Here is a 144,179-nt window from a genome sequence, read left to right as displayed (position 1 = left end):
TTCCTGCACAGTAACTGACTGATATGTCATCTGTGGTTTACTACCTCAGTTTCACCACTTATTTCACTGTGTACATCCCAATTTGTGTGTGTGTGTGTGTGTGTGTGTGTTTAAAAAGAATAACAAAGATTCAGACAAAGTGATTGAGCTTGTAGAAGTTTTCTCCCATTCTGGCATGAATAACATAGCTTGCATAATCTTGAAATTTTCACTTCAAACACCTTTCTTGTGACATCCCTGCGAACATTTCTGTCAGTACAGCTTGTTTTTTTTTTGCATCTTTCCAGCATACACACATATATATTGAAAGCTGCTAATTTACAATATTATTCCAAACTTGCTTTAAACACTTCTTTAACTCATGCATCCCTACTTTTTCATTCCAGGACCTGTGTTTTCATACAGTGTGTCAGGCCAGACACTGGAGACTGCTCTTGCCTCCACCTTACCTTGTATATCACTTACTTTGACATTATAAAGTGACCATCAATTGTGGAGGGATGAATCACAAGAGCAGATGTGATTGATATTGATGAGGAATCAGACTGCTTACATCAATGATGGGAGCAAATCAGTACTGATCAGGAAGCGATGCAGTTGTCAGAGGAAGTAGTTCACCATAAGTAGAGCCAGCTGCACACTGTCAATATCAACATTCAGTCACTATGTTTGGACCTGTCAATTAAATAATCAGCAACACGAATCTGAAGAGAACCAACCATCGTTTCCAGGGACTTAATTAGTTGATTGAGGAAATGTGAGGCATTGTTTTTGGATGGCTGGAACAACAATCCAGGAAGCTGTGGTATTTATCGAATCAGTCTCCAAAAGCAATTAGAGTCATAGAGTTATGGAGCACGACAGCACTGAAACAAGCCCTTCCACTCATCTAGTCCATGTCGGACTGTTATTTTGCCTAGTCCCATATACCGCTCCTATCCGTGTATTTATCTAAACCTCTTAGGTGTTGCAATTAAACCCACATCCCCCAACTTCAGCTGGCAGCTCATTTCTCACTCATTTCACCTTCGAGGTAAAGAAGATCCCCCTCACATTCACCTTCAACATTTCACCTTTCACCCTTAACCTATTGCCTCCAGTTCTAGTCTCATCCAACCTCAGTGGAAAAAGTCTGTTAGCATTTATCCTATCTATACTCCTCATAATTATGTATACTTCTAACAAATCTCCCCTCATTCTCCTATGCTCCAAGCAATAAAATAGAAACATAGAAAACCTACACCACAATACAGGCCCTCCAGCCCACAAAGTTGTGCTGAACATGTCCCTACCTTAGAAATTACTAGGATTACCCACAGCCCTCTATTTTTCTAAGCTCCATGTACCTATCTGAAAGTCTCTTAAAAGACCCTATCATATCCACCTCCACCATCATTGCCGACAGCCCATTCCATGCACTCACCACTCTCTGCGTAAAAAAACTTACCCCTGACATCCCCTCTGTACCTGCTGCCCAGCACCTTAAATCTGTGTCCTCTTGTGGCAACCATCTCAGCCCTGGGGAAAAACTTTTGACTATCCACATGATCAATGCCTCTCATCATCTTATACACCTCTATCAAATCACCTCTCATTCTACATCTCTCCATGGAGAAAAGGCCAAGTTCACCCAACCTGTTTTCATAAGGCATGCTCCCCAATCCAGGCAACATCTTTGTAAATGTCCTCTGCACCCTATATAATACTAACCTATTCAACCCTTCCCTATTACTCAGGTCCTTAAGTCCCAGCAAAATCCTTGCAAATTTCCTCTGTACTCTATCAATCTTATTGATATCTTTCTGATAGGTAACCATGACTGCACACAATACTCCAAATTAGGCCTCACCAACAGCTTATACATTCTCTGTGTAACATACAAACTCCTGTACTCAATACTTTGATTTCTGAAGGCCAACATGCCAAAATCTCTCCTTATTTCCCTATCCACCTGTGAGTCTGAAGAGAAAGCTTGAACTTACCCTTGAAGAGCTTGTCAAGGTTCATTGCAGAAAGGCCACATAAGAAACAAAATCAATCTGCAATGAAGCCCTCAAGAAAACAAGATTAGATCTGCCAATTGTCCTGAAGCTTTACTATCAAGCAAGAAAGGGCACCCATTTTAATCTGAGAAATTGATATGTACAGACAGTAATCTATAGAAATTCGAGTGGGAAGCCTGTTGAGTTTTAACTGTTGGGCCTCAGGAGTGGGCTGTTTCCCCACTGTGCGGACAATAGTGACAATGCTCAGCTGTAAAGGTAAAGATCAAGCAACAGGCTGCCATCAGCAGGATATGTCTTGGAACGGCTATAGTAGACCGTGGGAGGTGGTTGTGGTTGGCCGAGAAATAAATGATGGGCAGAACTCAAGTGAACATCTTTGCACTTCTGTAAATACTATGATGGGATCTGCTATATCTGTGTGAATCACCAGGACCTTAGTTTAACATTCCATCTGACAGATGGCACTTCTGACAGGTTGGGATTTGCCATCAGTAATCTGCTGAAATTTCAACCTATTTACTCATGCCTTGACATGGGTCTTGAACTAACGACCTTTTTAACTTGAGGCAATGAGTGTCAGCATTGAGCCAAGTTGCAATTTAAGTGTTTACAGTCCTGAAGCAGGAGACTTGAACTCACTTACACTTCAAATGCTTGTCAGGTTCATGGCAGAAAGGGTACATGAGAAAAATAAATCTGCAGTGGTCTTCCTCAAGAAAGACATAGCTGAAGATTGAACCTGTCAATTGTCTTAATACTTCAGTAGCCTGCCTACATTTCCTCCCTTAAGACACGCTTTTGAACCTGACCCTATGACAAACTCCGTCATGCAGACTGTGTGGATGTCAGCTATTGAGTGAAACGTGGGGCTAAGTGAATATTGCTTTAAAAAGGTAATCTCCTGCCTGGGTAGCCTCATCAAGATGTAACTCCATGTCATTTACTCCCCCTTGAGACAGCCCAGTAAGGGTAGAATTTTCTTATACATGTCTGGAATGTTCAGTCATTTGGTGCAAGTTATGTTTATAAGACCATAAGATCATAGACATAGGAGCAGAATTAGACCATTCAGACCATCAAGTCAGCTCCAACATTCCATCATGATACAAGAGGGTGTTAGGAGCGGACCCAAGTACAGGACGCAGACACAGAGATAGTATAAACAGAACAGTGTTTATTGATAGTTACTAGGAAGGCCAGGGAGTGAGGACAAAATACCAACATGGATGTAAACATTGGATAACAAACCAGTAAAAACCTGGGTTTGACCTGGACTCGGACTCGGAACTTGGATCTTGACTTGGACTCGGAACTTAACTGGGACTCAGCCTAGAGAGCAAAGACTAGAACAGGAACAATGCTTGCAGCCTAAACTTGGTCACAGACTACAAACCTGGACTTGAAGGACTTAGACAATGAGGAGACAGACTACCCAACTCGGAGTAGCGGCCAATGGCTGGACCCACTCAGGTGGAAGGACTAGGACAACAGGTTCTCGACTCGACCCAGGAACAACGGACAACAGGCTCTCAACTTGACTCAGGAACTGCGCACAGCAGGCTCCCAACTCGACCCAGTCTCGGCCGGCCATGAAAATGACAGAATTCATATCTTACTTGGAGCAGCAGCAAAATGGCTGGCAACCCAGCTGGACACAAAAATGACTGAGCAGTCCTTCCACTAAGCAACCGTGGTACTGAGCCCATGATTCCCAGCAGTCCCGAGACAAGCATAGGCACCTTGCTGAGGTGAATGGCTTCCGGTGACTGGTTACCGGTGACGATCTTCTGACAACGGTCCAGCAATCAGTAGCTGTAACCCAAAGCCTTTTATGTTGCCGGTTTGAAATGAAGATCAGGTGCCTTAATCAAGGCGCCCAACAGAACACGGAGAAAAGGAAATAACTGGAATAAGGAGTCCACGGACCGGACCGTGACACATCATAGCTGATCCTGGATCCCACTCAACCCCATGCACCCCATAGAAGTGTTGGCAGAAAGTCCCCAACTTCCTGACGCTACTTGCTGGGATTTTGCCAATTAATTATATAATGACACCAACGTTTTGTAAACCTCCTGCAATTAAAATGGGTGATCTGTCTGCTGAACCTGAACGATATTTGAGCGGGTGTTGGTTCAGAGACTGTGCCCATTTTTGTTGATGAGAAAGTCTCTCAGAAGAAAGGCAAATTTCTTATTGTATGTACCTAAATGTTTTAATTGTTAGTGTTTTTTGGCATGGCTTAATTCTTATTACACTAAATATTGAGAACAACTTTTAATCGTTTTAAATAGTGTTGATATTTTAGAAATATTCATAAATATTGTGCTGTTAGCATCTAAGTAACATGGAACAAGGAAATCTACAACACATTACAGGCCCTTCTGCCCACAATATTGTGCCAACCATGTAACTCACTGTAGAAACTGCTTAGAATTACTTTACCTCATAGCCCTCTATTTTTCTAAGCTCCTTAGAGTCTCTTAAAAGACTTTATTGTATTTTCCTCCACCACTGTCACCAGCAGTGCATTCCACACACCCACCATTCTCTGAGTGAAGAACTTACCCCTGTCATCCCCTCTGTGCTTACTTCAAAGCAGCCTGAATCTATGCTCCCTTGTGTTAGCCTTTTCAGCTCTGGGAAAAATCCTCTGGCTATCTGCATGATCAATGATTCTCATCATCTTATACACCTCTATCAGGTCAGTGCTCATCCTCCGTCACTCCAAGGAGAAAAGGCCAGGTTCCCTCAACCTATTGTCATAAGAAATGCTCTCCAATCTAGGCAACATCCTTGTAAATCTCCTGCACACCCCGTCTATAATATTCACATCCTTCCTGTAATGAGGAACTGAACACAGTACTCCAAATGGGGTCTGACCAAGGTCTTATAAAGCTTTAACATTACCTCACAGCTCTTGACCTCAATCCCACAGTTGATGAAGGTTGACACACCATACGCCTTCTTATCAACACTGTCAATCTGCACAGGAGTTTTGAGTGTCCGATGGACAAGGACCCCAAGAGCTCACTGATGCTCCACACTGCCAAGAGTCTTAGCATTAATACTATATTCTGTCTTCAAATTTGATCTATCAGAATGAGCCACTTTACACTTATCTGGGTTGAACATCTGCCTCTTCTCAGCCCAGTTCTACCTCCTATTGATGTCCTGCTATAATCTCTGAAAAATCTCTGGACTATCCACAACACCTCCAACCTTTGTGTCATCAGCAAACTTACTAACCCATCCTTCTACTTCCTCATCCAGGCTTTTTCTAAAAATCATGAAGAGGAGGGGACCCAGAACAGATACCTGTAGAACACCACTGGTCACTGTCCTCCACGCTGAATATGAACCATCTATAACTACCCTTTGCCTGCTGCAAGTAATGGGGCAAAAATTTGTATAACAATTCTGAAGGTGAGGCTGGTTTTTCTGCACCCACCTACTGCTGTTTGAATCTGGAAGACGTGTGTTGTACATGGCTGTGGTGACCATTGTTGTAAGTATTGGTATTTGGTATTGGTTTATTATTATTGTTACATGTACCAGCATACAGAGACAATTTTGGCTTGCATACAAATTCATACAGAGCAAATGAGTGCTTTGCGATAGGACAAGAGAAACCTATAACAAAACTGAATGAAGTTCAACAGCTACAGAGAAGATGCAGTGAAGGTAAACACTAAGGTGATGGGTTATGTGTTGAAAGCAGATGTAGTAAATTTAATAGGTGGATGAGCCATTTTTGGTCAATTTGTGGTCATGTTGTTTAACAATGAAGTATTAGCTAAATACTAGGCATATTTCTCCCACTTCTGTTTTTTGGAATAAATGCACCAGATTATTTTCCATCCACGTAGAATGGCATCTGCAGTCTCATCTTAATATCCCAATCTAAAGATGCATCTCTGATGGTACAGTGTTCCCTCAGCGGTCCACTGGAAAATCACAAAAACTCCAAATATTGGAAATGCCAGGGAATAGCTTCAAGTTGGAGGGGAAAAGTTTAAAGCAATTTACAAGGCAAGTTTTCTTCACAGTGAAGTTGCTGGAACATACTGACGGGGAAGTGCTAACAGGCAGTTACAATAACAATGTTTTACAGGCTTTTAGACAGGCACCTGAATAGTTAGGGAATGGAGGGATATAGACCTAGTGCAGGCAGGGGTTAATTTGGAGTGGCATCATGGTGAGCATAGAGATCATGAGCTGAAGGGCATGATCTTGTGCTGTAGTGTTCTATGTGTAGAATTCTAAAATAGTAGATGAAACAAAGACCATAAGACCATAAGGTATAGGTGCCTTATGCTCTAATTTTGGCCCATTGAGTCTGCTCCACAATTTAATCATGACTGATCCAATTTTCCTCTCAGCCCCAATTTCTTGTCTTCTTCCCATATTGTTTCATGCCCTGGACAATCAAGAATCTATCAACCTCTGTCTTAAATATACATAAGGACTTGGGGCTCCACAGCTGCCTGTGGCTAAGAATTCCACAGATCCACCACTCTCTGGCTGAAAATATTCCTCCTCATCTCCATTCCGAAAGAATGGCTCACTGTTCTGAGGCTATGTCCTCTGGTCATGGACTCTCCCACGATAGGAAATATCTTCGCCATATCCACTCTACCGAGGCTTTTCACCATTTGATAGGTTTCAATTAGGTCACCCTTCATTCTTCTGAGTTCTAGTGAATACAGACCCAGAAAAACCAAATGCTCTTCATATGACAAGCCATTCAATTTTGGAATCATGTTCATGAACCTCCTTTGAATCTCATGAACCTCCAGTTTCGGCACATCCTTTCTAAGATAAGGGGCCCAAACTGCTCATAATATCCAAGTGTGGCCGCAACAGTGCTGTATAAAGTCTCGACATTACATCCTTGATCTTATTTTCTAGTCTTGAAATGAATGTTAACATTACATTTGCCCTCCTCGCCTACAAGTTAACCTTTAGGGAATTCTACACAAGGACTCACAAGTCCCTTTGCATCTCAGTTGTTTTGTACTTTCTCTTCATTTAGAAAATAGTCAACCCTTTCATTTCTTCGACCAAAGTGCATGACCATACACTTCCTGATACTGTATTCCATCTGCCATATCTATGCCCTTTGTCCTAATCAGTCCTTCTGTATACTTACTCAAAACTACCTGCCTCTCCATCTATCTTCATATCATCCGCAAACTTTGCAACAAAGCCATCAGTTCCATCATCAAATCATTGAAATATAATGTAAAAAGAATTGGTCCCAACACAGACCCCTACGGAACATTACTAATCACCAGCAACCAACTAGAAAAGGCCCCCTTTGTCCCTACTCTTTGCCTTCTGCCAGTCAGTCAATGCCTTATCCGTTCTAGAATCTTTCCTGTAATACTATGGTCTCATAGATTGTTTAGCAGCCTCAAGTATGGCACCTTGTCAAAGGCTTTCTGAAAATCCGAGAACACAACATCAGTTGAATCTCTTTTGTCTATCCTGCTTATTATTTCTTCATAGAATTCTGACAGATTTGTCAGGCAAGATTTTCCTTTGAGGAAACCATAGCGGCTACAGCTATTTTATCATGTGCCTCCAAGCACCCCGAGACCTCATCCTTAATAATCGACTCCAACATCCTCCCAATCACTGTGATCAAACTAACTGACCAATGATTCCTAAAGCAACACAAGCTAACTGGCCTATAGCTTCTAAAGCAAATACTAGAGAATCTCAGCAGGTTAGGTAGCCTCTTTGGAGGAATAAGCAGCTGATGTTTCAGCCTAGACAAAATGGTAAGGAATGCAAATGTAGAGCGATGAAGCCAAAGCATCTCCCTCCCTTCCTCCTTTACTGATGCTATTTATTCTCCCTCATAGATGGTGCCTAAGCTGCTGATTTCCTGCAGCACTTTGAGTTTGTTGCTCAAGATTTTCAGTATCTGCAAATCACTTATGGTTGTGTGTCCATGAAACAGGCATTCTCTTCCACTACAACTCTTACTACCCAAATGACCTGGGTCTGAAGTGATACTGTGTATATTCGTATCTCCCTCAAAGGAACTGGAAATGAACGATAAATGAAACTGACACTACCTGAGATCCAAACTGAAGAGACGGAGAAAGGGGCTGTTAGCTTACAAATAAAGAAAGCTTGGAGACAGAGCAAGAGGAAAATAGGTAGGTGACAGAGAAGGGATACGCTCAGATCAATGATTTGAGATGTGTCTGTTTTAATGTAAAAAACATCATGAATAAAACGGATGAGCTTAGAGCATGGATCAGTATTTGGAGTTATAATGTTGTGGCCATTACAGAGACTTGGATGGCTCGGGGGCAGGAATGGTTACCTAGAGTGCCAGGCTTTAGGTGTTTCAGAAAGGACAGGGAGGGAGGCAAAAGAGGTGGGGTGTGGTGCTGCTGATCAGAGATAGTGTCACGGTTGCAGAAAAGGAGGAAGTCATGGAGGGATTGTTTACTAGGTCTCTGTGGGTGGAAGTTAGAAACAGGAAGGGATCAATAACTCCACTGGGTGTTTTTTTTAATAGCCCACCCAATAGTAACAGGGATATCGAGGAGCAGATAGGGAGAAAGATTCTGGAAAGGTGTAATAATAACAGGGTTATCATGGTGGGAGATTTAAATTTCCCAAATATTGATTAACATCTTCCTTGAGCAAGGGGTTTAGATGAGGTGGAGTTTGTTAGGTGTGTTCAGGAAGTTTTCCTGACACAATATGTAGATAAGTCTACAAGAAGAGAGGCTGTATTTGATCTGGTATTGGGAAATGAACCTGGTCAGGTGTCAGGTCTCTCAGTGGGAGAGCATTTTGGAGATAGTGATCACAATTCTATCTATTTTACTATAGCATTGGAGAAGGATAGGAACAGACAAGTTAGGAAAGTGTTTAATTGGAGTAAGGGGAAATATGGAGCAACACCTACAACAAGCTTGAGGAACTGAGCAGGTTGGGCAGCATCTGGAGAAATGAAGAGTCAGCGTTTCAGGCCGAGACCCTTCGTCAGGACACCAGCTTGTTGTGCGTGTTGCTTTGACCACAGCAGCTGCAGTGCACTTTGTGTTTAGGGGAAATTTGAAGCTGTCAGGCAGGAACTTGGAAGCAAAATTGGGAACAGATTTTCACAGGGAAATGTATGGCAGAAATGTGGCAAATGTTCAGGGGATATTTGCATGGCGTTCTACATAGGTATGATCCAATGAGACAGGGAAAGGATGGTAGGGTACAGGAACCGTGGTGTACAAAGGCTGTTGAAAATCTAGTCAAGAAGAAAAGAAAAGCTTATGAAAGATTCACAAAACTAGGTAATGATAGAGATCTAGAAATGATCCTGAGAGGCAGGATTTATGAATATTTGGAGAAGCATAATAGGATTAGGAATATCCAGCATGGCTTTGTCAAAGGCAGATCGTGTGTTACAAGCCTGATTGAATTTTTTGAGGATGTGACTAAACATGCTGATGAAGGTAGAGCTGTAGGTGCAGTGTATATAGATCTTAGCAAGGCATTTGATAAAGTACCCCATGCAAGGCTTATTGAGAAAGTAAGGAGGCATGGGATCCAAGGGGATGTTGCTTTGTGGATCCAGAATTGGCTTGCCCACAGAAGGCAGAGTGGTTGTAGACAAATCATATTTTACATGGAAGTCAGTCACCAGTGGTGAGCCTCAGGGATCCGTTCTGGGATCCCTTCTCTTCCTGATTTTTATAAATGACGTGGATGAGGAAGTGGAGGGATAGGCTAGTAAATTTGCTGATGACACAAAGTTTGAAAGTGTTGTGGATAGTGTGGAGGGCTGTTTACAACAGGACATTGATAGGATGAAGAACTGAGTTGAGAAGTGGCAGATGGAGTTCAACCCAGATAAGTTTGAGGTGGTTCACTTTAGTAGGTCAAATATGATGGCAGAATATAGCATTAATGGTAAAACTCTTGTCAGCATGGAGGTTCAGAGGGATCTTGGGGTCCAAGTCCATAGGATGCTCAAAGCAGCTGTGGAAGTTGACTCTGTGGTTAAGAAGGCGTACAGTATATTGCCTTCATCAATCATGGAATTGAATTTAGGAGCCGAGAGGTAATGTTGCAGCTATATAGGACCCTGGTCAGACCCCACTTGGAGTACTGTGCTCAATTCTGGTTGCCTCACTATAGGAAGGATGTGGAAACCATAGAAAGGGTGCAGAGGAGATTTACAAGGACGTTGCCTGGATTGGGGAACATGCCTTATGAGAATAGGTTGAGTGAACTCGGCCTTTCCTCCTTGGAGTGACAGAGAATGTGAGGTGACCTGATAGAGGAGTATAATATGATGAGAAACATTGATCGTGTGTTTCCCAGGGCTGAAATGGTTGCCACAAGAGGACACAGGTTTACGGTCCTTGGAAGTATTTACAGAGGAGATGTCAGAGGATGTCTGTTTTACTCAGAGAGTGGTAAGTGTGTGGAATGGGCTGCCTGTGGCAGTGGCGGAGGCAGATACGATAGGGTCTCTTCAGAGACTCCTGGATAGGTACATGGAGCTTAGAAAAATAGAGGGCTATGGGTAACCCTAGGTAATTTCTAAAGTAAGTAAATGTTCAGCACAGCATTGTGGGCCAAAGAGCCTGTATTGTGCTGCAAGTTTTCTATGTTTCTAATAAATTGGTTTATTAAACCAAAGAACTCAGATCTGTGTGCCTACTCCAGACAAATAACTGGTTCAAGCCACTTCAATGGGGGTGTCCCAGTGTCAGTGATCTCGAGGTACCTGCTGATGGCTCCAAGGATGTGCGTTTAATCCTGACCTTGGTTGTTGTAAGTGTAGTGTTTAGACATTCTACTTGGGATGCCATGGGCTTGGTCCATGTGCCCCTCCAAGTGTTCTCATACCCTCAAAATATGTGGGTTGGTAATACTGTAGATGAATGACTGATTCTGGGATGAGTTGATGAGAATGCATGAAGAGTGAAATGGTTTGGAATTTGATTATTTTAACTGGGTATTTGATAGTTGGCATGGATTTGTTAGATTGTAAAGTCTGTTTCCTTTCTGTGTCTCTCTCTGTGATTCTGAATGCTCACGATACAGCAATGTACATTCTATGTACAGAGCCATTGGTTGCATGGTCCTTTCCTTAAGGGGGTACCTAGCCAATTCATATTAGCTAGACAAGGGCAAAGAAACTGGGGAAATCGCTTTCCTAGCCAATCCCCATTTTCCTTGATTTTTTGGAGCCAAGAAACTATTAATCTACTTCAATTCAAAGCATCTAAAGAACTTTGGATCAGAACTTTCTATAGATATACATGCCTCAGGATACAAGAAAACATCTCCTCATATCATATCTGATCCCTCCTAAGGTAGGTTCTGCAGCCAGAAAGGGAAAATTCTGTTCTCATCATCAACCCGGTCATGTCCATTTTGTTATCGATACTTTGAGATGGTGGGATGCTTCAAGGAGATTGAGTCAATTCTAATAATCAATGTGTTATAATTCAAAACATTGCAAAAAATATAGTATATTTATCAGTTAATGATGAAAACTCTGTTCATTTGCCAGCACCTCCCATTTATTGTGCTATAATATGATTCCCCCCGCCATGTGATTCCTAAATAGACATTGAAACTTTAGGCACCACCTCACTTTTCTTTTAATATACAGTATTTCTGATTTTGCCCATTTTTATGGTGTTCAATATGCATAATGTGTCATATTGAACTGCGATAAATTTGCTGCTAAATCAACAAATTTCACATCATATGCCCGCGATAATAAACCTGATTCTGATTCTGATTAACGTAAGATTAATGTAACTGGGTGCCTGATTATCATTGTGAACTTGGGCTGAAGAGGTTTGTTTCTGAGCTCTCCATGGCTCAAAGTCGTTTGAGTTGGTTATGATCAATACTCAGATTCATTTGGACTCCAATTCTTCCTTGCTAATGTTCTTTCACTTCCACGTTTATATATGCAAATAACGACTTCAACGCATCATTTGGATTGTTATTGTGTTCCATCCTTATCTGTCAACAAACAGATTACAAGTAATTTGTAGAGTTCGACTCTGTTGGATCCTGAAGCAAAATTCGCCCTTGTTCTGTCTTTTCCTTATAGTATCCTCGATAAAAGACGCTGTGACCATAATAATCCCATTTTAAAAGGAACATAATTACACAGAACCAAGAACATTTGCCGGGATAAGACATGCAAGTTCATTTTTGACTGGAAGCACTTTCAAAGAAGGTGGCAGATGTGCATGTGTTCACTATATATTGTTGTCTGTCCTGCTCCTCTTTGAGATTACAGATGCTGGACCCTAGAGCAACAAACAACCTGCTGGAAGAACTCAGCAGGTTGAGCAACATCTGTAGGAAACTAAAACCCTGCTTCTGTTCCAGGACCTGAAGCACTGACAATTTCCTTTCTTTCCACAGGTGTTGCACTGAGTTCTTCCAGCAGATTGTTTACTGCATTGCTTTGAGGCCTCCAGATAAATCCACTTAGGAAAAACTGGACAGTCAATTGCATATGGTCATAGCTCTTAAGATCCTCCTTGAGCTGCAGAGCAGGAGCAACTACTCTGCCTCCACTCATCTTCAATACAACCTTTCCATTAAAAACATGTAGGCACTCACAGGATTCCCTTCAAAATCTGAAGAGAATACTTCATGGTAACTGGTGTTTGAACAGCTCGATTGTATCACTTTCAACCACTAGTTTTAAGAATTTATACAGGTCATTAACCTTAATTTCCCAGGACCCACCCTGGGTAAAATTGCTTTATTAAGTCTTAAAAGAGTAGTGTATAGTTAAGTGAACATTCTATTGCATGTTGACATCTACATCCACATATCTCAACTCCATTCTATTCTCCTTGGTTCGGTCCCTTCCCACTTACTTCCATAGCATTTCATATGCTCTCGATCTTCTCAACAACTTTCGTTTCTCTGGCTCTGACCACCTCATTTTCACTATGGATCTCCAGTGCCTATACATATCTATCTCCCATCAAGAAGGCATTAAAGCTCTCTGCTTTTACCTCAGCAAAGGACCCAACTAGCTCTCCTCACCATCACCCTACTCTGTCTGACAGAACTGGTCCTCACCCGCATCAATGGCTCCACCCACTTTTTTTCCCAAACTCAAGGGGTAGCCATTGGCACTCACATGGTCCCCAACTATGTTTGCCTTTTTGTTGCCTATGTTGGACAGTCCATGTTCCAAGCCTTCCCTGGTAGTGTTCCCCAACACTTTCGGCACTACATCAATGGATGCTTTGCTGCTGCTCATTCACCCATGCTGAGCTCATCAGTTTCATCAACTTTGCCTCCAACTTGAACCCTTCCCTTAAATTCACTTGGTCCACTTCTGATGACTCTCTCCCCTTTCTCAATCTCTCTGTCTCCATCTCTGGAGACAAACTGTCTACCAACATCTTTTATAAACTACTGACTCCCAAGGCTATCTCCACTAGACCTCTTCCCACCCTGTCGCCTGTAAAAATGCTACCCTACTTTCTCAGTTCTTTCATCTCTGCTGTATCCATTCCCAGAAAAAGGCTTTCTTTTTCAGAAGATCAGAAATGTCCTCCTTCTTTGAAGGACAATGTTTCCCTTCCTTCAGCGTTGATGCTACTCTGACACATCTCCTCCATTTCGCAGACATCCGCACTCACCTCATCTTCCCGCTGCCTTAATGGGAATAGGTTTCCTCTTGTCCTCCCCTACAACCCCATGAACCTCCAAATACAACACATTATTCTCTGCAACTTTTGCCACCTTCCACAGAATCCTACCACCAAACGCATCTTTACCTCGCCCTGACACTCTGCTTTCTGCAGGGACTGTGCTATCCAAGATTCCCTTGTCCATCCCTCCCTCCCTACTAATCTCCCTCCTAGCACTTATTCCTGCAAGTGAAAGAAATGCTACACCTGCCCATTCACCTCCTCCCTCACCTCCATTCAGGGCCCCATACAGTCCTTCTAGGTGAGGCAAAGCTGCACTTGTGAAGCTTTTGGGGTTGTCTGTTGTATCCAGTGCTGCAGGTACAACCTCCCCTACATTGATGAGACACAACGTAAGCTAAGGGACTTCGAGCACCTCTGCTCCATCAGCTAGAAGCAGAACCACTGGCCAACCATTTTAATTCCTATCCCCATTCCCATTGCAACATGTTGATCCATGGCCTCTTCTTTTGCCACAATGAGGCCACTTTCAGGGTATAGGAGCAACACCTCTTATTCCATCTAGGTAACATCCAACCTGATGGCATGAACATTGATTTTTCCTTTTTTTCCCCCTTTTCCACTCCCCTTTCCCGCTTCTTCTATTCCCCACTCTAGCCTCTTATCTCTTCTCCTGATCTGCCCTTTTATCATCCCCTGGCGCCCCTCCTTCTTCCCTTTCTCCTATGGTCCACTCTTCTCTCCTATTAGGTTCCTTCTTCTGTAGTCCTTTACCTTTCCCACCCACCTGGCCTTACTTATCAATTTATCCCTTATCCTCCTTCTGCGCCCCCCACCTTTCTATTCTGGCATATTCCCTTTTGCTTTCCAATCTGATGAAGGATCTCAGTCCAAAACATCGACTATTTGTTCATTTCCCTGGATGCTGCCTGACCTGCTGAGTTTCTCCAGCATATTTTATGTATTACCCTGGATTTTCAGCATCTGCAGAATCTCTTGTGTTTATATTGCCCTAGTTCTAGTTTTCAAATGAGGTAGATATTCAGAGAACAATATCCTTCCCAGTCAACATAAGTTATAGCTGTGGTGAAGAGAAAACATATATCCATGCGAGTGCAATCTATGGCTCCTTGGACTTTGGGGAAATCGTTCACTTGGCAAAATTGAAATACTCTATCAAACTGCCGTTGGTTGACAATGAGAATGTAAATTAAATAGCTTACTCTGGCAAGGAATGCACATATGAACAATATAATACATTTATTCAGAGCTGATTTACTAAAGTTACTGTTATTCTTAGAAGCAAGATTAAATAATTTGGTAGAATAAATGGTCAGGAGATGCATATATAAGAAAATGTATAGAAGGAATGGTGAAAGCGGAAACGTATGATGTACTAAGATGATGGTGGACCTTGGAATTAATATCTTTCCAGAAAGATTGAAAAGACTGGGGCTTTTTTCTCTACAGAAAAAAATAAACTGAAAGGTGAATTTATAGAAATCTGGATCTATGAAAGAATTTGGTGGCAGTAAACAATTGTTTCCACTTGCAGATGGAAACAGAACTTGGTCCCTGTTGAATCCAGGAGAGTAATGAGATTGCTTCTCCTGCAACAAGAAGATGGGTTGAACTGCACCTGAACATAAAAATAGATGCAGAAATCAGCCACTTGGCCCCTTATGGCTCCCCTATTTTACAGACAAATCATGGCTGCTTGTTTTTCTTACCATTAGATTCAAGATTCAACATTCAAGATTGTTTATTGCCATTCTTCAGTATACGAGTGTAAAGGAGAAGAACATAATTGTTGCTCTGGATCCAATGTAGTATTAAGAAATGCTATAACCACAAAGAACTCAATACTTCCCAAAATGAAACTTTTAAACCCCTAGTTGTAATATATGCTGTACAACTGAAATAGATACATCATTGATAATGATGAGAGAAGTGCTGGAAGACTGAAGAATAGTTAATTTATGTCTTTTCTTAAGTAGAGCTGCAAAAGAAAATATCTGTGAACTATAGACCAATAAGTTTAATATTTCTGGTAGATAAATTACTAGAAGGGATCCTGAGAGACAAGATATACATGTACATGGAAGGATAGAGATGGTTTTGAGATAGTCAGCATGGCTTTGTGTGTGGGAAATTAAGTCTAATGAATTTTTGAAGAAGTATCTAGGTTGATGGGAGCAGAGTGGTAGATATAGTGTATATGGTCTTCAATAAGGCCTTTGAAAAGATTCCACAATGTAGGTTACTATGGAAATTTGGATCACATGGGATAATTGGATACACAATGGTAGGAAGCAGAAGGTGATAGTGTAAGTTTAGAATCCCATATCTCATGGAGACTCCAGCAGTCAGTACTACCACAACTGCAGTATTTCATCTACTGTTCATCGATGAACCAGATGTAATCGTACAAGGCATGGTTAATAAGTTTGCAGATAACATTAAAATAAGTTGTGTCATAGAGAATGAAGTTGGCTATCAGGAATTATAGAAGGATCGTCGTCAATTGGGTAAGTGAGCCAAGAAATGGCAAATTAAGCTTAATGCCTTAATGTGATAGATTCTTAACTGCCCCCTCAGTTTCAGGGCAGTTAGGGAGAGATAATAAATGAAGAATTTCCATCAATGCCTGCATCAATCAATAAATAATCAAATGGCAATGTTGTTAGTGAGGGGCACATCTTCAGTAAAGGATAAAATAAATGTTTTATGTTTTATCATTAATCAGAGCGTCATTTGATCTGAATATTTAAAGAGGAGAGCAATTTATTTGTTAATTGACTTGAATAAAAGTCATAGATCACATTTATAATCCACAACTATGTACCACAAAGAAACTCACACATAAAAAAACAAATTGGCTGAGTGTTAGCTGTTGTCCAATGCTTGTTTAAGTTATCAATTCAGTTAATATAATTTCAAAATATTTTGTATTTTAATTACCATACAAAATAATTAAGCTTAATTATTACAATCTGTAAAAGTAATACTGAAATGCACCCACACTAAATTAGATTTATGCTGTCTGTTCAAAATCATCTTCACAACACAGCTGTGTTTGTTTCTTCAAATAAACACTAACTTCATTAAGATTGCAAAAAAAACTATAATGATAGAGGTTACAGTTCATTCTGTGACCTCAAACTTACTGAATAGTATTAAATTTCAAAGAGCAAAGATTAGACTTGACATATAACGAATGGGCTGGAATAAAATGACATCTTGTGTATTTTGGATCTGCAGCTCATCTGTCAAGGAAGAGAAAAAAAAACTTTGCTAAGATCACCTGTAACTATATAGTATAATTAAGTGCCAAGGCAAACTTCAAAATGTATACATATGAACAATCAGTCTCTTCTTGAAGGAATGACTTTCCTGCCATCAATCAACTCCCTGACATCATATCCATTTAATTGCAAATGTAAACCAGTCTTGGACAAAGACGGACAGTGGAAACCAACACATTATCACTCTGCTAAAAAAATATTAAAACCATTTGCGAATTCTTTCTGCTTTCCAGTCATATCAATATCTTTATCCCCCCTTCAGGCAACTTTTGACTTCAGTTGTGCAGCCCTTTAATGGAAAATGGCATTGAGGTTTCCCTGTCTAGCATGTCACTTCTGTTTAGTGTTATCGTTACAACACACTTGCATATCAAACTTGCCAGTCTTTCAGCTTAAGACTCATTTCCTAGGGTCAGAATGCATGTTATTTGTGCTTTCACATGGAATCGTCTCATATTTGTGGGAAGTATTAAAGTATTCTAAGAATGAACCCAAATGATTGATTTCAGCCAATAAGTATAAAAAATGAAGATTTTACAACGGCGAGTTAATAGCCTTTCCTTATTTAATAAAATAAAGTGACGACAAGGAAATAGAAGATCAGAGCAAACAGTTGTGGCATGCTTAGTGATATCTCAACATTCTTCAGCATAAACCTTGGCTATTATTTCAAAAGTAGTACAGTCACAATTTTATTAGAAAAAGCTATCCAAAAAAATAGGAGAAATTGTCTGAACAGGTATATTTAACAACGCTTGCGATGATCGAGACACTTTTCGCTGAAAGCAGAAACAAAACTTATTCCTTCTTACTTGCTTTCCTTCACGTCCCATACAGAAATCATTTTTGTCCCCAGGCTTTTCACAACCTTTCTCAAACATATTCCGGATCAATTATAAAGCTCGTTAGCCATGGCCCAGCTGGACAGCGAGATCAAGGCTGCTTCTTCTGGTACTATATAGAATTAATAGCAATGGCTATCTGTCATCTCAACTCGAGAAAACATGCATTTGCTGGAAATCCAAAGCAACACACACAAAATAATGGAGGTACTCAGCAGGCCAGGCAACATCTATGGACAAAGTAAACAAGGTCCTGATGAAGCGTTTCTTAGCCCGAAACTTGGACTGTTAACTCTTTTCCATAGATGTTTGACTTGCTGAGTTCCTCCAGCATTTTCTATGTGTTGCTATCTGTCATCTGACTCATTCGTTTATGGACTTGAATAGAAATATAGCTTTTGCCAGTAAAAAACAAAAATGCACTAGATATTTGGAAAGAGTTCTACATTTAAGTCCATAAGACCTTGGAGCAAAATAGGCCATTCAGCCCATCAAATCTACTCCGCCATTGTATCATGGCTGAGTTGCCGCGTGCAAAGCGCTACGAAAGGAACACACGGAGGCAGAGAGAGCTGAACTTGGAAAGCCTTTACTGATTCAAACTGGCGCACTTACATCTCCCCTCTCATGGGTCCCTGCGACCAGTGGGGCAGACGTGACATCAAACCGCCCCCGGAAGGTCTGCCCTGAGTGGACCGCACGTCTGCCCGCAGCTCCCGATGACAGTTCGAGCCCCGTGTGTGCGGAATGCCACAGCTGATTTATTATCCCTCTCAACTCCAATCTCCTGCCTTCTCCCTGTAACGTTTAACGCCATTACTAATCAAGAACCTATCAAGCTCCACTTTAAATATGCTCAATGACATGACCTCCACTGCCATCTGTGGAAATGAATTCTACAGATTAATCACTTTCTGGTTAAAGAAATTCCTCCTCATCTCTGGTCTAAAGTGGTGTCCTTGTATTTGGAGGCTGTGCCCTCTGGTCCTAGACTACCCCACTGTAGGAAACATTCTCTGCATATCCATTCTAAGCCTTTCAATATTAATTAAGTTTTAATTATATCCCCCCTTATTCTTCAAACCTCCATGACTACAGGTCAAGAGCCATCAAATGCACCTCATACATTAACCCTTTCAATCCAGGAACATTCTCTCTCATGAATGTCCTCTGGACCCTCTCCAATGCCAGCACATTGGGTTGGCATGGTAGTGTAGTGGTTAGCACAAAGGTTTACAGTACCTGCAACCCGGGTTTAACTCCTACCACTGCTTGTGGAGCTTGCATGTTCTCCCCGTGACCACGCGGGTGTCCTCCCACTGTCCAAGAACACAACAGTTGATAGGTTAAATGGTCATTTTGTAAATCGCTCCATGAAATCGGGGGATTGTTGGGTGATGCACCTGGAAGGACCGGAAGGGCCTATTCTATGCTGTATCTTATAAATAAATAAATAAATAAGCATCCTTCCTTAGATAAGGGGCCCCAAGATGCTCACAATAGTTGGTGTGATCTGCTCAATGCTTTATGAAAACTCACCATTACATCCTTGATTTTATACTCCAGCCCTCTCACGGATTATTAGAGCAGAGGTCAATGTTCAATGCCACATTCCTGACTGGGCTAGAGTGAATTCAAATGATCATAAACTCTCTAACAACGACTGCAGTGAGTGGCTCAGATGGCTTTAACTCCCACTTCAACCAGTCTCTGCTGGTCAGCTGACCCCCAGCAAGAAAGGAGGAGGAAGCTGTACTTGCCTGGCAAGCATAAGGGTATTCATGCAACAAGTGAGTACAGGAGGACATTGACAGAATGAATTACATTGGTTACAAGCAGGAATGGGCAACGGGGCACCATCATTTGCCTTTTCAAAAAAGAGCCATTTTCAGCGGTTTGGTGATCGGTGCATCTCGCTCAGTTTAGAGTAGATACTAATGGGAACTAGTGGGTAATCCAACTCTCCCTGTAATCTATCTAAGTGGTCAGTCTCTGTAAAAGCATGATGTTTAGATCACCATCACCCATCAAGCCTAGGAATATGTGAGAGACATTAAGCTTGCAAAGTTGTGTGATAATCTGATGAAGTAATTATTTACAATAAAAATGCCAAGAATTATGAACACGCTAATTCTAAAATATATTGAGCTGCAGGCAAAGGGCAACTGCAATCTTTTGGACAGAGAGGCTATTTAAAAGGAATGTTCAAAGGTACAATTTAATATCAGAGAAATGTATACAATATACATCCTGAAATGCTTTTTCTTCGCAACCATCCACAAAAAAACAAAGGAGTTCCCCAAATAATGAATGACAGTTAAACGTTAGAACCCCAAAGTTACCTTACAAAGTGAGTATAGTTTCCTGAAGTGGGGGGGGGGGGGGGGGGAAACGTAAGACTACAGATGTTGGAATCTGTGGCAATGACATCACCTTCAACACACACAACATGCTGCAGCAACTAGGCAGGCTAAGCAACACCTATGGAAAAGAGTAAACAGTCGATGTTTCAGTCTGAAACTTTGATTGTTCGCTCTTTTCAAAAAAGATGCTGCCTCGCCTGCTGAGCTCATCCAGCATTTTGTTTCTGTTGCTTGGATTTCCAGCAACTACAGATCTTCTCTTGTTTGTGACATCATCTGCAGTTCTTTTTGCTTCCCTTGCTATTTCTACTCTTCCATCTTTTTATCATTCCTCTTCACTTGAATCATCTGCTCTGGTTCCACCCCTTTCCTTTCACCTCTTTGTACTGGCTTATAGACCAGGTGAAGGGTTTTGACCCTCAGTGTCCATTTCCTTCCTCAGATGGTTCCTGATCCATCAGAACCGCAGAGTTCCTCCGGCAGTTTATCCCTTAGTCCAATTTCTTGAATTAATTATTGTAAAAATGAAATACATTGTGCATTTTCATACTTGGTCGTTTGTTCTCTATGATATCTGTAAAGCCTCATGCACACACTTAACCATGAAGAATTTTGTTTCACTGCATTGGCTGATTTTGTTCTGTTCAGTTGAATCCTTCCATTAACACATCATTACCTCATAAAATTACAAGATCCACCTGAAACAGAGTTTTAACCAAAAACGACAAAGATTTTTTTTTCATGAATAATGCGATGACTGGAAAATAAATTTACCATTAATGTCAATTCTGGTATTCTTAATGTTATCACTGCAATTTTCAGCATTAACATTCTCATTCTTATCATTTTATCAGTGTTCAAGCTTATATTCTGATATGATTATGTCCATTATTTTCCCACCTAGTCTTACTGATATTTCTGGCAATGCTATCAGTCATCGTGAACATTGCTGAACTATTGTTTCCCCTGACAAAATTACTTCTTTAACCTGGAGAATAATTGGCAAAAATGTAATAAAATGATACTGCAAGGTATTTGGAAGCAACGATGTATGAAATCTACACTATACATTGGAAAGATTATTTTCACCTTGGCTGATGGTATTGCATTGAGTTCCATTACGAGGTCAGCTTCAAAGAAGTTCAAATCCCAATTAAACTATTTCAATTTGCTGCAATATGACAATGAACATCATTTTCATCACAGTCAATCACATTAGATTGAAATTTACTGACTATAAATTTGGTCCCTGTTTACTTTGAATGTGCTGCTTTCCATCACAGATAGCATTCACTGCTTAATGAAACTGCTGTGTGAATAGATTCTTCAAGGTGGCCAATTAAATCTTAATCACATTGGATCAGGTCTCCTTGCCAACCTTCAGAAATATTGCTGCAATGACATAAGGAACAGTGATAAATCCTTCCCACCCGCACATTACTTGTGGACTTCTTCCTTGTATATAGCTTTTGTATGATTTTGGGCCGGTTTTTAAAGATTGTTTTTATCTGTACAATCCATTTGTGCTTCAAAGTTCAAAGTAAACGTATTATCAAAATGCAGAAAATAGAATCCACAAAAAACGAAGACCGTTAGACATACAATGTGCAAAAGAAAACAAGTCATGCAAATAATGAAAAAAACCAAATAAACCTGGGAGCATGAGCTGCCACGTGTCATCAGTGATGAGTCGGAGGAAATGGGAATCAATCAACTGATTATAACAGGATGTCAAGCATATTGCAAATTAAACTTGCAAAAATCACAATCAAAACCCCAAATCATCAGAACTGTACATTTACAGACACCAAATTAATAACCACTGCAGAAGACCAACAGAAGTTTAATGTTGTTTCATCAAAAATGGCTAATTCTGATTAACAAATCTGTTAAATATGCAGAGAAGAAAGATGATTTGAGACATTGCATGTAACTGGTAATTACTGCTTTTTATTCATTGGAGGTTTAGATTTTTATTGTACGTGGGCATATGTGGAAATTAATTTGCACATGGGAAATTAGCTAAATAGTTCCTCTACATTCTTGTAACCATTAGGATGTGAACTCTAACTTTACTTATCTCAACACAGAACTGAATCCATAACCTATGACACACACAAGATGCTGGTGGAACACAGCAGGCCAGGCAGCATCTATAGGGAGAAGCGCTGTCGACATTTCGGGCCGAGACCCTTCGTCAGGACCTATGAACTTACTTTCATGTTTAATGGTTCAATTTCAGTGGTTCAAATTACTGTCAGAGAAAGTATACAATATACAACCTGAAGTCCTTTCTGTTCACAGACATCCACTGAAACAGAGAATGAATGACAGAAAAATGTTAGAACCCCAAAGCCCATATTAAATCCCTCCTCCCACGCGCAAACAAACAGCAGCGAAACATGAACCATCCTCAGACCCCCACTTATCAACCCCCAACACGCACCATGCAAGCAGTAGCAAACCCCCCAGACACCATGATCTATAGTTCATCAAAAACTATTGTTCATCCCATCACCCTGACTTTTCAAAAGGCCCTCTCACTTGCTAATGAGGGAAAGAGAGATATCTCTGTTTATAATTAATTAATCTATTTATTTACGTGTTTATGTGACCATCTATTTATTTATTTGTTGATTTTTGCTTATTTGCTTGTTTGCTTTTCTTTTTGTATTTGTACATTGATTGTTCATCTTTGTGTGTAGTTTTTTAAATTGATTCTTTGTTTATTGATTGTGAAAGTCTGCAATAAAATGAATGTCTGCTTAGAATATGGTGACATATGCAGAGTTTGATAATAAACTAACTTTCAACTTTTGAAAATTGAATGAGTGCCTCAGCATAAATCTTCTTCAGTAAAGTCTTGAATGGTCCACCTGAATGGAAAGGACTTTCATTTACACTTCCTTAGGAGCCCTTCCAACAATAGAGTTTTTTTTCAATAGAGTAATGAAGAGTGGCCCTGTCTTCCCTGTCCTTATTGTATTTGTCTAGGGACCCCTAAAAATACAGCAATTAGTTCATTGAACTTGTTGATAGAACTGAATGGTCAGACCTATGCTTTCCAAACAGGTGTCCAAGAAATTTCCAGCGACCTCTGAAATTATAATCAAAAGAAATCTACAGACTATCATTATATGATGCAACTTTAAAGAGTTGCATTGCAGGCAGCACTTCCGCAGTCCCAACAGTACCAGAACAGAGAATTCCATAAATATTTGAACATCTTTCAGACATTTAATCCCATAACCTTCTGTCTCTTTGATACCCAGTGGCTCATTGATCTATGTTTTAGTTAATTGGGACAGGATGATCTGCATTAATGGAAGCTTTCTGAGACGAACTAGAGGGAAAAACAATTGACTGTCTCTTTAAAATGGCCAGGGCTATCTTTGAGATCTCAGATATCTTAATTAAATAATATGGCTCCATTCCTACTCTCCCTAGCTTTCATCATCTTTATAACTTTGTTAAAAATGTCCTAATTTATTCTTAGTCCACCTATTCTAATTAAATCCTTGATTGTTCTAACAATAAATTTTAACCTTTCCTTTGCTTGCCTTGTTCTGATAGGCATTAATGTCCGGGAATCTGACTGCAAAACTATACCAGTTCTTATTGGATGTTATGTTAACAGTTAGGTATTTGTGAGTTGAAGAAAAGACCTATGTACATTTGAGCCACTGCCAGTGCATGTATAACAGTTTAGCAGAGCTAAAGGTAACATAAGGCTACTCGTCTGTATTGGAGAGACACTAACAGATGGCCACTCTGTAATGGAGATACACCATGGGACTAAGAGGCACAATGATAATTGTCAATCTAATTTTAAAGTTAATAAACTGATGGCATTATTTTCTGCTTCTGTGCTGCATTGGATGATGTTGACAATTGTTCACACAGCCTGAACTTGCAGAACACATTAAATGTAAGTATACACCTTGTAGCCACTTAATTAGGTAAACCTGTACTGCTGCTTGTTAATGCAAATATCTAATCAGTCAATCATGTGGCAGCAGCCCAATGCATAAGAACATGCAGATATGCTCAAGAGGTGCAGTTGTTGGTCAGACCAAATATCAGAATGGGGAAAGAAATGTGATCTAAGTGTCATGCCCTGGTTAAGACTTGTGCTGCCATGCTATAGGTATTTTATTTCAGCTGTTTTTGGAAAAAGCAGTGTGTCCTGCTGGTAGAATGTTTTGGTCTCAGATTGAGATAAGAGCCATGTTGTTCTGTTGAGGAATGTTGTGTCAGCCAATCAAGATGGTGGAATTGAGAAAAAAGTTTGGGAGAGAGCTTTAATGACAGACAGTGTGGTTTGTGGGTCTTTTTGGTGAGAGCTGTAAAGAGGACTTGAGAGAAGTTGGCTGAGGAGTGTCCCGTTGTGCAGATGAGTGACACCAAGGGGGAAGAGCCAATACACCTGAGAGAGGGCCTGTTTATTCAAGATGGATTTTGTATGATGTTTGGAATGTGGTGTGTGTTATCCTGCAGACTGTGGATCCATTGTTGCGAGTTTAAAAAAAGCTTCATGATGAGCTCCAACTTCATGTGGACTTTTAGACTAGGTTAACCGTAACAGGCCCTTTTATTTGTTGTTTTTTTCCTACTAACTGGATGGGGAGGGGGTTTGTTGCCTTGCTGCTGCTTGTGTGTGGGAGAAGAAATTGGGGTGGGGGGGTTTGGAGTTCTAACATTCTTTGAGGCACTCCTCTGATTTTGTGGATGTCTGTGAAGAAAAAGAATTTCAAGATGTATATTTTATACATTTCTCTGACTTTAAATGTACTTATTGAAACTATTTGATAAAGCTGAAATTTGTACATATGCTTTCTTCATAATCTTATGCAGTGTACAATCAGTTATTTATTGTCAACTGACAATTGTGTACAAGTAGTATTTACATAGCATTCACTCAAATCAAGGCTTTTTTTTAATATCAGAATATCACAATGTTCCTGCTTCATTGAACCCCAGATCATACTGACCCTAGATGCATATTGTTAATGAAGGATGGCCTTTTCCCCACTGAGTCCTGTTAGCAGAGCTGACTAATGAGCTCAAGTTTCATATGAGCCTAGTAAGGGGATTACATCAGTGACTTTAGATGTCTGTTGGTACCAGACTGGGTGGTTTGAGTATTTCAAAACTGCTGATCTCCTTGGACAGTTTCTAGAGTTTACAAAGGATGATACAAAAAGAAATATAATCCAGTGAGTGGCAGTTCTGTGTGTGGAAAATGCCTTGTTAATGAAAAAGTTCAGAGGAGGATGTCCAGACAGCTTCAAGCTGACAGGAAGGTGACAGAAAGTCAAGTAACCCAAGTAACCACGTGTTACGACAGTGGTGTGCACAAGTGCATCTCTGAATGTAAAACGCATTTAACCCTGAAGTGGGTGGGCTACAGCAGCAGAAGATCACAAACATACACCCAGTGGCCACTTTGTATAGTTACCGGGGCCACTGTATATGTCTGCAATTGAGAAATTCTCTGCCCAGAACATTACAAATTTTCTAATGGGCTAACAACTATTCCTGCATCATCTGATTGTACTGCTATGTTAATACCTTTCACTTAGTTACAGTGTAGGTTCTCATTATAAATTGTAATTTCCTTTCTTTGGTGCCTCTGTTTTGTTTTAATTGATTCAGTCAAAATCGCTAACGTTTGAAGGATTTTTTTCATGTAAACTTCCATTCAGTGCATTTTGAGAATCCGTAATATTCGAGGAAAATGTAGAAAAGACAATATCTAGGAAGTGGGACCTATCTTCTAAACAAAGTTAATCACTCTTTGGTACTTCAATGGATTTTGTTTCCAGTCATTTTAATGAGGCTCAAGGATTAAAAGCAGAATTATTTCAAAAATGCAGCCTTTTGCAGTATTTGTTAATCTGTAGTATTGTTATATTAGCACCCAATGGAATAGGTGAATGTTTGATTCTGGTTTGGCATTCAAGGGATATATTCTACTCTGCGATGATAGAAGGAAGATCTAAGCATCCATTCAACAAACAGGAGGAGATGGCTTGAAAGCAAGGGTGAAAAATTTCAGATTTCCTGACCTCCTGACCTGCCAAAGTACTTTGCAGCCAATGTAGTTTTTGAAGTACCAATTGCAATGCAGGGAGTGTGACAGTCAATATGCAGACAGCAAGTGCTTTCAAACAGTAGAGAGAGACATAACCAGAGAGCCCATTTAACTGAAATACATTGTAGAATAAATATTAGCTAGGATACCAGGGTAAGCTCTCCTGCTTCTCCATAAAATAAGACCAAAAGCCATAGGAGCAGAATTAGTCCATTTGGCCCATCAAGTCTGCTTCATGGCTGATTTTTTTTAAATATGCCCCTTAACCCCATTCTCCTGCCTTCTCCCCATAACTTTTGATGCCTTTACTAATCAAGAATCTACCAGCCTCTACTTTAGTTTCTTGCGCACTTTGATGATAAAAGGGTGTGAAACTCCATTTTAATGTTATTTATTAATTTAGAGATACAGCATGGACCAGGCCCTTCTGGCTCAACAAGCAACCCGCTGATTATAACTGTAGCCTAATCACAGGACAATTTACAATGACTAATTGATATACTAACTGGTACATCTTTGAACTGCAGAAGGAAACCAGAGGACCAGGAGGAAGCTCACATGGTCATGGTACAAGATCCTTACAGCTGGTGCTGGAATTGAACTCTGAACTCCAATGGCTGGAGCTGCAATAGCGTCATGTTGACAACTGTGTTCTGTTGCACCCCAATGTTTCCCCCAAAAGGCATCTTGGCCATCAGAATGTGTTGTCAAGGGTAACTTTGTTCAAAAAAAAAACTGAGCAACTTTCATTACATATGTTCTATGTTGTTAATTGGGTAATTTCAAACTCTTTTCAGCTTTTAGTTTTGAGCCATTTAACAAGATATACATGTAACTCCTAAACCCCAATCTTTAACTTTGAACCAGTAAATATTTGCTATTAAATTGTATTGTGCAAGCTTATTTTCTAATATCTGTCTTTAATATAACAAATCTTTACTTCATGTAATGCTTTTGAATGTTATTTAGATAGCCAGCACTCTTAGTACATTCTTTCTAAAACATGCAGAGACAGTTATTGCAGAGTTCTGCTAATACTAAGAATGTTTTTTTTGACACAAGCAGCCAATTATAATGTGCAGTCATGAGGAATACGGTGTGATGGAGAACAGCAGCCGTGTGCATCTGAAATTATAATAAATGGCCAGAACAGAGCTGAATGGGCTGTGATAATGTCTGTCTTATTAGAACTTTGTGTTAAACTGATTTTTGATTGATATAAAATCATTAATTTCTAGATCAAGTTGTAATATTAAAACAGCATAATTAATTCATTTGGTTGCAACCTGCGTACGTTGTAGCATTCTGGACCCAATATTGAATTTTCCAGTGTTAAGTAACTCGGCCTTTTTGGCTCTTTTGAATTGGACATGTCTGTCAAGATCTGAGCTCAGTTTTACTCCTTCCATTTGTACAGGCTAACTTGCAGAGTGTGTCCCTTGGCCCTGCTGTGAGGAGCACACAGCAAAACTGAAGAAGCTTTATCACTCGCCAACTGTACCAATAAAACATTTAACTTAACCTCACTATTATAAATATTACTCCTGTCCTATCCATCCCTCCGGTATATCCTTTGTCCTAACGTCCTATTATCTTTGTCCTATCTCTTTCTAGGCAATTAAGGATCATTTTTTTATCTCGCTTTTTCACAATTCTGATGAAGATTGCCAGCCTGAAATGTCGACTATTATTCTTTCCAGAGATATTCCTATACTGCTGTCTGTTATTTTTTTTAGATTTCCATCATTTGCAGCTTTTGGTTTCAATTAATTTATATGTTCTTATAACTCTGTTAAACTGAATATTTTATAAATGGAGTGACAATATTTAGGACTACAGAGAATTCCAAACATCATGTACTTCATTTTTAACCTCCATGTCATCTGTGACACTTATCTTCTAGGTTAATTTTTAGGGTCAAATAAATTACCTACCATTTCATAAGGTTGTTCATGCTTTAATCAATGTCACAAGCATACATTCCCATGTTATAATTACAAGATAATGCATTTTGAGATTCTGCAGTGAGCAACTTACTGAAACACAGTAGCTGATCAAAGTTTAAAGTAAATTTATTATCGAAGTTCATATATAGCCAAGAGATTAATTTTCATTGTGGGCATAATCAATAAATCCATAATAGAATCAGTGAGGGACTGCATCACTTTAGGTGTTCAACCAGTGCAAATACACAATACATACAGTACAATGCCACAGTTAACCAATAAACTACTCTGCTTGGAACATTGCATGAATTAATCAGTGGTTCAGACACTAATCCTATAGAACAGTTGGTGTAAATATACACTTAGTGGTCACTTACCAGGAAAATCTCTTTCTTAATGTTCTGTATTGCAACTTGATACAGACATGGTCAAGAGGTTCAGTTGATGTTCAGACCAAACATCAGAAAGGGGAAGGAAAGTGACTTTGACCATGGAATGATTGATGGTGCCCCATGGGGTGGTTTGAGTATCTCAGAAATTGCTGATCTGGTATTTTCATGCACAACTACCTCTAGAGTTTACAGAGAATGGTACAAAAAAAAAATCCAGAGAGCAACAGTTCTGTGGGTGAAAACATCTCGTTAATGAGCGAGGTCAGAGATGGATTGCCAGACTCTTTCAAGCTGAAAAGAAGGTAGCAGTAACTCTAATAATTACGGGTTACTGCAGTGGTGGGCAGAAGAACAGCTCTGAATGCACAACATGGCAAAACTTGAAGTGGGTGGGCTGCAGTGGACCATGACCATACATTGAGGCCACTTTGTTAGCTACAGGAGGTGCTTAATGAGGTAGTCACTGAGGGTATGGGGAGAGCCCCCTGAACTTCAGTATATAGAGAGTCAAACCGTGCCATAGGTTCTTGGTAATATTGCATCAGCAGTACATAGGGTCATAGAGAGTGCTTTTAGCACATTGGCCATTATAAATCAGGGCTCTGAGTACTGGAGTTGGGATGGCGTGTATGAGTTGTACAAGATATTGGTAAGGCTGCCTTTAGAATATTGTGTGCAGTGCTGGTCACCTACCTCAGAATCGGAATCAGGTTTATTATCACCAGCATTATGACATGAAATTTGTTAACTTAGCAGCAGCAGTTCAATGCAATACATAATCTAGCAGAGAGAGAGAGAAAAAAAATAAAAAATAAAATAAAACAATAGTAATAAATAAACAAGTAAATCAATTATGTATATTGATTTTTTTTTAAATGAGCAAAAACAGAAAACTTTTTTTTTTAAAGTGAGGTAGTGTCCAAAGCTTCAATGTCTATCTAAAAATCAGATGACAGAGGGGAAGAAGCTGTTCCTGAATCAGTGAGTGTGTGCCTTCAGGCTTCTGTACCTCCTATCTGATGGTAATAGTGAAAAAAGTGCATGCCCTGAGTACTGGAGGTCCTTAATAATAGACGCTATCTTTCTGGATACTGCTCCCTAAAGATGTCCTGGGTATTTTGTAGGCTAGTGCCCAGGATGGAGCTGACTAGATTTACAACTTTCTGCAGCTTCTTTCAGTCCTGTGCAGTAGCCCTCCATACTAGACAGTGATGCATCCTGTCAGAATGCTGTCCATGGTACAACTATAGAAGTTTTTGAGTCAAGATGTTGTTCATTGACTATAGCTCAGCATTTAATACCATTATTCCCACAATCCTGATTGAGAAGTTGCAGAACCTGGGCCTCTGTACCTCCCTCTGCAATTGTTGATATGCCAAATCTCTTCAAACTCCTAATAAAGTATAGCCACTGTCTTGCCTTCTTCCTATCTACATCAGTATGTCGGAACTAGGTTAGATCCTCAGAGATCTTGACACCCAGGAATTTGAAGCCGCTCACTCTCTCTACTTCTGATCCCTCTATGAGGATTGGTATGTGTTCCTTCGTCTTACCCTTCCTGAAGTCCACAATCAACTGCTTCATCTTACTGACGTTGAGTGCCGGTTGTTGCTACAGCACCATTCCACTAGTTGGCTTATCTCACTCTTGTACATCCTCTTGTCACCATCTAAGATTCTACCAACAATGGTTGCATTGTCAGCAAATGTATAGATGGTATTTGAGCAATGCCTAGCCACACAGTCATGTGTATATAGAGAGTAGAAAGGTTGGCTAAGCACTTACCCTTGAGGTGCGCCTGTGTTGATCATCAACAAGGAGGATATGTTATCACCAGTCCTCACAGACTGGGGTCTTCCAGTTAGGAAGTAGAGGATCCAATTGCAGAGGAAGGTACAGAGGCCCAGGATCTGCAACTTCTCAGTCGGGATTGTGGGAACGATGGTATTAAATGCTGAGCTATTATCGATGAACAGCATCTTGACGTAGGTGTTTGTGTTGTCTAGGTGGTCTAAGGCAACATTGAGATTGCGTCTGCCATTGACCTATTGTGATGATAGGCAAAATTGCAATGGGTCCAGGTCCTTGCTGAGGCAGGAGCTCAGTCTAGTCATGACCAACCTCAGGTTTTCAGAGCCTTACTAGGTACTTATCAGGACCTTCAGCCTTGTGATGGTTCACTCTCCTTAAAGACAGTCTAACACCGGCCTCTGAGATGGAGATCACAGGGTCATCAGGTGCAGCAGGGATCGTCACAGCTGTAGTTGTGTTCTCCCTTTCAAAGTGTGCTTAGAAGGTGTTGTGTTCATCTGGTAGTGAAACATTGCTGCCATTCATACTATTGGGTTTTGCCTTGTAGGAAGTAATGTCTTGCAGACCCTGCCAGAGTTGCCATGCATCGGATGTCGCCTCCAACCTCATTCAGAATTGCTTCTTCACCCTTGAAATAGCCCTCTCCAAATCATACCCGGTTTTCTGGTACGAATAACAGAAAGCTTGAAAGGGTGCAGAAAAACTTTACAAGGATATTGCTGGAATTGGAGAACCTGGGTTATTGGAAGAGGTTAAACAGGTTTGGATCTAATTCCCTGGCATGTAAGAGAATAAGGGGAGACCTTATAGAGGTATACAAAATTATAAGGGGTATAGATAAGGTTAATGTATATAGGCTTTCTTTTTCCTCAGGTTGAGTGAGACTAGCATTAGCAGTCATTGGTTTAAGGTGGAAGGTCAAATATTTAAGGAGAATCACTCAGAGGGTTCTTCAAATTAAAGATGCGAAGTATGTATGCAGTAAACAACCTTGAGATTTGTCTTCCCTCAGGCAGCCACTGAAAAAGAAAGAAAACCATAGAACCCATTCAAAGGAAAACATCAAACACCCAATGTGCAACAAAAAGGAATAAATCAAGCAAACAACAAAAAAACGAGCGAGAAACATGGAATATAAACACCAAACGACAAATCATCGAAACATTCCAGGCATATGCAAATCAGCTCAGTTCAGATTAATCTAGCATTGTGTCATTCGTTAACTTCAGGCCACAGAGCCAGTCCACCCTGATCAAAAACCATACAAAATAACAACAAAAAAAGGAGTGACAGGAAACCAGAAAGCCCAAAGTGTGGAACAAATGGCCAGCAGAAGTGTAAGAGGTGTGTTCAATTGTAATGTTTAAGGTAAGTTTGGATCATTATATAGATGGGATGAGTTTAGAGGAATATGGTATGGGTGCAGATAGATGGGGACTAGGCAAATGATCAGGTCAGCATGGACTAGATGAGCTGTCGGACTTGTTTCAGTGTGGTAGTACTTATGACTATGACTTCATAATGTTAGAGGTATTAGTATTACAATGGAGTAAAGGGAATTACAGAGTCACGATGGAGGAGTTGGTCAGAATTGAATAGAGAAGAACATTGGCAGGGATTATGGCAGAGCAGCATTGGCTGGAACAAGGGTAAACAGTCGATGTTATGGGCCAAGACCCTTCATCAGATCTGTAAGAAGGTGGGAGGGAGGGAAGGAAGAAGTACATGGTGGTAGGATTTAGGTGGAACTAGGAGGAGGGGGTGAAGACACCAGCTGTAAAGTTGATTGGTGAAAGAGATAAAGAGCTGGAGAAGGAGATTCTGATAGGAAAGGACAAAAGCCCATGGAGTAAAGGAAAGGGGAGGGAGGAACAGGAGCACCAGAGGAAGGTAATAGTTTTAGCCCTTCCATTCTCTTCACTTGCCCGTCCCCTCCCTCTGCTTCCCCTCATCCTTTCCTGTATCCCATAGTTCATTCTCCTCTCCTATCAGATTCATTCTTCAACTCTTCACCTCTTCCACCTATCACCCCCCAACTTCCTACTTCACCCCATTTCTCCCTCAACTGGATTTATCTACCAACTTGCACTCCTTCCTCTCCTGAACCTTCTACCTTTGACTTCTACACTCTTCCTTTCCAGTCCTGATGAAGGGTTTCAGCCCAAGGCATCAACTGTTTATTCTTCTCCATAGATACAGCCTGACCTGCTGAGGTCCTCCAGTATTTTATGTGTTGCTCAAGATACAGAAGGAATTCATTTGGTATCTTATATCTGCTTCACCATTTAAAAGTTATAAATATTACATAAGGTAAGCATTTTTAATGATGAAGAGCGATATTGGAAAACGTGCTTTCAAAATTACATTGGGTTAGTGACCATAAAAATACTCACTGCATCAGCACTGGAAGCTGGAACCATTCAGTACACATGTGACTAGAAAGGATGGTGACACTATTGCAATAAGAGTATTACTATTGCTGGTACAAGATTGAAGCTGAAACCAATTGTATAGTAGTCCCAGTGCTACCGAAGCAACTATCCCTGCATGCAGATGTACAGTCTCAGGAAAATAAAAGTGAAGACTTCAGAGCAAGATTGCAGTAGCAGAGCGACATCAGCTACTGTTGTGTAGTGTGTTTTGCAGAAACGTGGCTCACGCCCACCATTTTGGATGTAGCAATGCAATCTGATTGTGTCACCATTCTTTACAAAGAAAGGAAAGTTCAGTCGTTTAAAAGGAGAGGAGGTGGAATATACTTAACTCACTGATTAACTCACTGTCGTGCACAGGCATGGCGGTTCTTTCTGAATCCTGCTAACCATACCTGGATCATCTAGCTGTCAAGTGTCATTCATATTATCTGCTGGGGGAGTTTTCCGCTATCAACCAGGTAGTGGTATACCTTCTACCTCAGCCCAATGCTAGACAGGCTCTGGAGGAGCTGTGCACCTTAATCACAAGTCACAAAACAAAGCAGCCCAATGCCTTTCCTATAATCCTGAGGGACTTCAACCAGGCTAGCTTGAAGAAGTCTCTGAAAAACCACCACCAACATATCACCTGTGGAACCAGAGAATCCAACACACTTGATCATTGTTATGCCTACATCAAGAATGCTTATGATGCCATACCATACCAACATTTTGGAAAGTCCATTACCTGGCTGTTCTTCTGCTCCCAGTGTATAGGCAGAGCCTAAAGACAAGTGGTGAGGACCAGGAAGGTATGATCGAGGGGGGCAGAGAAGCGCTTACAGTGTTTGGATCAGTGTTCTCATATTTGAATCTGAATGAATACACAACAGTAGTCACTATCTTCATCAAGACCTGTATGGGTGAGTGTGTGCTTTGAGAACATACCGAACATACTAAAACCTCTGGGTGAACCAGGACATTCACAGTCTACTGAGGGTTACATCAATGGCATTCAAGACCAGTGAATCCAGAACTATAAAAGAAGTCAAGGTACGGCCTATGGAAGGCTACTTTAAGGGTGAGAAAACAATTCTCATTGAATTGTTAGATGCACATCAGTTCTGGCAGGGTTAGCAAACCATTACTTCCTACAAGGTGAATGGCATTGAAAGAGAAAATAAAACTAAACCCATTCAAATACTTGCAGCATCTAGTGACGGTGTGATCTCTGCCTCAGAGGCAGATGTCAGAACATCATTCAAGAGGATGAACCCTCGCAACACATCAGACCCTGATGGTGTACCTGGTAGGGTCTTGAATACCTGTGCCAACCAACTGGCAGAGTGTTCAAGGGCATCTCTGCAGATGGTGTTTGTCACCCTCTTCAAAAGGTCAACAATCACACCAGTGCCTAATAAGAACAGGGTGAACTGCCTCAATGACTATTGCCCAGATGCACCCAAATTTATGAAGAAAGCACGGCAGCGCCTCTATTTCCTAGGAGTTTGCAAAAGTTTGGCATAACATCTCAATTCTATAGATGTTTCATGGAGAGTGACTGACTGCATCATGGTGCAGCGTGGAAACTCCGATGCCCTTGAATAGAAAATCCTGTAAAAAGTAGTGGACTTAGCTCGGTCCATCATTGATAAAGCTCTCCCCACTATTGAGTACATCTACATGGGGTGTTGTCGCAGGAATGCAGCATCCATCATCAGGGAACCCCACCACTGAGGTCATGCTTTCGTTTCACTACTGCCATCAGGAAGAAGGTCCAGGAGCCTCAGGATTCACATAACCAGATTCAGAAACAGTTATTATCCCTCAGTCATCAGGCTCTTGAACCAAAGGGGATATCTTCATACAACTTCAATTGCCCCATCACTGAACTATAGACTCACCTTCAAGGATTCTTCACTTCATGTGCTTGATATTTATTGTTTGTTCATTTTTTTTATTGGCACTTTGTTACTTTTGCACATTGTTGTCCACCCTGTTAGGCGGTCTTTCATTGATTTTATTAAGGTTATTGGATTTATTGAGTATGCCTGCAAGAAAATGAACCTCAGGGTTGTATTTAGTGACTTAGATGTAGTTTAATTATAAATTTACTTTGAACTTTGATCTACTGTAATGAAGTGCTTTTGGAGACTGGTGACGGCCAGAATCGACTCCTGCCTAAGCAAGGGTCTGGACTCAATTGCCTATTGCCACAATAGGTCTACAACAGATGCAATCTCACTAGCTCTCCACTTGGCCCTAGATCACCTGGACAATAGCAATGCCTTTGTCACGTTGCTGTTTATTGACCATAGCTTTGCTTTCAACATAATTATACTGTCAGTTCTAATTAACAGGGTCGAAATCCTGGGCTTCTGTGCCTTCCTCTGAAATAGGATCCTTGACGTCCTCATCAGGAGACCACAGTCAGTGAAAATTGGAAATAACGTCTCCTCCTTGCCGACAATCAACACAAGCACACCTCAAGGACGCATGCTTAGCCCTATTATTCTGTCTACACCCATGACAGTGGCTAGACACAAATCGAATGCCATCTATAAAATTGTTGATGACACAACTATTCATCCCTCTCCAGTAATCTCCCTCCTGGTACTTTTCCCTGCAAGCAGCCAATGTACTACACCAGCCCATTCACCTCCATTCAGTGCCCCAAGCAGTCCTTCCCAGTGAGACAACACTTCACTGCAAATCTGCTGGTGATGTCTGTTGTGACCAGTGCTCCTGATGTGGTCTCCTCTACACTGGTGCGACCCGGCATAAATTGGGGACTGTTTCATTGAGCACCTTTGCTCCGTCTGCCAAAATTGGAATCAGCAGTGAGACACTTTAATTCCATTTCCCCTGCCTGTTCTGACGTTAGTTCTTGTACCAAAATGGGGCCAGCCACAGGGTGGAGAAGCAACACATTTTATTCTGTCTGGGTAGCCTCCAACCTGATGGCATGAACATCGATTTCTCCTTCCTGTTTTAAAAAAAAAATCCCTCACCCTCTTCTCTTCTATTCCCCTGATGCATCATCAATAACTCCAAGAGACTGGAAGTGAACAATAGGCTTTTATTAACAGCAAAAGGGAGCACGACATGTTGGAGACTGAGGGAGGAGCAGTGCCCCAATCGCCTTTATACAGGGGTCTGTGGGAGGAGCCACAGGAGCAGTCAGCAGAGGGGCATGTCCAGACAGGTATACATAGTTTACCACAGCCCCACACTGCCATCTTACTTCTTCTCACCTGCCAATCACCTCCCCCTGGGTCCCCTCCTCCCTCCCTTTCTCCTATGACCCACTCTCCTGTCCTATCAGATTCCTTCATCTCCAGCCCTTTATCTTTCCTGCTCACCTGGCTTCACCTATCACCTTCAACCTATCCTCCTTTCCCTCCCCCAACCTTTTTATTCTGGCATCTTCCGCCTTCCTTTCCAGTCCTGAAGAAGGGTGTCGGCCTGAAACTTTAACTTTGTTAATTTCCATAGATGCTGCCTGACCTACCGAGTTCCTCGAGCATTTTGTGTGTGTTGTTAATGATTTATATTCTTCCTTCTGCTACTGATGCACAAATGTTCCTGCAAGTAAGCTCTTTGAGAAGATCTGCATTTACTAATTGGGGCTGAATCAAATACTCTGTACTAACTTCTGATTCACCTTGCCCATTGGACATACTTGCCAAGTAAGTTTTTAAAAGAAAGCTCATTATAATAAATGACCAGAAGGTAGCTTACCCTCCTTACTAAACATAAAAAGCACTGAGAAATTTCATATAATGAGATAAATTCTTAACCTTGGCCTAGCATTAAAATGCCTCTTACTAAGAGGTCACTTCAAGATACAGTAGCAGAGTGGTTAAGTTACTGAACTAGTAATCATTCATGAACTCAAATCCATGGAGATTTTAATTTATTATGAGTCGGATTTAATTATTTGGCTCGTTGTTTCTGCTCTACCATTTAATGACATTATGACTGGGCTTTTACAAATCACCATTTCTCTCCCTAACCAAAATCATTTGAATCCCTTCATGGTTAATTTAATAACTCTAAACCAGAAGTGCAAAAGAAAACCTTCAAGTGATTGTCGACATTTCACATTGTGAACCCACATCAGGACTGTGAGTGTAGAGGGAAGATAAACAGAATAGAGAGCTGATTGGGAAAGTTGAAACAGGAGCTGATAGGTGATAGGTTCCAGCATCTGCAATCTCTATTCAATTTCCTGATGCACAGGAAGGTGTCATGAGGAGGATCGAGACTCATGGAGATAAAAGACTTTAACGTGTGTTGTGATGCCTTCAAAAAGCTGAAGCAGGAAGCAAATAAATACCTGATCTTGGCATGATGATGCCCATGATAGAACGTAATCCATTAATGACCCATTGCTTTTATTTCAGATTTCTAGCATTTGTAGGTTTTGTTTTTTTTAAATTTCTGGATTAGATTTACTAAATTAATCATTAAAGGAATGAGAGGATAATGGATTAGGTGATGATGTAAAAGACTGCTCACAATGTCATTAAATGATAAAACAAAAACAAAGAACCAAATGCTTCAGTCCTGCTCATGCAGAGGTCCAGATATCATCCTGTGCAGATGTAGTAAAGCTTAATTTTTATTCTTTTACAGGATTTTGGCATAGTTGCTTATGCCTAATTTTCCTTCAGTAGATATTGATGAGCAGTCACCTCATGCTGCATTTGTTCTGGAGAATATGGTCTTCATAAATCTGAGGTTATCTAAAACTCTCGCCCATCTTCTACCCATCAACAGGCCCCATTTCCCATGACCTTGCACTTGAAGACTCATATAATCTGAAATTGGTTTCAGGTAACAATTTCAGGTAATCAACATCCAAATTGCAGAGCTTTCTTCCAAATTACTTCGGCAGTTTCAAACAACATTGTATTTCACCTCCTCTAGGCAGAGATCTCTTCCATTACCACTTATCTTTTATGCCTTCCAGCCAAGTCCAATGGTGATCCAAAGGTTCAAAGATTCATTTATTATCAAAGTATACAACTCTGAAATTCTTTTTCTCCAGATAGCCATGAACCCAAGAAAGAAAAGAATGGCAACACGATCATCAACCCACAAAATCTCTTCTTCCTGTACAAAAATATGAACAAAAATGGAACAGGAGCATTGAACCTGTTGAAGATTGGTCAAAAAACACAGAATACAAACAAATATATAAAAACGGCCTATATCCAAAATGCAGAAACCCTGGGCAACATTCTCGCTCTTTGTAATAGAGCAATCTCATGGACAATAAAAAGGCAGTCTCCCCGCTATCTAGCAGAGTGATCTTATCAGCAAAAAAAAAAGGCAGTCTCCCATCTCCAGCAGCAGAGTGATCCCCCAGCAATAAAAAGGCAGGCAGCCAGTGTTTCAATCTCTCTTGTCACTTCTTTGCTTTTATTTCACATTTCCAGCATTTGCAGATTTAGATTTATCAAACTAATGATTAAGGGATTCAAAGGGGCACTTTCACTCTCTTGACCTCAGAAGTCTAGGTTCCATAGTGTGAGTAGCCTTCACAACTGGGGCCTACCTTGGCTGAGGTGAATGACTATGATTTCTGCTGTGCCTTGTCATGCCCTTTGTTTTCCACAAACTGTTGCAGAACCACCTTCCTGGTGGTAGGTCCTCTCTGTTAACTTCACTCAACCAGTCCATCAGCACTGACTACATTCTAGGACCAGCAAGTAACTATCTCGTTGGGTGTGAGACCCGCTGGCTGCACTCATCTAGTTCAACCCATCAAACAGTGCGCTGGTGTGTGGCCACTATCGTTTGTAAACAGCTACTTGGAGCCACAGATGAGAGCTGTGTCAGATGGAGACCAAAGTTGCTCCAGGATGTTCACATCAAACTGCTTCAGCAGAGGTTCTGGATCCCCCATACACACCCCAGAAAGACAAACGTGGTTAAAAAGAAGCACCTACTACTCTCTCTCAGTTAGCACTGCACATATAATGACTTTCAATTTCCACTTTCTCACAGATTTTCCTTTTGACCTCGCCATCTCTTTTCTTTAACTTAAAAAAAGTGTTCAATTCTGAAGTTTTTCTGATTCTCCCTCTACATACGCTGCCTTACCCACTGAGCATTTTAAGTATTTTCTATTTTTTAAAGTCAGAATCAGCACCATTACAGATAAAAAGAGATCATTACAAAGGCCTGTGTACTTCACAAGTGAACATTGGTAAAGGAAACATGCTCTGGCCTGATTTGGCTTCACTTAGAGTGCAGTTTATCTAATTTAGCCTGAATGTCCATCTCTCAGCTAATATCTCTAGTCTGACATGCTACAGTTACTAATACTGTAACCAACTGTTAAAAACATATGTTTTTGAGAACATCTTTAATTTTTGTTATGATGAGGAGTGATGCTTCTTCATTTAATAAATGACAAAACCAATTAAGATCTACTTTATGCAGAATTATGCACTATATTAATTACAATTAAATTGCAATGCACTTTTGTTTCATTGAAATGCTAACAGAAGAAAAAAAATCCTCTAATTGGTAGCCTCCAGGATGTTACAGAACATGTCACAGCTGGCCAGTTGCATTTGACTAGAAGTCGTAGTGTCAGAGTTAAAGATTCACGGATGGAGAAATGGTAGATTGAATTTAACCTGGCTAAATGTGAGTGTTGATCTTTGGAAGATCAAATATACAGTATTAATGGCAAGGCAACACACACTATCTGCATCTGCAGACTTTCTTGTGTTTAGTGTTAATGACAAGACCTATATTGGTGCTGATGTACGGAGAGTTCTTCGGATCAAGTTGAAGTGGCTACAGCAGTTGATAGGATGATTAAGAAGGCTTATGGTATGCTTGCCTTCATTCGTCGTGGAACTGAGTTCCAGAGCTGGGAAGTTATGTTGCAGCTTCCTAGATATCTAGTTAAACCTCATATTGAATTTTGCTTTCAGTTTTGGTTGCCCCACTCTGGGAAGGATGTCTCGAGAGGGTGCAGAAGAGGATTGCGGGATGTTTCCTGTATTAGATGGCACATGCCATTATGGAGAGGTTGGACAAATTTGGGTCACTTTCTCTGTAGAGGCAGAGGCTGAGGTTTATAAGGTTATGAGAGGCACAGGTAGAGTTGACAACCAGTATCTTTGTCCCAGAGTTTAAATGTTTCATGCATTTAAGATGGTAATGGGTAAGCTCTAAGAAGAGTAGGGTATGATTTTTATACAGAGATTTCTGAGTGCCTGGAATGAGCTTCTTGGGGTGGTGCTGGAGGCAGATAAGACAGACAGGCAGACATACTTTATTGATCGCGAGGGAAATTGGGTTTCATTACAGTCGCACCAACCAAGAATAGTGTAGAAATATAGCAATATAAAAACATAAATAATTAAATAATAATATGTAAATTATGCCAAGTGGAAATAAGTCCAGGACCAGCCTATTGGCTCAGGGTGTCTGACACTCCGAGGGAGGAGTTGTAAAGTTTGATGGCCACAGGTAGGAATGACTTTCTATGACACTCAGTGTTACATCTCGGTAGAATGAGTCTCTGGCTGAACGTACTCCTGTGCCTAACCAGTACATTATGGGGTGGATGGGAGACATTGTCCAAGATGGCATGCAACTTGGACAGCATCCTCTTTTCAGATACCACCGTCAGAGAGTCCAGTTCCACCCCCACAACATCACTGGCCTTACGAATGAGTTTTCTGATTCTGTTGGTGTCTGCTACACTCAGCCTGCTGCCCCAGCACACAACAGCAAACATGATAGCACTGGCCACCATAGACTCGTAGAACATCCTCAGCATCGTCCGGCAGATGTTAAAGGACCTCAGTCTCCTCAGGAAGAAGAGACGGCTCTGACCCTTCTTGTAGACAGCCTCAGTGTTCTTTGACCAGTCCAGTTTATTGTCAACTCGTATCCCCAGGATGCAAGCTGTTCAAGAGGTGCTTAGATAGGCACATGAATATGCAGGAAATGGAAGGCTATGACATTGTGTAGTCAGAAGGGATTAGTGTAGCTGTGCTTTGACTACTAATTTATTTCAGCAGGAAATTGTGGGCTTGTTCCTGTGCTATACTATTTTAAGCTACATTCATGATACCTTCCTTCACTATCCACTCAGACAATATGTTTCAGGTTCCAATCATCCCCTGAGTGAAACAAAAATAAAATTCTCCTCCGATCCCTGCTAAACCTCCTGCTGCTTACCCAAATCCAATGCACTGACAAGTGGAGCTGCCAATCTGTACATAGTGAGACCCCGCGAACTATATCTGAGAAAGTGGTCAATGAAAGAGCCCAGCAATGCACAGGCCAAGATGAAGGAAATGCATATCCCTGTGGCATTTGCTTGAAAAGCATGCAATGTCACACAAAAGTCCTCTTCACAAATTTAAACAGGTGCGTGTTCCCATCAAACTAACCGTGCCTGAGGCTGATCACACTTGATGCACTGGCCACTGCTATGAATGGAGTATTAAAATAGGATGCAGGAGAGCATGTTTAAGGCCCGTGGAGAACTGGGCAGAATAGTGCTTCATCTGCAAACTTAGGGAAGGAGTTTGCATAAGCTTTAAGTTTTAAGATGTTTTAGTATGAAGGATACAGCTATATAAGATCTTGGGCAGACCCCACTTGGAGTACTGTGTTTAGTTCTGGTCACTTCACTACAGGAAGGACGTGGATACTATAGAGAGACTTCGTAAGAGATTTAGAAGGATGTTGCCTAGATTGGAGGGTGTACCTTATGAGTATAGGTTGAGTGTACAAGGCCTTTTCTCTTTGGAATGATGGAGGATGAGAGGTGACCTGATAGAGGTGTATAAGATGATGCGGGGCATTGATTGTGTGGATAGCCAGGGGCTTTTCCCCAGGGCTGAAATCGCTAACATCCCAGTGCTTGGAAATAGGTACTGAGGGGTATCAAGGGTAGGTTTTCCACACAGAAAGTGGTAGATGCATGGAATACACTGCCAGCGGCAGTGCTGGAAGTGGATATAATAGGATCTTTTAAAAGCCTCTTAGATAGGTACATGGAACTTTGAAAAATTCCAGGAAATTCTCTAGGCAGTTTCTAGAGTAGGTTTCATGGTCGGCACAACATTGTGGGTCGAAGGTCCTGTAATGTGCTGTAGATTTCTATGTTCTATATGAATAGTTAAAACCTAAAACAAACAATGCTGCACAACAGAGCTGTTGCTCAAGGTCTATACCAATCCCATCTGCCTGCACTACAGCCATATGCAGTTAAAGAGGAGAACCTTGTTTTTCTTTTTCTCACATTCGAGTACAATCTGTGGCTACTTTGTTAGGTATGCATGTACACCGGCTCATTAATTCAAATATCTAATCAGCCAATCACGTGGTGGCAACTCAATGCATAAAAGCACGCAGACATGGTCAAGAGGTTCAGTTGTTGTTCAGACCAAACATCTGAATGGTGAAAAAATGTCATCTAAGTGACATTGACCGTGGAATGATTTTTGGTGCCAGACAGGGTGGTTTGAGTATCTCAGTAACCACTGATCTCCTGGGATTTTCATGCACAACAGTCTCTATAGTTTACAGAGAATGGTGCAAAAAAAAATTTAATCTAGTGAGCAGTAGTTCTGTGTGTAAAAATGTTTTGTTAATGAGAGAGTTCAGAGAATGACAGAACTGCTTCAAGCTGACTGGGAGGCACTAGTTCTCAAATAACCACATGTTACAACAGTGGTGTGCAGAAGAGTGACTCTGAGTGACAATACCATCAAAACTTGAAGTGAGTGGCCTACAGCAGCAGAAGACCACAGACATACATTCAGTGGTCACTTCATTTGGAAAAAGGGAGCGTGGGCTTTACTCTTCAGAGAGAGGGAGGATGAGAGGAAACATGATAGAGCTGTACAAGATATTAAGAGGAATAGACAGAGTGGACAGCCAGTGCCTCTTCCCCAGGGCTCCACTGCTCAATACAAGAGGTCAATACTTTAAGGTAAGGGGAAGGAAGTTCAAGGGGGATATTAGAGGAAGGCTTTTTACTCAGAGAGTGGTTGGTGTATGGAATGCACTGCCTGAGTCAGTGGTGGAGGCAGATACACTAGTGAAGTTTAAGAGACTACTAGACAGGTATATGGAGGAATTTAAGGTGGGGGGTTATATGGAGGAAACGTTTGGGGGTCGGCACAACATTGTGGGCCAAAGGGCCTGCAATGTGCTGTACTATTCTATGTTCTATATGAGGTATCTAATAAAATGGCCACTGATTGCATTTTATGTTAATTTGAACAGGTAAGAAGGTTAAAGCCTAAAATTGCATCAGAGACCATGCCACAAGAATCCCTCATTTTCGCACAGTGTGGCAGCCTAGGTTATGTTCTCATCCCTGGCTTCAACAGAGAACTTACAGCCTTAAAAGCAAGCTTACTACAATCTGACAATTTGAGACAGTAAGGCATTCTTAATAATTATATTGATAGAACTACATTAGTTTTGTGAAAGGTGTCAGAATGACAAGGAAAGTACAGTGTGATCATTCCATCACACTGACATCAGTGATATTGGAGTGTTATTATGTTTTTCTCGCTCTCTCTCTGAAGTATCTTCAGCTTTGTAACAAATTCCACGTGATATTTTACAAAATGAGAGAGAATGGCAAGCATCTTTAGTCTATTATAATTATAATTTTAAAAAAGTCTGTGTCTGGACCTGACAGTGTCACCAATAAAAAGCTGCAATATAAACAGAGTGCAAAAAGATGTGAAAATATTTTATTATTAGATATTCTTACCTTATTCTCTCTGGTTTTCAAATGCACATCATGCTAGTTAATGCAGACACAAATGACAATTTTGTTTGAAATGTCACTGAGAATAACTACTGTGAGCTTTTCTCTGAGACTACTATTTTGCATTTATCTCCAAATCAGATATGCCACTGAAGAGGCCACACACCACTTTCTAGCAGATTATGCTGTAGCTGATTCATATATACATAGCTCTTCTCCACTATTACTTTTCCTCCAACCCTGTAGAAGGACTTGAGAAAATGCTAAGTTCGAAGTTAACGGGTGGAACCCTCTGCCCGAACTAAATACTTGAACAAGCTAGATTAAACATGAGAACAAAAGTACATGAGAAAATAATCGTAGGAGTAGACGACTCTGCCACTCAAACCTGACATTCAATACGATCACTGATGCTTTGTCAGTCCTCATCACCTGTGCCAGTTCTCTGTGTTACACAATTCCTCGATATTTCAAATATATTCTCTAAGTACCCCCAATGATCTCCACAAATCTCTGGGACAGAGAGTACCCAATATTCACCACTGTCTGAAAGAGGAGATTCCTATGCACTTCAGTTTTAAATGAAATCCCTCTAGTCCTGTAACAATGCCCCATTGTTTGAGTTCTCCCAGTGGAAACATCTCCCATGTTGTCATACTCTGTCATGCTTGTCTGTGTCTCAGGTCATTAACAGATATTATTACTCCAGCTTTCCTAGAATTTTTAAAATAATCCTGTGAACTAATAGAGAAACTTTTTGGTTAAATATGTAACATTACAGGTATTTTTTTAATTTATAGAGCATTACTTATCTATGCAGTATAATGTGAGTATACAGGCTGCAACCTGATCTGTATTTTATAACACATGTAGGTGTACAGAATGCGTAAATCACTCTGACTTTAATGAACATTAACAGTATTACACAACTAAGTATTTTATCACTTACATAATTTGTAGCATTTCTTTTTAACACAAATTATTTCATAAACAGAACAAGTGACTGGGACTTAGAGTACGAATATGTACTTCTACTGAGAAAGATTTCTTTCCAAAGCATAATTATATGAATCACAATTTAAAGAACTGGTTTTCTGATGGTGTAGTTTTGGGACAGTGCCAATGAAACATTTGATCATTAATGCACAAATCCCAGAATGCAACATTATCCAGCTCTGTAGGCCTGAACAGGCCTGACGTAGAAGTAAATTAAATATTTATTTTAAGTGCAGATCTTGATACAAATTCAGCTCAAGGGTGGTGCACTCACAGCAGACATCACACAGAGAGCCCAGAAAGTGATCCTACAGGGAAACTAGGTCACCGCGCGGGCTCCAGCTTCTGCTCAGTGAATGGACCCATAGCCACTGCTGGAGCAATAACAGAAACACTGTTTAGGTTAGACAAAGTCTCCAGAGGAAGAAACAGAGCTAACATTACTTTGGCCACTGTAAGAACCTTATCACTTGTGGGATAAGTCATCTACTAGATCACTGCCAAACACAAAATTTTCAATCCAGATGCTGGAAGACCTTCACTAAGCAGAGCACTATATGATAGGTTGATTACTATGCATATTTTTATAAATGAGTTAGTAGAATAAATTTGTTCCAAAATTTAACCCAGTTTCAGCATCAACTATTAACCTTAGAAGTGTATGTCTCATCTTTGCTACTCTTTATGTATAGGAGTTCCTCATGATCTTTCTTCTAAATCACTTGCATTTTATCTTATAATTATGACCCCTCATTCTTGACAAATCATCTACTGGTGATGGTCCGCTTCCATCTGCCAGCTCCCTGTCCTTTTCATTAAAAGAATCATCCTAGTGTTTTTATTGTTACAAAACCAAACACAAGTCTTCAGATCTCTTTTTGGATTTGTTTGTACTAGGCAAGATCCTTATAAATCTGTACTGGATGCTCATTAAATCCTTCCCCATTATATGTTGTCCAATATTCCACAGAATACTCCAACCAAGGTATTATTAAGATCTTGCGCAGACTCAACATTATGATTCAGTTTTTGTATTCATTGCCTTTTGGGATAAAGCCTGCAACCGTATAATTCTTTTTTTGTCAAAATTTCAATTATCAAGGGTCTAGATTTAATATTCTGTGAACCTAGTCCTCCGATTTTCTCTATTCTTTCTAACACTGCAACTCCTTCCATTTCAAACAATTGCTCTTATTTTCTTCTGTAAAACTATTAATCTCACATGAAACTTTCAGTAAATTATATCTGCCACTTTTCACGACATTCTCTTAACCAAAAACTATTTGCAATTTTTGCTGTTGAATAACTAATACAAACTTTAGAACTCTAGTGGCAATCTCTCATTGGATGAGTACGTAAAATAGAAATGGCTTCTGACAGAGGGCTGCATATGTCAGCTCACTGATTAATGGACATTGCTTTAACTAAATGCTTGAAACCATTAAAACCATTGAAACCATCCACCAAGATGTAACTGAGCAGCATAGAAAGTCATTCCTACCTGTGGCCAACAAACTTTACAACTCCTCCCTCGGAGTGTCAGACTCCTGAGCCAATAGGCTGATCCTGGACTTATTTCCACTTAGCATGATTAACTTATTATTATTTAATTACTTATGGTTTTATATTGCTATATTTCTTCACTATTCTTGGTGGGTGCAGCTGTAACAAAACCCAATTTCCCTCGGGATCAGTAAAGTATGTCTGTCTGTCTGTCTGTCTGTAATGGTGTTACTACAAAAAATGGTGATGAGAACTTGTTGCCATTTGCGTGATTTGTTTTTTTGCATGTTGGTTGGGGGGGGGCGTTTCTTTGAATGGATTCCATGGTTTTCTTTGTTTTGTGGCTGTCTGTGAAGAAGATGAATCTCAGGGTTATATACTGCATACATACTTTGATAATAAATGTACTTTGAATCCTGATTCTACTACTTATTTAGTTACTAGAAGCTATCTAGAGTAATTAATTACTCTACTAATCTGCAATTCATTGGGATGTAGGAAGGAACCTGTGCACTCAGGAGCAACCTATGTGACCACAGAGAAATAGTGCAAACTTAACAGCACTAGATGTCAGGAATCAACTGAAGCCTCACAAGCTTTGAGGCAGCAGTACTATCATTTGCACTGGTGTGAAACCCACCATACTTTTCAGCAACAAATCTAAAGTTAATTTGGTTTTATGCCCATGAACAATGCCATTGTTAACATGTTGCTTCTTTGTTGAAACGTAATTGTCAACAGTTGCTGGGGCAGCCATCTCAGGTGATCTGTTCTGGGCCCAAATTACTGATGCAATTGTGATGAAGTCAAACCAACAGCTATACATCATTGGAAGCTTAAGGAGAGTTGGTATGTCACCAACAATTCTCGCAAATTTCTACAGAAGTAACGTGGCAAACATTCTGACTTGGTGCATCACTGTCTGCTATAAAGGCATCAATGTACAGGATTATAAATTCAGAGGGTGTAATATAAGCCCGCTCCATCAGATTCACAAGCCTCCCTACCATCTTTAAAAGTGGCTGCCTCAAAAGATCCGTCATGAAAGATCCGGAACATACCCTCTTCTCATTACTACCATCTGGAAGGAGGTACAAGAGACTGAGACCCAACACTCAACATACAGTCACAGAGTCATGGAACACTACTGTTGAGAAATAAGCCATTTGGCCCATTTAGTCTGTGCTGAACCATGAATCTGCCTACTCCCCATCAATCTGCACCTGGACCATAGCCTTTTATATCCCACACAAAATGCTGGTGGAACACAGCAGGCCAGGCAGCATCTATAAGGAGAAGCACTGTCGACGTTTCAGGCCGAGACCCTTTGTCAGGACTAACTGAAAGGAAAGATAGTAAGAGATTTGAAAGTAGAGCGGGGAGGGGGGAAATGCAAAATGATAGGAGAAGACCGGAGGGGGTGGGATGAAGCTAGGAGCTGGAAAGGTGATTGGTGAAAGTGATACAGAGATGGAGAAGGGAAAGGATCATGGGACGGGAGGCCTCAGGAGAAAGAAAGGGGGAGGGGGGGAAGCACCAGAGGGAGATGGAGAACAGGCAGAGTGATGGGCAGAGAGAGAGAAAAAAAACAAACAACTAAATATGTCAGGGATGGGGTAAGAAGGGGAGGAGGGGCATTAATCTAGAAAGCTGAACTAAAAGTTGATCGCGGGGAGTACTCTCAGAACGTCAGACAGCATCTGTCAAGGGAGAAGCAAAATTAATGTTTTAGGGAGATCTGTCATCACAACTAGGAAAATGATAGAACAAAACTGATTCAATCTCAGCTACAACATTCCAAGTTGGAAGATGAGATGATGTTCCTTAAGCCAGCTTTGTACTTTTTTAGGAAATTAGAGGCCGAAGCCGGACACATCACAGTGGGAGTGAGGTGGAGAATTAATGTGAGAGGCAACTGCAAGCTCACCATCACCTTAAAATATGTTTTATTTTCATTCCCTCATCTATTGGTAATGAGAGAACTTTGACCTGTAACTTCAAATGCGTTTTTCTCTCCACAAGTGGTATCTCCAGCATTTTCTGCTTTTATTAAGCCTGTTCATAACCCCAGTCAACAGTAAAGTGTGCACTTTAGGCTGTCACCAAGAACACTGGCAGAGATTCCCGTCCTGAATTCCGGTCAATTATAGCCATCTATCCCCAGCCAAAGTGAAATAAATGTAATCCTATAATAAAGGAAAACTTCAGACTCTAATGGAATTCTAGTGGATAAAAGTGTCCTACATGTCTATTTTTTCAGAATTTCAAAAGAACTAGTTGCCTCATATTTCGTCCATGTTATCACTTTCAATAAGTTGAAGCCCCTCCACATGTACTGCTGTTCTGCAGCATTATTTCTTTTCCATCCAGTTACATTCACATTACTATCAGCTCCCATTCCCTACAATTTCAATGAACTAACCTACTCCCCATAGTCCCCATCCCTCCTGGTTGGTTAGTCCTCATCCAATCAGGTTTCCACTCTCACACCTTGTTTAATATTGAATTCCTGTTCTTTATTAGAGGGAGACCTTCATCTTCGTTAAAATTCTTTTTCCTTAGTTTTATTTCAACAGCTTCCTTCACTAGACAGTCTCAAAAGCCATTGGTGTGGCACCGTAGTTTGGTGCCATTGAGCTCAATCCTATGGCCATTGTAAATGCAATGTTCTGCTACCACTGATTTCTCTGGGTAACCCAAACGGATACACCCTCCTGTGCTCCTTGATGTGGGTTTCCACCGTGTGTCCTGTCTGGCTTGTATACGCTGTTCTGTATTCACAGGGACTCCTGTAAACTCCACCTGACCTGAGTCCTAGGCCATCTTTGATCCACATAAGCTGTGATTTGAGCTTCCTTATGGTTTGTGGATGGTCTTGATCTGGTATTCCTTCAGGATCCTGGCGACCCTTCTAGGAACTGTGGAAACATAGGGGAGGCAGGCGGTAGTGACAGGTTCCTCATTGTAGTAAGGTCTCCTGGTTTTTCTGCTGGCTCTTCTAAGGGCCCAATTGATTTCCTTCCCCTTGTAGCCATCCGGTAGGAACATCATGGGTAAACATCTTATTTTCTTGGGGAAAATCTCCGAGTCCAAAATAGCTTTCACACCATTAATCAAAGTAGAAAGAGTTGCTCTATGTTGGGAGGCATGACGGTGGCTGTTGAGGTGTACATCCTTGTGAGTAGGCTTCTGATTGACGCCATGTCCGAGGCTGTTGCCCGTTTTTCATCATATTAGAATGTCCAGCAATGGGAGGTAACCATTCTTCTCCATCTCCATCATAACTTGAATGTTTGGATGTTTACTGTTCAGATGGTCATGGAGGGGACTGGAGTCCATGAGGTAGCACCTTGAAGGTGTCATCAATGTGTCTGTAGAAGCATTTGGAATGTAAGTGGGATGAACTCAGAGCCCTCTCTTTCTTGTAGAAATTAGCAATAACTGGCCACAAGGGTGGTCACTCTATTCACTTGTTCGTAGTAGTCCCTTATAGAGGAAGTATGTCGATGTAAGGGTGCGTTCTAAAAGGTCAATAGTACCCTTATCAAATCTTGACCGCAGGAGGACTAAGCTGTCCTTAATGGGAACTCTCATGAACAGGGACACCATGTTGTAACTGACCATATGTCCTCCAGGTTCAGCTGGGTGCTGGTTATCATTTTAACAAAGCCAGTTGAATTTGTGATGTGATGCTCGAAGCCCCCAACAAAGGGAGACAACATGGATGTTAAATGCTTAGCGAGGTAGTAAGTCAGAGACTCTATCGCACTGATGATAGGACTTAAGGGGGAGCCCTCCTTGTGAATCTTAGCGAGCCTGTAAAGTCTTGATGGTACAAGCACCTGAGGCCGAAGTATCTTGTATATGTCTGCTGGCAGCTTGCAATTCTTCAGTAAAGTAAAGTTCATCCTCGGAATCGAATCTGTGGGATCCTGCTATAGAACTCTGTGAGCAGAATTGTCCAGAATCTGGACATTACATTCGTATTCCACTAAGGACATCGGACTATTGCATTTCCATTGTCCGCTGGTAAAATCATGATGGCTGGGTTTCGTGGTAGTGCCTGCATCTGTTTGGATTACCTGGAGAAAATGATGGTTGCAGAGTTTTGCATTCACAATGGCCATACGATTGACTTTGCCAGCGCAAAACTATTGTGCCGTGCCAGTGGCTTTTGGGACCATGTGGTAAAGGAAGCCATTGAAATAAAACTAGATGAAAAGAATTTTAATGAAGAAGGTTGCACTCTAAGGAAAAACAGAAATTTGATTGTAAACAGAATGTAAACAGATTGTGGGAGAGTGAAAACTGCAGGTTCAGCAGGCAGTGAAAAAAGCTAATGGCATGCTGGCAAGAGGAATTGAGTATAGGAGCAAAGAGGTCCTTCTGCAGCTGTACAGGGCCCTGGTTAGACCCCACCTGGAGTATTGTGTGCAGTTTTGGTCTCCAAATTTGAGGAAGGACATTCTTGCTATTGAGGGAGTGAAGCGTAGGTTCACAAGGTTAATTCCAGAATGGCGGGACTGTCATATGTTGAAAGATTGGAGTGACTGGGCTTGTATACACTGGAATTTAGAAGAATGAGAGGGGATCTCATTGAAACCTATAAGATTATTAAGGGATTGGACACACTGGAGGCAGGAAGCATGTTCCCGCTGATGGGTGAGTCCAGAACTAGAGGCCACAGTTTAAGAATAAGGGGTATGCCATTTAGAACAGAGATGCGGAAAAACTTTTTCACCCAGTGAGTGGTGGATATGTGGAATGCTCTGCCCCAGAAGGCAGTGGAGGCCAAGTCTCTGGATGCTTTCAAGAGAGAGTTAGATAGAGCTCTTATAGATAGCGGGGTCAAGAGATATGGGGAGAAGGCAGGAACGGGGTACTGATTGTGTATGATCAGCCATGATCACAGTGAATGGCGGTGCTGGCTAGGAGGACTGAATGGCCTACTCCTGCACCTACTGTCTATTGTCTATTGTCTATAACTGATTGGACGATGACTAGCCAATCAGGAGGGACAGACTACAGGTGTGTAACTACCACCAGACTAGACATGCCCAAGCATCATCCCTGATGAAGATGGCAGAGATTGTCATCGAAACATTGGTTATAATTGATACCCATTCCCAGCAGGAAGCCCAAGAAGAGTTTATTCATCATATTCACCAGGAAAGCACTGGATCCTTTTTCTACTCCACACGTTTGCATTTTTTTTTCAGTTCTGAATCTAGGTCTGGCCATCTGGTGCAAGCACAGCATCAATTATTTTCCCCAGTTGCCTTTAGGAGTTGAGTATTTCTAATATATTCTGCTTTTATTTCTGGAAATTTTCTGATGAATATTTTGTGCTACTCCTCAGTATTTCTTTGGTCAGGTTGATAGAGGAAGCACATGCTTACATGCTTGCACGGTATTGAAGCAAGAGGATACTGTAGTTTATGGACAGTGGGCTGACAAGTCTCTGTGCAATAGCCCATAGAGATTAAGTATGCAAGTGCTGATGATATTCAATCATTGCTGGAAATGAAATGCAACCAAGTAGTTCTCTCTGACCATTATAGACACATAAGTATTTACCAGGAGCCTTTCTTGTTTGCACAGATTCACCTGAAGATTAACATGTCAGAGGGTGAAGTAAATCTGTGCTCTACTATTTAATCTTCAGTCATTGCTCAGTCTATCCTGAATGCTTCCTGATCTGTCTGTGTGACAATTATTTTAATATGGCTTTATTGAAAGGTATGCTGTTGATCAAATCCTTCAGTGCAGTGGCTCCAGCACGTGAAAATGCTGTCTGTTATTAATTTTTCCTTTGCATCCTTGTGTGGTTTATTGCGGTGAAAAATGGTGCAGCTTTCGATGAAAGGCAAGGTATTGAAATTCTTCTCCACATCTGCCTTCTAGCAACTCCCACTGCATAGTCACTTGGAAAATTAATCTGCCTTAGGAAAACAGTCCAGTTATTCTTGCAGCTAGCAACAAGGCATTGGATTTAATTCTGCTTTTGGTGGAAGCTCCTTTTACTCCATATCTTTGATGAAGATGGAAAAGAAGCTGAAATGCAATGTTTATTGAAAAAGCAGAATATACTTCCATTTGCACATCACTTTCACACAATATGAATATGTGTTCTATGTTTGTGATACTTTGTGGGTTTCTTCCCATCGCTGTTCCAGGGAGATGAACTGTCTAATGCTCTTATTATATTACGGGCCCCAGGGTGTGCAAGTGAACACTTGTGCAGTTACTGAAACTGCTTGTGGGAAGAGTGAAGATTAAGGGAATACGGTTACTGTGGTGATGGAATCACATGAAACAGGGAAGTGCTATCAAAGTGTAAATTGAGTTCAGCAGCCATATGCTGCTGAATAAATTGTATTTCATACTTTCAACTGATGTATCTGGGGAGGTCTTGCTAAAAGCAGGCCTGTTTGGCAAACAAAAAAAAAGCAAAATAAAAAACTGGAAATGTGGTGAGTTGAAGAAGCAGAATTTTAACAATAATTTGATTGACTATGATAATTTCTTTTCCACTTCGCTCTTTCCCTACACTGCATCTAGAATTCTTCCACTTTCTGATAAAAGATTGTTGACCTGAAGATGATTAGTTTCTCTCTTCACAAATGCTGCCTGACTTGCTGAGTAGGTCCTGCTTCACAATTACTTCAGAAGGTGGTTTTAATGATTTTTCTGCATTTAAAATTTTTACTGTCTTTTGTACAATATCGCTGAGAAATTATATCAATTAGCTCCAGTTTGATTTATGCACAAATCATGCATGGAGAAGATTCAACTTGGATTAGATCAAGCTTGTGGTAATTTCTGGGTGAAATTGCACCCACTGGGAAATTGGTCAGGGTTGCTCAGTGTGAAATCAACATTACTCCAGTATCAGATACACTGCATTAATATCACTACATGGACACTGCACATTTCAATGGTTATAGCTACATAAGATGGAGCTACAAGGAGTATCCTACAACCATCACTGAACTAGGAACACAACACACCACTTCACTGTATTTACTACAATTTGAAGGTATGCTCTGCAGGATCAGGAGAAATGAATGGGCAGCTTCAGGACTTGGAGGCATAAGAACACCTTCCTTTCTGCCTCTGAGCAGAATATCTTACAAAAGGTAGTGGATTCAGCCCAGTACACCATGGGTAAAACCCTCCCAATCATTGAGCGCATTTAATGACACCCTGTAATAGGAAAGCAGCATCCATCATCAAAGATAATCACCACTCAGACTCTTTTTTTCACTGCAGCCATCAGGGAGAAGGTAAAGTGCCTTAGGACTCGCACCAGCAGATTCAAGAACAGATACTATCTGACAAGCATCAGGTCTTAAACAAAAGAGGATAACTACACTCATGTGTTGAGATGTCCCTACGACCAGTGACCTCACTTTGAGGACTCTTTATCTTGTTATTCCATGTTTCTGTTATTTATTGCTCTTTATCCTCATTTGCATTAAAACAGTTTGTTAGCTTCTATGTCTTGCTCTTTCATTCATCCTGTTTAAGATTACCGTTCAATAGATTTGCTAAGCATGCCTGCAGGAAAAAAGAATCTCAGGGTTGTCTATGGTGACGTTTATGTACTCTGATAATAAATTTTACTTCGTATTTTGAACTTTGAAGAGACTGCAGATGATGGAATCTGAAGCAACATTCAACTTGCTTGAAAATTCAGCAGATCAAAAAGAATCTGTGGGAGGAATGGAATTATCGATAATCCAATGCACAGTTTCAACTTGAACCATTGACAATAGAAAAAGACGATTTCACTGATGACACAAAGAAAGCTAATTATGAGGAAGATACAAAGAGATTTCAAAAGAATATAGATAGTTTCAGCAACTGACAAGTGAATACCCTGATGGTATTCTGAACAGGGCACTGAAAACTTCTGCCAATCAACAGGCTGATACAGTTATTGTATGGGGAATTGTGAGGATATTCATTTTGTTAGCAAGCATTGGGAAGAACTGGGTTTGCACGCAATTACTTCAAATAAGGTGCAACTGTCAGTACCTCCAGTTGAACTCTGTCTTTTTGTGTGTTTCCCCCTAGCTGTCAGTCTGTGGTTTTATATTACCATGTGCTCCTGTCCCCGCTCTTGCTCCACTCCGTCTCTCATTGTTGCCCGTATTGCTGTCACCTGTGCCTCATTGTGCTCCACCTGTCGCTCTGTTTATTGCTCGGCGTATTTCAGTCCTGTCTGTTGCCAGATTGTGCCAGTGAATTTTCCGGAGCCTTTCCAGCATTTGTATCTGTACTCTATCCATCTGAATATAGATTCTGCCTGTTTCCTGATTCTGGTTTTTGGATTTCTCTGGATGTTTTGATCTCTGCCTGAACTTTGATGCCGACTGTTTGTACTTCAGGATTTGTTACTCAATTAACCTCTCTGTATGCACAATACTGGGTCTGTGACTGGATCCCTACTCCAGTGCCCTGACAGGAACCTAACATCATAAAGGGCTGTGATTCTTTGCTAATCCATTGACCCCAATGCGCTTTATGCACGCTTTGAAAGATAGATCAAAACCGTACCTGTACAAATCCCTGTTGCACCTGGAGCCCTGTGATACCTCTTGGAAGCCAACATCAGAATACTTTTCAAGAGGGTGAACCTCGCAAAGCATCAGGTCCCTGATGGTATTCTGAGCAGGGCACTGAAAACTTCTGCCAATCAACTGGCTGGAATGCTCAAGGACATCTTCAGTCTTTCACAGCTACATTCAGATGTTCCCAACTCCTTCATATGGGCATCAGTCAAACTGCTGAAGTGGAGCAGGGTGAGCCGCCTCAGCTGTAGCACGCATATCTACTAAGACGAGAAGTTGGTCAAGGCTAGAATTAACTCCTGCCTGAGCAAGTATCTGGGCTCACTGCAATTTGTCTACTGCTGCAACAGATCTACTACAGATGTGACGTGTTCCCTGTCAGAGGTACTACCTGTCCCTGACTCCCTGAAGTTTGGCTGCCCTAGCAGGTTCATCACAATTGTTTGGCAGTTGTTTAGCATGATGGTGAAAGTTTTGGATGATGGTGACGAGTCAGAAGCCTTCCCAGTGACGAACGATGTGAAGCAAGGATGCATTCTTGCCCCTACATTCTTTAGCATGGTCTTCTCTGCTATGCTGAATGATGCCTTCCGCGATTGTCAGGATGGTATACACATCAGATACAGGACTGGTAGTGGGCTATTCAACCTTCGGCGTCTAAAGGCTGTTAAAAGGTAAAGGAGACCGTCGTCAGAGACCTCTTATTCGTTGATGATTGCACCCTCAACACCAGCACAGAGCAGAAGATACAGCGAGAAATGGACTGCCTCTCACGAGCCTATGACAACTTTGGACTTACAATCAGCACCAAAAAGATCGAAGTTATGTACCAGCCCACACCCAGAAAGCCCTACCAGGAACCACACATCACAGTAAAGAGGCAGAAGCTACTGGCAGTTAACAGCTTTACTTATCTGGGCAGTACTCTATCACAAGCAGTGAACATAGGTGCAGAGATCAGCAACAGAATTGCCAAAGCCAGTGCCGCCTTTGGGAGACTCCGTGAGAATGTATGGGAGCAGAGAGGACTCAGCCTTACCACCAAGCTGAAGGTCTACCGAGCAGTGGTTCTCACCACCCTCCTCTATTCCAGCGAGACCTGGGCTATCTACAGCAGACACGCTAAACAGCTCAACCACTTCCACGAGCTGCCTCCACAGACTTCTCCACATATGATGGCAGGACAAAGTCCCAGGCATGGAGGTCCTGGAGCGGGCTAGCACCCACAGCGTCTACACCCTCCTACAGAAAGCCCAAGCCAGATGGACTGGCCATGTCGTCAGGATGTCTGACAGTCGACTACCAAAACAGCTGTTGTATGGAGAGCTGAGCCAGGGCAAGCACTCAGTTGGAGGGCAGAAGAAACGTTTCAAAGACTGCCTCAAAGTGTCCCTCAAAGACCTCAACATCAATCCCAGTAGCTGGGAATCGCTTGCTCTGGACCACCCAACCTGGTGGAGCAGGACCACTAAACGAGCGTATACAGCAGAAATCAGACGCACCGCAGAGGCTCAGAGGAAATGCGCTGCATGCGAGGCTCGAGCTACCTCCACTTCCACTGTAGCACCTACCCTCATGTTCCACATGTGGGCGAGCTTTCAGGGCCCGGATTGGCCTCACCAGTCACCTCCGAACCCACAGTCACAAACCCTCCAGCTGACTGAAGTCGTGGTCGTCTTCGACTCCGAAGGATGAACAACAACAACAACTACAGATGCAATCTTAATGGGTCTCCACTTGGTCTTGGATCATCTGAACAAAAGCAATATCTACGTCAGGCTGCTGTTCATTAATTACAGCTCAGTGTTCCAACCCATCATCTCCTCAGTACTAATCAACAAGCTTCAAAACCTGAGCCTCGGTACCTCCTTCTACAACTGGATCCTTGACTTCCTTATCGGGAGACCACGTTCAGTGCGGATCAGAAATAACATCTCATCCTTGCTGATAATCAACACAGGCGCACCTCAAGGATGTGTGCTAAGCCCACTGCTCCATTACTCCATACACTCATGATGAGTAATGAGGCACAACTCAAATGACCTCTCTAAATTTGCTGATGACATAACTGCTGTTGGCAGAATCTCAGATGAGGAGGCATAGAGGAGTGAGTTAGACATTTTGGTTGAGATTCAAAAACAACCTTGTACTCTATAAGGGCATATTCTGGACTTGAGGTATATAGCAAAATATTAGCTTCAGCAACTAACTTCAAAAACCAATGTGAATGTGGATTGTAGATTAAATCTAAAATGCAGCCCAGACCATTAGGTTCCAAGAGCTGTTGACAGCAGGTAATTGAAAAATCAGGAAATGCTGATTAACATTCTCTTGGGGTGTCTGGATTGTGGTTGCAAAGAAGGTGGTGTGAAATGTATATGTAATTCAAAGAAAGCACTGTAGATACATTGTAAGTATAGAACTCTCCTTTAATCTTCAGTATATAAAGATGTCATAGAACATTGTGTTGAACAGGCCTCTTCCTTCAGAGAGTGTCTCATTCTGTTGAATAAAAGATTACTTTATATCTATCTGGTGTATATCTCTGGTGACGTTGTTCACACTCTACATCAGTAAGACCAAGGAATTGATTGTGGACTTCAGGAAGCTAAAGTTGGGAGAAACACACCTCATTGAAGGGTCAGCAGTGGAAATGGTGAGCAGCTTCAAGCTCCTGGGCATCAACATCTCAAAGGATCTATCAGGGCTTAACAAGTAGATGCAATTACCATAAGACATAGGAGCAGAATTAGGTCAGTCAGCCCATCAAGCCTGCCGCACCATTCCATCATTGGTGATTTATTATCGCTCTCATCCCTTGTCATGCCTCCTCCCATAATCTTTGATGCCCTGACTAATCAAGAGCCTATCAAACTCAACTTTAAATATAATCAATGACTTGGCCTCCACAGCTGTCGATGGCAATGAATTCCACAGATTCTCCACCGTTTAAGAAATTACTCTTTTTCTCTGTTCTAAATGGATGCCCCTATACCCTGAAACTGTGCCCACTTGTCCTAGAATCCTCCACTAAAAGAAACATCCTCTCCATATTCACTATATCTAGGCCTTTCAATATTTGATAAGTTTCAATGAGATCCCCACTCATTCTTCAAAAGTACAGGCTCAGATCCATCAAACATTCCTCATATATTAACTCTATCATTCCCAGAATCATTAAGAAGACACACCAGTTGCTATACTATATTAGAAGCTTGGAAATATTTAAGTATCACCAAAGACTCCAATGAAATGTTACAGATGTACAGTGGATAGCATTCTGATGGATTGTATCACTGCTTGGTATGGAGGAGCCAAGTTACTAGATTGTATAAACACTGGCCTCCCCACCATCACCATCACCCTCAAGAGGGCTGCACCCAGCATTAAGGGTCCTCACCATCCAGAAGATACCCTCTCCTCACTATTAGCATAAGGGAGGAGAAACAGTCCATGAGCCTAAAGACACATACTCCACATTTTAGGAACAGCTTTTTCCACTCCCCCAACAGATTTCGGAGTGGTTCATGAACACGATCTCACTCACTATTTTGCACTCCTTTTGCACCATTATTTCTAAATATTTCATAGTGTAACTTACATTAACTTTTTATGTATTGCTCTGTACTGCTGTTGCAAATTTCATGACATATATCAATGATAATAAACCTACAAAAAAAAGAGAAGCAGAACTTTGCTTAAAAGGAGACTTCAGAATCCCTCTATACAGAGAGATCTACATGTTTTTAATGGGAATGGGGATAATAATTAAAATGTTTGGCCACTCAGAAATTCCGCTCTTCCTGTTCCAACGTGCAGTAATGATGAGGCCATTCTTGAGTTGAAGGAGAATCGCCTCATATTCCATCAAGGTAACTTCAACCCTGATGGCACGAGCATCGGTTTGTCCTTTGGGTGACTTTTTTCCCCTCCCCTTTCCCTCTTCTTCTATTCTTAAATCTGGTTTCTTACCTCTCCTCCCCATCTGCTTATCACCTCCCTCTGGTGCCCCTCCTCCATCTTTTCTCCCATAGACCACTCTCCTCTCCCATCAGATTCTTTCTTCTCCAGCTCATATAGAACATAGAACAATACAACACAGTACAGGCCCTTTGGCCCACAATGGTGTGCCAACCCTTAAACCCTGCCTCCTATATAACCCTCCATCTTAAATTCCTCCATTTACCTTTTCCATTTATCACTTCCCAGTTTCCTACTTCATCTCCCCTCCCCCAACCACCCGCTTCACCAATCACCTTCCAGCTTGTCCTCCTTCCCCTTTTACCACCTTTTTATTCTGGCATTCCCCTTTCGCTCCATCACGTTTCGTTTATTTCCATCCCTAATTGGGCTGAACACTCCAACTGAAAGAATAGCTAAGACCTTTCTAGCTGTTGCACATTTAGCTTTCACAGTAGCGAAAACAGTTTCTGGGTAGTTTGGCACTATTTTAAATTGGGTTACAAATGTTTTTTTTTTGCAGTTTTCCTATGGAGAGTTCCCTTAGCTATTGGAATTTTTGTTCTCGTAGTTCTCCTTTTGTTTAGATGTTGAAGTCTCCAAGTATGGAAGCTTAGTAACTTCCGCTTTTTGCATAACAGCTCCACTCCTAAAGATTTTGTTAACTCCCATACTTAACCGGCTCTATCACGGGTTATCTTTCATATAACCACTTAGCTATACATTGTCTTGTACTCCTCTGTTTACCTATTCCTCTGGTTTGTCCTCGGCCCTTGAATAGTCTGCCCTGATCACTAACATTGCATACGGGTATGCATGTTTCTCACCTCACCTTGGGGTGGGGGGGGGGGGGTCGGGATGCATCTGTTTCAAATAATCGGTTTAATAGTGCAATCCCATGGAAAGATGAGTTGACAAACAGTATTTTTACTTACCTACTTAGATGTTGTATATTTGCTTTTAAATGGGGAATTATTTATATATATAGGATAATATATTAACTTCAAACTTTCTGCATAATCACTCAAAGAGTTGAACTGCATGTGCATGTAACGACAGCTATATAACTCATCTCCTTCTGCCTTAAGCCACAAACTTATCAATTACCCCCCTGCTGTGGACACTCTCTGGAGGTCCAAAATCCATATACTTCACGACCGCTGGACTAAGTGTGTAAATGTAGGAGGGGACTCTGTTGAAAAATAAATGTGCTAGGTTTTCTAAAATCGACTCCTTCTACCTTAGGCCATGAACTTATCAATCACCCCTTGTAGAATTAAATGCATAGACAGAATTCTCAACAGTCGAACTGCATTCTCCCTTACTTTTGAAAATGCTTCCTTTTTTGTTGCTGTCGAGTGCCTTCAAGTTGTTGTCCACTCATGGCGATCCCATGGATATTGTAGTAGTCCATAGGATTTACATGGCAATTTACGGAAGTAGATTGCCAGAACTTTCTTCCGTGCAGATACTGCTGCTACCCAGGTTGGGACCAGGCTGGATTTGAAGTCAGGACCATCTGCCTTGAAGTCCAGTACTGATGCAACTACACCACCGTTTTAATGTACTGTATAATATCGTATTTTGAAATCATGTAACTGATGGAAATAATTTTCTAGTAAAATGTGAGTTTACTAATCCTTAGGCAAAAGAAGTCAGCATTACACTATCAGTAACTTGTTCTCAGGAAACCTGAGTAAAGTCGAGCACCTTATCGAAAGTAATGTGAACAGCCCTGTGAAAGAGATTAACCCTATCCTCATCTTATTGAGAGGCCTTGCCAACTGATCTGATGAAGTAATTGAAATTGAGCAACAGTGATTGAAATTGCATCAAGGAAATGTCAAGGACTATTTGTGGGGAAGAAGATTTTAAAGATGGAGTAATATGGACTTAAAACAGAGACATTTATGTATCATTGTCGTGGAATTATGGAAAACTGTAATGGTGACATCCCTTTGAGATTTGGGAAAAGTGTGCAGCTGAGATTTTGGAAGTGAACACTCTAAAGAGAATATCAAACAGAGAACCCCCTATACTGAGAAGTATCCAATGAATGCTTTTGAGCATCAGATCAAAGTTAGCCTTTTCCAGCACTGGTAACCTATTGGAACGATAATCTATTCACAAGAGGAGTCTTAATCTCAAAGATGATATCTGCAGGAAGAAGCTGGGTTAGAAATCTTCACTAAGTAAATCGTGGAGGGACAGAATAAGATAAATATTTGTTTCTATCTCATGCTTGATAAGCTTGCTTTCTAAATAGTAGCTACCATTTGAAAGGTCACAAAAAGTTGTCAATAAACTTCCAACTACATTGTTTTGTTTAACTTCTAGACATAAATGGAAATCAGCCATTAGTTCTTAAAATGGAAATGGAAATCAGTTTGAAGCTAAAAAAGCCACCCTATAGAACAATTTTGCAAGACACTCTTTTGAAGACACTCTGTAAAAAGTCACTGCACCTGTGTTATTATTGCTCAAGAGTAAAGACAATGGGTTGTGTAATTTGGGCTGTCTCAGACAGACAAGCTGAATCTTAAATTGTTTAATTAGAGATAGCTTACAGAACCAGATGGATAATACCACTTAGCATATCGATACCTTATGTATTTATAATTGGAAAGTTTTATGTATTCAGATGTTAGTTTTACAGCATTAATGGCACGAAGCTAAGATCAATGTCTCCAAAAATGCTTTTAAACCATTAGTGTTAAAGGAACATCTGAGAAAATATCACATGCTTGTGAAGTCACTCAAGTGGGGGCAAAGGGGTATAAATATAGCAAGCAGTTCAGGCTTATTAGGAATGGAGTAAGGAACATCAAGAAAAATGGAAGGACTAGAATCCATTTCTCCACTTTCAGTTTCTGTGACGGACAACTTGCCTGTCCACATTTTTGGAATTTTTTTTAATTTATAGAAAATGTACCCATGCTTTGGAAATCATTAATCCTTAACGTTTGAGAAATGCTTTGTGCTTTGCAAACGGTTTGTGTTTTAGATTTAGTCTGTATTTGGGAGATATTTAAGATGGAAATCCTCTGTGAGTTTTAATTGTATTTTAAATGTATTATGTGGATTTAAACGTGTATCAAAGACCTTCTTCCAAGCAGATGAAAGGCCTATGTGGTGGATAACATGAACAAAGCATTGAACATGGTGAGACCTGTGGAACTGTAAAAGGTCAATGCCGCTGGTCACCGGGCTCAAAAGCATACTGCAAGCTGGATCAGGCAGAATCACATCCTCTTGTGATTCCACATTAAACTTTGTTTGAAAAGGCAGTGAACCATTTTGGAATGTTTTACATATTAACATAAGTGCTACATACTGTAAGCATAAGCTGCCAGTGTTGCAGTTGATCTTCAGAGTCATTCTGACCTTGGTGCTGTTGAAATATTCATAAATCACTTTCTGTGACACCTTCTAGACATCCCTGAAGTGCTGGAGACAGATTCTGTGGAGGCAAAGCCAAAAATCTTTATATAAAACCTTTTGTTCATTTGGGCGTGTCAAAACTTCAGACAGAGCTGCGAGGCACAGATTTGTGAATTGGTTTCTTCATAAATGTCCTTTGAAGTTCATAATTTATCAGCAAGTACAAAACATTCCAAGTAACCTTTAACTTTAAGAAAGCAAAAATAAACACTGCATTTACCCAGAGATTTCCACAACTCCAGGATATCTCAATGAGTTGCAAGGCCATTGTATTGTAATGGAGGAAACTAGTAAGATTACTGTTAATAGCTCTTGGCCATTTGGCTTCTGTGAAGAATGGGGAATACCAGTTGCCTGAATGTGGTGGTTGGATGATAATTCTTCAAAAAAATTACCGTTCATCACTTCCTCAAAGAAAGTACTGTACATCACAAGTATTCTGTGGATAAGCTATCAACTAAATTGCCAAGCTATATGTCATCAACTTCCCCTTTGGGAAAAAAAACTTTTACAATGCAATTCTACATTTTAGGGCTAAGTTGTATTAATATAAAATACAACAAAGTAAATGAAATCAAAGATAACTCTCCATCACGTGAAGTGTCAAATTCTCAAAGAGGATATTACTGATAATCAGCCTACAATTGCCCTTGGGTATAAACATAAGTAATCTAAACATTTCTTCACACAATATTTTGATAGCACTTGAAGTTGCTTAATAATTTTTTTTTGCTAATTGCACGAGTATTCTTAAGTAATGGATAAATGAGAGCTTACTATATTGTGAATAAGCAGAAAGTTTATTGATCCTTATTAGCTGTGTAAGAATGTGCTCAAAAGGAAAGTAATTTAAAACTACAAATGTTTGGGTTATAAACTATATTAGTACCATTTGTATTTGTCAGGCTAGCTCAGTTAGTCATGCTCTTCCCTCTAAATCAAAGATTATGAGCTTAAACTATAAGCAAGAGCCTAAATACATAATATAGACAACCATTGTGATGCAGTAGTGGATTGTCAGAGGTATTAGCCTTTGAATAAATGATAAACTAAGCCTGCCAATTCAAGTGAATATCAAAGATGTCATGTGGTTTTGAAAAAGGTATGAGAAAGTCATACGACCAACACTCATTGCTGGTCTGAAAATAGTTTAACTGGTCATTGTTTTTTTGCTATTTTGAAATTGGCCTATGCATGCACGAACTGCCACATTAAATTACTGACAATTGTGATCACATTTCAAATGTAATCTGCTGGCAGTAAAGTGCTTTGAGGACATGAAAGAAGTTATATTAAAGCAAGTGTTTTATTTTATGAATCTCTGCTGCAGATGTTTGTATGCGGGAAAGCTAATTTATCACTGTACCTAATGTTTTGGCAGATGCACTGCCGAATTGGCAAGAGTTTCAAACATTTGTTCTAAACATTTTGATTATCTGCCTTTATGAATGTAGAAAGAACAAGTTAATCCTAAACCAGTGTGCATAACCCACAAAGTACACAGTCTTGTATATATCTGCATCTATTTACATAAATGTGCTTTGTTTTGTAAAAAGAATGAAAAAAGTTCAGAAATTAAAGCCATTAATCATCTTAATGTGGCGGCACCTTGTTGTGATGTTCTTGCCAAGAAAGCACATGGTGTAAAGCTTAATGGAGCCTACTTAATTCCAATCTGCATATGAGAAGGGCCATTTGCTAAAAAATTAACAATCCAATATGGAATAGTGAGAAATTAAGTTGGTATTTCATTACTGAGATTTCAGTCGGTCGTATAATCTGGTCGAGTAATTAAAACTTTTCAGCATTTGTTCCCTTTAAATGAGAGCTGTTTCCCAGCAATAAATTCCAGTTTGGCAGTGCAGGTCACAACACAAAGTAGAAACAGTGTTTAAATGATGTTTTCCAACTAGAAGTGACATTAGACTATGCGAAGCTTCATTGATCAGGACTGTACAAAAGAAACTGACTCACCATCTTGGAAGTGCTGAAAATACTCAGCAGATCAGGTGATGAGGCAATTATATTGGAAGGGTAAAACACACTTTATGTTTTGGCTCAATAAGATGTGGTCAGAATCTATATTGAGCTCAACAATTTTCCCATTAGCTCCCAACAACAAAAGCATTGATAGGTGTTTGCAATTTTTAGGGAATATGTTAATGTATTTGATATTTCAATAATATTTGTTTAATCCTATATATATATTGGTTGATTAAGCTTTCTTGTTTGTTTAAATAATTAATTGCGGATTATATGGAAAATACATTAAATGCCTTTGTCATCACGTCACTACGTGAGACGTTCATGCCTTGCTTGAAGTAAACTCAAACTGCAGCCATATTTTCGGACTCCCATAAGTTTCTTTGAATTAGTTTCATGTTTTGAAGTTACAAAACGTAACAATATGCAACATGAAAAATCTCCCACAATGTTGCTGAGGAAGACTGGATAGAGGGACCGGCTGATATTTGGAAAATGACGTCTGAGAATCTGAACGGGAGTGTTGTGGGAGCCATTTTGATTTTTTCTTCTCACCGGGGTTAAGAGAGGCGGGTCTGCGCAGGCGCGTGACGATGGGCAGTTAAGCGCAGAAGATTAAAAAGGACACAACCTTAAGCAGCGGAGTGAGCCGGGAGCAGAGCGAAGGCTTAAGGGCTTTGGCTCAATGGGCTTAGGCGGAAACCGGTGAGGCAAGGTAGGTTTGGTTTTCAATTTTTCCTGTTATTTGCGGAAAGGGGGAAGTATGACTGTGAGGGCAGCCTGTTGTTCTCGGTGTCGTACGTGGGAGGTCCTGGAGTCTCCTAGCCTGCTGGACGTCCATATTTGTGCCAGGTGCGCCGAGCTGCAGCTCCTAAGGGACCGTGTTAGGGAACTGGAGCTGCAGCTCGATGACCTTCGTCTGGTCAGGGAGAGTGAGGAGGTGATAGAGAGGAGTTACAGGCAGGTGGTCACTCCGGGGCCACGGGAGGCAGACAGGTGGGTCACGGTTAGGAGAGGGAAGGGGAAGAGTCAGGTACTAGAGAGTACCCCAGTGGCTGTACCCCTTGACAATAAGTACTCCTGTTTGAGTACTGTTGGGGGGGACAGCCTACCTGGGGGAAGCAACAGTGGCCATGCCTCTGGCAGAGAGTCAGGCCCTGTAGTTCAGAAGGGTAGGGAAAGGAAGAGGAAGGCAGTAGTAATAGGGGACTCAATAGTTAGGGGGTCAGATAGGCGAATCTGTGGATGCAGTCAGGAGACCCGGATGGTAGTTTGTCTCCCTGGTGCCAGGGTCCGGGATGTTTCTGATCGCGTCCAAGGTATCCTGAAGTGGGAGGGTGAGGAGCCAGAGGTCGTGGTACATATAGGTACCATTGACATAGGTAGGAAAAGGGAAGAGGTCCTGAAAGGAGAATATAGGGAGTTAGGAAGGGAGTTGAGAAGAAGGACCACAAAGGTAGTAATCTTGGGATTACTGCCTGTGCCATGCGACAGTGAGAGTAGGAATGGAATGAGATGGAGGATAAAAGTGTGGCTGAGGGATTGGAGCAGGGGGCAGGGATTCAAGTTTCTGGATCATTGGAACCTCTTTTGGGGCAGGTGTGACCTGTACAAAAAGGACGGGTTGCACTTGAATCCAAGGGGGACCAATATCCTGGTGGGGAAATTTGCTAAGGCTACTGGGGAGACTTTAAACTAGAATGGTTGGGGGGTGGGAATCAATTTGAAGAGACTGGGGAGAGGAGGATAGTTCACAAATAGAGAAAGCTAGTAGACAGTGTGTGAGAGAGAATAGGCAGGTGATAGAGAGGGGAACACTCAGATCCAAGATGTATGGGAGAAGGAAGAAATAGAAGATAGTAAAGTTGTTTGCACCATTAGGGATAAACAGAGAGTAAGAGATGGAGAATTTCTTAAATGCATTTATTTAAATGCTAGGAGCATTGTAAAAAAGGTAGATGAGCTTAGAGCTTGGATTGATATCTGGAAATATGATGTTGTAGCTATTTGTGAAACATGGTTGCAGGAGGGGTGTGATTGGCAACTAAATATCCCTGGATTTCATTGCTTCAGGTGTGATAGAATCGGAGGGACAAGAGGGGGAGGTGTTGCATTGCTTGTCAAAGAAAATATTACAGCAGTGCTTTGGCAAGATAGATTAGAGGGCTCATCTAGGGAGGCTGTTTGAGTGGAACTGAGGAATGAGAAAGGTGTAGTAACACTTATAGGGGTGTATTATAGACCACCTAATGGGGAGTGAGAATTGGAGGAGCAAATTTGTAAGGAGATAGCAGATATTTGTAGTAAGCACAAGGTTGTGATTCTGGGAGATTTTAATTTTCCATACATAGACTAGGAAGCCCATACTGTAAAAGGGATAGATGGTTTGGAGTTTGTAAAATGTGTGCAGGATAGTTTTTTGCAGCAATACATAGTGGTACCAATGAGAGAAGGGGCAGTGTTGGATATCGTTTTAGGGAATGAGATAGGTCAGGTGACAGAGGTACGTGTTGGGGAGCACTTTGGGTCCAGTGATCACAATGCCATTAGTTTCAATGTAATTATGGAGAAGGATAGGACTGGACCCAGGGTTGAGATTTTTGATTGGAGAAAGGCTAACTTTGAGGAGGTACAAAAGGATTTAGAAGGAGTGGATTGGGACAATTTGTTTTATGGGAAGGATGTAATAGAGAAATAGAGGTCATTTAAAGATGAAATTTTGAGGGTACAGAACCTTATGTTCCTGTTAGGTTGAAAAGAAAGATTAAAAGTTTGAGAGAGCCATGGTTTTCAAGGGATATTGGAAACTTGGTTCAGAAAAACGGAGAGATCTACAATAAATATAGCAGCATGGAGTAAATGAGGAGCTCAAGGAATATAAAGAATGCAAACAGAATTTTAAGAAAGAAATTAGAAAGGCTAAAAGAAAATACGAGGTCGCTTTGGCAAGTAAGGTTAAAATAAATCCAAAGGGTTTCTACAGTTATATTAATAGCAAAAGGATAGTGAGGGATAAAATTGGTCCCTTAGAGAATCAGAGTGGACAGATATGTGTGGAGCCAAAAGAGATGGGGGAGATTTTGAACAATTTCTTTTCTTCGGTATTCACTAAGGAGAAGGATATTGAATTGTTTAAGGTAAGGGAAACAAGTAGGGTAGTTATGGAAACTATGATGATTAAACAAGAGGAAATACTGGTGCTTTTAAAGAATATAAAAGTGGATAAGTCTTCAAGTCCTGACAGGATATTCCCTAGGACCTTGAGGGAAGTTAGTGTAGAAATACCGGGGGGTCTGACAGAAATATTTCAAATGTCATTAGAAACAGGGATGGTGCTGGAGGATTGGCATATTGCTCATATGATTCCATTGTTTAAAAAGGGTTCTAAGAGTAAACCTAGCAATTATAGGCCTGTAAGTTTGACGTCAGTGGTGGGTAAATTAATGGAAAGTATTCTTAGAGATGTATATATAATTATCTGGATAGACAGGGTCTGATTAGGAACAGTCTACGTGGATTTGACAAATCTTATTGAATTTTTTGAAGAGGTTACTAGGAAAGTTGACGAGGGTAAAGCAGTGGATGTTGTCTATATGGACTTTAGTAAAGCCTTTGACAAGGTTCCACATGGAAGGTTAGTTAGGAAGGTTCAATCGTTAGGTATTAATATTGAAGGAGTAAAATGGATTCAACAGTGGCTGGATGGGAGACACCATAGAGAAGTGGTGGATTACTGTTTGTCAGATTGGAGGCCGGTGACTAGTGGTGTGCCTTAGGGATCTGTACTGGGTCCAATGTTGTTTGTCATATACATTAATGATCTGGATGATAGGGTGATAAATTGGATCAGTAAGTATGCAGATGATACAAAGATATTTGGCGTTGTGGATAATGAAGTAGGTTCTCAAAGCTTGCAGAGAGATTTAGGCCTATTAGAAGAGTGGGCTGAAAGACGGCAGATGGAGTTTAATGCTGATAAGTGTGAGGTGCTACATTTTTGTAGGACTAATCAAAATAGAACATACATGGTAATTGGTAGGGCATTGAAGAATGCAGTAGAACAGAGTGATCTAGGAATACATAGTTCCCTGAAGGTGGAATCTCATGTGGATAGGCTGGTGAAGAAACCTTTTTGTATCCTTGCCTTTATAAATCAGAGCATTGAGTATAGGTGTTGGGATGTAATGTTAAAATTGTACAAGGCATTGGTGAAGCCAAATTTGGAGCATTGTGTACAGTTCTGGTCACAGAATTATAGGAAAGATGTCAACAAAATAGAGAGCGTACAGAGGAGATTTACTAGAATGTTACCTTGGTTCCAGCACCTAAGCTACAGAGAAAGGTTGAACAAGTTAGGTCTTTATTTTTTGGAGCGTAGAAGGTTGAGGGGGGACTTGATAGAGGTATTTGAAATTATGAGGGGGATAGACAGAGTTGACGTGGATAGGCTTTTTCCATTGATAGTAGGGGAGATTCAAATAAAAGGACATGAGTTGAGAGTTAAGGGACAAAAGTTTAGGGGTAACACGAGGGGGAAATTCTTTATTCAGAGAGTGGTAGCTGTGTGGAACGAGATTCCAGAAGTGATAGAGGCAGGTTCGATATTGTCATTAAAAAAAAATTGGATAGGTATATGGACAGGAAAGGAATGGAGGGTTATGGGCTGAGTGCAGGTCGGTGGGACTAGGTGAGAGTAAGCATTCAGCACGGACTAGAAGGGCCGAGATGGCCTGTTTTGAGCTGTAATTGTTATATGGTTATATGAAATGGGACCCAGTCTAGTTAGCAGACCAACGGTGCAGCTGTGTTTCAGGTCCAGGTGATACACAAAGAGAGAAAACCACCAACAATCTGCTTTTCCATTACATTTTTAATTAAATATGTTATTATGCTAAATTTGATGAGCACTTCATAAGGAGCCATTAGGACAGATTTAATCATAGAATGTTTAATCATAGAGATGGGTTTTATGGAGCTTCATAATAGGCAGAGAGAAGATGAGAATAATGGAGAATCAATAGCTATACATAGAGTCTACTACACAGTAAGTCATTCGTTACAAATTGTTAATGCAGATCTATGCTAGTTTATGCTACAAAGAAGCCGTTATCAACTCCGTGTCCCATAACCTTTCAATATATCCGTTCTTCCTCATGTAGCTATCTTGCTTCCCATTACCCAATAGTTCCAGAAATCAGAAATCATAGAAAGAACTTTGACCAGCAGCCAATCCAGACATTGGAAGTTTGGAGAGGAGGCGACTTCAATCAGGTCCACTGCCCGAGGATAAAAAAGCAGCAGCGGGTCATCGCAGCAAAGAAGAGCTTTGATCAGCCAGTTATCAATCAGTGTTTCGGATTGATTAGTTACAGGAAATGAAAGGAAAGCGAGACAAGCGCAGATGCCGTCATCCGGGTGGACATATTCGGAGTGGTGATCTTGAGGCTTTAGCTTTTCAAGGCTACATCGAAGAGAAGCTTCACTCGGAGAACACAAAGGAAAGAAAAGCTCAAGTGTTCTTCCTTCTCTTCTTTATGTCTGCTCAGCTAGAACGGTAGAGGTGCCAGGCAGGACAGTGAAATCAGCAGGTCTCGGCCCAAAACATTGACTGTACTGTTTTCCATAGAGGCTGCCTGGCTTGCAGAGTTCCTCCAGCATTTTGTGTGTGTTGCTCGGATTTCCAGCATCTGCAGATTTTTTCTTGTTTGTGATAGATAGTCAAATACTCCTTTTGCAGGATGTGGGAGGCCAGGGAGACCTCCAGTGGCCCTGAAGACTACACTTGCGAGAAGTGCATCCAGATACAGTTTCTATCAAACTACATTAGGTTGCTGGAGCTGGAACTGGATGAACTCCGGATCATTCAGGAGGCTGAGGGGGTGGTAGGTTACACCCAACTTTCAGGACTCAGGAAACTGGATGATAGTCAGGATGGGGAAAGGGGTTAAGGAGCCATTGCAGAGTACCCCTGTGGCCTTTACATCCCCTTCAACAGCAGATATATCACTTTGGGTACTGTTAGGGAGTTGGAGGGGGGGAAGGTGACCTAACAGAGAAAAGTCACAGTGGACGGGTCTCTGGCACTGAATCTGCCTCTGTGACTCAAAAGAGAATGGGAGGGATGAGGCACACTGTGATGATATGGGATTTGTTAGTTAGGGGAATGGACTAGAGGTTCTGTGGGCAAGAATGACATTGCTGGATAGCATTTTGCCTCCCTGGTGCTAGGGTCCAAGATTTCTCAAATCAAGTTCTCAGCATTCTCAAGTGGGAGGATGAACAGCCAGAGGTTATGGTCCATGTAGGGACGAATGACATAGGTAGGGCGAGTGGCGAGGTTCTGCACAGGGAGTTAGGTGATAAGTTAAGGACAGGAACTCCAGGGTTGTGATCTCAAAATTGCTATCTGTGCCACGTGCTAGTGAGGCCAGAACTAGGAAAATGATACAGTTGAACATGTGGCTAAGGAGTTGGTGTAGGATGCAGAGCAGAAGATATTTGGATCATTGGGCTCTCTTCCAGGGAGGGTGGGTCCTATACAGAAGGGATAGCCTGCACCTGAACTGAAGGGGGATTAATGTCCTAGCTGGAATGTTTGTTATTGCTGCTTGAAAGACAGGTAATAGTGTTGAAGATAAGGTAGCTGGTTAACAAAGAGAGACAATGTGTAGTGTGGAAGGCTGTTGATAGGGCAAAATTATGGTCAACAGGATGAGCTGCAATGTAAAAGGTGGACAAAAATGAAAAGGGTGAATACAGGGCAGAAGTTGTTGTAATTGAATGTGCGCAGTATACAGAGTAAGGTAGATGACCTTGCAGAGCAGTTGCAGATTGGCAGGAATGATGTTGTAGGCATCACTGAACCATGGCTGAAAGAAGATTATAACTGGGAGATTAATGTCCAAGGATACACATTGTATCGAAAGGACAGACAGGAAAGCAGAGGGGGCGATGTTGCTCTGTTAGTAAAAAATGAAACAAAATCATTAGAAAGAGGTGACATAGGGTTGGAAGGTGTTGAATCATTGTGGATTGAGCTAAGGAACTGCAAGGGTAAAGAGACCCTGGTGGGAGTTCTATACAGACCCCCAAATAGTAATAAGGATGTGGCCTACAAATTATAATGGTAAATAGAAAATTCAAACCAAAAGGGCAATTTTACAATAGTCATGGTGGACTTCAATATGCAGGTAGATTGGGAAAATCAAGTTGAAAGATAGATGAGGAGAAAGATACTTTATTGATCCCAGAGGGAATTACAGTGTCACAGTAGCATTATAAGTGCACAGGTATAAATACTAGAACAGAAGTGGAAAGAATAACAAAAGGGTGGTGCTGGATTACAGGAGGGGGAATTTCTAGAGTGCCTACGAGATGCCTTTTAGAGCAGCTCATGGTTGAGCAGCTAATCTGGACTGAGTGTTGTGAGTGAACCAGAGAGGACTTAAGGTAAAAGAATCCTTAGGGGAAAGTGATCATAATATGATTGAATTCATCCTGAAATTTGAGAAGAAGAGGCTAAAGTCAGATGTATCAGTATTACAGTGGAGTAAAGAGAATTACAGAGGCATGAGAGAGGAGTTGCCCAGAATTGAGGAGATTTACACGCTGGAGATTGAGAGGGGATCTGATTGAAACGTTTAAGATAATTAAAGGATTTGATAGGATTGAGGCAGGAAATATGTTCCAGATGTTGGGAGAGTCCAGTACCAGAGGGCATGGATTGAGAATAAGAGGTCAGTTATTTAAAACAGAGTTGAGGAAGAGCTTCTTCTCCCAGAGAGTTGTGGAGGTGTGGAATGCACTGCCTCGGAAGACGGTGGAGGCCAATTCTCTGGATGCTTTCAAGAAGGAGCTAGATAGATATCTGATGGATAGGGGAATCAAGGGATAAGGGGACAAGGCAGGGACTGGGTATTGATAGTGAATGATCAGCCATGATCTCAGAATGGCGGTGCAGACTCGAGGGGCCGAATGGTCTACTTCTGCACCTATTGTCTATTGTCTAATTGAATAAGAAAGAACATGGGCAGGGATGATGGCAGAGCAGCAATGGCTTGAATTTCTGGAAGCAAATCGGAAGGCACAGAATATATATATCCCAAAGGGGAAGAAGTATTCTAAAGGAAGGATGACTCAACCGTGGTTAACAGAAGAGTCAAAGCCAATATAAAAGCCAAAGGGCAGATAACAGAGCAAAAATTAGTGCAGAGTTAGGGGACTGGGAAGCTTTTAAAAACCAACAGAAGGCAACTAAAAAGTCATTAAAATGGAATACAAAAGTAAGCTGGCCAATAATAAAGAAAATACCAAAAGTTTCTTCAGATACACAAGGTGTAAAAGGAAGGCGAGAGTGGATAGCAGACCATTAGAAAGTATTGCTGGACAGGCAGTAATAGTGGACAACAAACTGGCAAATGAAGTGAAGAAATATTTTGCATCAGTCTTCACTGTGGAAGACACTAGTGGTGTGGTGGAAGCTCCAGGTGTCAGGGGTCATGAAGTGTGTGAAATTTCTATAACTACAAAGAAGGTTCTTGGGAAACTGAAAGGTCTGAAGATAGATATAGTCACCTTGATCTCAGAGTTCTGAAAGAGGTGGCTGAAGAGATCTGTTCTAATATTTACATATGTACACTTATAATGCTACTGTGACACTGTAATTTTCTTTGGGATTAATAAAGTAGGTATTCTTAGTAATAAATAAATAGTAAGTAAATTTTACTGAGAACATGAGTTATGGAATCCTTGAAAGTGAGTCTATAGGTTGTGGAATCACTTCAGCATTGAGTTAAGTTATTCATGTTGGTTTAGGAGTGTAAAGGTTGAAGAGTAATACATGTTCTTGAACCTAAGGCTCCTATATCTCCTTCCCAACAGCAACACTGAGAAGGGAGCATTGTCTGGATTGTGGGGGGGTCCTTGATGAGGAATACTGCTTTACTTGCTCCTTGTGGATGTGCTCAATGGTGGGGAGGGATTTTCCTGTGATGGACTGGTCTGTATTCAGAATTCCTTTGCTTCTTCAGTATCGCTCAACCAATATTTTCAGAATCAAGTACACCTGGAAACTAACTGACTTAGAAAGGATGAATGATTGCCACCTGAAGACCCATGGCTGATATTGCTGGCCATTTAGCCAATACTAGAAGCTATTGCAGAGTTACCAAAAATGCCTCATGATGTTGGAGGCATTATTGAGAAATTAGAATTGTGGTTTAGATGTGGGAAGTGAATATTGTAGTCTATAGATACCAACTCATTCAACTAAATCAAATCTTTGAACTCCAGTTTCCTGACTTTCACACAGTTGAGTGGAGCTGCCAAGTAAGATGAACATATATTACCAAAAAGAGCTGCACTACAAGGGAATATTAACTGGCAGACTAAAAACTAGCAGATTTTGAAAATAATTTTGCATTGTTTACATTTTAATTATCAGCAAAATTCCCAGACTGAAAACCAACCTTTGACAAACCTATAAGCAGTTTATTAATTAAATAATTAAAAGTGTGCATAAAAAAGACATTAATTTTAAGAGCCTGAATAAAGAATATGTCTTGCCTAATTAGAAATATTTCTTTATTCATTGTATGCTTGCTGAGTGCTGATTTCTCTATTGAATTTTAATGTTGAGAACACTGAACAATTATACTGATAAAATAATTGTTCAAAAGTATTATCGAGTTGTTAGATAGACTTGAATGTGTGTCAAACATGAAAGCACAACAACTATTGAATATCTTTGTATTTTCTTAAATTCATTTTCTTCTCTGCTAACAGCTTGGGGAAGGATGTATGATATTATTGTTCCTTGAGAGTTAATGTATATGGACTGAATGAAAAGAGGAACTCACATACTGTGTCTTTTCCATAAATAACTTCCCTTAAGACCATCAGACATTGGAGCAGGACAAGGGCATTCAGCCCATTGAGTCCACTCTGCCATTTCACAGAAACATAGAAACATAGAAATCCTACAGCACAATGCAGGCCCTTCTGCTCAAAATGCTGTGCTGAACATGTACTTACTTTAGAAATTACTTAGGATTACCCGTAGTCCTCTATTTTTCTAAGCTCCATGTACCTATCCAGGAGTCTATTAAAAGACCCTATCATATCTGCCTCCACCACCATTATCAGCAGCCCATTCCATGCACTCACCACCCTCTTTGTAAAAACTTACCCCTGACATCTCCTCTGTACCTACTTCCAAGCATCATAAAACTGTGCCATCTCGTGCTAGCCATTTCAGCCCTGGGAAAAAGCCTCTGACTATCCACACGATCAATGCCTCTCATCATCTTGTACACCTCCATCAGGTCACATTTCATCCTCCACCACTCCAAGGAGAAAAGGCCAAGTTCACTCAATCTATTCTCCTAAGGTGTGCTCCCCAATCCAGGCAACATCCTAATAAATCTCCTCTGCACCCTTTCTATGGTTTCCACATCCTTCCTGTAGTGAGGTGAGCAGAACTGAACACAGTACTCCAAGTGGGGTCTGACCAAGGTCCTATATACCTGTGACATTACCTCTCGGCTCTTAAACTCTTAAACTCTATCCCACGGTTGATAAAGGCTAATGCACCATATGCCTTCTTAACCACGCAGTCAACCTGCGCAGTAGCTATGAGTGTCCTATGGACTCAGAATCCAAGATCCCTCTGATCCTCCACACTGCCAAGAATCTTACCATTAATACTATATTCTCCCATCATATTTGACCTACCAAAATGAACCACCTCAAATTTATCTGGGTTAAGCACCATCTGTCACTTCTCAGCCCAATTTTGCATCCTATCAATGTCCCGCTGTAACCTCTCACAGCCCTCTACACTATCCACAACAGCTCCAACCTTTGTGTCATCAGCAAATTTACTAACCCATACCTCTACTTTCTTATCCAGGTCATTTCTAAAAATCTCGAAGAGAAGGGATCCCAGAACAGATCCTTAAGGCACGCCACTGGTCACCGACCTCCATGCAGACCTCCATGTAGTGGTCTACAACCACTCTTTGCCTTCTGTGGGCAAGCCAGTTCTGGATCCACAAAGCTAGATCCCCTTGGAACCCATGTCTCTTTACTTTCTCAATAAGCCTTGCATGGAGTACCTTATCAAAAGCCTTGCTGAAATCCATATACACTACATCTACTGCTCCTCCTTCATCAATGTGTTTACTCACATCGTCAAATAATTAAATCAGGCTTGTAAGGCACAACCTGCCTTTAACAAAAGCAAGCTGACTATTGCTAATCATATTATGCCTCCAAATGTTCATAAATCCTGCCTCTCAGGATCTTTTCTATCAACTTACCCACCACCAAAGTAAGACTCACTGGTCTATAATTTCCTGGTCTATCTCTACTCCCTTTGTGAAATAAGGGAACAACATCTGCAACCCTCCAATCCTCTGGAACCTCTCCCATCCCCATTGATGAATCAAAGGTCATCGCCAGAGGTTCAGCAATCTCCTCCCTTGCCTCCCACAGTAGCCTGGGGTACACCTTGTCCAGTCCCAGAGACTTATCCAACTTGATGCTTTCCAAAAGCTCCAGCACATCCTCTTTCTTAATGTACATATACTCAAGCTTTTCAAGTCACTGTAAATCATCCCTACAATCACCAAGATCCTTTTCCGTAGTGAATACTGAAGCAAAGTATTCATTAAGTACCTCTGCTATATTCTCCAGTTCCATTCACACTTTTCCCCTGTCACGCTTGATTGGTCCTATTCTCTCACGTCTTATCCTCTTGCCCTTCAGAGTGCCTTGGGGTTTTCGTTAATTCTACTTGCCAAAACCTTCTCATGGCCCCTTCTGGCTTTCCTAATTTCTTTCTTAAGCTCCTTTCTGCTAGCCTAATAATCTAGATTTCTATCATTACCTCATTTTTTGAACCTTTCGTAAGCTTTTCTTTTCTTCTTGACTAGATTTTCAACAGCCTTTCTACACCACAGTTCCTGTACCCTACTATCGTTTCCCTGTCTCATTGGAACTTACCTATGCAGAACGTCACATAAATATCCCCTGAACATTTGCCACATTTCTGCCGTACATTTCCCTGAGATCATCTGTTCCTAATTTTGCTTTCAAGTTCCTGACTGATAGCTTCATATTTCCCCTTACTCCAATTAAACACTTTCCTAACTTGTCTGTTCCTATCCTTCTCCAATGCTATGGTAAAGGAGATAGAATTGTGATTACCACCTCCAAAATATTCTCCCACTGAGAGACCTGACACCTAATCAAGTTCATTTCCCAATACCAGATCAAGTACTGCTTCTCCTCTTGTAGGCCTAACTACATACTGTGTCAGGAACCCTTCCTGAACACACCTAACAAGCCCCACTCCATCTAAACCCCTTGCTCTAGGGAGATGCCAATCAATATTTGGGAAATTAAAATCTCCCACCATGACAACCCTGTTGTTATTACATCTTTCCAGATTCTGTCTCCCTATCTGCTCCTCGATGTCCCTATTACTATTGGGTGGTCTATAAAAATCATCCAGTTTCACCCACAAGAGACTCAGTAGACAATCCCTCCATGACTTCCTCCTTTTCTGCATCCATGACACTATCTCTGATCAGCAGTGCCACATCCCCCCCACCTCTTTTGCCTCCCTCCCTGTCCTTCCTGAAACATCTAAAGCCTGGCACTCAAAGTAACCATTCCTGCCCCTGAGCCATCCAAGTCTCTGTGATGGCCACAACATCATAGCTCTAAGTACTGATTCATGCTCTAAGCTCATCCACTTTGTTCATTATGGCTGATCCTGGATCCCATTCAACCCCAAATACCAGCTCTCTCTCCATATCCCTTGATACCCCGACTAGTCAGGAATCTATCAACTTCTGCTTTAAATATACACATTGACTTGGCTTCCACCACAGTATGTGACAGAGTATTCCACAGATTCTGTCTTGACTTCCGGGTCAATATGGCGCTGCATATGACAGCATGTGGCGAGCTCCATTCCAACTTTACTGTATACAGGTAGTCCCCGAGTTACGAACGCCCGACTTACGGACAACTCGTACTTACGAACCGAGGAAGGAGACCACCGTCCACCATTTTAAGTCGTTGCTGTTGACGCTGTGTTGAGTGTTTGACTTTTTATTTGGCTTAAATTTTTCTTAGTAAGATTCACCCTGACCCTGCCACCCCGTTCTGGTCAGCTGGTGGTGCACTGAGATCAGCGCTGGGCTGGAGAACGGAGGTTTCTGAGTTCGATCCAGTGACAGACCGCTCCTGTGCTGGGTTGATGTCGATCCAGTGACTCCTGTACCATCCGTGCCGGGTTGATGTCGAACTCGCAACTTGACCTCGTAAAAAAAAAACACTGCCACTTCCAGTTTAAATTCCCACACAGAATATTGTGGAAGATCACAGCCTCCACTCGTCCAATTTCGCCAGTGTCAGTGCTGTGGTCCTTAGGACCCAGCGGACCTTGGGAGCCGGCGGAGCTCGGGACCCGCCACCCGCAGTGTTTCTGTTCCATTGACAGGAAGCAATCGCAATTGAAAATAAAGTGGAAATAATAAAGTGTTTGGAAAGAGGTGAAACACCATCGGTCATTGGAAAAGTGTAAGGCTACAGTTGGTCAACGATCGGAACAATTTTATTGGAGCATGTGAAAGGCCCTGCTCCGATGAAAGCTGCAATTATTACTAAGCAACGCAGCGATTTAATTATTGGAATACATACATTTCTTAAGTGTTTCATATGCATAGAAAGGTAAAATATATACCATATACTAAGACAAACGTTTGACTAACTGACACTAAATAATACCGGATGTACTTGTTCCAACTTACGTACAAATCTGACTTAAAGATGGACTCAGGAACGGAACTCGTACATAACCCGAGGACTATCTGTACTGTTAATTTCTGCTATTTCCTTCACATTTCTTGTTCAAGTAGCTGATAATCACATCAGATATGATAGACTGACTCATCTGAACATTGGGAAAATGGCATTTACCCTCTATGTGCTGCCTTTTCTACACTGGGATCCCCTGCTTGTGCGATCCATGGGAAGCTCATCTATTACCCCACTGCTAGCTCAGAAGCAGTGCCAGAGGCAAGGGGGAACAGCCGGTGTTCTGGTGAGGTTGAGACAGCATGCTGATCAGCCACTACTCCCAACATACTACTAGCTAACGTTCAGTCCCTGGACAATAAGAAAGCCAGAATTTCCCACCAGCGGGAAACATATGAGTGTAATGTTTTGTTCATTTTGGAGACCTGACTGATGGAGGAGATACCGGATCATGCCATCGAGCCCTCTGTGTTCTCCCTGTTCCAGATGGCAGGTCAACAAACCTCCCTGGGAAGAGTAAAGGAGGTGGGGTATGCTTCATGGTCAATAATGCCTGGTGCAACCTCTGGAATATGTATGCCTTCAAATCCTTTCGTTCCCCGGATCTGGAGTAACTTGTGCTGTTGTGTAGACCTTTTTGGCTGCCTAGAGAAGTCAGGGCTGTCATTATCTCAGCTGTGTATATTCTGCCACAGGCTGCTACTGACCTGGCTCTCAAGGAAATGTACGAGTATGCTGAAGGCAGCCATTATTGTCACTGGTGACTTTAATAAAGCATCGATATCCAAAGTCTCTCTGAAGTTTTGTCAATACATCCAGATGAGCACACGGGGAAAGAGCATACTTTGACCACTTCCTTCCACAATGCTGACAAACTGCTCTGCCGTCTACTGTTTGGAAAATCAGATCATTCCTCCATCTTGTTTCTGCCGATATACAGGCAGAAGCTGAAACAAGAGGTGGCCATTGTTAAAACCCATTCACTGTTGGTCCGATCAATCGGTCTCCACGGTACAGGACTGCTTTGATTACATCAACTGGAATGTCTTTCGTGATGAGGATGTCTCCGAGTTCACGGAAGGGGTCACGAGCTTCCAGAAGTGTGTCGAGAATGTTGTCCCCCAAAAATTGATCAGGGGCTATCCAAACCAGAAACACTGGATCAGCAGTTCCATGTGAGCAGCTCTAACTGCTCGAGACAGAATATACGTTGCTGGTAATCAACAGGAACTCAAGAAATGCAATTACACTCTCTGTAGAGTCCTGTAATTGAGGGAAGTACAGTTCCCATACCAGGCAGTGATGCAGCCAGTCAGGATGCTCTCAATTGTGCCCCTGTAGAAAGTCCTTAGGATTTGGGGGCCCATACCAAACTTCTTCAACCGTCTGAGGTGAAAGAGGCGCTGTTATGCTTTTATCACAACACTGTGTGTATGTACAGACCACTTGAAATCCTTGGTGATGTTTATGCTGAGGAACTTAAAGCTGTTCACCCTCTCAATCCCAGATCCATTGATATCAATAAGGGTTACCCTGTCTCCATTCCTCCTGTAGTCCACAACCATCTCCTTTGTTTTTGCGACATTGAGGGAGAGGTTGTTTTCTTGACACCACTGTGTCAGAGAGATGACTTTTCCTCTGTAGGTTGCCTTGTTATTATTTGAGATTAGGCCAATCAATGTAATGTCATCAATAAATTTATGGCATAGTCATGGGTATACAGAGAGTAAAGGAGGGGGCTTTGGACAGCCCTGAGGGGCACCTGTGTTGAGGGGCAGAGGAGCAGAGGTGAGGGAGCCCACTCTTACCACCTGCCGGTGATCTCCCAGGAAGTCCAGGGATCCAGCTGCACAAGGCAGGGTGAAGGCAGACGTCTCTGAGCTTCCTGTTGAGCCTGGAGGGAATGGCGTAGCTAGCCCAAGAACAGTATTTTCACATAAGCATCCTTCTTCTCCAGACGTGTAAAGACGGTGTGTAGAGCTGTGGCTATGGCATCATCTGTCGATCGGTTGTGTCGGTAGGCGAATTGCAAGGCTTCCAGTGTGGGTGGTAGCAAGCTGCAGATGTAATCCTTGACCAGCCTCTCAAAGCATTTGCTTATTATTGAGATGAGTGCGACAGAATGCCAGTCGTTCAGACTTGTCACCTTAGTCTTTTTAGTTACAGGGACAACGGTGGATGTTTTGAAACAGGGGGTGGGGGGCACTCTACACTGAGAAAGGGAGAGATTAAAAATGTCTGCAAACACAGCGTCCAGTTGTGCCATTCTGAGTACCCGCCTTGAGATGCCGTCCGGTGCCGCAGCCTTACGACAGTCCACTCATTGGAAACACCTGCGTACTTCAGCCTCCAAGATGACGAGGGTGCTGGTCACTTTGGCGACTGTGCTCACGGGCTCAATTTTGAGGATGTGCACTGTAGTTCTGGATACCCCCTCCAGAGGGAACATCCACCCTATCGGGTCCTTTCAACATTCAGTAGGTTTCAGTGAGATTCCCCTCATCCTTCTAAGGCCCAAAACTGCCAAACGCTCCTCATATGGAGCGTCCTCCTCATATTGGCCTACTGAGTTCCTCCAGCATTTTCATGGTGTTACTCGGATTTCCAGATTTTCTCCTGTTTGTGACTATGACGTGTGTCAGAATGCTTGGTTAATGAGGTTGTTTTTATATGGCAGCTAACAGAGGGTAAGATGTAGAGAGGCAGAGATACTTTTTTTAAAAAACAAAATATGTTTCGTACCCATTCACTGCCATTTCATTCTTTACATTCATAGTCAAAGCTTTTCGTATTGTCCTGTTGCATTCATACATATCAAAAGCACTGCTACTCAGTTTTATGTCCATGATTAGTCCGTTCATCACAGTTCTTATCCAGGTCACTCAGTCTGAGCCGTAATGCCCACAGCTTCGATAAATTGCCGCACTGTTTGTGGGCTGAGGTACTGAGGGTGATCCTCCTGCTGATCGACCCACAGCCCCCATCTTTCTGAGTTGGGTGCACCAGACTCTGATCTGCTCACAGATTTCCAGAGCTGGGGGTGCGGGGGGGGGGGGGGGGTGATAGCTCCTGGTCTCTCGGAGTTGGGGGCCAGAAGTCTCTGTACAACTTCCACTTTTCTGGAGCTGGTGCTGACTGGGAGCTGTGCTACTCCCAATCTCCCGGAACTGGGTGCCTGCGGCCTCTGCACTGCCCCCAGTCTGCCAGAGCTGGTGGGTGGTCAGCAGAATTCTTTCCCCATCTATACTTCCCCTTTCCGTCTTTCCTCCTTTGTTTGGCACTTCCGCTGCCTATATTGCCAGTGTCTGCATATTTCATCCTCCGACAAGGAGTTGTTGCTGGCAACTGTTTACTGTACTCCTCATGTTGTGGAGGGCCTGGGGGTTTTCCACTGGAGGGGTGAGAGCTCAAGCAGGTCAGTCTTTCTTCAGGCATGTTACTATTTTGGTAGTGGCCATGACCCCTGTACTGGTGGTGGATTGTCTGGGCATTCTCATTGCCAGCTCCCCCTCTTGTTGCCTGTGCATTGGCGCCAGTACGTTTTAGGCAGGCTCTGTAGAGGTGACCAGCCTCTCCACACAGGTTACAGCGCTTGCTCTCCTGGCCAGCCCTTTGTCTGCTAGTCTTCCTGTCGGCAGTTACTGAAGAGCTCAGCACTGCACTGGGCCACAACATGCCAGACTTGTTGCATTCTGGTGCAGCCTGAGTTAACCAGCAGACACCATACAGTTCCCTCCGAAGACAAAGATTGTGGGAGCATGGGTGATGGAACCATTTGAATCCACCCTCAGCCTGACCTTCACCCGGCACTTGCTTGTCCAGATCCTGAACACGTCTTTAATGCTTGCCAAGTCTTCTGCTGTCTCGACATAACGGGTGTAGGGCTGTCGGTAGCATTAACTGAGGTGTTAACTGTTCAGGCTAACAAAATGGATTCTCTGTACTGTTATAATGAAGTAATTATAATTACTTATATAATATATATATTACATAATATAATGAAGTAATGTTACTTCATGCTGTAATGGGTTTCTGTAGCTGGAATGTTTGGATATAACTGCAGATAAGGGGGGAACTAACCAAAGGAGAACTGTTATGCTTTCTTGCATGTGTGAGCTGAGCAGGAGTTTGCGGTCTTTTCAGGAGGCGAGCGAGGAGGACGGACGTGTGAGGAGTGGACAACGGTTCCAGGACGGCGGATACTGGATATCAGCGGTTCGGACGGTGACCGAAGGCTCAGAAGGTCATTATGCTTAGAACCAGAGGCGTGAGCTCCAACATATTAAAATATTATGTGCACAAACTGATAAACTTACTGATTTGGCGCCTTTAGGTTATCTGTTTCTACTAACACATCACTAAGAAATAACTATGAAGTTGTAATTATTTCCTCGCCTTTGGTGTATTGTCTGATATTTGTGTTGTGTTGGGGGGGTGGGAGCATCACACCATATTTACACCGAAGTATTGCACTGTTGGCGGGGCAATGGGGGTTCACCCTAGGCAAACAGGGGTAAATTGGAGGCCCACATGCTACACAGGTAAGGAGAATGAGGACATCTATAATGACCTGATGTGGATTGAACAGGTGCACAGAGATCACACTTTCTTTTTGGGTGGGGATGCTGAAAATTGGCCCGCGCCTTTCGCAGTGGCAGTGGTGCCTCATTCCACTACTCCTGAAAATCCTGCAGGAACTTTCACTATTCTGTCGCTACTTGAATGTGCCATTGACAAAGTTGTTACCATTGAAGTCTTGGGCATTGTAAATGTTCTTCGCCTCGAACCTGAGGCATTCGAGCAAAGCCTTCCCTCAAGATCCCTCAAGATCCCTCAAGAAGGGGTTTCATTCAGTGCCGCCCTGAAGGTGTTTTAGGTTGGTAAATGCAGTCACTCCGACTAGGCTTTGATTGCTGGAAAGAGGTGTTAGATTGGTTTCACAATCAGCATGAAAATCCATTCCTACATCAGCAGGTTAAGCTCTTATCACCCCCTTGGTCGTAACGAGTCCCTTTTCCGTCCTCACTTTTGGAAACCTCGGAGATTTACCACGATACTACATTTAACATGAGCTGAAAATCTGAGAAAGGCTTCATAACACTGAGAGTGTCATTTTAAAACTTACCTTTAACCAGTATTGAATTGATGCACATGGTCAGAGTAGAGTATTAAGTTGTCATGCTGGCACATTTAAGTGAAGATGAATGTTGAGGATTTTATGCATTATGTAATTCAGTAGGTCCTGACAGTGCAGAGCATTGTCTAGGGAGGGAGTGAATTTCCATAGTGATTCTCTCACTGAGCTGATACAATTGCAGCATGAAACCTCCACAAACTCTGGAAATCAACACTATTGTGCCACTTATATTTCAATTTCATGGATTAGTGTCTAGGAATGATAGAGCCCAGAAGCAGTCCCCTCATTATATCTGAACTGCTTCATGCCGGGCAGCATCCAGGTGATTGCCCTTTGGATCCTGTCCAATGTAATCAGTCCTTCCTATAGAAGGCAATCAGATCAGTACACAGTACTCCACCCCCAGGGCTTTATCAGAATCAGAATCAGATTTATTATCACTGATATGTGTTGTAAAATTTGATGTTTTGCTGTATCAGTACAGTGCAAGACATAAAAATTGCTATAGGAAATATATATATGTAAACAGTGCAAAAAGAGAACAAATTAGTGTGCTGGCATTCATGGATTCTTGGATTCTTTGGAAATCTGTTAATAGAGGGGAAGAAGCTGTTCGTAAAACATTCAAGTCAAGTCAAGTAACTTTTATTGTCATTTCAACCATAACTGCTGGTACAGTGCATAGTAAAAATGAGACAATGTTTTTCAGGACCATGGTTTACATGACACAGTACACAAAACTAGACTGAACTATGTAATAAAAAACAACACAGAGAAAGCTACACTAGACTAAAGACCTACACTAGACTGCATAAAGTGCATAAAACAGTGCAGGCATTACAATAAATAATAAACAGGACAATAGGGCAGTAAGGTGTCAGTCCTGGCTTCGGGTATTGAGGAGTTTGATAGCTTGGGGGAAGAAATTGTTACATAGTCCGGTTGTGAGAGCCCGAATACTTCGGAGCCTTTTCCCAGATGGTAGGAGGGAGAAGAGATTGTATGAGAGGTGCATGGGGTCCTTCATAATGCTGTTTCCTTTGCGAATGCAGCGTGTAGTGTAAACGTCCGTGATGGCGGGAAGAGAGACCCCGATGATCTTCTCAGCTGACCTCACTATCCGCTGCAGGGTCTTGCGATCTGAAATAGTGCAATTTCCAAACCAGGCAGTGATGCAGCTGCTCAGGATGCTCTCAATGCAACCCCTGTAGAATGTGATGAGGAAGGGGAGTGGGAGATGGACTTTCCTCAGCCTTTGCAAAACGTAGAGATGCTGGGCTCACTTTGTTATGGAGCTGGTGTTGAGGGACCAGGTGTGATTCTCAGCAGGTGAACACCAAGAAATTTGGTGCTCTTTACAACCTCTACCGAGGAGCCATCGATTTTCAGCGGGGAGTGGTCGCTCCGTGCCCTCCTGAAGTCAAAAACCATCTCTTCTGTTTTGTTCACAGTCAGAGACAAGTTGTTGGCTCTGCACCAGTCCATTAGTCGCTGCACCTCCTCTCTGTAAGCTGACTTGTAGTTCTTGCTGATAAGACCCACCACGGTCGTGTCATCAGCGAACTTGATGATGTGGTTCGAGCTGTGTGCTGCAGCACAGTCGTGGGTCAGCAGAGTGAACAGCAGTGGAATGAGCACACAGCCCTGGGGAACCCCCATGCTCAATGTGATGGTGTTGGAGATGCTGCTCCTGATCCAGACTGACTGAGGTCTCCCAGTCATGAAGACCAGGATCCAGTTGCAGAGGGAGGTGTTCAGGCCCAGTAGGCTCAGCTTTTCAATCAGTTTCTGAGGGATGATTGTGCTGAATGCTGAACTGAAATCTATGAACAGCATCTGAATGTATGTGTCTTTTTTGTCCAGGTGGAGGGTGCTGGCAATGGCATCATCTGTTGAGCGGTTGGGACGGTACGCAAACTGCAGGGGTTCCAGTGAGGGGGGCAGCAGGGTCTTGATATGCCTCATGATGAGCCTCTCGAAACACTTCATGATGATGGATGTAAGTGCAATGGGACGGTAGTCATTTAGGCAGGACACTGAAGACTTCTTCAGCATGGGGACAATGGTGGCGGCCTTGAAGCACGTTGGAACGGTGGCGCTGCTCAGGGAGATGTTGAAGATGTCAGGGAGAACATCTGCTAGCTGGTCTGCACATCCTCTGAGCACTCTACCAGGAATGTTGTCTGGTCCAGCAGCCTTCCATGGGTTGACTCTGAACAGGGTTCTTCTCACGTCAGCCACGGAGAGACACAGCACCTGGTCATTCGTAGGAGGGGTGGACTTTTTCGCCGTCACATCATTTTCTGCCTCAAACTGGGCGTAGAAGTTATTCAGCAAATTTGGGAGGGGGCATCACCTGCACAGGCAGGTGATGTTGTCTTGTAATTGGTGATGTCCTGGATGCCCTTCCACATTTTCCACGTGTCGCCACTGTCCTGGAATTAACTGTGGATTAACTGGGCATGTGCACGTTTTGCCCCTCTGATGGCTCGGGACAGTTTGGTCCTTGTTGTTGTTAAAGCTGCCTTGTCGCCTGATCTGAAGGCGGATTCGTGGGACCTCAGCAGCGCACGCACCTCTGCGGTCATCCATGGCCTCTGGTTGGCACATATAGTGATGATCTTGGACAGAGTAACATCATCAATGCACTTGCTGATGTAGCTGGTCCCATGGGAGTGTGTATCTTCAGGTTCCGGTACCTCCTCGCTGATGACAATGATGAGATGAGAGCATGTCCTGTATGGTGAGGATTTCCAATGATGGATGAGGTCAACTCCTTTTGAAGATAACTTCAGTAGTGGAGAGGCTAGTGCACAATGGAGCAGGTTGAGGCCACGATCCTCTGCAGCTGTTCTCAATCCTATAAATTGGAACCCACTTGCCAAGCCGTGATGCAACCATCAGAACACTACCTCAGTAGAAATTTACTAGAATCCTCGTTGACATACCATTCTCTTCAAATTCCTAATAAAGTATGGTTATTGCCATATTCCGTCTGGGTGGCCTCCAACCTGGCACCATGAACCTTGAATCCTCTAACTTCCGTTAATTACTCCACCCTCTTTCTTCTCATTCTGTTGACCCCTCTTACCCCTTCCTTACCCCTCTCCTTCCTATTGTCTCCTAATTTGTCCTTCCTTCCCTTTCTCCCATGGACTTTCTCCTCTCCTATCAGATTTTTTCTTCTTCAGTCCTTTACTTATTCCACCTATCACCTCATAGCTTCTCACATTGTCCACCCTCCCCTACCCATCGACCTTCCCCCCATCAGTTTTCTCCTATTGTCATCCAGCATGTACTTCTTTCCCTCCCCACTCCTTTTTATTCTGGAATCTTCCCCCTTCCTCTCCAATCCTGATGAAGAGCCTTGGCCTGAAATGTCAACTATTTATTCCTCTCTGCGGATGCTGCTTCAGCTGCTGTGTTTCTTCAACATTGTATGTGTGTTGTTCTGGAACAAACTTATATGGTCAGTAAACGCAGTGCTGTAAATGATATGTCCTGTAAGTGGATGGCGCATGGGTTTTGTTGACAAGAACAAGCAGTTCTCAGCAGTCTGAAAGCAATCCAATTTGCCTTCCACCAAGCAAACTATAGAGCAGCACTAATGGGAGAGTCAAGCCATCCCCCCCCCCCAATCCACCACGGGCGCTGCGCCGCACAGCCTCTAGCGTCTCCCCTCCTAGACTGCTACAACAGGCAAGCCCACAGCTTCAGGCCGAGTCCTTGCTACAACCCAGAGCACACACCTCCACCGTTGGTCACACCAATAAACCAGTGAAATAGACTTACAGTATTTTACATTACCAATATACAAACAGGGTCCTGTGATCAGGACAATCTCTTGCTGTTAGACTACACACCACATTCATGCACAGACTCTGAGGCCTTACTGCATTAGGCAGCAACAAGGTCCACGCCAAGTCCAGCTCCTCCACCAACCAGAAATTCGCAATGGAGCAGACCAGCCATACTTGAAGTTTCTAATGCACCCCAAGTGTTACCTTAGTAACTTTAGATGAAGACCTAAATGTACTAGAAGACCTCCAACCTCAGAATAAGAAGTGCAGAATGATACAGTATAATCTGTTAAATAAAATAAGATAAAGACTGATGAGTTTGTTGCAAGTGATGGTGAATAGGGCAGAGAGGTGTTGGAGATATTTAATATTGGGATATCTCACCTAGTAAGAAGCATATAAAACATGCAGATGAGGCTGTTGATCCTCATTCCTGTAGATATATTTAGCTGTATTGCTTTGTAAAGTCAGCAACTGTACCTAACTTGCTATCAAGATATGTATTTGACCAAATCACTGAGTTGTACAGTACCTCATAACTCACTTGGTTAGCCTACAACTCAAAGGTATAAACATTGTATTTTCCAGTTTCAGGTTACCCACCGTCTCCCTCCCGTTGACCTGGGTTCACTGGCTATTTGTTCACATATCCCACCCTTCCCCATCTCCCACATTATCTAGATGTTACTCTTCCCCCAACTGGTTCCATCTGCCATCACCCACAGATCCAACCACCTGGGTTTCATCTCCCTGAGTTCACTTCTAGAAATTCCTTCCCATCTGGCTCCATCTGATTATCTCCCTAATTTTTCTCTTTCTACTTTATCCTCCCCGCATCCATTTCCATCTGCCTAACCTTTTTTCCTTATCTGTTTGTAATAATAACCTCCCAGTTTCTGTCTCATCTTTTCCTCTTGCTTCAGTGTCCTAGCTATTTCAATTTTCTCTCTATACTGATGCAGGGTCTTAAACCAAAATGGTAAACATCCCTTTGGCTCCACAGATGGTGCATGGCCCACTGAGTTCTTTCAGCAGTTTATTTTTTTGCCCCGACTCCAGCATCTGCAATCTCTTGTGTCTCCGCTGAATTGGATAGCGTCACATTGATGGAGTCTAAGGAGCTTGCTGTCACCAATGCAACACACACAAAATGCTGGAGGAACTCAGCAGGTCAAGCAGCAGCTATGGAAGTGAATAAACAGCCGACATTTCAGCTGAGACACTTCTTCAGGACTGCTTGAAACTAGCTTTATTAGTTTCTGTGACCCTTCGTCAGGACCCTTCTCCAGTCCTGAAAGAGGGTCTCAGCCCAAGATGTTGACTGTTCATATATTAAACACCGTAAGACCATAAGACATCAGTGCAGAATTGGGCCATTTGGCCCATCAAGTCTGGTCTGCCATTCAATCATGGCTGATCCTTTCCTTCCCCTCCTCAGCCCCACGCCCCAGCCTTCTCCCCATAACCTCTCTCTCTTTTCCCTCTTTTCATAATTGTTCTACATTATCAGAATTATGTGCTTTTGATTACATTCTTTACGGTACAATGGAGATATGATTGCCATTTTGTGTGATTTTTGTGTTTTACTGACTTAGGGACTAATCGACTTAAGGATGGTATAAACAGAACCCATTCCTTATCACAGGAAGTATTATAGGCTAAATTAACATTCATTTGCTTCAGCACCTGAATAGGAAACTTGAGGCAAAATTGCTTTCATTTCTACATTCAGCCAAATTCCAGTACTTGCTTTTCACACAAAGGTTATGTTAGCAGTTCTGAAGTCCCTTGAATACCTGCAAATATCTATCAATTTCTATTGCTTCGTGCTCATGGAGAAACTTCTATTAAAATGTAAATTAACCAGCCCAATGTCATTATCAACACGCTTGTGATGTTATCAACATCAGAATTCATAAAATTGCATTGAGCTTCATCCTATGATGCACTGTAGGTTCTTCTGTTTTCCAAAAGAAAGTCTGAATTGACTTTCTGTTATCTCACTTGCTTCTCACTACAAGATGGAACTATCTCTTCTCTCCTGCAGAGAAAACATTTCCTGTAATAAAGGTGCTTGAGACTAGGAAAACCTTTTCAAAGTCAGGGATTAGGTATAAAGTTGTGTTGTGAAAGGATTCTTTTAATTGAAAAGTAAAATTTCATGCTAATCTTATAAATAGAGGTGTAAACCCATCATTGAGGTATTTTGCAACACAGAGCTCAGTTCAAATTTGCTCCATTGTCTATAACTGTTTGCAGGCCATATCGAAGGCACTGTAGCCCCTTGGCTGAACTTGCTGAGAAATGCTGGCAGCTCCCTACAATTCTTGCTGGCTACAGATCTCTTCTTGTTCTTATTTTTCTTCCAAACTGTTGAATTTCATCTTGCGTGTCACTCAAACTTTTCTGAAGTCAGTGGAATCCAGCAAAACAAGTCTAACAGGTAACCAATACTCTCAAACTTGTTTAGGGCTAACAATCAAAAGTGATGTTCTTCTCTGTGTTCTTTCAATTGAATCTCCATATCGTTGACTTCTAGCATGTTAACTCAAAGACGTCTTACCACCAACGACGTGTATGTATTTTTTAAAACTTTTGAGGCACACTTTGCAGGTGAAAGTATCTAATATCAAAATATACAGTTAAATGGAATTTGACACTGAATGGATTTTGGATGAGTGCAGCAGGACGAAGGCGGGGTGATGTTGTGCGTTAAACTATAAAAACTATAAGATAGTTTTAAGAAACATATTAAAGAAAGGGAGAGGGGAGAAGGATAAAGGAATTTAGAAGTCCAGTGCTTACGCCCAAAGCAGCTGTGGACTTGAGCATCATTTATGCAGAAAACAGAGAGAATGATCAGGATTCAATAAGATTGAGGACATTGGGAGGAAGACAGCCACAGGGAAATATCAAAACAAAGATGAGGTATACAGTATCAAGTCAAGTCTTTGGCAGGTCAGGAACCAACCTAATGAGGAAGGGAAATCGATGCTACTTCAAGTCACATGAACAAAATTGAGTGTTTGGGACTTTTATTGCTGACTTTCTAGGTTAAAAGCCCTGTGGGATAGGATAAGGTTAAAGATTAGAAGTGAATGCAGAGATATTAGAGGATGTAGTTTTGGAGAAAAAGTCAGAGTCCTGAGATTAGGGTTGATATTCAGGGATTTGATTTGGACTTAGGGTCCAAGATTTGAGAGTTGCCCTTGGTGATTAATAGTTGGACAGTGGGTTAGTGGTCAGTGCAGAATGGGTCAATGTTCTGGACAGACTGGGTAGCCTCTTGTTGGCTAGGATGCAGATGGAAGAACCTGGAGAACCAGGATTTTTTTTAGAATTAGACATGGTAAGAGGCCTTTAAGGAGGCATTTCTAAATAAGCTGGTCTTGCTAGGGGACGGTGGTGGAAATCCTTTGCCTTTTGGATATTGAATGCCAGGCAACCTCTTCCTACACCAACTATTGAAGTATATTAAGGGTAAAGGAGTAATTAGGGAGAGAATGAAGCCCCGTAAAGATCAACAAAGTCATCTACATCTGGAGCCACATAAGATGGACAATTTCCTTAATGAATAGGAGCACCACCTGGCAGGAGAAGGTGAAAAAGGACAGCTTCATTTAAAAGGAGAGTTACTCTTGTCTTGGTTCTGGTTGGCTGTTCCAATTTAACACTTCTTTCTCCCTGATCATGCCCCAATTTCAGTCAATTGCTGCGTTACCCAATTACCGTACATCTGGCACTCATCAGTGACTGGGAAATAAATACGATGATGACTCTATCACAGGTTGCCAGTTCATTGGTCAATTCTTGTGTGATACTTCGTTCACTGTTCCGATTAGAACTGTTAGTTCTGTTCTGCTCTAGTTTCTAGAGAGTCCCTGTGAATCCCGTCTCCTTGTCAAGATCCCTCTGGTTTCCTGCTCTACATTCGGGTCTACACCAGCCTCCCCAACTGAGTTGACGTGCCAGCGTCCTGCATTTGGGTTCTCCTCCGTTGCACCCATGTAATAACACTTGCATTCGGTGTCATTCTGACGGCCCAATCAGTGGCAAGAGGGATGCAGGGCAGAGTAAATAAAAGTATAAAAGGGACAGGTGGAGCGGCCATTGTTGGGAGTGAGCCAATGGTGAGAGTGCGAGTGTCAAGCTTTGGGTCAAAGGAGGCTTCGGCTTGGAAGAGGTGTTAGTCCAGGCATGGGCAAACTACGGCCCACGGGCCATATGCGGCCCGTTAAGCTTTTTAATCCGGCCCGCAGAACTTGATGAAATTATACTAATAAACCTTGTTAACGTTTTTTCCCTGCAATTCTGGCGTTTTCCCAATAGATGACGCACTCTATATACATTTGTGGCGACCCATTTCCTGGCACATCCGAACCGGCTCACAATTAACCAGCATTCCGGCTACGGGAGATAGCCTGCGGGGATTTGCGAGCACAGAGATTTGGAGCCTCTGCGCCACGGGGGGCAGATTGAGGGAGGCTTAAAAGTGAGGCTGGGGATTTTGAATAAAGTTTTTTTCTTCGACTGCAGTTACCGACTCCGTGTCGTAATTTTAGCGCTGCATGTAGCACACCGCTACACATTGACCTTTGTTGAGGTGCAGCGTATTACTCCACATTTGCGCTTTACTCTTTGTTCAGCTCGACCTATTTGTGTGAACAGGCGTTCAGCATCATGAACATCAACAATGCCAGCCACAGATCCAAGTTAACTGACCAACACCTCAGATCCATCCTGAGAATCGCCACAACAAAACTAAATCCAGACTTTGATGCGCTGGCTAAAAAGGGAGACCAACAACACTGTTCCCACTGAAATTAAAAATAAGTTTCTTCGTTGTGTTATGTAAAAAATGCAGTTGAAAATATTTTTTTCAATAAGCTTTACATGTTACATGTCATTTCTGTTAAGTGATGGACATGAGTAGTGCGCAGGTGCACGTACGTTCTCAAAATAAAAAATGCGCTCCAGATCAAATAACGCGCTCTGCATACTGGCGCGCTGTCACTGTTCTGTCCTTGTGCTGGTCGTTGTTGAGTTTTGGCACAGGGGACAATTGAATAAGAAGGAGCAGGACAAGTAGACCTGCATCTCCTACCGTTTTTGAAATAAAGACAGTCAGGAGGAGAGTGATGATGATAATATCTTGAAGGATAACAGAATTTTCATTGCTTTAAAATAATAACTGTTACTATTAAAAAAGCTGTATTTTATTCATTTAATTTTCAGTGTTTTAAAAGTCATTTCAATAAATAGCTAAATACCATGGGACTTCAAAGACAGATATTTTGCTGTAATGCATTTGTTCATTTTCAATTGAAATTAAAGCACATGTTTTCTACATATCCCATGAGATTTTATTTTCTCTTATGAGGTGTATTACCAAAACACTCCGTCCATCTGCTCCTGGTCCAGCCCCCCTGTCAAATTTTAGAACCCTTTGTGGCCCACAAGTCAAAAAGTTTGCCCACCCCTGTGTTAGTCCCTGGGTAAGTTGTCCGGGTAAATTTCTGTTCGGTTTGCTTTTTTCTCACTGGGTCAGGAACATTTAGAGTAGTTCAAATGGCTGTTGTGTGTTCTTCATTCCAATGTTGGAGTCCTGGGAGACTCAGAGTCTCATAGGGAACTACATCTGCGTGAAGTGCATCCGGCTGCAGCTCCTTGAAGACCGTGTTAGGGATCTGGAGCAGCAACTGGATGACCTTCGGCTTGTATGTGAGAGTGAGGAGATCATCAATCGGACTAACAGGGAAGTAGTCACCCCTAAGTTGCAGGAGGTGGGTAGCTGGGTGACTGTCAGGAGAAGGAATGGGATGGTGAATAGGCAGTTAGCACAGAGTACCCCTGTGGCCATTCCCCTCCATAATAAGTATACTGTTTTGGATGCTGTTATGGGGGGGATAACGTCCCAGTGGAATGCCACAGAGACCTGGTTACTGGCATTCTCAATAGTCAGAGGAACAGATAGGGAAAAGAAGTGAGTGCAGTTACTATTACAAGGGAAAAGGTGCTCAAAAAGCTGAAAGACCTAAAGTTATGTAAGTAACCCGGACCAGATGAACTGAACTCTAGAGTTTTGAAAGAGGTATTGGTAGAGATTGTGAAAGCATTAGTAATGATTTTTCAAGAATTATTGGTCTTGGGCATGGTTCTGGAGGACTGGAAAATTGCAAATGCCACTCTGCACTTTAAGAAAGGAACGATGCAGCAGAAAGGAAATTATTGATCGGGTTATCCTGATCTGGGCAGTTGGGAAAGTGTTGGAGTCAATTGTTAAGGATGAGATTATGGAGTACTTGGTGACATGGGACAAGATAGGGCAAAGTCAGCATGGATTCCTGCCGGGAAAATTTCGCTTGATGAACCTGTTGGAATTCCTTGAGGAGATTACACGTAACATAGATAAAGGGGATGCCGTGGATGGTGTATATTTGGACTTGCAGAAGGCCTTTGACAAGGTACCACCCATGAGGCTGTTTATCAAGTTAAGAGCCCATGGTATTACAGGAAAGTTACTAGCATGGTTAGAGCATTGGCTGATTGGTAGGAGGTAGTGAGCAGGAATAAAATAATCCTTTTCTAGTTGGCTGCCAGAACTAGTGGTGTCCTGCAGGGGTCGGGGCTGGGTCTCCTTCTTTTTATGCTGTATATCAGTGATTAGATGATGGAACAGATGGTTTTGTTGCCAACTTTGCAAATGAACTGAAGATTGGTGAAGGGGCAGGTAGTGTTGAGGAAACAGAAAGGCTGCAGGATGGTTTAGACAGAGTAAGAGAATGGGCAAGAAAGTGGCAAATACAATGTTGGAAAATGTATGCTCATGCACTTTGATAGAAGAAATAAATGTGCAGACTATTTTCTAAACGAGGAGAAAATCCAAAAATCTGAGAAGCAAAGGGACTTGGGAGCCCTTGTGCAGAACACACTAAAGGTTAACCTGCAAGTAGAGTTTCTGGTCTGCAAGGCAAATGCCTTGTTGGCATTCATTTCAAGAGCTTCAGAATGCAACAGCAAGAATGTAATGCTGATGCTTTACAAGGCACTGGTGTGGCCTCACCTTGAGTATTGTGAACAGTTTTGGTTCCTCATCTAAGAAAAGCTGTGTTGGCATTGGAAAGGGTCCAGAGAATTTTCACCAGGAAAATTCTAGGAATGAATGGGTTATGTGAGAAACGCTTGATGGCTCCAGGCCTGTACTCACTGAAATTTAGAAGGATGAGGGGAAATCTCATTGAAAACTTTTGAATGTAGAAAGGCCTAAATAGTGTACACGTGGAAAGGATTTTTCCCATGTTGGGGAAGTCTAGGACAAGAAGGCACAGCCTCAGCATAGAGGGATGTCCATTCTAAACAGAGATGTGGAGAAAATTCTTTCACCAAAGGGTGGTGAATTTGTATAATTAGATGCCACAGGCAGCTGTAGAGGCCAGGGTGTTGTATGTGCAGAAATTGATAGGTCCTTAATTGGACAGAGCATCAAAGGTTACAGGGAGAAGCCTGGGGAGTAGGACTAAGAAGGGGTAAAAAAGGATCGGCTTTTATTGAATGACTCAATGGGCCAAATGGCCTAAATCTGCTCCTATGTCTTACAGTCTTATAGTCTTATGGTAAAACCATGTGAGGGAGAAGAGGGGTTGTTGAGGAGGCAGGTGGTAAAGAGCTGGGTGGTGATTGGTGGATGAGGTAAAGGTCTGAAGAAGAAGGAACCTGATAGGAGAGAATAATTGACTATGGGGGAAATGGTAAGGAGGAGGGTCACCAAAAGGAGATGAGAGCAGGCGAAAAGAAGAGAAAGGGTAAGAAGATAACCAGAATTGGGAATAAAAATAGAGAGAAAGGAAAGAGGAAACTAGAGAAATTGATGTTCATGCTATCAGGTTAAAGGCTACCCAGACGGAATACAAGGAGCTACTCCTCTAACCTGAGAGTGGCCTCATCATGGTAGTAGAGGAACCACAGACTGACATGTTGAAGTAGAAATAGGAAATAGAAGTAAAATCAGTGGTCACCACAATAGCCTGCATTTTGTGGTAGATTTAGTGAAGGAGTTCAACTAAGTGCTCTTCCAATTACCTAGAGTGTCATAAATGTAGAGCACAACAGGAGTATTGATCCAGTAGGGCACCTCAAAAGACTCACAGATGAAGTATTGCCTCACTTGGAAAGATATATTGCTGTCTTCCCAGATGTAAAAGATGGGATTATGAATCTCTGGCTGACGTACTTGATTGCCATTTTTTTTTCGAACTTCAGCTGGAATACTGTGTATTTTTTGCAATTGGGGTATATACTTCATGAAGAGCAGATATAAGAAAATTAGTGCAGCTGGGAAATAGTCACCAACTAAGAACATTCTGCTGCTTTGCACTCATTGTTGTATTTATTTTTATCATGTATACAGTTTATTCTGTGAGCTTTCATGCTAACAAGGAATTTCATTGCACCCTGGTGTATATGACAATGAAATAATCAGATGTAAATTTGGTTTTACATGTCACCATTACTTAAAGAGATGAAATATTTAAAGGTTAATCAATTCCTCTCTTAATGTGGTGTGTGTGTATGTGTGTGTGTATATATATATATAGTACCCATAAAAAGTATTCACCCCACTTGCAAGTTTTCATGTTTTATTGTTTTACAACATCGAACCACAGTGGATTTAACTTGGCTTCTTTGACACTGATCAACAGAAAAATACTCTTCAGTGTCAAAGTGAAAACGATTCTCTACAAAGTGATCTAAATTCATTACAAATATAAAACACAAAATAATTGATTGCATAAGTATTAACCACCCTCCCCCTTTAATATGACACACCAAATCATCATTGGTTCAGCCAATTGGTCTTAGAAGTCAAATAATTAGATAAATGGAGATCTATTTGGAGTCGAGGTGCTTCAAATGGTTGCAGTAAAGATAAATCTGTATCTAGCAGAGGGATGAAGCAAAGAGCTAGGAAGTTGATTAGTGAAAGAGACAGAAGATCATGGAAGAAAAAGAAAAGAGGGGGTTGAGGAGCACCAGAGGAGGGTGATGGGTGGGAAAGGAGATGACTTGAGAGGGGGACAAAGGGATGAGATGTGGTAAGGGAGAATAGACATTACTGGAAGTTTGAGAAATCGATGTTCATGTCATCGTGTTGGAGACTACCCAAATGGAATATAAGGTGAAAAGCACAAATCAGGAGATGGATGAAAGAAAATTTCCAAGTCACTGAATGACCCTTGGGGTACAATTAAGTCGATCATCAAGAAATGGGAAGAATATGGCACAGCTGTAAATCTGCTTAGAGCAGAACATCCTCAAAAGCTGAGGGACTGTGCAAGAAGGGGACTAGTGACGGAGGCCACTGAGAGACCAATGACAACTCTGGAGAAGTTACCATCTTCATTGGTTGAGATGAGAGAGGCTGCGCATACATCAACTGTTGCCCAGACGCTTCAACATTTGCAGCTTTATAGGAGATTGGCAAAGAGAAAGCCACTATTGAAAGAAACTCACATGAAGTCCCAGCTAGCATTTGCCAGAAGGCATGTGGGAGACTCTGAATTCAGCTGGAAGAAGGTTCTATGGTCTGATGAAACCAAAACTGGGCTTTTTGGCTAAACACTATGCCTGGCAATGGGTCATTTCTTCGGCAGTTTGAATGGGGCATGACTGCACAAGTGTGTGAAAGTTGGCCCGTGAGGCAGCGGGAGAGTTTAAAAAGCGAGCAGATTAACGGAGTGGGCAACATAGTAGCGGGTGATGGAGTAGTGGGAGACAGAGTTGGAAGGATTTGGCTCGAGAGGCTTCAGCGAGCAGAGGCTGAGGACGAGCTTCACTCCAAGTGAGGTAAGGCCAGGTAAGCTCCTTTAATTGATCTAATTAGCTTAGGAGTAGGTAATGGAGGCAGCAGTTAGGGCAGTCGAGTGCTCCATATACAGTATGTGGGAAGTCCCTGATGACTACACCTGTAAAAGGTGCATCCAGATGCAGCTCCTGACAAACTGAGTTACGGAACTGGAGCTGGAGCTAGATGAACTTCGAATCATCCATGAGGCAGAGGCAGAAATAAACAGGAGTTACAGCGAGATAGTCACCCCTAAAAGTCAGGAGCTGGGTGACTATCTGTCAGGAGAGGGAAGAGGAATAGACAGAATGAGCAGAGCACCCCTGTGGCCAGTCCCATCAACAATAACTATACCGTTTTGGATACTGTTGGTGGGGACGACCTACCAAGGACAAGTTGCAGTGGTTGCGTCTCTGGCACCAAGACTGGACCCTCAGCTCAGAAAGGAAGGAGGGAAAAGAGGAGAGCAGTAGTGATAGGTGATTCGATAGTTAGGGGGACAGATAAGAGGTTCTGTGGAAGAGATCGAGAATCCCAGATGGTCTGTTGCCTCCCTGGTGCCAGGGTCCATGATATCTCGGATCGAGTTCTCAGTATTCTCAAGAGCGAGGGTGAGCAGCAGGATGTCGTGGTCCATGTAGGGACCAATGACGTGGATAGGAAGAAGTAGGAGGTCTTGCAAAGAGCATTTAGGGAGTTAGGTGCAAAGTTGAAGGACAGGACCTCAGCAGTTGCAGTCTCAGGACTGCTACCCGTGCCACGTGCTAGTGAGGTTAGAAATAGGAAGATAACACAGCTAAATACATGGCTAAGGAGTTGGTGCAGGAGGGAGGGCTTCATGTTTCTGGACAATTTTGCCTTGTTCCAGGGAAGGTCAGACCTGTTCCAACAGGATGGGTTGCACTGGAGGGGGAGTAACATCCTTGTGGGTAGATTTGCTAGTGCTGCTCCAGGGGGTTTAAACTAGATTTGCAGGGGGAGGGGAACCAGAGTGTTAGAGCAGATAGTGAGGTGGAGGAGGATAAAGGTCATGCGAGAGCTGCAAGTATAGTGCACGGAGTAAAGCCAGATCAACATATAAAGAGGCTTTGAGGAAAGAGAAGCAGAATAAGGTAAGGGGTGGAAAGTTCTAGGGGGGTATTAGAGGAAGGTTTTTCACTCAGAGTGTGGTTGGTGCATGGAACACACCGTCTGAGTCAATGGTGGAGGCAGATACACCAGTGAAATTTAAGAGACTACTAAACAGGTATATGGAGGAATTTAAGGTGGAGGGTTATATGGGAAGCGGGGTTTAAGGGTCAGCACAACATTGTGGGCCAAAGGGCCTGTACTGTGCTGTATTGTTCTATGTTCTATTTTCTATGTTCAAACACTGCACATCATCAAAATCACACCATCCCTACCATGAAGCATGGTGGTGGCTGCATCGTGCTGTGGGGATGCTTCACTGCAGCAGGCCCTGGAATGCTTGTGAAGGTAGAGGGTAAAAAAGAATGTAGCAAAATACAGGGAAATCCTAGAGGAAAAAGCTGGTGTAGTCTGCAAGAGAACTGTGACTTGGGAGACGACTTGTTTTCCAGCAAGACAATGACCCTAAGCCATGGGAATGGCTTAAAAATAATAAAGTTAAAGTCCTGGAGTGGACAAGTCAGAGTCCAGACCTCAATCCAATTGAGAATTTGTGGCTGGAATTGTAAAGTGCAGTTCACTCACGATCCTTGTACAGTCTGACAGAGCTTGAGTAATTTTGTAAAGAAGAATGGGGAAAGGTTGCATTGTCCAGATGTGCAAAGCTGATAGAGACCTAACCACACAGACTCAAGGTTTGAGTACAGACCCAGTAGAGCAAGTAAGTAGACAGTGTGTGAGGGAGGAAAGGCAGGTGGAGAAGGGATGCGCTCAGCCCAAAGATGTAGGGGAGAAGAAAGAAAAGGATAATAAATTTGAATGCATTGTTAGGGATGAAAAGAGAGGAGGAGGTGGGGAGTATCTTAAATGTATCTATTTTAATGCTAGGAGCATTGTAAGAAAGGTGGATGAGCTTAAAGCGTGGATTGATACCTGGAATTATGATGTTGTAGCTATTAGTGAAACATGGTTGCAGGAAGGGTGTGATTGGCAACTAAATATTCCTGAATTTAGTTGCTTCAGGTGTGATAGAGTAGGAGGGGCCAGAGGAGGAGGTGTTGCATTGCATGTCCGAGAAAATCTTATGGCGGTGCTTTGGAAGGATAGATTAGAGAGCTCCTCTAAGGAGGCTATTTGGGTGGAATTGAGGAATGGGAAAGGTGCAGTAACACTGATAGGAGTGTATTATAGGCCACCTAATGGGGAGCGTGAGTTGGAAGAGCAAATGTGTAAGGAGATAGCAGATATTTGTAGTAAACACAAGGCGGTGATTGTGGGAGATTTTAATTTTCCACACGTAGACTGGGAAGCTCATTCTGTAAAAGGGCTGGATGGTTTAGAGTTTGTGAAATGTGTGCAGGATAGTTTTTTGCAACAATACATAGAAGTACCGACTAGAGATGGGGCAGTGTTGGATCTCCTGTTAGGGAATGCGATAGGTCAGCTGACAGATGTATGTGTTGGTGAGCATTTCGGGTCCAGTGATCACAATAGCATTAGCTTCAATATAATTATGGAGAAGGACAGGACAGGACCGAGAGTTGAGATTTTTGATTGGAGAAAGGTTAACTTTGAGGAGATGCGAAGGGATTTAGAGAGAGTGGATTGGGTCAAGTTGTTTTATGGGAAGGATGTAATAGAGAAATGGAGGTCATTTAAGGGTGAAATTATGAGGGTACAGAATCTCTATGTTCCTGTTAGGTTGAAAGGAAAGGTTAAAGGTTTGAAAGCACTATGGTTTTCAAGGGATATTAGAAATTTGGTTCGGAAAAAGAGGGATGTCTACAATAGATATAGGCAGCATGGAGTAAAGGAATTGCTTGAGGAATATAAAGAATGTAAAAGGAATCTTAAGAAAGAGATTAGAAAAGCTAAAAGACGATACGAGGTTGGTTTGACAAATAAGGTGAAAGTAAATCCAAAAGGTTTCTACAGTTATATTAAAAGCAAGAGGATAGTGAGGGATAAAATTGGCCCCTTAGAGAATCAGAGTGGTCAACTATGTGTGGAGCCGAGGGAGATGGGAGAGATTTTGAACGATTTCTTCTCTTCGGTATTCACTAAGGAGAAGGATATTGAATTATGTAAGGTGTGGGAAACAAGTAAGGAAGTTATGGAACCTATGACAATTAAAGAGGTGGAAGTAATGGTGCTTTTAAGAAATTTAAAAGTGGATAAATCTCCGGGTCCTGACAGGATATTCCCCAGGACCTTGAGGGAAGTTTGTGTAGAAATAGCAGGAGCTCTGACGGAGATCTTTAAGATGTCATTAGAAACAGGGATTGTGCCAGAGGATTGGCGTATTGCTCATGTGGTTCCATTGTTTAAAAAGGGTTCTAGAAGTAAGCCTAGTAATTATAGACCTGTCAGTTTGACATCAGTGGTGGGTAAATTAATGGAAAGTATTCTTAGAGATAGTATTTATAATTATCTGGATAGACAGGATCTGATTAGGAGTAGCCAGCATGGATTTGTGCGTGGAAGGTCATGTTTGACAAACCTTATTGAACTTTTTGAAGAAGTTACGAGGAATGTTGACGAGGGTAAGGTAGTGGATGTAGTCTATATGGACTTCAGCAAAGCCTTTGACAAAGTTCCACATGGAAGGTTAGTTAAGAAGGTTCAGTCGTTAGGTATTAATGCTGGAGTAATAAAATGGATTCAACAGTGGCTAGATGGGAGATGCCAGAGAGTAGTGGTGGATAATTGTTTATCGGGATGGAGGCCAGTGACTAGCGGGGTGCCTCAGGGATCTGTTTTGGGCCCAATGTTGTTTGTAATATACATAAATGATCTGGATGATGGGGTGGTAAATTGGATTAGTAAGTATGCCGATGATACTAAGGTAGGAGGTGTTGTGGATTATGAGGTGGGTTTTCAAAGGTTGCAGAGAGATTTATACCGGTTAGAAGAATGGGCTGAACGTTGGCAGATGGAGTTTAATGCTGAGAAGTGTGAGGTTCTACATTTTGGCAGGAATAATCCAAATAGAACATACAGTGTAAATGGTAGGGCATTGAGGAATGCAGAGGAACAGAGAGATCTAGGAATAACAGTGCATAGTTCCCTGAAGGTGGAGTCTCATGTAGATAGGGTGGTGAAGAAGGCTTTTGGAATGCTGGCCTTTATAAATCAAAGCATTGAGTACAGAAGTTGGGATGTAATGTTAAAATTGTACAAGGCATTGGTAAGGCCAAATTTGGAATATTGTGTACAGTTCTGGTCACCGAATTATAGGAAAGATATCAATAAATTAGAGAGAGTGCAGAGACGATTTACTAGGATGTTACCTGGGTTTCAGCACTTAAGTTACAGAGAAAGGTTGAACAAGTTAGGTCACTATTCATTGGAGCGTAGAAGGTTGAGGGGGGATTTGATCAAGGTATTTAAAATTTTGAGAGGGATAGATAGAGTTGACGTGAATAGGCTGTTTCCATTGAGAGTAGGGGAGATTCAAACGAGAGGACATGATTTGAGAGTTAGGGAGCAGAAGTTTAAGGGAAACACGAGGGGGTATTTCTTTACTCAGAGAGTGATAGCTGTGTGGAATGAGCTTCCTGTAGAAGTAGTAGAGGTCAGTTCAATTGTGTCACTTAAGGTAAAATTGGATAGGTATATGGACAGGAAAGGAGTGGAGGGTTATGGGCTGAGTGCGGGTAGGTGGGACTAGGTGAGATTAAGAGTTCGGCACGGACTAGGAGGGCCGAGATGGCCTGTTTCCGTGCTGTGATTGTTATATGGTTATATGGTTATAATTGCTGCCAAAGATGCATCTACTAAATACTGACTTGAAGGGGGTGGAGACTGATGCAATCAATTATTATGTGTTTTATATTTATAATTAATGTAGATCACTTTGTAGAGATCGGTTTTCACTTTGAGACAATGATGCACCATCAATAACTCACTCTGAGACGTAAGGTGAGCTATCGGCTTTTATTGACTGGAAGAAGGAACAAGCAGTGGTTGACCACCATACTACATCCTGGAGACTGAGAGGCTGGGCTCAGGCCTCGATCGCCTTTATACCACAGTCTGTGCGAGGAGCCACAGGAGCAGTCAGCAGGGGGCGTGTCCAGACAGGTATATGTAGTTCACCACATTCACCCCCCCCCCCCCTTTGTTTTAAAAGAGTCCCCATGTGGCAAAGTTTCTTACAGGTTAAGTCTATCAGGTGGTCGAATCTGTCGCTGCAATCTACATAGCTCTGGCTGTGATTGCACAGATGCCGGTGGTGGTGATTGCACCGGAGACGGTGGTTGTGCTGGTTCCGGCTTAACTGGAGGTGTCAGCCCACTAGGTGTCAGTGATCCCTCACGCATGTGTGAGGCGCCTGGTATATGAGTGTCGTGAGGAGTCTGTGTAGGGCCTGGCGTGCGCGGTGTCACCTCGGGTACAGGGTTCATAGTTACCGGGGAGTGTTCGGGGTAGTGGTCTGCTGCTCCTACAGGCGCCAGGTCATGGACAGAGACCGTGTCCTCCCACCCATCATGAAAGACCACGTAGGCATACTGGGGGTTCGCATGTAGAAGGTGAACCCTCTCAACCAGCGGGGAGTATTTATTGCTCCGCATATGTTTCCAGAGCAGCACTGGCCCTGGGGACGTCAGCCAAACTGGTAGGGTGGTCCCAGTGGCAGACTTCCTGGGAAAAGAGAATAGGCATTCCTGAGGGGTGGCATTGGTGGACGTACATAACAGAGAGCGGATAGAGTGGAGTGCCTCGGGGAGGACCTCCTGCCATCAAGAGACCGGCAACCCTTTTGACTTAAGGGCTAAAAGTGTGACCTTCCACACTGAGGTGTTCTCCCTCTCCACCTGTCCATTTCCCCGGGGATTATAACTCATGGTCCAACTAGTAGCAATGCCCCTAGCTAGCTGGTACTGGCGCAGCTCGTCACTCATAAAGGAGGACCCTCTATCACTGTGGATATGGCAGGGATATCCGAACAGAGTGAAGAGCTGGCGCAGGGCTTTTATGACGGATGTGGTAGTGGTGTCGGGGCAGGGAATGGCAAAGGGGAACTGCGAGTACTCATCGATAATACTGAGAAAATAGACATTGCAGTCGGTGGAGGGAAGGGGGCCCTTAAAGTCAACACTCAGTCGCTCAAAAGGGCGGGTGGCCTTGACAAGTTGCGCCGTTTCAGGATGGTAGAAGTGCGGTTTGCACTCAGCGCAGATTTGGCAGTCCCTGGTCATCGTCCTGATGTCCTCCAGGGAGTACGGCAGGTTCCGGGTTTTCACGAAATGGTAAAATTGGGTGATCCCCGGATGGCAAAGATGTGCATGGAGGACGTATAGCTGGTTGAGCTGTGAGCTAGCACACGCTCCCCGGGATAGGGCATCAGGGGGCTCATTGAGTCTGCCAGGCCGGTACAGGATATCATAGTTGTAGGTGGAGAGTTCTATTCTCCACCGCAAAATTTTATCATTTTTGATTTTGCCCCGCTGTTGGTTGCTAAACATGAATGCAACTGAGTGCTGGTCGGTCAGCAAGGTGAACCTTTTGCTGGCGAGATAGTGCCTCCAGTGCCTAATAGCTTCCACTATGGCCTGGGCTTCTTTCTCCACCGCGGAGTGCCGAATTTCAGAGACTTGAAGGGTACGAGAAAAGAACGCTACTGGCCTGCCTTCCTGATTGAGGGTAGCAGCCAGCGCGAAATCGGAGGCATCACTCTCTACTTGGAAGGGAATGGTCTCGTCCACCGCATGCATCATAGCTTTGGCAATGTCCCCTTTAACGCAGCTGAAGGCCGCGCCGGCCTCAGCAGAGACGGGAAAAGTGGTAGACCTGACCAGGGGGTGGGCCTTGTCTGCGTATTGGGGGACTCATTGGGCGTAATAGGAAAAAAAACCCAGGCACAATCTGAGGTCTTTGAGAGTGGTGGGAAGAGGGCGTTCTAACAGGGGGCGCATACGGTCAGGATCAGGGCCAATGACCCCGTTTTCCACGACATACCCAAGGATAGCAAGGCAGGTGGTTCCAAACACACACTTGTCCCTGTTATAAGTAAGGTTTAGAGCTTCGGTCACTTGGAGAAATCGTTGGAGGTTGGAGTTGTGATCTGACCAGTCGTGACCACAGATGGTGATGTTATCCAGATAGGGAAATGTGGCCTTCAGTTGGTATTGGTCCACCATCCGGTCCATTTCCCTCTGGAAGACAGAGACACCATTCGTGACACTGAAGGGGACGCTCAGGAAGTGATAGAGCCTGCCGCCTGCCTCGAAGGCGGTGTAGGGGCGGTCCTCTGGGTGGATGGGGAGCTGGTGATAAGCGGATTTCAGATCTATTGTCGAGTACACCTTGTACTGAGCTATCTGGTTGACCATATCCCCGATGCGGGGTCGGGGTATGTGTCAAGCTGCGTGAACCTATTGATGGTTTGACTATAGTCCACGACCATCCTATTTTTCTGCCCAGTCCGAACAACAACCACTTGGGCCCTCCAAGGGCTTGAGCTTGGCTCAATGATCCCCTCCCTGAGCAGCCGCTGTACCTCTGACTGAATGAAGGCCCTGTCCCCTGCGCTGTACCTCCTGCTTTTAGTAGCCACAGGTTTACAGTCGGGGGTCAGGTTGGTGAACAGCGATGGGGGAGGGACCTTGAGGGTGGAGAGACTGCAAGTGGTGTCGGTAGCGCAGCTGTCGGCATGGTGCTGGGTGGGATGTGTGTGTGTGGTCAGTAGTGATGAAGTCCCACAAAACTGAGGATTCCTGACAGTGAGTGGTGGGAGGGGCCCATCATCTGCCATAGTCACACTTTCGAGATGGCTCTGGAAGTCCAGCCCCAATAGCACAGGTGCGCACGGTTTAGGCATGACCAGTAGCGCAAAGACCCGATATTCTGTGCCCTGCACCACCAATGTCGCTACACAACCCACCCGGATGTCTGTGGAATGTGACCCAGAAGCCAAAGTGATCCTCTAGCTTACCGGCCGTGTCACAAGTCCGCAGCGTTGCACTGTGTCCGGGTCAATAAAACTCTCAGTACTCCTGTGTCAAACAGGCAGCTAGTCCTGTGCCCCTCCACCAGGATGTCCATCATTGACCTTGCAAGCTGGTGTGGGGCGCTTTGGTCGAGGGTTACGGTGGACAGAGTTGAGCCATCTTGGTGCCCGGTAAACACCGGTGGGTCAGGGGCGTGGCAAGTTGGCGCGGACAAAGATGGCCGCCCACATCTGGGCATGCAAAATGGCGGCCCCCATGTCTCACCCACAACGCTGCACTCCGCTCGTAGTTTAGACTTACAGACCTTGGTGAAATGGCCCCGCTTTCCGCAGCTGGAGCAAGTCGCTTCTCGCGCTGGGCAGCATTTTCGGGGGTGTCTTCCGACTCCGCAGAAATAACACAGCACAGGCTTTTGACAGGCCGCAGCCGAGGTCGAGTTCAGGAAGTTCGTGGAATCGCGACTGGCAGCGCGGTTGGCGAATTCGCTCGCAGGGACTGGCAGCGACGGGGTCTGAGGCGTCCACGGAACGGGCGGGGAGTCATGCAGCTGGACAGTGTCGGCATTGTGCAGAGCAGCCTCCAGCGTGTCGGCTGTCTCGATTGCCGCGTAAGAAGAGATCAGTTTTTTCCAGCAACCTCTGACGTACGTACACTGACCTCAGTCCTGTAACGAAGGCATCTCTTACCAGGAGCTCCGCATGCTGTTCTGCCGTGAGTGTTTTGCAGTCACAAGTTCGGACGAGTGTCTGTAGTGCTCGGAGAAACTCGGCACTCGCTTCTCCAGGCCGCTGTCGTCAGGTAGCTAAACGATATCTTGCGTAGACGGTGTTCACTGGCCGCAGGTACTGTCTTTTGAGGGCATCCAGTGCCCCTTCATAGGTCGGCAGCTCCCTGATAAATGAATAAACTTTTGGGGTGACTCTCGAGAGGAGAATTCTGTGCATAACAGTGGGTTCAGTTGCACGAACCTCCTCCAAGTATGATTGGAAGCATACAAGCCAGAGTTCAAAAGCAAGAGATGCTTCAGGGTCTTGGGGGTCCAAATCCAATCTTTCCGGATGTAAAACGGTTTCCATGTTTTAAAACTTCCAGTCAATAAAATTGATGCACCATCAATAACACTCTGAGACGTAAAGGCGAGATATCGGCTTTTATTGACTGGAAGAAGGAACAAGCAGTGGTTGACTACCATACTACATCCTGGAGACTGAGAGGCTGGTCTCAGACCTCAATCGCCTTTATGCAGGGGTCTGTGGGAGGAGCCACAGGAGCAGTCAGCAGGGGGCGTGTCCAGACAGGTATATGTAGTTCACCACAGACAACAGTCTTGTTCAGTTGATCAGTGTCAAAAAAGCCAACATTGAATCACTGTGATTCAATGTCGTAAAACAATAAAACCTGAAAACTTCCAGTGGGGGTTAATACCTTTTATAGGCACTGTGTGTCTATATACATGTATAAAATGTAAATACTGTGTATGTAAATGTGGACTTCAAAAAGTCTTTTGATAATGTATAAAATAATAGATGACGTTACTATGGAATTAAAAGGACGGATAGAAAACTTTCTTAAGGAATAGGATACAGAGAGTATTTTAGTACTTCTACATTGTGGACTGGAGGAAGGAGTACAGTAATATTTCCTGAAGGTTTATCCCCAAACCTCTCCTTTTCATATATATTAATAACTTAGGGCACAGTTTCTCAACTCGCCGATCATACAAGACTCACAGTCCTAGTGAAGTGTGAAAAGAACATCACTAGACTGATTCAGGAGACAAGTGGACTGGGCAGGCAGGTAACATGAAACTTAGTGCTAGGAATTCTTAAATGCTACATTTTAGTTGTAAGAATAGAAAGGGAGTATAGTTCTAAAAAGCAATTGAGTAATATGAATATCTGGGTGTATATGTGTGCAGGACAGATAGAGAAAATTATAACAAATGGATACAGAACTTGAGCTTTAAAATCTGAAGCACAGGTTACCAGAACAAGGAAGTTATGATAGACCTTTATGAGACCAGTTCAACCCTTGCATCCAGTTCTCACTTACAAAAAGATTTTGGTGAAGGTGTATAGATTGGAGAAGCTGGAGGTGTGGAGGTGTTGGATCATGGGAGATGGCACAGATATCTATCTAATAGCAGGATTTAAAACCACAATGAGCACTGACAGAGTAGAAATCTGATGTTCTCATGAGTGGTGGGATCAGAAACAAGGGGAAATGAAATGAAGGTGATTTGTAGAAGAGCCAAAAGACAGATGTGAAAGGATTACTTTATTTAGTGAGTGACCAAGATTTGGAATCAGCAGTTTATTGTAATGTCCAAGATCTAGATGAATAAGTATTTAAAAATAAAGAAAGCACTGTACAGAATTATGGAGAAAGTATTCCTGAGGGTGATGAGGGGAAAGGATTTGAAGTTGGATAGTTGGATTACTCTTACCTGGAACCAGCACAAACTTGTTAGGATGAATGGCCTCATTCCATTTTGCAATAATATTGTGATTCTGATTAGCTGCATAGTTGATACCAAGCAAATATCAACCATGCTAAAGTGAAGCACCCTGGCCCATTTCCACGACATTGTTAACAGCAAGTAAATAATTGCTGACAGGATCTAACTTGAAAGAATTAAATATAACAACATAAAAAAGATCTTAATTGTATGCATTTCTTATGGACATAGATCTTGCATCTCTGATAGCACAGATAGAAATTGAGGAAGTGTGTCTCTTAGGTGCAGATCACTTGCTATTAATGAAGCTCATTCCTTTTGAGTACAGTTTTGGAAATTGAAGAATAATACCTATCAAGAGCACATACATTGAAGCCATTGGGTCCCTCATGAGCACAACCTTAGGTATCGAAGGGGTTCCATCTTTCATTATCACAGTCTTGGGAATCGGCTCCATATCTTCCTGATCATGAATGAAAAGAAAAACATCAGCAATCTTACTTTGCTCAATATATTCAAATGTTATTAGTTCAGGCTCATTTTTCATATAATTTTCTGTGTAGCTGTCTTCTTTTAATTTAAATTTAAATTTTTATTGAATTTCTCGTGAACAACGTACTGAGATGAGCTAAAGATGCGCTTCCCAGAAACTTCAAATGCAGCAACTTGGCTAAGAAGAGAATTAACTGACAGAATCATTGCCATCAGTATTCTTTAGGCATGTGATATAGCAAGGAGAAAAAAATCAAAGTGTTTTACATTAGCATGGTTGCAGTTAACTACAAATACATTGCCTAAACATACTGATTAATGAAGGTTGGGTGAGAGACAGCTGCTGCAGAATTAACTATCTCTCCATTCTCTATTTTATCAGTCCATTAATTGTCCTGATGAAAGACAACAGCCAGAATAAATGGTCTGGACCTGAAACATTGACTGTCCATTTCTCCCCAGTAGATAATGCCTGACCAACTGAGTTCCTCCAATATTTTATATGTTCCTCATTAATTGCTGTGTCCAGTCTAGTCCCTGGAACCTGAAATGTCCTGGACCATTGTCCACCAACAACAGAAGCCTTCTCCATTTGCTGCATCTGTCAGTTGTTTGCTTCCTCTGTTAAAATCAAGGTTTTTGTGCCCTCTGTTGCAGCGTGTTTAAGAATGTTTTTGTTATTTCATGTGCATTTTTGGATTGGACTGTCAGCGGATTAAATTGTGTATCGGCCATTTGCAGTTCAGTGCATCTTGTATCACCTTGATGGATGTTGGAGGTCAGACATATTTGGAGAGGGCTGTTGGCTCTGCTGCTGGATCACTGTTACACCCAGCAATGGGGCAGTGACTCACGTAATAAAGCACCTTTTGCCCTTTGGATCTGAGTGCCCAGCTATCTGCTTGGCCTACAAATAAAACCTTTTCTCAGTTGAATAAAGTTTCCAATCATGCACAGGAGGTAATATGCTTAAGTACTTTTTGTATCTGTAGATTGCTTCATTTCAATGTTTTCTAATTAGCTGTTGAATTTTTAATGTTCTTAATTAGCTTTGTTCCATTGCTTTAAAAATTTATCTCTTTTAGATAGCGAAGTCTAAATAATTTTAATATGTCTTTGACCATCTGAGAAGTGACTCATCGAAAACCAAATGAAGAAGAGGTTTGGGATCCTGACCATTTGGATCCGATTGTGTTCCATAAGGCACAGGCCCTTCTGCCCTACCATCTCTGGGAATATTACATGTGAGTGGATTGGTGGGTGGTTAGACTTGTAGGGGCCTGAGCAGAGTGTGTGTACGATGAACTAGTTTAGGACGTACAGCATAATATTACAAGTAGCATAACACAAGCAAAAGAAAGTCCTCTGATAGGCAATTGGTTTATTAGTTTCACATGTGCCAAGATACAGTGAAAAACTTTCGTTTGTATGCCACCTAGACATTATTCCATACTTGAAGTAACTTGAAGTTGTACAACATTTTAAAATAAAGAATGCAGTGTATGCTATTACAGTTACTGAGAAAATGACATGCAAGTAAACAAATTATGTTCAAGAGCCCTAATAAGGCAGAGAGAGAGATCAGGATTTTAGCTTTATCGTACAAGGTGTTGTCCAGGAGTCTAGCAGCTGGCTAGAATCTGTCTTTAAGACTGGTGGTACGTGTTTTCAAGATTTTCTATCTTCTGCCCAATGGAAGGGTCAAGGAGAGAGAATATCCATGGTAGGAGGAGTTTGTGATTATGTTGACTGTTTTCCTGACAAAGGAAGAAATGTGAACAGTGTTAATAGAAGGCAGGTTGTTTTTAGTGGTAGCCCAGGGAAGATAGGGTGGTAAAAGTAAACCTATGCCTACAGAAGCTGAAATGGGGTATTGTTTGAAATTGCCAAAGGAATTTAGAATAAAGCTCTGCAATCTGGATTTAAACTTTCTGCATGCTGATGAATGAAATTATTAACGGATTTCAGATTATATTAATCTACAAATGAAGCATACTGGATAAATAGAACGTAAGACCTAAAGCCATCAGATATAGGAGCAGAATTAGGCCATTGGGCCCATTGAGCCTGCTTGACCATTTCATCAAGGCTGATTCATTTTTTCTCTCAACCTCAATTTCCTGCTTTCTCCCCATATCCCTTCATGCCCTGACCAATCAAAAACATCTATCAACCTCTGCCTTAAATATACCTGGAGATTTAACTTCCGTAGCCATCTGTGGGAATGATTTACACAAATTCATGTCTCTCTAGCTAAAAAATTCCTCCAAATTTCCATTCTAAGAGGATGCCTCTCTTATTCTGAGGCTGTGTCCACTTCTCTTAGACTCTCCCATCAAAGGAAACATCCTCTCCTCATCTATTCTATCAAGGCCTTTGAACATTCAATAGATTTCAATGAGGTCACCCCACCTTCTTCTGAATTCCAATGAGAAGAGGTCCAGAGCCATCTAATACTTTTCATATGACAAGGCTTTCAGTCCTGAAATCATTTTTATAAATCTCCTTTTTCAGTGCCCTTCACTTGTAGAATTTAGAACCCTCTTCAGTTTTTCCTTCTTTGTGACTTTTTTAGCTGCCTTCTGTTGGTTTTTAAAAGCTTCCCAATCCTCTAACTTCCCACTAATTTTTGCTTTGTATATACCCTCTCTTTGGCTGTTATGTTGTTTTGACTTGGCTTGTTAGCCACGGTTATGTCATCTTGCCTTCAGAATACTCTTTGGACAGACATATCCTGTGCCTACTGAATGGCTTCCAGAAAACCCAGCCATTGCTGCTCAGCTGTCATGCCTGCCAATTCTGGCCAACTCCTCTCTCATGCTTCTGTAATTCCTTTTACTCCACTGTAATGCTGATACATCTTACTTTCGCTTCTCCTTCCCAAACTGCAGGGTGAATTCCATAATATTATGATCACTGGTTCCCTATGAGTTTCTTTCCCTTCAGCTCACTAATCAATTCCTGTTCATTGCACAACACCCAATCCAGAATAGCAGATGCCCTTACTGGGCTCAATCGTGAGCTGCTCTAAAAAGCCATCTTGTAAGCATTCTAGAAGTTCCTTCTCCTGGGATCCAGCAGCAACCTGATTTTCTCAATCTACCTGCATATTCATGTATAAGATAATGAGAGGCATTGATTATATGGATAGACAGAGGCTTTTTCCCAGGACTGAAATGACTGGCACGAGGTTTAAGGTACTTGGAAGTAGGTACAGAGATGTCAGTGGTAAGCTTTTTACACAGAGAGTGGTGAGTGCATGGAATGGGCTGCCAGTGACGGTGGTGGAAGCAGATACAATAGATTCTTTTAAAAGACTCCTGGATAGGTACATGGAGCTTAGAAAAATAGAGGGCTATGGGTAACCCTAGGTAATTTCTAAAGTAAGTACATGTTTGGGACAACATTCTGGGTGAAGGGCCTGTATTGTGTTGTGGATTTTCTATGTTTCTATGTCTGTGTTTCTGTCTGCATATTGAAATCCTCCATGACTACTGTAACATTGCCCTCTTGGCATGCATTTTTTATCTCCCATTGTAACTTGTAGGCCACATCCTTATTACTGTTTGGGGCCTATATACAGCTCTCATCAGGGTCTTTTTACCCGAGCAATTCCTTGGCTCTACCCAAAACAATTCAACACTTTCTGACCCTATGTCACCTCCTTCTAGTGATTTGATTTAATCTTTTTACCAACAAAGCCACGTCACACCCCACCCCACCTTCCTGCATGTCCTTTTAATACAATGTGTATCCTTGGACATTTATAATCTTCTTTCAGCCACGATTCAGTGATGCCCACAACATCATACATGTCAATCTGTAACTGTGCCATAAGTTCATCTACCTTAGTCCCATTTACTGTGCACATTCAAATACAACACTTTCAGTTTTGTCCAACTCATTCAGTTGCAGGATAGAAGCTGCACAAGTGTTTTAGGTTTACAGAGAGCACCTTCACCAGAACAACTGCCGCACCAGTACCTAATAAGGGCAATTAGGTATAAGCAGCTATGGCCAGATCTCAAGCAATTAAAAGAGGTCTTACTGCATCTGCACAAGACCAAATCTGTAATACTACAAATTGTTTCAGCCATTTTGTTTTAAGAATGGCATATTTACATTTGAAGCACTTCAGAGATGGTTCACAGGGTTGATTGCTGGAATGGATGGGTTACTCTATGGAAATGCGGTATCTGTATTCATTGCTGTTTGGAATGAAAGGTGCTCTTATTGATTCTCTGCGAGGTGATCAATAGGGTGGATGCTGAGATGGTGTACAGTTTTATAATGAGTGGTTTAGATGGATAGGTTTTTGGTCAGACGTTATGGAGAATGAGAAAAGAAATGGAACTGAGGTAAAGTTAGATCCTGATCTTGTTGAATAACAAATCAAGTTCCAGGGTCCATAAGGTCTACTCCAGCTCCCGTTTCTGTGTTATTATATTTTCCTTATCAGCCAGAATGTTTGCCAATGGCCCAAATTTCTCCTCAGGTGACACAGGTTTAACTTTTCAAGCCACTTTTCCTTACAACCTTGCTATTAGAAAGTAATACTGTCACATTAAACCATTTACTCAAATCACATTGACTGCTCTAACACATATGTAAAGAACTATTAAAGTCCAGTTATGGGTTGGCAAGGGCTTGCTAACCTACCCTCAGGCCTTCCAGGATGGATTTTCATGTTAATTAATTCCACTCAGGTATATCTCATGTATTTCACATTATTCGTCCTCAGATGCCATGTCCTAGTAATGCACAGAGTGATTGTTGTTTTCATTTATGCTTCGGTCAGGTCAAGCGATGTAACCAGTTTTCAAGTAAACCACAGCAGCGATCAATTCAAGCAAAGTATTTTCTTTAATATAATTATTAAAGGGCCAAATATTAAAGGGCTATCTGAAGTTGTATGTTGATAATTAGTCTTCCCTCAGGTATGTTTCTTCCTAATTTTCTTTGTATTAAAAGTTGCTGAATGTGCAAACTGGTAACTGCATAGCAGCAAAAAAATACCATCTGAATAAAATGTTTAAACACCCTTGATTACCTTTAACCAATCATATTGAAGGATTGATCATCAATTCGGCAGTGAAGAAAAGCAGTCAAATCAGAATGAGGGAATTCAATGTCAAGTTAGATTCAAAAGAAATAAATTGAAAGAATGGACCAAGAGTGAAGAAAAAAAAACAAATAGCTTGAAGGTATCACATTTTTCATTTCAAAATCTCCAACAATTTTTTTTAAATGAATGGTACTCATATCTTAAAAAATACATAAGACTGAAATAATTTGACATAAGTTCTGTGGCAGGTTTCATCTATAACTGCTACATGAAAAGAAGAGCTTCTCACTGCTTAATGTATTTCAACAATACTGCAGGCAATGAGACCTCTTTTAGCAATGTCAAAATCATTTTGGCCAGAAATTTTCTGGATTCGTTTGTGTTTCATCACACCTCAACTCTCACCTAAATTTTCTATATCATTTGCAGATAAATATCAGCAAGCACCATTATCTCGGGATGATTTTGGTGGTAATATCTGTCCCATTATACAAACAAAATACATGCATGATGGGTAGAGTTGTTGCATTTTGAGGACAAGTAACAAGATTTACTTCAGCTAGTAGTGAATCAGTATGGCGGTAAGGTTACTAAGTTCAAATCATTTTGTTTGTAAAGCATAGGAGATATTTTGCCCTTGACAGCATTTTTCACTAACGCCATCCTCTCCCAGTTGTGTCTCGCAGTTGTTTTCAATAAACTTAATAACCATAACTTTAATGCTTTGATTCAAATCTATATTTTTGGAGGCCAAATTATTGGGTACATTAAAGTGGATATTGGTAAGTTCTTGATGAGTAAGGGTGTCAAAGGTTACAGAGAGAAGACAGGAGAAAAGGATGGAGAGGGATAATAAATCAGCCATGATGGAATGCTGGAGCAGAATCAATAGGCCGAGTGGCCTAATTCTACAACTGTGTCTTATAGTCTTATGGTCTTATATAGATTATAAAAAAGCTGATAAGACCTAATAAGATGTTTCTTTGTTGTTAAACTGAGCAAGGAGATGAAGAAATTGTCTGGCCAGAACACTTAGTGAGCTTTGGAAATATATGGGTTAATCAGATACATACTGAACAGATTTATTAATGGCAAGTTATGTTTGACAATTTCAATAGAGTTCTTTAGAAGAGAGCTGAATGCTATCACAAAATAAAGTTTAACTTGTCTTTCCTGGTTAAGTCATCTGTTCATGGTATGCCCAGCTGCCAATTTTCATTAACATCAGTTTTCCAGAAGGCAACTAGTGATTTTGCATGCCAAAAGATATTTGTTACATGACTGGTCTTACCTTGGCTCAGTGTCTTGGAGGACAAGATCCAAACTAAGACCAATCAGTCACCAAATGGCTTTGATTTGGACAATTACCAGTGAACTTCCCCTTCTCCTCAAGGGAAGGGCCACCATCTAGATTAATGATTCAGCTGATAATGTGGTAAACTGGATCATAGAAACATCAAAGCATAGAAAACCTACAGCATAATACAAACCCTTCAGCCCACGTTGCCATGCTGAACATGTACATATTTTAGAAATTTCCTAGCGTTACCCATAGCCCTCTATTTTTCTAAGTTCCATGTACCTATCCAGGAGTCTCTTAAAAGACCCTGTCGTATCCACCTCCACTACTGTGGCCGGCAGCCCCTTCCACGAACTCACCACCCTCTGCATAAAAATCTTGCCCCTGACATCACCACTGTACCTACTTCCAAGCACCTCAAAACTGTGCCCTCTCGTGTTAGCCATCAACAAATTTCCAGATGACATCAAAATTGGAGGCATAATGGACAGTGAGGAATGCTGTCAAAACTAGCAAACTGAGCTGGACCTGCTGAGAAAATAGGCTGAAAAATGCCAGATAGAATTTAATGCAGACAAGTGTGTGAATTTGTACCTTGGGTGGAGAGACCAGGGTAGTACTTACAAAATGAATGATAGGGCATTGAGGTATGCAGTAGAACAAAGGTGCTTGGAAATACAGATCTACAATCCCTTTAAAGTAGCAGTACAGGTAGATAGGATGGTAAAGAAAGCTTTGGCATATTGGTCTTCATAAGTCAGGATTTTTGTACAGAATAAAAGGTAAAGATAGCAAGTGGAGGTAACCTTGGTTTTCAAGAGATATAGAGCTCCTGAGTAAAAAAACAAGGAGGTGCATAGCAAGTATAGGCAAGTAGGAACAGATGACGTGCTTAAGAAGGACACAAAATGCAAATGAACACTTAAGAAAGAAATCAGGAAAGCTAAAAGGAGGCCCGAAGTTGCTCTAACAGTCAATGTAAGGGAGAATCCCAAGGGAGTCTACAGATATGTTAAAGAGAAAAGGATTGCAAGGGATAATATTGGTCCTCCAGAAGATCAGAATGGTAATCCATGTGTGGAGCCAAAACAGATGGGGGAGATCGTAAATGCATCTGTATTTACTTGGAGATGGACATGGAGTCTACAGAAAGGAGGCAAAGCAGCATCAACTTCATGGACCCTGTACAGATTACAGAGGAATAAGTTTTGCTACTCTGAGGTAGATCAGGGTGGATATATCCTCAGGACCTGACAAACTATTTCCTCTGACCCTATGAGAGACAAGTGGAGAAACTGCCAGAGCCCTAGCAGAGATATTTAAAACATTCTTAGCAATAGGAGAGATACCAGAGGATTGGACGCTAGACAATGTTGCCCCGCTGTTTAAAAAAGGCTCTAAGTCTAAAGCAGGGCCAGTGAGTCTGATGTCAGTTGTGGAAAAGTCAGGGAGGGGATTCTAAGGGACAGGATATTGAAGTATTTGGACAGACATGGGCTGATTAAGGATAGTCAGCATGGTTCATGCACGTCTAATCAATTTTGTAGAGTTTTTGAGGAAGTTACTAGGAAAGTAGATGAAGGCAAAGTAGTAGATGCTGTCTACATGGACTTCAGTAAGGTATTTGACAAGCTCCTGCGTGGGAGGCTGGTCAAGAAGACTTATTTGCTCGGCATTTTGTATAAGGTAGTTAACTGGATTAGACATTGGCTTTGTGGGAGAAGCCAGAGAGTGGTAGTACAGGGTTGCCTGTCAGATTGGAGTCTATAGACCTCTTCCTTTCAAAATTTTCACCAAAAAAACATTATGCATACATGATTTGCCCATTCGTCTACTCTCTAGTCACTGACCTTCCTGTTTTTGTCCAAGATCCTCAAGAAAGTAGAAACAATGGATAAGTGACGGCTCTATTGCCTTTCGGTCAATAAGTCATTGGTTCCAATACACGCTTGTCCTATTAACCACATAATCCAGGATGACAGCACAGAGGAATACTGCAGCTTCAGTGAAGATGGTACAGAGTGCTGAGAGGTGTGCACTGCAGTTATTTAAATTTGATTCTTTTTGGAAAGACTTATATTCATGTTCTTATATGTTGAGCGTTTGTCTGCAATGCATTGTCACATTAAAAACACTCAGGGGAAGAAAGGTTATGCAGCTGCTCCCCCTTGTGCATACCCCTGAACCTGCAATCTGTCTGACTTCCGGTTTGTCTTAATAAAGAACAGATGAATTTCCTAATGTGCTGACTACTACTTATCACTCAGTCAGTGTTGTAGCAACAGGTAATCAGATGAACTGTTATTTCCCAAATCCTGCAATGTTTGCATTGGGACTATTTATGCAATTCCAGTGAGTATAAACATAAAGTTTACTCCATGTACTTTGTGTAATATGTCAATATACGCTTCGTATAAATTTTCCATACTCCATATATATTGTTATTCATTGAAGAAGAATTCACTCTTTGCCAATTCCAATCGGGGGTATACAGTAAAAAACCACAGAGAGTCATTTGGTCTCCTGATCTTCATGTCAGCATAGCTGGTGGCTGTGAAAGTTGAAAAATTGAATCAGACTCAAGACACTCTTTGATTAATGGGGTATAGTATGCAGCTAAGACACTCTCTCACACACCAAGGTTGGCATTGGTTGATGTGGGAAAAAATGAAATAAAGTTTAAACACTCAGATAATTTTCATAAGCCTTGTGAAATTTCCATTCTGCCAGCTGGAGGTGAGAGTCATTTCTGATGATACATTGAGGGTAAAATTATAGCATTGAACATTTAGGGAAAGCAAATTAGTACCTCGCTGTGGTGGTAGCAGTTAAACACAGTCTGCTGTCTTATCATTTATTCATGGTATATTAGCTAGTAATTTAATGCCAACTGAAAAGGCTGTCAGCGCATTCTCAGAGATAAATGACACACAATTATCCAGTCTCCAGAGAGAGCTCCATCGCTGATCAGCAAATCCAACACAAGGCAAACAAGGCAAAGAGGGAGAGATGCTCTTCTCATTCTCAGTCAAACTGGGCAAGATTACCAGGAATTTGAACCTTCAGCAGGGATCATTTTTCAATGATTTCCTATATTCAAAGAGCCATTTGATGTTACTCATCATCTCCCGATTGAAACAATAGTTGAGATAAAAGAGATTGGATTGCATATTAATTTCTGTTTGTCTTCCTCTAAAATATCATATGGTATTTCTGTGCTCCTGAAAGCCACCCTATGCAAGGCAATAAATTTAGTCTATGATGGATTTATAAAGCTATATATGCTTAACTCCCTCAGTACTGAATTCCCATAAAGTCTTTATCAGAAAAAGGTCTGATTACCATGCAACAACTGGAGAACCACTTTTATTGCAAGTGTATGGCACTCAGCAAAGTCTTAGCAGGGATATTTATATGAATATTCTGCTACATATACTAATTGTTTAATGCTAGGCTTCTTACAACTCCCTGTGGAGCATTATGCTGAAAACTGATTTTAAATTCCCATCTGGCACTGGATGGTCCACTTAAGATGGTAATTAAGGTTTGTTATGTGCTTTTGAATTTGCTTACGGAATATTTGAATTTCAAATATTTGGAAAGCCAAATGCAATTATAAATTTAGTTCTAAAGCTGAACATTAAATAGTGGTATACAGCTCAAAATGGTGTAATTTTAATCCACATTGCTGAATACAAGTACAATTAAAGAAAATATTGTTATATTAAAATCTAAGAAAACAAACAATACCTCTCATCTCTTTGATTCAAGGTTTTTATTCCCTTCCCTTCAATCTATCACAGCCCTTTATGTTATTGTTGTATTATTGAATCCACTATAAGCACGTCATATATTTTTCTTTCAAGAATTGTATGCTACATAGTTGTGTGCAAATGCGGCAAGTCGCAGAACGATAAAAAAGCAGCAAGGTGGATTTTACTTTTTAGCAGAGGTGTGTGAACCTAATCATTAGTACACACAGTTTTCTGCAATTGTGTCTTTAGCTGAGTGTGGCCTAAGCTTTAGAAATTCATCTCTGAACCTGTCAGCCACTTTATTTCTTCCCTTTGTAAGACATTTTTACAACCCTTAAGAAAATGTCATACTGTCACATAGCAAAGAAACAGGCCCAGCAGCCTATTCAGTTAATCACCTATCTACACTAAGCTTATTTACCTGCACTTCCATGTCTACAGCCTTCCATGTCTTGGTGATTTAATTAACCAAATGCTTCTTAAATGGTCCAAGAGGCACTGTTGGACAAGATGGTGCTGGTGATCATCGGCATCGTTCTGTGGGCTGCAGACAATTGTCCTTTTAAATATACCTTTTTTGAATTACTCTCACTGTAATCTGCAGCATGTAACTTCCCTCTAAGCAATGTACTTCTAAATCAGCATAATAATCTTCATATCTCTCAATCATCTGAAGAAATCAGCAGACCAGATAGGCATGGCACATTTAAGAGGATGAAAGTTCATCACCATGGCCAGAAGCCAGGCATGAAGTGGGGGGGTTCCAAGCCAGGCTGAAATGTAGAGGGATGAGGTTTTCTCTACCCAGCATCTTGTTGGCAAATGTGCAGTCAATGAAGAACAAAATAAACAAACTGAGGGCAAGATTGCTGTATCGGAGAGAAATTAGAGCCTGTTCTATTCTCTGTGTGATTGAAAAGTGGCTTTTTCCAAGCACGCCAGATGCAGCGACCAGACCCAAAGGCATTTTGATTTACAGAATGGGCTGAAATGTTGATTCATAAAGAGCAAAAGCAAGAGGTGTGTGCTTCATGATAAACTCTCGGTGATGCTCCAGTGTGGGGGTTTTGTCGAACTTGTGTAGTCCCTCTACTTGGAACACCTAATGGTCAAATGCCGTCTGTTCTATTTACCTAGAGAGTTCTTATCCATGAGCCTGACTGTAGTTTATGTACCACCAGTGGCCAATTATAATCACAACACTGCATGATGCCATTTCTAACCAAGAAACGGTTCATCCAAACACATTTCAAATCACAGTCAGAGACTTCTTTCTTTCTTGTTTGAAGAAAATCCTGCCCAATTACCATCAGTGTATAACATACAGCACCAGTGGTTCCAATATACAAGATACGGTTATACTGAAATAAGGGATGCCTACCGTCCATGTCCAGACCACATTTTGGAACATCTGTTCACTTAGCTGTCCATCTCCTGCCTGCATACAGGCAGAGACTAAAGAACAAAGTTCCAGAGATTAGGACTGTTAGCACACGCAGCAAATAACTAGACTTCAGATTTGAAAATGAATTGTGGATTAAATCTAAAATGCAGCTCTGAAGAATGGGTTCCCAAAAACCCCAGGAACCAAGTTAATTTTAAGAACAGAAAGGCTGATTTAAGTTCATTACTTGTGTGTATTTGGGTGATCAGGGAGTGGTGCATTGGTGGGAAGATCCAGGGATTTGAAGCTGTTACATGTAATTCAAAGGAAGCACTGTAAATATTGATTTGTTTGAATTATCTTGAATTTTTCTTTGCTCTTCAGCATATAAAATGTCATGTAGTGTTGAGTCAAGGAGATCTCTTGCTCTGAACGTGTCACTTTTATTTTGTCTAAAAAAAAGAGACTGCTTCATATCTATCAGTACTTCTCTTCGGTGACTTTGTTCACTCAACAACAAGGACAACAAAGAGGTGGTCATAGGAGGCAGAGGAGCAGCTATAGGATTGCTTTGGGCCGTGTTCAAGCACTCATCCAGGGACAGCATGGTTATAGTGGACTTTATTAAAATTGCTGTAGACGAGTGTGTCCCCAACAAGTCATTCAGAGTCTTTCCCAATCAGAAGCCCTGGACGAACTTGGCATTCAAGTCTGGTGACCAAGAAAGTTAAGTGAGGCCCAGGTGCGATCTCCGGAAAGCCATCTCATAGGCAAAGTGGCAATTCTGGACCAAACCTGAATCAATGAAGGATGCTCAACAGTTGTGGTCAGGCTTAAATATTATTATCTCTTATAAAGTTAAATCAAGTAACATTGGAGACAGCAGGGCAGAGTTCGGAGTTAATGGTATGATTCTTCACAGTGTGGAAGGTTTGGGGGTCCAAATCTATTGATGGTGCTTTTTCTGGTGGATAGAGAATAGCTGCTTGGTGAAGTGATCTCCCAATCTCACCAATATACAAGAGGCCTCACCAACAGCACCGGATACAGTAGGTGACTTCAACAGACTCACAGTTGAAGTGTTGCCTCATCTGGAAGGAATGTTGAGGGCCCTGAATTGTAGTGATGGAAGAGGTTTAGGGGCAGGTGTGGCTTTTGTTCCCTTTGCAAGGATATGTGCCAGGAAGGAGATTAATGGAGCATTTTCTGTGGAAAGTGGAAAGTGGGAGGAGGGAGAGAAAGATGTTCAGGTGGTGCGATCCCATTGGAGATGGCAGAAGTTACAGGGAATTATGTGCTGGACATAGAGGCTGATTGGGTGGCAGGTGAGGACCTGTCCACCGGAAAAAAACAGGACCTCCCAGTGGCCACCCATTTCAATTCTACTTCCCATGCCCACATGTCAGTCCATTGCCTCTTCTATTGCAGTGATGAAACTACACTGAGGTTGGAGGAGCAACACCTTATATTCCAATAGACTAACTTCCAACCTGATGGTATGAACTTCAATTTCAGTAATGCCCCCTCACCAATCCCCATTCCCATTTCCATCTCTCATTTTATCTCCTTACCTGCCCATCACCTCCTCCTGGTGTTCCTCCCCCTTCCCTTTTTTCCATGGTTCTCTCCTATCAGATTCCCCCCATCCCACCATTTAGCTCCTTCACCAATACATTTCCTAGCTTTTTACTTCACCCCTTTCCTTCTCCTGATTTCACCTTCTACCATGTACTTCTTCTCCTCTCCCCATCTTCTTATTCTGACTTGTAATCTCTTTTTTTCCAGTCCTGATGAAGGGTCTCGGCCTGAAACTTTAACGGCTTCCTCTTTTCCATAGATGCTGCCTGGCCTATAGAGTTCCTCCAGCATTTTGTGTGTATTACTTGTTTTCCAGCATCTGCAGTTTTTCTCTTGTTTGTGAAGGAATCTGTAGACTGTCTAAAACATGGATTTTTAGAGCAGCTTCTGTTAAGCACACTAGGAAAAAGGCAATTCTAGATAGGGTGCTGTGTAATGAATCAGATTTGATTAGGGAGCTTAAGGTAAAAGAACCCTTCGGAGCCAATGATCATAATATGATAAAATTCGCTCTGCAGTTTGAGATGGAAAGCCTAAAATCAGATATATCAGTATTATAATTTCTCAGCAGGATGGGAACCAGAGTGATAGTACTGAGGATAGGGTAGTTAGTTTTCAAACAGAGCCAGTGTGTTGTGAGATTACCGCCAAAGAGAGGCTGATGATAGGGCAAAATTGCGGTCTGTGGGATGAGTGACAATGTAAAAGGTGGACAAAATCGAAATGTTTGAATACAGGACTGAAGGTGTTATATTTGAATGCATACAGTTTACAGAATAAGGTAGATGAACTTGAAGCACAGTTTCAGATTGGCATGTTTGACGTTGTGGATGTGACTGAATCATGGCTGAAAAAAGATTATAGCTGGGAGCTTCACATCCAAGGATACACATTGTTTCAAAAGGACAGGCAGGTAAGCAGAGGGGGTGCTCTAGGTCTATGGATAAAAAAATAAATCAAATCAGTAGAAAGAGGTGACATAGGATCAGAAGGTGTAGAAACTTTGCGGGGAGAGCTAAGAAACTAAAGGGTAAAAACACCCTGTTAGGAATTCTATACAGACCCCCAAACAGAGGTAAAGATGTCATCTACAGTTTGTAACAGGAGATAGAAAATGCATGCCAAAAGGACAATGTTACAATAGTCATGGGGATTTCAATATGCAGATAGATTGGGAAAATCAGTTTGGTGACGGCAACCAAAAAGTCATAAAAAGGAAAAGATAGAATGTGAAGGTAAGCTAGTCAATAGTATTAAAGAGGATAGCAAAAGTTTCTTCAGATACATGAAGTATAAATGAGAGGCAAGAGTGAAAAATGATGCTAGAGAGGTAGTAATGGGGGACAAAGAAATGGCAGATGAACTGAATAAAAACTTTCCATCAGTCTTCACTGTAAAACACTAGCAGTAAGCCATAAGTTTGTGAGTGTCGTCGATAGAAGTATGTGAAGGTTCTTGGGAAAATGAAAGGGCTGAAGATAGACAAGTCACTTGGCCTAGATGATCATACACCCCAGGGTTCTGAAAAAGGTAACTGAAGAGACTGTGGAGGCATTGGTAATGATCTTTCAAGAATCAATTGATTCTGGCATGGTTCCTGATGACTGGAAAATTGCAGATATCACTCCACTCTTCAAGAAGACAGAGAAGCAGAAGAAAGGAAATTATAGGCCAGTTAGTCTGATCACAGTGGTTGGTACGATGTTGAAGACAATTGATACGGATGTGGTTTCTGGGTACTTGGAGGCACATGATAAAATCAACCATAGTCAGCATGGTGGCCTTAAGGGAAATCTTGCCTGAGCAATCTGTTGGAAATTGTTGAGTAAATAATAGACAGAATAGACAAAGGAGTGTCAGTGTATTTTCAGAAGGCCTTGGACAAGGTGGCACACCTGAGGCCATTAACCAAGCTAAAAGCCCGTTGTGTTGCAGGAAAGGTGCAAGGCTGGGCAGAAGATTAGCGGACTGGCAGAAAGCAAGGTGTGGGAATAAAAGGGGCCTTTTCTTGCTGGCTGCAAATGATTAGCAGTGTTCTGCAGGGGTCTGTGTTGGGACCACCTTTTCTCATGTTATATGTCAATGATCTTGATGATGGAACTCATGGCTTTCTGGCCAGGATTGTGAGCAATACAAAGGGAAGAAGCAGGGAGACTGCAGAAGGACTTGGACAGATTAGAAGTATTGACAAAGAGATGGCAGATAGAATACAGTTTAGGGCATTCAGTGTATGGTCATGCACTTTGGTAGAAGGAATAAAGGCATGGAATATTTTCTAAACTGGGAGATTATTCAAAAGCAGAGGCAAAAAGTCACTTGGAGTCCTTGTGCAGGATTCCCTAAAGGTTAGCTTCAGGTTGAGTCAGTGGTAAGGAAAGCAAATGCATTTTGGGAGGACTAGAGTATAAAAACACTGATGAATACTGACTCTTTGTAAGGCATTGTTCAGACCACTCTTGGAGTATTGTGAGCAGTTCTGGTCCTTTATCAAAAAAAAGATGTACTGGCACTGGAGAGGGTCCAGAGGAGATTTATAAGAATGATTCTGGGAATGAAAGGCTAACATTTGAGGAGTTTTTGATGGCTCTGAGCCTGTACACACTGGGGTTTAAAAGAATTAAGGGGAATCTCACTGCAACTTATCGAATATTAAAAGGGCTAGATAGAGTGGACGTGTAGGGAGGATCTTTCCAAAAGTGGGGTATCTAGGACCGGAGGGCACGGCCTCAGGTTACGAGGATATCTCTTTAGAACAAAGATGAGGAGGAAATTCTTTAACCAGCGGGTGGTGAATCTGAGGAATTCATTGCCACAGGCACCTGTGGAGGCCAAGTCATTGGGTACAATTGAAGTTGTGGTTGATAGGTTCTTGATTAGTAAGGACATCCAAAAGTTATGGAAGAAGGCAGAAAAATGAGGTTGAAAGGGATAATAAATCTGCCATGATGGAATGGTGAAGCACATTCAATAGGCTGAATGATCTAACTTGCTCCTATTATGGTCTTAGGGTGTAAGCATTCTGAAAGAAGAGAGTTCAAATATAAGAGCAGGTAAAAGTGCACTTCTTAGAGGAAATTAAAATTCAGGAAAATTATTTGAAATTATCTAAGTAATTTGGAAGGTGTGCTGGAAACGTGGAATAAAGGTTTGTAGAAAGCTGTTTATCTGTTAGTATAAAGTTTGTTATTTAATGGTGTTAATCATTAATTGAATAGTGTTGTGACTTTAACACTATTCATGTATGAATGTACTTTCATACATGATGCATTCAGCTATTAATTATGGGATAATGCATCACATACCATAAGACCATAAGACATAGGAACAGAATTAGGCCATTCAGCCCATTGAGTCTGCTCAGCCATTCCACCATGGCTGATCCCGGATCCCACTCAACTTCGTACACCTGCCTTCTTGCCATATCCTTTGATGCCCTACCGAATCAAGGAACGATCAACTTCCACCTTAAATATATGCATGGACTTGGTCTCCACCACAGTCTGTGGTGGAGGACAACTCTTCATAAGAGAGCAGATAGTCATTGTTGCCTGGATCTCAATTTCTTCCTCGTCTAACTCAAATTCAGCCCTGTACATTACATTGACAAAGTTATTCAATTAGATTGAGTTGCCATAGCTCTTTGAACAATGTTGTCACAAATAAGCAGGGTGAACAATGGGAACTCACTCATGACTAGTCATATCTGCAAGTCATATTCATCACTTCTTCTCTTCACTGATCCATTCATAAACAGCATAACCTATCTTATCCACCTACACATATATACAATTTCATTCACAAATACAAATATGCAATGCCACCACCAATACTGTATATACACACTCATTTCTATCTAAAGCATATATATTAGACCATATATACTATCCTATCCACAAAACATATCTACAAGACCACCAAAAGCTCTTATATATTATGCTATTCATTAACATACCCAAGCAATTTAAGTATTTGGATCACTGATCACTCAGACTCTCTTCCACCAGTAGGGTTAGACTAATCTGGTTTGCTTTTTCACTTCAAAAGGCACAAGCCGAGTGCCAGGACACAATATCAGAGCTACATACACTGAGCTCTATTTATTTTAGCTGAATGAAGCTGATTATAAGGTCATCCTCATCTCATACATCCCTTATCTTTCTTCCTTTCCTGATCACTTGCCTATAAAAAGTATTCAGCCCTCCTGGAAGTTGTTACGTTTTATTGTTTTACAACATTGAAACACAGTGGTTTTAATGTAGCATTTTTGACATTGATCAACAGAGAAAAAAAAACTCTTTCATGTCAAAGTCAAAACAGCTCTCTACAAAGTGAGTTCATTGGTAGCCTATGCTCCACTGGGAGCTAAGGACCCAAGAAGAAAAAGATATGTGCAGGGAAGATCAAGTAGGAGAATCTCCTTGAAAATCAGATTATATTGAGTTTTTACCTTTTAGATACACTGATAATACATGACAGTTGACTTAAAGCCCATCCTTTGTAATCATGACCACACTTAGCCAGGCTAGGAGGTCAGGTAGCTCTTTGCAATATCCCATGATCCTCTGCATTTGCTTTTGAAACAGGGCGCTTGTGTTTCAGTGATGACAGGAACCCAAAATGTAAAATGTATATTGATGTCCAGCATATTTCTTATCTTATCACTGTATCACTGTGTTGCAGCTTGGAATTTTGATGTGTCTGTTGATTGGAATCCAACTAACAGTTCTTTGCTAGTATAAAAATGACCTGATGATGTTTTTTGTACATTGAGCCAGCAGTCTGAGAATGTCTCATTAACATGTCATATGCATTCTATTCTACTGTTAGCAAATGTATCTACATGTCAAGGTACCATTCATTGTCTCTATAAATAGGACTCTGGTCAGACCCTACTTGGAGTACTGTGCTCAATTCTGGTGGCCTCACTACAGGAAGGAGGTGAAAACCATAGAAAGGGTGCAGAGGAGATTTACAAGGACATTGCCTGGATTAGGGAGCATGTCATATGAGAATAGGTTGAGTGAACTCGGCCTTTTTTCCTTGGAGCAATAGAAGATGAGAGGTGACCTGATAGAGCTGTACAAGATGATAAGAGGGCCTTGATCATGTGGATAGTCAGAGGCTTTTCCCCAGGGCTGAAATGGCTAGCACAAGAGGGCATAGTTTTAAGGTGCTTGGAAATACGTACAGAGGAAATGTCAGGGTAAGTTTTTTACGCAGAGAGTGGTGAGTGCGTGGATTGGGTTGTTGGTGGCAATGGTGGAGGTGGAAACGATAGGGTCTTTTAAGAGACTCCTGGATGGCTACACAGAGCTTGAAAAAATAGAGGGCTATGGGTAAAGCCTAGGTAGTTCTAATGTAGGGACATATTCGGCACAACTTTGTGGGCTGAAGAGCCTGTAGTGCGCTATATGTTTTCTATGTTTCTGGGTACCCTGTTGAATTTCCAAGATGGGTTGTGTCTAATAGCTCCATATGGTATGTCTAATTACAGGATGTCAGCCTCTAGGATTATTGATGTCAGTACCAAGCAACTTAAGTATCTGGATCACTGATCACTCAGACTCTCTTCCACCAGTTGGGATAGACTAATCTGGTTTGTTTCTTTTCACTTCAAAAGGCACAAGCTGAGTGCCAGGATGCAGTATCAGAGCTACTTACACTGAGCTCTATTTATTTTAGCTGAGTTAAGCTGATTATAAGGTCATCCTGAACTCGTACATTCCTTATCTTTCTTCCTTCCCTGATCACCAAGGATACATTGTCTTATGCCTATGGCTGTATTTCAGAAGGCCAATGTCATACGTTGTCAGCGGTGAAGGGTATGAGACAGTCAGCAACACAGCTCATCAGACTCTTAAGGCTATAAGAAAGTATAAACTCAGTGACTGAAAACAGATATTTAGTAATCAAGAAAATGAGGATGCAAAGATTCAGACAGGATGCCAGGACATAAAAAACAGAGCTCCCTTCATATAGAATACTGTGTTGTACAGGGTAATCCCTAATTCTGCATTTCCTGTCAATGTTATCAGACTTTAACCTGCTTCCATCCCCATAAGGTTCAGTAAACTTGCATCTACCATATCTAGGACACTATTGCAAAGCAGTCTAACAGCATTAGAAGGATGTAGCCTCAGGCTTTGAAGTCCTTATTACTGAAGCATCAAAAATGTTTAAAGATGGTATGAAGCTCATAAACAAAGATGGCAAAAATAAGAGCCTTGATTTCACAGCAAGATTCCACACAATGGCAGTACAGTTGCTTAGAAGTTCAAGTCAGAAGGGTGGTGGGAAATGTGCGATATATTCACATCCAATGTGTTGTGTTATGCCTCTGAAATTTATTTCATTGCTCTGGATGGAACAACTTTCAGAGACAGAGAGTAAAGCACAGAGAGGCTAGTGTAGAATACTTTGAGCACCACCGGCCAACAATTGATTGCTCATCAAATGTATGTAACTGATGTATGTAGCTGTAACACAGCTCTGCTTTAACAGTTTTAACCCACTTAAAATAATATTCAAGATTATTACTTATTCCATGAGAGGGCAACATGGTACAGATACACGGTGTAGAGCATTCTGACTCATTGTGTTAATAGCCAAATGGTGATTCAAGTTATAATGGGAGATGGAAAATGTATATAAAAAGGGCAATGCTACAATGGCCATGGGGATTCCAATCTACAGGTACATTCAAATATCATGTTGGTGCTGGATGGCAAGAGAAAGAATTTGTAGAATACCTACAGGATGGCATTTAGAGCAGCTTGTGGTCAAGCCCACTAGGGAAAGGGCAATTCTGGATTTGATGTTGATCAGATTTAAATAGGGAGCTTAAGGTAAAGATGCTTTATGAGACAGTAATAATACGATAGTATTCGCTTTGCAGTTTGAGAGGGAGAAGCTAAAATCAGAAATAACAGTATTACAATGAAGTAAAGGGAATTGCAGAGGCACAAGAGAATATCTGGCCGAAATTGTTTGCAAGGGGGCATTAGCAAGGATGAATGCAGAGCTGGAATTTCTGTGAGTACTTGGTTCATCTCAAAGAAGAAGTATTCTGAAGGGCAGATGAGACAACTGTTGTTGTCAAGGGAAGTAAGATACTTCATAAAAGCAAAAGAGAGGTCATACAACATTGTAAAGAATTGTGGGAAGCTTTTAAAGTCAATAAATGGCAAATAAAAAAGCAATAATGAAAGAAAAGATGAAATATGAAGGTAAAGTAGACAAAAATATCAAAGTGGATGCCAATGATTTTTCAGATATATAATAAGTGAAAGAGAGACAAGAATAGGCATTGAACCCCTGGAAAATGGTGCTGGATTGGAAGTAATGGGGAATAATGAAATGTATGAACTAAATAAATATTTTGTGTCAATCTTCACTGTGGAGGACGCCAGCAGAGTGCCATAAATTTCAGTGAGTTAGGGGGCAGAAGTGTGCATTGTCACTAATATTAAGAACATGCTTGTGAAACTGAGAGTTCTAAAGATAGATAAGTCACCTGGACAAGATGGAATATACTTCAAGGTTCTGAACGAGGTAGCTGAAGCAATTGTGGTGGCATTAGTAATGATCTTTCAAGAATCACTGCAATCAGAAATACTTCATGAGTACTGGAAATGTCACTACACTCTGTAAGATGGGAGGAATCAGAATTAGAACGAGGTTTAATATCACCGGCATAAGTTTGTTGTCTTTGTGGCAGCAGTACAATGCAATACATAATGATAAAAAAAACTGTGAATTACAGTCAGTATACAGAGTATATATTAAATAATTCAATAAGTAGTGCAACGAAGTAGTGAGATAGTTTTCATGGGTTCAATGTCCATTCAGAAATCAGATGGCATAGAGGAAGTAGCTGTTCCTGAATACAAGGCATGACCTGGGTGATGGGGGTCATTATTGATGAATGCTGTGCTTTTGAGGCTTTGTTCCTTGAAGACATCCTGGATACTACAGAGGCTACTGCCCATGATGGAACTGACTATGCAGACCCACACCCCCCCTCCCCATACAAGACGGTGAAGCAGCCAGTTAGAATGCTCTGCATGGTACATCTGTAGAAATTTGCGAGTGTCTTTGATGACCTACCAAATCTCCTCAAACTCCTAATGTACATAGCCACCATCATGCCTTCTTTGTTGCTGCATCAAAACATCGCATTCAGGATAGATCCAGGAGCTTGAAAATGAAGGCAAAGGACAGGAAAATATAGCCCTGTTAGCCTGACTTCAGAAGCATGATGTTAGATTCCACTTTTAAGGCCAAGGCTTTAGGGTACTTGGAAGTGCATGATTAAATGGCCAAAGTCAGCATGGTTTCCTTAAGAGGAAATCTTGCCTGACAAATCTGTTGGAATTCTTTGAGGAAATAGAGGCAGGATAGAAAAAGGAGAGTCAGTGAATGTCATTTACTTGGGTTTCCAGAAGGCCCTTAACAAGGTGCTGCACATGAGGCACAAGATAATAGATCAAGGTAAGAACAGGGTAACAAGATCCAAGATAATTACACATGAGAACAAGATAAGAGCCACAGTATTACAGGAAAGATATTAGCATGAACTGTCTGGCAGAAGGCAGAGTGGGAATAAAGGAGGCTTTTTCTGGTTGTTTGCTGGTGACCAGCAATGTTCCCCAGGGGCTGGTGTTGGGACTGCTACTTTTCATGCTGTATGTTAATAATCTGGATGACAGAATTGATGGCTTTGTAGCCAAGTTTGCAGAAGAACTTGAACAGATGATGAGAATGGGGAAAGAAGTGGCAGAAGGAATGCAGTGTAGGGAAGTGTATGGCCATGCACTTTGATAGAAGGAATAAAGGTGTACACTAATGAATTTAAGTTCAAGTTCAAAGTTTAATTATCATTCAACCACACATGAATACCCATGAATACAGCAGAACAAAACCGGGTTCCAGCAGGGTCCTGGTACCAACAGTCAAAGCACATTTATCACATATAGTTATGATAGAAGAAAAGCATACATTCACATATAAATAAAAACACAAAATGCTGGCAGAACTCAGCCCGCCAGACAGCATCTATGGGAGGAGGTAGTGACGACATTTCGGGCCAAAACCCTTCATCAGGAGTGAAGTAACATGGGATGGTTGAGGGGAGATATGAAGTGGGGGGAGGGATGAGGTAGAGAGCTGGGAAGTGATAGGCTGGAGGGAAATGGGCTAGGGGGGAGGTAGGGAATTATGGGAAATAAAAGAGAAAGAAAGGTAGGGCTAGGGGGAGATTATAGTGAGGGGGGAAAAAAGAAAGAGAAAGAGAACCAGACTAAAATAATAGATAGGGATGGGGGTAAGGGGGGGGCAGGGGTATCAATGGAGGTCTGTGAGTTGAATGTTCATGCCGGCAGGTAGGAGGCTACCTAGGTGGGAGATAAGGTATTGCTCCATTGACCTGCGTGTGGCCTCATCTTGACGGTAGAGGAGGCCATGGACAGACATATCGGAGTGGGAGTGGTCTGGGGAATTGAAGTGTGTGGCCACAGGGAGATCCCGCCACTGCTGGAGGACTGAGCGCCGGTGTTTGGCGAAACGGTCTCCCAGTCTGCGGCGGGTCTCCCCAATCTATAAATGGCCACATCGGGAGCACCTGATACAGTATATCACCCCAGTTGACTCGCAGGTGAAGTGGTGCCTCACCTGAAAGGACTGTCTGGGGCCTGGGATGGTGGTGAGGGAAGAAGTGTCGGGGCAGGTGTAGCACTTCTTCCGTTTGCAGGGATGAGCGCCCGGAGGGAGGTCGGGGGGAGGGATGGGGGGGGATGAATGGACAAGGGAATCGCGTAGGGAGCGATCCTTGCGGAAAGCCGAGAGTGGGGGGGAGGGGAAGATGTGGCTGGTGGTGGGATCCCATAGGAGGTGGCGGAAGTTATGGAGGATTATACGTTGGATCTGTAGTCTGGTAGGGTGATAGGTGAGGACCAGGTGGACTCTATCCCTGGTGGGGTGGCAGGGGGATGGGGTATCACTTAACCCTGCAAATGGAATAAGTGCCACACTTCTTCCCTCACCACCATCCTAGGCCCCAGACAGTTCTTTCAGGTGAGACACAACTTCACCTGCAAGTCAACTGGGGTGATATACTGTATCCAGTGCTCCCGATGTGGCCATTTATACATTGGGGAGACCCGCCGCAGACTGGGAGACCGTTTCGCTGAACACCGGTGCTCAGTCCTCCAGCAGTGGCGGGATCTCCCTGTGGCCACACACTTCAATTCCACAGACCACTCACACTCAAATATGTCTGTCCATGGCCTCCTCTACCGTCAAGATGAGGCCACACGCTGGTCGATGGAGCAATACCTTATCTCCCGCCTAGGTAGCCTCCTTCCTGCCGGCATGAACATTCAACTCACAGACCTCCGTTGATACCCCTGCCCCCCCCCCCCCCTTACCCATCCCTATCTATAATTTCAGTCTGGTTCTCTTTCTCTCTCTTTTTCACCCCTCACTATAATCTCCCCCCAGCCTTACCTTTCTTTCTCTTTCCCATAATTCCCTACTTCCCGCCTAGCCCATTTCCCTCCAGCCTATCACTTCCCAGCTCTCTACCTCATCCCTCCCCCCACTTCATATCTCCCCTCGACATCCCATGTTACTTCACTCCTGATGAAGGGTTTCGGCCCGAAACGTCGTCACTACCTCCTCCCATAGATGCTGTCTGGCCTGCTGAGTTCTGCCAGCATTTTGTGTTTTTATTTATTTCCAGCATCTGCAGATTCACTCGTGTTGCAGTCACATATAAATTCTGTTACAGCCCAAGTCCCTGAATGTCCTGTCCTGTAGACTGATGATGCACGGATGTTGTCAGCATGGGTAAGCCTGCAGCAGTCCACCAACGAATGCTATTCCGCCCGTTTTCCACCCTGACCACTGTGGAGCAGCACTGATGGGAGGGGCAAGTCCCGAACCCAGCATGATGCTGTGCAGACTGCCTCCAGCATCTCCTGCCCTGGTGGCTGCAACAGGCGAACCCGGAGCAGGAGTCCCAGTCCACTTTACAACTGAGGCTATACAATTCCCCCCTCTGTCGGTAACATCAATAAATCAGTCAACATGACTTGCAGTATCCTGCATTACCAATGTCCATCAGGCTCTTGTAATCACAAGATTAATGTCCAAGACAACCACTCACTCTTAGATTGCATACTGCCTCGTGCTCCGATACAGAAATCGAAGCTACAAAAGGATTTGGGAGTCCCAGTGCAGGATTCCCTAAAGGTTACCTTACAGGTTGAGTCAGTAGTAAAGAAGGCAAATGCAATATTAGCATCCATTTGAAGAGCACTAAAATATAAAACAAAGATGTACTGCTAAGACATTGTAAGGCATTGGACAGATCACATTTAGAGGACTGTAAGCAGTTTTGGGCCCCATATATAGGAAGGGGTGCACTGGCAATGAAGAGGGTCCAGGGGAGGTCTTTGAGAATGATCCTGGTAATGAAAGGCCTAATTTATGACATATTTGATGGTTCTGGGTCTGCATTCACTGCTGTTTAAAATGAAGGGGGATCTCATTGAAACCTATTGAATATTGAAAGGCCTAGATAGAGTGAACATGGAGAAGACGTTTCCAGCAGTAGGAGCGTCTCGGACTAGAGGGCACAGCCTCAGAGTACGAGAATGTCTTTTTAGAACTGAGGTGAAGAGGAATTTTTTTTAGCCGGATGTGATGAATCTGTGGAATTCACTGCTACTGGTGGCTATGGAGTCTAAGTCATCGGGTATATTTTAAGCAGAGGTTGATAGGTTCTAAACTAGTAATGGCATCAGAGGAGAAGGCAGGATAATGGGATTGAGAGGGAAGATAAATCAGTCATGAACAATGGATGAAGAAGCCTCAGTGGGCTGAGTGGCTTAATTCTGCTCCTATACCTTGTGGTCTTATCATCCAATGTAGAGGCTTAGAGGGTTGTAGGCACAGCCAGATTTATCACAGTCACAACTCACCCAACCATCGAGGTGGTGTCCAACAGTCAGGACTCTTACCATGTGGGTTATGCCCTCTGTTCATAACTATCATCAGATACAGGACACATAACATTTTAGGAACACCTTCTTCCCCTCTGCCATCAGGTTTCTGAATGGTTCATGAAACCATCAACACTATCTTACTCTTCCTCTACATTTTTATGTTCTAACTTATAGTAACTCTTTATGTCTTTACACTGTACTGCTGCCACAAATCAACAAATTTCACAACATATATCAGAGATGGCAAACTTGCTTCTAAAATTGGTAAGTGAATTTAAGCCTGCACCAAAAGGAGACAAATTAACACTAATTGCATATGTAATTCCAATCACATCCTTGGCCAAACCTGGAAAGTGTCCTGAAGAAGTAATTGACACTCTTTTTTCTGATTCTTTCCTCCTCTTTTTAGGTGGAGCTTTTGGATAAAGGATGATTTACTTCCAAATCCATTTCTGTAGTTTCTGATGAGGCCACTGTAGGTCTGAAAGAACGATCCATGTGTGTGTGGGTAGGAGGGAGGAAGGAAAGGGACTTCTTTATGTTGTGAGCAACTCACAGAAAATGCTGGAGGAATTCAGCAGGCCAGGAAGCAAGCACCTATGGAAAAAAATACAGCTGACGTTTTGAGCCAAAACTCTTCGGCAGGACGGGAGAAAAAGTCGACCATACTTTTGCTTGGATTTCCAGCATCGGCAGATTTTCTCTCGTTTGTTTTTAATGTTGTCACCGTTTTGTTGCTGGTTGTGCTCTGTGTTGTTCTGCCAAGCATTGTGGCCATGCTATGCTGGCTCTGGAATGCTTGGAGAGAGTAGAGGGCTTCCTCCAGCACATCCTTAGGTTCTGTTGGTTTTTACCGCGAACAACACATTTCACTATGTGTTTCGATATACATGTGACCGATAAACTAATTTGAATCAACCACTGCTCGGGTGCCTTGTGGAATAGGTAGGTGCAGTTTGTGGGGCAGTGCACTCCTTCCTCCAGTTATGCCTGCCTTCCGTGTGCCCTGGCACATGAACTGGGCTCTTGGTGCTGTTCCAATGTTTGTCTTCATTGGAGCAGTCGTGGATAAGGGACTCCCAGGATGTCGATTTTATCAAGGTGTCTAATTCATCAGTCCACCTTGTTCATGTGTGACATGGAATAGACGTGGATTGCTTGGTAAGTGCCCAAGGAGAGCAGGGCAAGAGCTGCTTCAATGACTATCACCCAGTGGCACTCACATCTACTGTGATGAAGTGCTTTGAGAGCTTGGTCATGTAAGTTGCCTATCGCCATAGTAGGTCTACAGAAGATACATTCTTATGGGCTCTCCACTTGGCCTTGTGATGCACCATCAATAACTCTCGGAGACAGGCGGTGAACGATAGGCTTTTATTAGCTGCAAGAGACCATGATTCGTAGCAAGAGACCGCCACACAACATCCTGGAGACTGAGGGAGGAGCTGTGCCTCCAATCGCCTTTATACTGGGATCTGTGGGAGGAGCCACAGGAGCAGTCAGCAGAGGGGCGTGTTCAGACAGGTATATGTAGCTCACCACACCTTGGATCACCTGAATAAAAGTAATACCTACGTCAGACTACTGTTTATTGATTTCAGCACAGTGTTCAACACAATCATACCCTCAGTTCTAATCAACAAGCTCCAAAACGTGGTCCTCTGTACCTCTCTCTGCAACTGGTTCCTTGACTTCCTCACTGAGCGAGCATTCTGTGCAGGTCAGAAATAATACTTCTTCCTTGCTGACAATCAACAGTGGTGCACCTTAAGGATGGGCTTAGTCCTCTACTCTACACCCATGATTGTGTGGTTAAGCACAGCTTAAATAAATTTGATGATGACACACACTGTTGTTGGCAGAATTTCAGATGGTGACAAAGAAGTGTACCGGATTGAGATCTATCAGTTGCTTGAGTGTGTCACATCCACAACTTTGCACTCAACAGCAGGAGGACCAAGGAACTGACTGTGGACCTCAGGAAGGAGAAGTCGAAGGAACACACACCAGTCTTCACTGAAGGATCAGAAGTGGAAGGAGTGAGCAGTTTCCTGGGTATCAACATCTCTGAGGATCTATGCTGGGCCCAACATATTGATGCAATTACAAAGTCACTACAGTGGCTAATTTAAGTACGACTTTGAGGAGATTCGGTATGTCACCAGAGACACGAGCAAATTTCTACAGGTGTACTGTGGGGACATTCTAACTGGTTGCATCACTATTTGAAATGGAGAATCGAGAGAATCAGAAAAAAGCTGCAGAAAGTTGTAAACTCTGCCTGTTCCATCATGGCTGCTAGTCTCACCAGCATCAGGGCACCTTCAAAAGACGATGCCTCAGAAAAGTGATTAAGCATCCACATCACCCAGGACTATGCCCTCTTTCTGTTGCTATCATCAAAGAGATGAAAGAAGAGGTACGGGAGCTTGAAGAGATACACTCAATGTTTCAGGAACAGCTTCTTCCTCTCCACCATCAGATTTCTAAATGGACAATGAACCCATGAAAACTGCCTCAGTATTTTTCCCTCTCATTTTGCACTTACTTAATTTAATTTATGTACATATATAAATTATATGTATATAGACACACACATATAATTATATTACAATACAAACTATATTGTATATATATGTATATGACATATAGTATACATTCATAAATACAATATGAATTAGAAACTTATATTGCAACTTATAGTTTTTTATTTTTATGTATTCCATTGCACTGCTGCCCCAAAGAAACATATTTCATGACATATGCCAGTGATATTAACCCTGATTCTGATTATGGAGAAGTCTTATGCAGCCAGTACACATATCAGGTTGTGTGGTTGTGTGGCGACCCGCTTCCCAGCGCACTCGAACCGGTTCACAAAGTGGCACGTGCTGGCATAGAGGCCGGTTCCAAAGAGGACACCAAGTCTGTTTCACCAGCAAGGGGAAAGCCCGTGCGCGGGACGGGACGGGACTGTGAATCCGCGCTCCCTACAGCATTCCTGCCCAGGGAGGGCGGGATCAGGAAGGCTTTAAAGCGAGGCCGTGAAGATTGAATAAATCTTTTTTGCAACTGCAGCTCACCGACTCCATGTCATTTATTGCAGCGCTGTGTGTAGCACACCGCTACAATTGGTGACCCCGACGGCCCAAACGATATTTGGGCCGAAGATGACCGACGCCACATCTGTTCATGCAGTTTTGTTAAAACTGCCAAGCTTCTGGACGCTGTGACCTCACCTATGGTTCCAGAAAGCAGAAGCCCAATTCCACATTCGACAGATAACCTCGGATGCCACACGATACTACTACGTGGTGAGCTCCCTCGACCAGGAAACAGCGGCCCAGGTTGAGGAGTTTATACAGTCTCCCCCAGCAGATGGCAAGTACACAGAATTCAAAGCCCTGCTCATAAGGACTTTCGGACTCTCACGGCACAAGCGGGCTACCCGTTTACTGCACTTGGATGGTTTGGGAGACAAGCCGCCATCGGCTTTGATGAACGAGATGCTTTCCCTGGCTGGAGGTCACAAGCCCTGCCTCATGTTTGAGCAGGCATTCCTGGAGCAGCTGCCCGAGGACATACGCCTGCTGTTGTCTGACGCGGATTTCAGCAACCCCCAGAGGGTGGCGGCCTGGGTGGACGTGCTGTGGAAAGCCAAGAAGGAGAGTGGGGCATCCGTCACACAGATCACCAGGCCACACTCCCAGCAGCAAACCAGACTAGGCCTGGCCGCAGAGCCCGCTAACCCCAGAGGCAGGAGTGAGGAGGCCAATGAACAATGGTGTTTCTACCACCAGCGGTGGGGTGCAGAATCCCGCTGCTGTAGCCCGCCCTGCAAGTTCTCAGGAAATGCCAGGGCCAGCCGCTGCTGATGGCTACGTTGGCTGGCCATCGGGATAGCCTCCTGTATGTGTGGGACAAGCGGTCGGGATGCCGTTTTTTGGTCGACACCAGAGCTGAGATCAGCGTCTTACCTCCGACGAGTTACGACACTCACAACAAGGCACCGGATCCCACCCTGAGGGCCGCGAACGGCAGCACAGTAAGGACCTACGGTACCCGTACGGTGCGGCTACAGTTCGGCTCCAGCCAGTTCACGTGGGACTTCACACTGGCCGCTGTAGCCCAACCGCTTCTGAGCGCGGATTTTTTGCGGGCTCACAGCCCGGCTGGTCAATCTGCCCAGGAAGAGACTGGTCCACGCCGAGACCTTTCAAACGTTCTTCCTGGGTGCAGCCCAGTTGCCAGCCCCACACCTCGACTCCATCATGCTGCCCAACAACGACTTCACCAGGGTCCTGGCAGATTTCCCATCAGTTCTGGCACCGCAGTTCATGGCAGCCATGCCCCAACACAGCGTACAGCACCACATCCGACCCAGGGACCACCCCTCCACGCCCGTGCTCGGTCTTCCCCCGGACAAGCTCCGACTGGCGAAGGAGGAGTTCAAGAGAATAGAGGAATTGGGGATCATCCGGCGGTCCAACAGCCCATGGGCCTCCCCCCTGCACATGGTGCCCAAAGTGACAGGGGGCTGGAGACCATGCGGCGACTACCGCAGGCTGAACGAGGCTGCAACACCGGACCGCTACCCTGTGCCGCACATTCAGGACTTTGCAGCAAACCTGCACGGCGCACGGATCTTCTCCAAGGTAGACCTCATCTGGGGATACAATCAAATCCCGATGCATCCGGACGACATCCCCAAAACGGCACTCATCACCCCGTTCGGCCTTTTCGAGTTCCTCTGCATGCCATTCAGCCTGAAGAATGCCGCACAGACGTTTCAATGGTTAATGGATGTGGTGGGACGCGACCTGGACTTTGCTTTCATCTATTTGGACGACATCCTCATAGCCAGCGGCAGTCGTCAGGAGCATCTGTCCCACCTCCGTCAACTCTACGCCCGACTGAGTGAATACAGCCTGACAATCAACCCGGCCAAATACCAGTTCAGGCTCAACACCATCGACTTCCTGGGCCACAGGATTACTAAAGATGGGGCGACCCTGCTGCCCGCCAAGGTAGACGCAGTCCGCCATTTCCCCCGACCCAACACAATCAAAGGCCTTCAGGAATTCGTGGGTATGGTAAATGTCTACCACCACTTCCTCCCTTCAGCTGCCCGAATCATGCGCCCCCTGTTCGCCCTGATGTCGGGTCCAGGCAAAGACATTACCTGGGACGAGGAGTCCGCTGCCGCTTTCATTAAAACCAAAGAAGCCTTGGCAAACACTGCGATGCTAGTGCACCCCAGAATGGACGTCCCTACCACCCTCACAGTAGACGCATCTAACACGGCAGTCGGTGGGGTACTGGAGCAACTCATCGAGGGTCGCTGGCAACCCCTGGCATTTTTCAGCAAACACCTGCCACCCGAGCTCAAATACAGTGCTTTCGACCGGGAACTGTTGGCGCTATACCTGGCAATCTGGCATTTCAGGTACTTCCTAGAAGGTAGGCCTCTCACTGCATTCACGGACCACAAACCGCTTACCTTTGCATTCACAAAGGCATCCGACCCCTGGTCATCCTGCCAGCAGTGACATCCGTCCTACATCTCCGAATATACGACGGATGTCCGGCACGTCTCAGGAAAGGACAATGTTGTGCCAGACGCCCTCTCCCGACCTAATATCCTAGCCCTGTCCCAGGGGGTAGACTATGAAGCACTGGCGGAGGCAGGCAGACGAGGAGATCCCCAGTCACAGAAGCGCAGTCTCTGGTTTGCAGCTCCAGGACCTCCCCGTAGGCCCAGGTGAGAGGACCCTACTCTGTGACGTCACCACCGGCCAACCCCGACCCGTCGTCCCGGCAGCCTGACGGCAGCGTGTTTTCAACTCCATTCACAACTTAGCGCACCCCTCCATCAGGACAACCATCCGGATGGTCTCCAGCAGGTTCGTTTGGCACGGACTCTGCAAGCAGGTCAGTGAATGGGCCAAAACGTGCATGCAGTGCCGAACAGCCAAGGTGCAGCGGCACACCAAAGCTCTGCCGCAGCAGTTCCACCCCACCCACCGGCATTTCGACCACATTCATGTGGATATCGTGGGCCCCCTGCCAGTTGTCGCGGGGAGCGTGGCACCTCCTGACTATCGTGGACCAGTTCACAAGATGACCAGAGGCAGTCCCACTCACCGACACCACCTCCGAATCTTGTGCCCGGGCACTGATTGCCACCTGGGTATCTCGCTTTTGGGTACCGGCCCACATTACCTCCGACAGAGGCGCCCAGTTCACCTCCAGCCTGTGGTTGGCTATGTCCAGCCTTTTGGGGACACAGCTGCACTACACAACTGCCTACCACCCACAGTCGAACGGCCTGGTGGAGCGTTTCCACCGTCACTTGAAGTCAGCTCTCATGGCCCACCTCAAAGTGCCTAACTGGGTGGACGAGCTTCCCTGGGTCCTGCTCGGAATCCGCACGGCGGCCAAAGAGGATCTGCACACCTCGTCGGCCAAGTTGATGTATGGCGCACCCCTGGTCGTCCCCGGGGAATTCATACCAGCCCCAAGGGGGCAAGAGGAAGAACCCGCAGCAGTCCTGGACAGACTACGCGAGAGGCTCGGTAACCTGGCCCCCAGACCCACTTCGCAGCATGGGAAGAACCTGAACTGTGTACCCAAAGACCTGCAAAACTGTAAGTTTGTTTTTGTACGACAGGGAGGACATCGGGCACTGCTACAGCGGCCCTACAAGTGGCCGTTTACGGTGATCAGAAACAATGGGTCCACATTCGTACTGGACATTGGGGGGGAAGAGGAGGTTTTCATGGTGGACCGACTCAAACCAGCCCTTGTGGATGTGGTGCAGCCGGTCGAGCTTCTGGCACCGCGGCGCAGAGGCAGGCCTGCTGAACAGAGTCCGACCCAGATTGAGGACATTGGGGGGTGTATCGCCGGTTCTGGGGTGGGGGGGTTATGTGGCGACCCACTTCCCAGCGCACTCGAACCGGCTCACAAAGTGGCGCGTGCCGGCATTGAGGCCGGTCCCAAAGAGGGCGCTAAGTCTGCTTCACCAGCAAGGGGAAAAGCCTGCATGCGGGACGGGACTGTGAATACGCGCCCCCTACAGTATTCCCGCCCGGGGAGGGCGGGATCAGGAAGGCTTTAAAGCGAGCCCGCGAAGTTTGAATAAATCTCTTTTGCAACTGCAGCTCACTGACTCCGTGTCGTTTATTGCAGCGCTGCGTGTAGCACACCGCTACAGTTGGTACTTTAAGCCTAATGAGGCCAAATAACATGGTCCCAGTCACGTGTATGACTGTAAGTACGGATACGCATGTAGGGAGAGCCTCACAATCAACGGAAAAATCCAGTGGTGTCTCTAGTTGGTGACCGGGAAAGCCCATTTTCGTTGATGATAAAGAATCACTGAGAGCCAAGGATGTGGGAGTTCCAAAGTTCAAAGTAAAATTTATGTCTTCACATACAACCCAGCGTTTTTTTTTCTGGAGGCTTGCTTAGCAAATCTATGGAACAGTAACTGTAAACTGTAAACATCAAGAACTGTTAACTGTAAACAAGCTGTGCAAATGCAGATATAAATAAATAGCAATAAATAACAAGCATTGAAATACCAATATAACAGAGTCCTTAAATGAGTGTACCTATCCCCCTTTGTTCAAGAACCTGATAATTGAAGGATAGGAACTGTTTTTGAAGCCAGTGGGGCAGATGTTTTGTTCTTAATCCCGTCTCCTTGTCCACTGACATCTTTGTATGAGATGAGTATGTACTTTGCTCTCAAATAGACTGAAGGAAAGATAGGACATGGCATAAATTCTGGTGTGCAAACCATTGGGCGTACACAAGAATTGGCAATGTAAGTAGAATTTTATACCCTAAAATCACACTTCAAAACATTTCTTCACTATTTAGCAACATCCTTCACCTACTACTCGAACCTTTGTGAGCTGACAGCTGTGCAATCTCTTTTACAGTTCTTCCTCTAGGCTGCTGGCAGCACATTTCATTTGAAGATGTTCTTGTTTCCGACTGCTACAGAAAATGTCACAGCAACACAAAATGTCAGATTTCATTGCCTTCAGATGCTAATCTAATGTGTCAACACAAAAACTGAAAAAAAAGAATCATGGATTTAGGCCAAGGAAAATTTGCAACACGGTGGCGGGGTTGGGGTACGCGACGCTTACTATAAAGTTAATAATGTGCCAGCTTTATAATTCTGCTGCTGTCTTTAAGGTGATTGTATACTCTGTTGCCACTGAGTGTATGTTCATGGACTTCTGCTGCTGTAGCGCATCCACTTCAAGGCATGTCTGCACGCCACTATTGTAATGTGTGATTAATGGAGTTAATGTCGCCTTCCTGCAGCCAGTCTGGCCATTCTCCTCTGAGCTCACTCATTAACAAGCTGTTTTTACTCACAGAACTGCTGTTCACTGGGTGCGTTTCTTGTTTCTCACACCATTCTCTACAGAATGTTGTGCATGAAAATTCCAGGGTTAAGCAAACCATCCAATCTGGCACCAGCAATCATTCTACAGTCAAAGTCACTTCCCCATTCTGAACAGCAACTGAATCTCTTGACCATGTCTGCATGCTTTTTTTTTACATTGAAATGCTGCCATATTATTGCTGATCAGATATTTGCATTAACAACCGATCGACAGATGACGCAATAGCCACTGCTCAACATACCGTCGTTACATGTCTGGAGAAGAAGGATGCAAATCTGAGAATGCTGTTCTTGGACTACAGTTCAACATTCAACACATTAATTCGATCCAGGCTCTGTAGGAAGCTCAGAAACCTCAACCTTGACCCTGTCTTCCTGTTAGATTACCAGCAGTTTGTAACAGTGGTCTCCCTCACCTCCACGTTCAACACAGGAGCCCCTCAGGGCTGTGTACTAAGTCCCCTCCTTTACTCCCTGCATACCCATGACTGTGTCATCACCCACAGCTCTAATCTGCTAATTAAATTTGCCAAAAACACCACATTGATTGGGCTAATCTCAAACAATAACGAGTTGGCCTACAGGGAAGAAATCATCTCTCTGACACAGTGGTGTCAAGAAAACAACCTCTCCGTCAATGTCGCAAAAACAAAGGAGCTGGTTGTGGATTACAGGAGGAATGGAGACAAGCTAATCCCTATTGACATCAATGGATCTGGGGTTGAGAGGGTAAATCCTAAGAACTTTCTACAGGGGCACAATTGAGAGCATCCTGACTGACTGTATCACTGCCTGGTATGGGAACCGTATCTCCCTTAATAGCAGGACTCTGCAGAGAGTGGTGCGGACAGCCCAGTGCATCTGTAGTTGTGAACTTCCCACGATTCAAACCATTTACAAAGTCAGGTGTGATCCAAAGGATCATTGAGGACCCAAGTCACCCCAAGCACAATCTGTTGCAGCTAATACCATCCGGGAAGCGGTACCGCAGCATAAAAGCCAGGACCAACAGGCTCAGGGGCAGCTTTTTCCACTAGGCCAGGGGTCAGCAACCTTTACCACTGAAAGAGCCACTTGGACCCATTTCCCACAGAAAAGAAAACACTGGGAGCCGCAAAACCCGTTTGACATTTAAAATGAAATAACACTGCATACAACGTTTTGTTTTGCCTTTATGCTATGTATAAACAAACTATAATGTGTTGCATTTATGAAATTGATGAACTCCTGCAGAGAAAATGAAATTACATTTCTGCATGCAACAAAAACGTTTTGAACTCCGAAAAAAAGACGTTGAGTTGAAGGTTACTTTTAAGTAAAATACTCAACGTCTATTTGAGTCCTTCTTGTATTTATGAAAAACGCCAAACTTAAATTTGCCGCCAGCAGCAAACCAAAAGTAACGTCAGCCAGCTGTCAACCTGAAAAATAAAAGGACTATTTCACTGAACAATGAAAACATATGAATATACGTAAAATAATAGGCAATTAAAATATTTATCATACTTGGTCAGGTTGACTCACACCTGACAATGCAGTCGTATTCAGTAGGGATGGATCGATGCTTAGGGGAGTGACCGGGAAGGATAATGTGTTTTTTTCCTCTCTGAACTCACAGAAGCGTTTCCCAAACGATGTTTGCATTGCGATGATTGCAGAATGTAAATACTCCGAATTTATCATGTCGTGACCTTGTTTGAACTCTCTCAAATTGGGGAAGTGAGACAATGTGCCTTTCTGTAAATCTCTGGCAAGCAATGTCAACTTGCGCTCGAATGCCAAAACATCCTCCAACATGTGCAGGGCTGTACGTCCTTACCCCTGAAGAGCTGTGTTCAGCATGTTCAGGTGCACTGTCATGTCTACCATGAAGTGTAGCTTTTCCAGCCACTCTGGCTGTTCCAGCTCAGGAAAGGTGAGCCCTTTGCTGCCCAGGAAAGTTTTCACTTCTTCCAGACACGCGACAAAGCATTTCAGCACCTCCCCTCTGGACAGCCAGCGATTAAAAACACGTTGTAGCGGTGTGCTACACGCAGTCAGTAAACTGCAGTCAAAGATAGCTTTATTCGAACTAAACAGCCTTGCTTTTAAGCCTCCCTCAACCCGCCCCCCATGGGCGTGGATGCTGCAAAAGACACGTACTCACAAACCCCCGTAGGCTATCTCCCTTAGCCTGAACGCTGGCTAATTGTGAGCCGGTTCGGATGTGTCAGGAAATGGGTCGCCACAACGTCTTATTTAGATTGTACAAGATCACCATAATCTTCAAATTTAGAATTACATTTCAAAAACTAACAAACTAACATAAAATACATTTTAATTAAATACTGACCAATTATTTCCCAAAGCAACAGGGAGCCGCAGCACAGACGTAAAAGAGCCACATGTGGCTCCGGAGCCGCGGGTTGCCGACCCCCGCACTAGGCCATCAGACAGATTAGCTCATGCTGATTTGAGTGTACTTCTATGTTACATCAACTGGTCTAATTATTGAAAATTATCATAAATTACTATGATTGCACATTTAGACAGAGACATTATGTAAAGATTTTTACTCCTAATGTATATGCAGGATTTAAGAAATGAAGTCAATTCAATCCAATAAGGAGCAGATGTGCAGGTGGCCACTGAGTGCAAGTTATCCCTGTTTCCACATTGGATTCCTCTGGCTGCTCCTGTTCCCTCCCACGTTCAAAGATGTGTGAGTTAATAGATTAATTGGTCACATGGGTGTAATTGGGCATGCAGACTCATTGGGCAGGAAGAGCCTGTAACCAAGACGTATCTCTAAATAAAATAAATAAAAATTTTATTTTACATCTTGGTGTCATAGAGGAGCAGAAGATTTAATGCAGAAGGCGAGTTTGCAGTCAGACAATCTCACTGAAGCATTTACACTCCTGGCCTTCAGAGGAAGTGCACAGATTAATCCTCAAAAAAAAACAATGT

This window comes from Hypanus sabinus, chromosome 11 (assembly GCF_030144855.1).
Source record: "Hypanus sabinus isolate sHypSab1 chromosome 11, sHypSab1.hap1, whole genome shotgun sequence".
NCBI classification, from domain to species: Eukaryota; Metazoa; Chordata; class Chondrichthyes; order Myliobatiformes; family Dasyatidae; genus Hypanus; species Hypanus sabinus.
Note: the sequence above shows the minus strand (reverse complement) of the source record.